Consider the following 144,179-nt stretch of genomic DNA (forward strand, 5'->3'; position numbering starts at 1 on the left):
CTAAAGGTCAGGTAACCCACTAACCAATATAACCTCAAACTCTGCATACTTATCTCACTCAAAAACTCACACAACCATCTCTCGCACCACAAGCCGCACACACTTCACAACACTGCAACAACACATAAGCCGGAGCAACAGCAAACGCGGACTGACACTGATCCAATACCCGCACCAAAGCTCAGCATCTGGTGTATACCGAGTTGAAGCTGCCAACAGAACACCACTCCTCTCACTATCCTACTCCCTCTTCACCTTACTAACCCATCCCCCCTTATCGTTTACAGATCCGCCAAAGCGCCTGGGGACCAATTCCGTTGGTGATGGTGCACGGTACAAATACCTTTAACATTTAACATTTAACATTCTCCCGACGGCTTCGCCTGTCGGCCTCCTCCCACTCCATTTAAAACAGGAGGGGAGGGGCTGGCAAGCTGTGTGCGCCAATGGCGGCCCTGAACAGCAGGTCAGGTCTTCGCAGGCATTTTCTTCTGGTTCCCGGGCTTGGGATTGTTGTCGTCGATTGCCTGGGCAACCTGGTCGGCCATCTCGCGGCCAGGCACATGCACAGACCACGTGTGCTGGCAATGTAGCGGCTGCGAAGGGGAACAGCTGAGGGCTTCTCCGGATGCGTGGAGCCGTGATTCTTGGAGGCAGGCAGACTTTCTTGCAGCGGTGCTGCAGAGAGGGGGGAAGGCCTTTTCCCTTGGCCTTCTCCCGGCGGCTTGTGAGGCTAAATTGATTGCTGTGCGAAAGGAATGGCATTGCCCGCAATCAAAAGTTGGCTGTGTTGGGAGTCTATTTTCTTTAGCCTTGCGCCATTTCCAGTAATCAGCAGCTCAATCTTCTTAGCATTTAGTGCAAGGGAGATTAACGCCATCCATGACTGAATCATCAGGAAGATTTGATTAACCCTTTCCACATTCTGGGAATTTACCTCAGACAGTTCAAGGAGGATCTGGGTGTCATCTGCATAATTGGCGAATGCACACCAAGACCATCCAAAAGGTCACAAAAAGACCCTGTGTAAACATTAAATATTAAAGGAGACAGGTAAGATACCCGTGGCACAGCACAGGTAAGAAGCACAGGGGAGAGTTGATGGTCTTTTTTTGACACCTTTAGCTTGTCTAGTGTCAAGAAAAGATCAAAACCACCATGCAGCATTTTCCGAGCATTTCCCTATCCTAACAACTCTCAATCAAAAGGTCATCATCGACTAAATCAAACGCAACCAATTAGTTAAGCAATAAAAGCAATCTATTCTGACCTTGGACAACAATTTTTACAATTTTAGACTTCAGATCCGGCAATGCAATTCCCCTACTGTGCTTTGCGCGGAATCCTGACTGACATGCCCCAAGTATTTAATTTTGCTCAATACATTCATAGTATCGACAGTAAGCTATTTTATTGAGAATCATCAACAGAAACGTCATGTTTGTTACAGGCCGTAAATGTGTGGCGTCTGTCGGATCCAAATCTTCAAAGAGGGGAGATCCAAGCTTCTAACAAACAATTTGCTACGAGAGCTTCACAGAACGACATGTTGATTAATTTTGTCACCCATATTAGCAGTGGGACAAGAAAACATTTGAAAAGGGGAGCAGGGAAAACATTGCCATACATGAAACATGTTTCATAGCTTGCACAGTATTGTGGACCTCTGTTTCCAAAAACTCCTTAAAAGCAAAGAGCGCGGTTGAGTCCGGTGATTAAACTGGCTCATCCTGAAATTGGGGGTGAATCAATGGTTCCTCAAGAAACATAACACACTTGGAAATTGCTGCTTGATTGACAAGCAACTTTTTGGGAGAACTTCTTGTCCTGGTATTCAGGTACCAGCTGTCATCAACCACAAAGCTAAGTGTATTGGTTTTTCCTTCCAATTCATGAAGACTAGAAAAAGGTTCACACAAATTAGATTTAGTTGTGATGATACTATCATTAAAGACTTGCTTGGCCTTAGTAATAGCATTTTTATATCTTTTTACAGCCATTTTATAGGCCACACCCAAGATTCTTCCAGTGCTTTGTGTTGCTTTCTGTAAGCTGCTTCAGCAACACACTCACTGTGCTCCTGCTTACCTAACCTGGATCATCCTGCTTCTGCTGACCTGCTCCGGATCATCCTGCTTCTGGTTACCTGCTCAGGATCAACCTGCTTCTGTTTACCTGCTCCGGATCATCCTGCTTCTGCTTACCTGCTCCGGATCAACCTCTGTGCTTTCTCCACGCCGTAGCTTTCCCCAGACATGAGGTGAAATCTACACCGTCATCTGTAAGCACAAAGTAGAACTTTCATCAGTGCGCTCTCTCCAGTAACGCTGCGCATAATCACCGAATCTTCCAGCTAGGCTGGAAACCAGGTTCGTAGTCCGAGCGCCCAAATTCCTGCAAAGGAAAGGAGAGACATTACTTACTGCGCTCGCTCCAGTAACGCTGTGGATACTTACCGAAATTCCTGCAAAAAAAGGAGAGACATTACTTACTGCGCTAGCTCCAGTAACGCTGTGCATACTTACCAAAGTCTCTGTGCATACTTACCGGACCTCCGAGGCTCTCCAGTAGTGCAGGTGAGTGTGACAGAACACAAAGCCGTCCTCAACAACTCTGCCCGAACGATGGAAACCTCTGAGGTAGACCAGCTTTCCCTATTGTTAGGCAAACTATGGGCTGATGTGCATGCAGACTGCTCAGAGAATAATGCCTTAAGGCGCAAACTGGTAGTCAACAGGGACAAAACAGACGATTTGGCAAGACAGCTCTTACAGACCCAAGCCGGTCTAGCACCCCTACCAGGTGAAGCCCCTCAGGGGCAGCCTACCGTGGCACCTGTAGTCACACCCGTTCAGGTATTGCTTCCAGTCAATATCCCTTTAGCACCCCGAGAACATTTCTCTGGGGATCCCAAGAAATTTGGAGCATTCATGAAACAATGCTGCCTACACTTCATATGCAAACCGGACTCTTTTCTGAACGACCAGGCTAAAGTAGCCTTCATCCTCTCCTATTAAGGAGGACACGCGGCGGACTGGTCTGCCCCTTTAGTGTTTAGGGACGACCCCTTGTTGAGAAATTACCCAGGTTTTCAACGTGAACTGGAAAAACCATTTGCCCATCTGACTCGTGGTCAGGCCTTGGATGATGAGCTGCGCTGTCTGCAACAGGGTGGTCAGGATCTTATTTTGTATGTCGCCACATTCAATCGTCTAATAGCCGAATCAGGTTGGCCAGAGGAGAAACGAATAACATTATTTTATCGAGGACTGAGAGGAGAATTAAAAGATGTCTTGACACAAGTAGTTAATCCTCCTGAAGATTGTAGCAGGATCGCAAGGCTGACTGATCCAGATCAGAACATAGACCAGTGTATGTCCGACCGAAAGAAGCGTCCAGTCGACAGGCCTCCGAAACACACTCAGAGCCCATGCAATTGGGTGTCCTCAGAGGCCCACTCACCAAAGCAGAGAGAGAACAGAGGTGTCAGGAAAAACTTTGTTTATATTGCGGCCAATCTGGTCACTTCCTCCAGAATTGCATGGTTAAACCCCCACGGAAGACAATGGGGGTCCTGGATTACACCAGGGAGGACACCCGGCAGATGTAGAGATCGGTCTGTCGAGCCAGGAACGGAGCACTCAGATCTCACATTTCAGTATTCCGGTGGTTCTGGTAGATCCTTCACAATCCACCAGAATGCATGCCCTCAAGGCTTTCATAGACAGTGGGGCTATCGGGAACTACATGGACGTAAACACTGCAAAGACCTTGGGATGGGCATTCCACCGTAAGGACACAGTTGAAAGTGTGACAGCTGTGGATGGCACACAACTCCTTTTGGGACCAGTAACACAGTGTACTTCCACTCTCACCTTAATCTGCCAAGATGGTCATAGGGAAGGTATTAAATTCAACCTTATCGCAGCACCTCAATTGCAGCTGATTATTGGGATACCGTGGCTAGAGATACACAACCCACAGATAGATTGGCGAGCGAGAACCTTACTCTTTCCCACAGATTGCGTCTCTTGCTATGCCAACAAAGGGACCCAGAGAAGCCCAAGTTAGCTTCACAAGAAAAGATAGCAGGTTTAGGTTTGGTGGGACCTTACCAGCGGAATACCAGAAGTTCCAGGACGTGTTCGCAAAGGAGCAAGCTAATACATTAACACCACATCGAGTTTATGACTGCCAGATCGATCTGCTACCTGGGGCATAAGTACTGTGCAGCCGCATTTATGTGTTAACCATGGAAGAAAACACTCATCTACAGATTTACTTAGACCAATACCTGGCCAACGGTTACATTAGACCATCTAAGACACCAGCCGCCTCCCCACTTTTCTTCGTACCTAAGAAAGAGGGGGATTTAAGAATGTGTATCAATTACCGGGCCCTAAATCAAGTCACCATAAAGAACAAGTACCCATTACCTCTGATACCAGTACTCATAGACCAGGTGCGACAAGCAAAGATTTTCACAAAACTAGACTTATGTGGTGCATATCACCTGGTACACATGAAGAAAGCGGACGAGTGGAAGACTGCGTTCCGTACCCGGTATGGTCTGTAGGAATACCAAGTCATGTCCTTTGGGCTTTGCAATTCCCCGGCTGCGCTCCAGCATTTTATGAACAATGTGTTACGGGAACTCCTCGATGTCTGCACAGTCGTCTACATCGATGACATTCTGATTTAACTCCACCACGCCCCAAGAACACATAACCCATGTGCGAGCAGTACTCCGCAAACTGTGTGAAAACCAACTTTATGCAAAACTTGAAATATGTTCCTTCCACATCACCAAGATGGAGTTTCTGGGATATGTACTGACACTGCAGGGAATCAAGATGGACAATAGAAAAGTGGAGGCAATCCTCACTTTGTCCTCACCCACCTCTGTAAAGGGAGTACAGAGTTTCTTAGGTTTTGCAAATTTCTATTGACGCTTCATACCAGGATTCTCACATTTAGTACACCCAATTACGTCCTTGCTGCATAAACACCGAATATTCGAATGGACACCAGCGGCGGAAGAAGCCTTCGCAGCCCTCAAGGAAAAATTCACCTCAGCCCCAATACTGCAACACCCGCAGCCCGATTTACCGTACATCGTGAAAATGGACGTTTCAAGCATTGCCATGGGGGGCGTATTGTCCCAACAGAATCTGGATGCCTTCATCCCATTGCCTTTTGGTCGAGAACATTTTCCCCAGCAGAATTGAACTATGCGATTTCTGAGAAAGAACTCCTAGCAGTCAAGAGTGCACTGCGCGAAAGGCAATACTTACGCTCAGCGAAAGCTCAGTCTTCAAGACAGCTCCTTTGGACCCTATCCTTAATGGAATATGACTTTGTGATCACCTACCGCCCTGGAGATAAGAATGGAAAAGCGGATGCGTTATCCCACATTGGCACAGGAGAGGAAGTCTATAATGCCCCTAACCCGGTGGAGATCATACGTAGCCATAACATTTTCGTCTTCTGCATTGGCCCATCTCTGTTAAACACACTGCAGGAAGCAATACAAAAAAGTATGTCTGAAAGGGACCTACTGGCTTGGGACAAGAAGGGAGAACAGTTCACCATTCAAGACAAACTACCATATTACCAAAGACGTCTCTACGTTCCAACTAAGGATCTGCAACAAGCAATTATGTCTACCACGACTCGCTGTTGGAAGCCCATCCAGGTATAGCTAAAACCATGAAGAAAGTAAGCAAATCTTATTGGTGGCCAACTTGGCGAGAGGATATTGCTGCCTAAATAGGTACCTGTGAAGTGTGTGCACAATACAAGACATCCAGGCAAAAACCAGCCGGCCTCCTTCAGCCAATCATCATTCCACCAGCGCCCTGGTACACAGTATCAATGGACTTTGTCACTGACTTACCTCCCAGCTCAGGTTATAATACCATCCTTGTAGTAGTGGACCTCTTCTCCAAAATGGCCTATTTCATAGCTCTTATAGGTATTCCTTCAGCTGTGACTCTGGCGCAGGTTTTTCTAGACCGAATCATCAAGTTACACAGATTCCCCACTGTAATCGTCTCTGACAGAGGCAGCCAATATGTATCTCATTTTTGGAAGAAATGTTGTGCCCTGGCAAGAGTAGAAATGCGTCTGTCCTCTAGTCACCATCCTCAATCGGACGGTCAAACCGAGCGCACGAACCAGACCATGGAACATTATTTGTGCTGTCTATTACGCCAAACAAGTCAAAGCTGGACAGAAATACTAGGACGGCAGAATATGCCTACAACAATTCAACACACTCATCAACCCAAGCAACACCTTTTTTTACTATATATGGTCGAAACCCCAGAACATCTGTCTATGACCCGTCACAAAACATTGAGATGCCAGCGGTAAAGAAACTGCACGCCAGCATCGTTAAAGCAGCCAGGCAGGCCAGCAAGAACCTACAGCAAGCCAAAGAAGCACAAAAAAGGAATGCTGATCGCCATCGACGAAAAGCCTCGGTCTGGCTGGCATCTAGACACATTGCTTTAAAAGGTCCCAAAAAATGTCAGCCTAGATACATCGGCCCATATACGATTGAGACAGTGATTAATCCAGCAGCCATGAGACTGGCATTACCTCAACATATGCGTATACATCCCGTATTTCATGTGTTGCTATTAAAACCAGTACACCCAGGAACCCGAACCTCCACACCTCCCGCACCCATACAAGTGGGTGAAGAAGCACCAGAACATGAGGTAAAGAACATATTAGATTCCAAACTAGTACAAAATACCCTGTATTACTTGATTGACTGGAAGGGGTACTGACGCCAGGAAAGATCATGGGAACCCAACACACACGTGCATGCCCCCCGATTGGTGCGAAGATTCCATCAGGACAATCCTGATAAGCCAAAACCCACACTCACACCATTGGGAGGGGTATTGAGGGGGAATACTGTCATGGGTACCAGGAATGTAGTCGGGGCAAGCTGAGTGGAGGCTTGGCAGGCCTGGCATAGGCACACAAAAAACCCATAGCAGATCCCTTCTTTTAATTGCTTCCTGGTGTTTGTTGTAACTTCCTGGTTACCACTTCCTGTTGCCAAGTCCATGAGCTCTCTAGTGTTTGGGTGTCGCTGGCTATATAAACCACACCCAAGATTCTTCCAGTGCTTCGTGTTGCTTTCTGTAAGCTGCATCAGCAACACACTCACTGTGCTCCTGCTTACCTGCTCTGGATCATCCTGCTTCTGCTTACCTGCTCCGGATCATCCTGCTTCTGCTTACCTGCTCCAGATCAACCTGCTTCTGCTTACCTGCTCCGGATCATCCTGCTTCTGCTTACCTGCTCTGGATCAGCCTCCCTGCTTTCTCTATGCCGCAGCTTTCCCCGGACACGAGTTGAAACATACATGGCACCTTTAAGCACAAAGTAGAACTTTCATTAGCACGCTCTCTCGAGTAATGCTGCGCATACTCACCGAATCTTCCCGCTACGCTGGACTCCAGGTCCGTAGTCCGATTGCCCAAATTCCTGCGAAAGAAAGGAGAGACATTACTTACTGTCCTTGCTCCAGTAACTCTGTGCATACTTACCGAAGTCTCTGTGCATACTTACCGGACCTCTGAGGCTCTCCAGTAGCGCTGAACTCAGACTTGTGGCGCAAGCAATCCATAATCCACTCCTGCAAGGATATTACTAGGTGCGCTTGAACCTATAACGCCGCACATACCTAACGGCGGATCTGAGTTCTACATGCAGCACTACTCACCCAAGATACCTTTGGCAAAATAAGACAATTCGGACATTACGGGACTCTCACAATCCAGCGCGCAATGTTCACCTTGTGGAAAGGACGATCTTGCTAGTGAAGAAACTAGCACATTGAACACTCTGCCTCGCTGTGAAGGCATATAACAGCGTGTGGCATCAGAACTCAGCAAACAGACGCTGGTATCATCCCTACGAGTGTAGGTCTGTGAACCTCCCATAGAATCGTGCCCCTGCGATGGAGTGCACACCCCACTAAAAACCAAGATAAGCCCTTAGGTGACCTCACAGCACATAGTAGAGAGAAGGGAAGGGGCCCAGGGAAATCAGGTGAACCCAGGTCTGAGTGTGCATCTTATATTTGACAGGTGTTCCTCCTGGTGAAACAGGGAAAGTGAGAACTCAGGATCAAAGGAGGCTCATCCATCGCTCCTGCAGAGACACAGGTGAGTGTGACAGAATAGGACTACTCTTTCTGAAAGCAAGATCAAACTGTAGAAGTTCATAAGGAAGTTGAAACTAAGGGTCTTATTTGAAGAAGAACCAGAGTTTGTCAAATTCAGACCCAAAAGTAATTTCATACCCCCAATGACGGCACCATCAGTGGAGATTTTCCAGAGAAAAGTCACCAGGGACCTCGAGAAGATCAGTTACAAAAGGCCTAAACATAAGAATCTAAAACCCCATGAAATGCAGCTTATTAAAAATCTATGCAGCTCTAAAAAGATAACTATAAGACCGACAGACAAGGGAGGTGCCCTAGTGATAATGAACACCAAGGATTACGAGACTGCGTGCAGTAGACAAATGGCAGACAACAGCATATAAGCCCCTTTGGAATGAGACCCCACGGTTTCCATCAAACATAACCTTGAAGAACTACTTAAGAAAGCAGAAGAACTTGATTGGATAAATAACCACACAGCCCTGGTGGAGAAAGGGCTGGACACATTGCCTGTTAGGCCGTGGCAAGTGTATCCTGTGTTTCCTGCGATCTACTGAGGTGTGTGTGCCTTTAAGGAGTTAAGGACAGCTGACCTTAAAAGGCTACCTCTTCCGCCCTTGTGGCGTAAGCCCTGGTGGAGAAAGGGCTGGACACATTGCCTGTTAGGCCGTGGCGAGTGTATCCTGTGTTTCCTGCGATCTACTGAGGTGTGTGTGCCTTTAAGGAGTTAAGGACAGCTGACCTTAAAAGGCCACCTCTTCCACCCTTGTGGCGTAAGCCCTGGTGGAGAAAGGGATGGACACGTTGCCTGTTAGGCTGTTTGGCGAGTGTATCCTGTGTTTCCTGTGATCTACTGAGGTGCGTGTGCCTTTAAGGAGTTAAGGACAGCTCACCTTAAAAGGCTGCCTCTTCCGCCCTTGTGGCGTAAGCCCTGATGGAGAAAGGGCTGGACACATTGCCTGTTAGGCCGTGGCGAGTGTATCCTGTGTTTCCTGCGATCTACTGAGGTGCGTGTGCCTTTAAGGAGTTAAGGACAGCTGACCTTAAAAGGCTGCCTCTTCCGCCCTTGTGGCGTAAGCCCTGGTGGAGAAAGGGCTGGACACATTGCCTGTTATGCTGTTTGGCGAGTGCTGGCGCAAACCTAATGGCGGAAAAGGGTTCTCCCGTGTCTAGGACGCGGGCGCAAAGAAAACGTGAGTGACCTGGAGGGCTCGAGGACAATGCAAACTATCGACCTCCATCAAGGAAAGTAAGTCATTTTTATTCATGTGTTTCGACATGTGAGGACCCGAATATTGCCATCGCGAATTCTAATTCTAATACTAACACAAACACAATCACCTTGGACGACGAGCAAGTGTCTGAGACCCGAAGGCATCCGTCACAGGACTTGCAAGATTTGGGTATGGTGAATGGTGGTATTGCGCCAATTTCGATCTATAATAGCCATGCTGATGTAACACATGATCAGGCTTACAACTCCAGTGCGAACTTAACTCAACCCAAGACTTATAATGAACACTTACCTGACGCACCTCCGGCCCTTGAGAGCCCGCGTGGTACGGCGGGTATGGAGTCGTGTCTGGCGGGCGAGTCTGATGCTGGTGGTGGGGCTGAGGAGCTTTCGCGTAGAACTGGCACGGATCTGCAGGCGAGCGTGGATGCGGCGGGAGCTGGGGATGATGGTCTGGAAGGAGTGTTGCTGATCTGCGACGGCTTCGGAAGTGTGGGTGGAGTTGGAAAGCCTGCGGTTGCTGCTGGTGAGGAGTGTGGCTGCACCCCAGATATTGAACGGTCCTGCGGGGCTACCTTGGCCCCTTCTGTCTTGCCTATGGACGGCAGAGAGAGCTGGCGATTCGGTGCCGCTCCTCCCGAGTCAATGCCGAACGCCTGTGACTCAGGTGAGAGTAGGAGCGTTGATTTTCCGGTTGCGCAAGCGGTGTGCGTAGGGCTGAGTCCGCCCCAAAGTGAGCTCAAAGATCTTGCTGATGAAGTGTTTGGTGCCTCACATGAGAGGCCAAATGTTCCTCGTACTTCAGAGGCTGAATTTGGCAAAATGACAGTGAAGGGACAATCTAATCATAGATGCAACGAGCGTCGCGACTCATTGGATGTCGCAAATAATATTCTGCTCAACCTAATTTCTATGAACAAAGCACACAATACTTTAAGTAAGGACATGTCCTCACACTGTTAGCAAAATCAAAAACTAGCTACAAAACGTCATAATGGGCAACTTAATGACTCCAACAAAGACATATGGATGAATGTTGCACACAAACGCAGGAAGTCGCCGACTAGTGATCCTGAGGAGATCATACGTACGGCTTCTCCTAATGATTTGTCCTTTAATCAGATAAATTCGCAAAAGAGAACAACCAACCCCAAACAGGTGCAAATGAATTCAAAGCACCAGAGTGCACGATATTTACAGCATACTAGTCCAACTGCATCAGGGTCATGTGACCTGTCTGATTTTTCGTTCATAAAACATCCCTTTCCAAAAATAAGGAGGAGAAGAGCTCTGAAGTCTCAAAAAACAACAAAGTGTACTTCAGAGGCCAACATATTGGAGTCCAAGGAACATACGTTAACAACTGGGCTACAATCTGCAATAATTTCATCAATAGCGATTTCTATGGCCCCCTATATGAAACTTTATGAAAACTTGAACGATTCATTGAAGGATCTTACAACACTGACCACTCTAATGAACACTAAAATGATATACTTGGAACAAATATGTAGTCAGTCTTGAGGAAATGTAAACGAAGTACTGAAAAATCTAGACACTTCACTTAACGCATCAAGAAAGCAAAAAAGAAATGATGCATTTGATAAAAAACTATTGGCAGAAGTTGCCCGTGAAGCATTGGCTATATTTAATAATATTGAAGCACCAGGAAGGTCACCAAAACAATCTATGGTTTTGACCGCTGAAATAACGCTGCAAATGGATCTAGTCACCTTAGATGGCGACTATAGTGGAGCGACGAGGGTTGTTCAAGCTCCTGTTGTGGTGTTACGAACTCCACAAGATGATACAAATGAGCATTTGGGTGTTAAGAGTGTTGATGGAGTAACTCAGACTCATTTGGGTAGCGCACCTAATCCTCAGGCTCAAGTTGTCAGCATCATACATGAATGTGATCAAATTGCTGACATCTCCTTTAACACAGCCTTTGAACAAGCAAGGGCATGTAAAAAACGGCTGTGCATTGAGGATCAAATGCCATCAACATCCAATATGGAATCCCAATCAAGTTTGATAAATGCATATCATCTGGAACCCAACGTGGGGAGAAACGTAACGTATTCCCCATCTTTGGAGGGACTCTAAGCAGTTCAAAATCGATGGAACCTAAAACCAAAATTGCAAAGCCTGCAAAGAAATCTAAAGACATGCTGGCAAAGAAAAATAATAAAAATACAGGAGCAAGAACTTTTTTGAGGAACGTTAAATTTGTGCAATCAGTGATGAAAAACTGTAACAAACCTGATTTGAAAGAAAATGCACAAAAACTTGAAGAGTCGGAAAGAGGTCCCTCTCAAAAGGTGTTAGAGGAGAATGACGTGTCATCAAATAACATCACGGCAGAAATCCTCAACATGTCCACATATGACGAGGTGGAAATAACTGAGGTCTCATCATCAGGCCTGCAGAGGACGCAAAGTAAGAACATGAGTATTCAAACATCTGACGGACTGGTTCCAATGATCGCATCTACTGTAGACTTGCAGAGGCCCCATGATGCGAAGACTGTCAATCAAGTATCTCATGGACCAGTTCCAATGACCTTGCTTAGTGTAGGTCATGCACTTAAGATGCGGGTGAAGTCTGGGCCAATAGTTCAGAGCCCGAAGGAGGTAGCATGAGTGGCCTCTCTACTAAGCACTGGAGGCAAGAACATTAGAACTTGTTGTCTTGTTACTGAACAAGAGAATTTAACAACAGACCCAACTGGTCCCATAAGTCCACCATATTTAACTATGCACGAAAGAAGGTTGAAATTATGTACCAAACAAGAAAGGTCACATCCTACTGGATTGGAGGAGTCCTGTTCTGGCATGTCAATAAATGCAGAACTGGACTCGAGCTGTGTGCTAGGAAATTCAGATGCAGCTAGAGAATGCTCTAATATTGAAGGAAACAAAAACTTAGCCGATGTAAAACTCGATTTACAAACAACTACTCGTGAAAGGAACAGAGCACAAGTTAAAAAGGCCAAAGGAGGAGCTACAGTATTCAAGCTGCTGATTGAGAGGCTTGATTTAGTGGATAAGCTGATTTTAAATCGTGCTAACATTATCCATCTATTTGACCTGGTTTCAAGTCTACGTGCCATTAAGTCAGATGATGTATAGATTGTTGAATTTCCCAACGAAAAACGGAACGATAAGGTAATTCTCCACGTGACTTCATCGCTAATGGCTAACACAATCATGGAGGTGAACGTTGCACTCTTTTCACTGGGATTTGAAGTCTATCAGTTGGCAGCTCCGAGCGTGTATCCTCACTTCTGCCCAGAGGACAACGAGGAGAGAGAAAAGGCTAGTATCCTCGCCGTTAGAGCGTTGTGTGAAAAGGCAAGTCTTGAGGAGAAAAAAGAACTCAGGTCAATACTCCAAAAAAACGTGAGCCCTCTCGAGGCAAGAAAAACAGACATCAGAATTACAATATGTGGAGGCCCTAACTCAAAAACGATGCTAGACGAGGAGTCTAACAGCTTGAGTACCAAGGATTCTAACTATGATTGCGGCTGGGTAGCAGCAACGCTCAATACAAAGGCCCAACAAAGGCTCAAGTGAGTGTTTAATAGCCTCGTGGAACACGCAAGGCTTTATTCACCTCTTTAATACGAATTGGTTGGAAGGCATAACTATTGAAAACATCTTGCAATTTGATCTCCTTCACAGTGCAACGGCCGAAGGTCAGAACTTTGTGGCCCTGTGGTTGCATAGATGTGAAAGTCTACTGGAAGAATTTGACATTAGTATCAAACTGCTCCATGAAAACCCACTTGCTGCAAAAATGAAAATCTGGTGCTTGGACTGGGAGAGAACTTGTTCTGAAAGAGCTATGGCAAAACTGGTGATAAGTGTCCCACTTGAAGCACGTGCCCTTAACACGACTCAGCGCTACATCAGTTTATTCCCAGAACCCAATGCACGGAGACGCTTTATGTTATTTTGCATGAATCTGTTCAAAACCAAAGAGCGCCTACAAACATGGAAATGCAAAAAAACATTAACCTCAGATGCAGATTCTGCACAAAAGCACCTGAAACTCTGAAACATTTAGTTTTATTTTGCAACAGTCTTCGAAATTAAAGAACTCTGCATTTGGGCCCGTGGGGAGTAATCCACCCTTCTTTGTGGGCGGTAAAATGGTGGGGACACATGTTCAATGGAACTGACTGGAAACTGCTAATTCCATTGACACAATTTCTAGCAATAATTGAACATCAGCTAAGCACGGTTTCTGGTGCTTAGTAAGGGAGTCGCGTATGAAGGTCTATCGGGCAATAAGAAGCCAGACAAAATTCGAGAAGGAGTTGACGATCTTAAATGTATGTGTTGATGTATGTAAAAACATTTTTTAAAGGTTTGTATAAACCGTATAAAAACAAATAACAAAATAAAAATAAAAATAACCACACACTCCAATTCCTACTCAATCTTCATCCTAGGATTCCGAATTTCTATACTCTGCCCAAGATACATAAAGATCTTCGACAGCCACCTGGCAGACCCATTGTAACATGGATGAACAGTGTTTTACAACCTCTGGGCAAGTACATTGATTTCTTTCTACAACCCCTGATACAATGGACACATACCTACATTTGTGACACAGCACATTTTCTGCAAATCTTCAAATCAACTACTTTCAATCGTGATCACCTACTTTTCACAGTAGATTTTAAGAGTCTTTATACTTCGATATCTCATGACTTAGGGACAGACGCTATAGAATGGATGCTCTTACAAGAACCTGAGATGGGGGCTCGCAAAGTTCGTATTAGCACTGTTACAGTTTTTCGCTGAGAACTCATATTTCCAGTATAATGACCAATTTTTCTTGCAGACATCTGGTACATTGAAGGGGGCACCCATGGCCCCCACATATGCAAATTGTTTTATGTTCAAGTACGAAAATGATCATGTTCTATCCCAAAGTAATATAAAGAACAACATACACTTATGGATCCGTTTTATTGAAACTGTAACAAACCTGATTTGAAAGAAAATGCACAAAAACTTGAAGAGTCGGAAAGAGGTCCCTCTCAAAAGGTGTTAGAGGAGAATGACGTGTCATCAAATAACATCACGGCAGAACTCCTCAACATGTCCACATATGACGAGGTGGAAATAACTGAGGTCTCATCATCAGGCCTGCAGAGGACGCAAAGTAAGAACATGAGTATTCAAACATCTGACGGACTGGTTCCAATGATCGCATCTACTGTAGACTTGCAGAGGCCCCATGATATGAAGACTGTCATTCAAGTATCTCATGGACCAGTTCCAATGACCTTGCTTAGTGTAGGTCATGCACTTAAGATGCGGGTGAAGTCTGGGCCAATAGTTCAGAGCCCGAAGGAGGTAGCATGAGTGGCCTCTCTACTAAGCACTGGAGGCAAGAACATTAGAACTTGTTGTCTTGTTACTGAACAAGAGAATTTAACAACAGACCCAACTGGTCCCATAAGTCCACCATATTTAACTATGCACGAAAGAAGGTTGAAATTATGTACCAAACAAGAAAGGTCACATCCTACTGGATTGGAGGAGTCCTGTTCTGGCATGTCAATAAATGCAGAACTGGACTCAAGCTGTGTGCTAGGAAATTCAGATGCAGCTAGAGAATGCTCTAATATTGAAGGAAACAAAAACTTAGCCGATGTAAAACTCGATTTACAAACAACTACTCGTGAAAGGAACAGAGCACAAGTTAAAAAGGCCAAAGGAGGAGCTACAGTATTCAAGCTGCTGATTGAGAGGCTTGATTCAGTGGATAAGCTGATTTTAAATCGTGCTAACATTATCCATCTATTTGACCTGGTTTCAAGTCTACGTGCCATTAAGTCAGATGATGTATAGATTGTTGAATTTCCCAACGAAAAACGGAACGATAAGGTAATTCTCCACGTGACTTCATCGCTAATGGCTAACACAATCATGGAGGTGAACGTTGCACTCTTTTCACTGGGATTTGAAGTCTATCAGTTGGCAGCTCCGAGCGTGTATCCTCACTTCTGCCCAGAGGACAACGAGGAGAGAGAAAAGGCTAGTATCCTCGCCGTTAGAGCGTTGTGTGAAAAGGCAAGTCTTGAGGAGAAAAAAGAACTCAGGTCAATACTCCAAAAAAACGTGAGCCCTCTCGAGGCAAGAAAAACAGACATCAGAATTACAATATGTGGAGGCCCTAACTCAAAAACGATGCTAGACGAGGAGTCTAACAGCTTGAGTACTAAGGATTCTAACTATGATTGGGGCTGGGTAGCAGCAACGCTCAATACAAAGGCCCAACAAAGGCTCAAGTGAGTGTTTAATAGCCTCGTGGAACACGCAAGGCTTTATTCACCTCTTTAATACGAATTGGTTGGAAGGCATAACTATTGCCTGTTTACAGGAAACATGGCTAAATGAAAGTCCACTTTCAAGTGATTACGAAGTGGCATTTAACCCTGCGTTAAAGATGGAGAAAGGATGACCGAAGGCCGTTTTGCTAACATTAGTCAACAAGGCCTCCAGCTTCAAGATCATAAAGTCGATCAACCATTCTGCTTTTATCCAAGAAACCACAATTATAAAGGAGAAGATGCATCTTGAAGATACTGAGGAGATAACACTTTTACATGTGTACTGGAACCATCAGAGGGCAGGTAGAACGGAATTTGTAGATCAAATTGTGGAAATTCTTGATTCCCTGTTGGTGCTTAAGGAGAGCACAAATTTTATGATATGCAGTGATCTGAATATTGACCTCTTTAAACCTGCTACAAAGGGAAAAAAGGAGCTTGCTCATAACTGGCTAGAAGAAAGGAAAGCAAGACAATTGTACATGCTAAATGGGAACATGTTGGGAGATCTGGTACCGGCAGCTACATGGCATCGAGCTGACACAACTTCCATAATCGATTATATGTTCGTATCCACTTACTTACATGCTCGAATAAAGTCCTTTCACATCAGAAAGCAAATCAGTAGTGATCATAACATGCTGATAACAAGTATTATATGGACATCAAGAGATGTTACCTCAACGTGGCAACACACGGTTTTAGTTGCATCAAACAGGGTTAGACTATGTTTGGAGACGCATGAGGTTGCCCAGTTGGCAGCTACTTATTGTCATCACAGTACCCAAACGGAGTACGCACAACTGCTGCTACAATTCAAGACCAAGAATGTAGGGCTCAGAAATCAAAATATGGTGCATAAACACTGGTTCAATCCAGAGATAAAATTTTGTAAAGGAGAGAGATAAGAAGTGGCTGAAAGCCCATTAATACTTGACCATTCAAAAAGAAGCAGAAACCATGTTATCTGTATTGAAGAACAAAAACTCAAGAGAATTCTGGAGAATTATCAACAACATGCAAGCCCCGCAAAAGGCTTTGCAAACGTGTCTGGTAATGGAGAAGGACTGGATCTCTCACTTTGAGGAACTGCATAAGGGCCACAAGATTGTCGATAGAGGGAATGATCTGCTGTTTCCTCCCCGTGCAATTAATTACTGCAAAGATGACATCACTTCCATTATCTTGAAGGCTAATAACTCGAGAGCTCCTGGCCCGGATGGGTTAACCAACTACACCATAAAACAACGTCCCGAGATTTGGGCTGAGTTTTGTGTAGCCCTATTCCAAAGAATAAATAACTCTGGTCAATCCCCCGAATCATGGAAATCGGCGGTCATAGTACCAATATTCAAAAAAGGAGACATATTGAACCCCGGAAATTACCGGCCAGTGGCATTACTAGATGTCTTGGGTAAGATCTATGCCACTGTCTTACAACAAAAACTGGTAGCATGGGCGGGCAAAACGGCGCATGTTGACCCCCGTCAAGCTGGGTTTGTCAAAAACGTGGGTTGTTCCTTAAATCTATTGTTACTTAATTTGATAAAAATGGAAGCCTTGAGATCAAACATTACCATCTACCTGGCCTTTATCGACTTTTCCAGTGCATTTGACACCGTTGATCGGGAATTATTACGGTCGAAACTGCGCCGGTGGGGATGCCCAGAAGACTTAGTGGCAGCAATCCAGGAGCTTCATACAAACACATCTATCAAGATTCGACTTGACCAACTGGGGACTTTGTCATCGATAATTAAAACCTATAAGGGGGTAAAGCAAGGTTGCCCACTTGCTGCAGCAATATTCAGCTTGTATATATCGGATCTGGGTAAGTCGATAGATGCAGTGACTTCATACCCGCTGAAAATAAAAAAACACACGTAAACTGGCTTTTATATGCTGATGATCTCGTGGTTAAGGATTTAACACCTGTTGGCTTACAACGAAAACTAGATGTAATTCAGACCTATGTAAGTGAGAACCGCTTGCTGATCAATGCAAACAAAAGTGAAGTCTTAATATTTAGAAATCTGAGAGGGGCCACTTTGAGAAAAGTAAAAAAATTCAAATGGTTTCTGGGTGGGACTCCAATGATGATAGCCCAAAGCGTCAAATACTTAGGGATGGTCTTAAGTTCCTGTATTAATGACGCCCCTTGGGTGGCAGACACTAAAAGGAAATGCACCCAGTTAGCAAATCAAGCTCTGCTCATGAAAAAGAAATTTGGGAAATTCTCATTGGAGCCGGTCCGGCTGTTCTATCAACAAAAAGTGGTGCCGGTGTTGATCCACGGAGTAGAAAATGCCCTTGGATGCTCTCACGAAGCGTGGTCTTCACTGGAAAACCAATTCTGGATAAAAGTGTTGGGTCTCCCTAGAGGGACGACGACTTTGTGTATTAGATATGAGCTATGTCTCATTTCACTACAGGCAAGGGTCACTTGGAACTTGCTATCTCTATACCGGAAGACTCAAGCACGAGAAAACATCTTGCAATTTGATCTCCTTCACAGTGCAACGGCCGAAGGTCAGAACTTTGTGGCCCTGTGGTTGCATAGATGTGAAAGTCTACTGGAAGAATTTGACATTAGTATCAAACTGCTCCATGAAAACCCACTTGCTGCAAAAATGAAAATCTGGTGCTTGGACTGGGAGAGAACTTGTTCTGAAAGAGCTATGGCAAAACTGGTGATAAGTGTCCCACTTGAAGCACGTGCCCTTAACACGACTCAGCGCTACATCAGTTTATTCCCAGAACCCAATGCACGGAGACGCTTTATGTTATTTTGCATGAATCTGTTCAAAACCAAAGAGCGCCTACAAACATGGAAATGCAAAAAAACATTAACCTCAGATGCAGATTCTGCACAAAAGCACCTGAAACTCTGAAACATTTAGTTTTATTTTGCAACAGTCTTCGAAATGAAAGAACTCTGCATTTGGGCCCGTGGGGAGTAATCCACCCTTCTTTGTGGGCGGTAGAATGGTGGGGACACATGTTCAATGGAACTGACTGGAAACTGCTAATTCCATTGACACAATTTCTAGCAATAATTGAACATCAGCTAAGCACGGTTTCTGGTGCTTAGTAAGGGAGTCGCGTATGAAGGTCTATCAGGCAATAAGAAGCCAGACAAAATTCGAGAAGGAGTTGACGATCTTAAATGTATGTGTTGATGTATGTAAAAACATGTTTTAAAGGTTTGTATAAACCGTATAAAAACAAATAACAAAATAAAAATAAAAATAACCACACACTCCAATTCCTGCTCAATCTTCATCCTAGGATTCCGAATTTCTATACTCTGCCCAAGATACATAAAGATCTTCGACAGCCACCTGGCAGACCCATTGTAGCATGGATGAACAGTGTTTTACAACCTCTGGGCAAGTACATTGATTTCTTTCTACAACCCCTGATACAATGGACACATACCTACATTTGTGACACAGCACATTTTCTGCAAATCTTCAAATCAACTACTTTCAATCGTGATCACCTACTTTTCACAGTAGATTTTAAGAGTCTTTATACTTCGATATCTCATGACTTAGGGACAGACGCTATAGAATGGATGCTCTTACAAGAACCTGAGATGGGGGCTCGCAAAGTTCGTATTAGCACTGTTACAGTTTTTCGCTGAGAACTCATATTTCCAGTATAATGACCAATTTTTCTTGCAGACATCTGGTACATTGAAGGGGGCACCCATGCCCCCCACATATGCAAATTGTTTTATGTTCAAGTACGAAAATGATCATGTTCTATCCCAAAGTAATATAAAGAACAACATACACTTATGGATCCGTTTTATTGACAATATTTTGGGAATTTGGTCTGGAACAGGGACCGAGCTGATCAGTTTCTTTAGCCATCTCAACAGCATTGCTGCAAGAATTCAGTTTCCCCTATGAAATATCTAGAACAGAAATCCAATTTCTTGACGTCAAAATACAAAAAGAGAATTACAACTACAGTACTCTATTCCGTAAAGACACAAACTGGAATAGTTTATTACATCGCCTGAGCTTCCATTAACTGAGCCTCATCCATAATCTCCTTTGTAGTCAACTCCTACCGGTTTTAAAGTATAGTCAGTGATCAAACGGACTATATACAGGAAAAAGCAGAAATGAGTAGGACATTTTTAGCACAGTGTTACTCCAACAGTGATGTGGATGCTGCCAAAATAAGGGTGGACCAAACCAGTCAAGAAACACTGCTGATGCAAACCTCAGAGGAGAAAAATAAAACAATTCCTTTGGTGTATGTCTCGAAATTTTCCCTACAAAGTAACAAGATCAAAAATATCATCAAGAAAAATTGTGAAATTCTGACTTGCGACACAAGGGCACACAATTTGTTCAAGGAGCCTCCCATTTTCGCATACCAGAGGAGTTGTAACCTGAGGGACGAATGGTCTCCATAAAATCTCCTCTTAAAGAACCCTCTACACAATGCACAGGAACCTTCCGGTGCCTTCATTGTACCAATTGTGGTTTTGTGATGACGAGTAATTCCATTAACCACTCGCGTACAGGAGGATACATCAAACTTCACGGCTATGGAACTTGCAACAGTAGCAACATTATCTGTGCTGTAAAATATCCATGTGGACTATATTACCTGGGTAAATCCAAATGAGCGGCCAAAGTCCGTTGAAATGAACATCGTTCATGCATCAGGAATTCCAGCATGAACTCGGCAGTAGCACTCCACTGGGCTGAAAAGAGACACAATCTGAGTCAGGTCAGGTTTCAGATACTGGGAGTTATATCACAGAATAATCCACATGAAGATTTGAATTTGAAGCTCGATAAAAGAGAGACATTTTGGATTGATAGACTAGGAACATTGGCGCCTAATGGACTCAATGAAGAGATACATTTCCAATGTTACATTTAATGCACTCATCTTATCCACATTGTCGATTATTGTGATTACATTACTTATGCTTAATGTCATTTGTAAAGTATGTTTAGGACCCGTTAAGAATTTTTAGAACTTGACTGCTGGAACTGACATTGATGGTTGTTATTTATGTATCCAACTGTGTATCCAATATCCCCATTTATACTACAATGTACATGTGGACTGGTCTCATTTTTGGGACTGCCCATATATTTTTTTGGCCATCATTCAGGAGCTTATTCCCTATTTAATCTTCCCACAAACTAGATTCCTATAAAAGGTTTGAATCTCTCCTGTTGTCCAAAATGCTTACCAAGCCTTTTATCACCATTTTCTATGTAGCGTCCAACTAGCACTACATTTGCGGTATACCGACACATCCCAATCCGCTTGTATTAGCGGGTTGGGACGTGAAGCGCCACGTTGGTCTGTTCCTCCACGGATGACCTCTGAGACGCCTCCTTTCTCTATCCAGAATCAGATGTAATTTTTTTTAAACGGAGCGTCATGTCATTATGGCATTTAAACCTCTCACTATACAGACAGTAGAGGTGCACGCCATTCTAGAATCGTATCTTAACACACTAGGAATCTCGTAACCTAGCGAGACCCAATCACATATCACGTTGTCTGACACACCCACGGGAGGGCTTGACAACATGGACGTATCAGTATGACAATGGTACATTAAGACATGATTGCGCTTGCACGCGCGTTCACGGTAACACTCGCACTATGAACCTTATGCAGGTAAGATGAATCGGGGGCTTTTGTAACACTACAAAACTTCCATTATTACTATAACCTAATCTCCTTTATCACATTAGATTGGAATACTGGGCCGGTTACCACATTATCGTGCTGTTCAGCACTTTGCACGCTTCGGGAAAATCGAAGATAAGAAGTAGTACTCCCTATCGATTTTCAGAACCTGAGATTCTACTAGCGTTGATTAAGTACCCAACGTGCTTTCTTTTCACAGTGCATCGTTGAACATATAAATCGGTTAGCACTTAGAGACCGAGGTAAAATGTGCTATAAAAGAGGTTGTTGTGTCAATACTTTTAACCATCATGGACTCGGAATGATCCAGATGCTTTATAGCAGTGCCATGAATTTTAAGTGGACTTTGAACATGTATACTATTCCCCCTCCCCTGGACCCAGCATGGTCAGCTCGTAAGATATTATATCCGTCCGGGGTGGCAACGAGGGAGGCATGAGTTGCAGAATCCTGAAGCCAGATCTCCATAATCATAAATAAATCGGCCTTCTCGTGCAGTATACTATCCGCAAGTTCTGCTGCATGGCAAACCAAGGATCGAGTATTGAGTGATGCCACTTTCAAGCATGCAGAGGGAGCTGACATGGAGCAAAAATAGAAGACAGTCTTAGGGGCTTCAGATGTCTGTAATTACGACTTTGCAAAAAGGCTTCCATCCAGCACACTAGGCAGGAAATTAGCCAATTAAATAGATAACTAATCCAAAAACGATTTTAGAATGATTTGGTAGGAGGCCTCAATCGAGGATGCAGAAAGGGCGACGTTAAAAGAGCAAAAAGAAGTGTTTTTTTTTTTTTTTTTACAGTGGAAAGAGGGCTATTAGGTTGATATTCTATCAATAAGAGTATCTGGAAGCATCTCTAAATCCATAGATAGATAGCGTGTTGCTGTTTCCTGCCGTTTGCAAGCTATTTTCCAATAGAGTAGTCGTACATCCTCTAGCTTTGGCATATTACAGGCAGCTGAGCTCAGCGTATACAAATAGTAAGATGCACTTGGAATAATAGTGGGGAAAAAAACCTCACCTTCCCTACAAAGGAAATGAAGCCTTAGCGGTAAGCGTGAAGTTCTCCAACGCGCACCAGGGGCCAGATGACCAAAATTTTGCATCGGTGCAAGTGCAACGTTTGCACGATATTAGCACTAGGGCAAAGTTTGCCCTATTTTTAAAAAGACTGGGACACATTAAAAAAAACATTGCACCTCAACAAGTGCAGTTTGGCATATTAAAAGCACCAGGTCTAAAATTGCCCTAGTGATAAAAAGGTAGGTTTTTGATGCATTTTTGCATCATGGCAATTTTAGGCCTTTTAATATGCCAGACTGCACTTGTCGAGGTGCAATGGTTTTTTAATGTCTCCCAGGGTTTTTAAAAATAGGGCAAACTTTTCCCTAGTGCTAATACTGTGCAAACTTTGCACTTGCACCGGTGCAAAGTTTCTGTAATCTGGCCCCAGATGCGAACCGGCGCAAACCAAGCACACACGTCAGTGCTCACACGCCTGTTAAGGTAATTATGTAGTATAGGGCAGCTGGGAGATGTCGTTTTCAATGGGCACAATTACATCACAAAGGATACAAATATATCATGGTCTTACAAAGAATAAAGGAACTATAAACTCGAACAGCAGAGAAAAGGTAAAAACTGTTCCTAAAATGCTTCAAATTAGGGTAAAAGCAGAGCCTAATACAAACATACACATTTAAAAAAAAGGCAGGTTATAGAAGCCTTTTGATAACGGCACAAACCAGCCACACATGGCGACTCTCAGGTGCCTGTTAAGGTAATTATATAGCATAGGGCAGCTAGGACATGCAGTTTTTCTAAATGCGGAAGTCAACGGGCACAATTACAAATGATTATCTAAGCGGCACAGTGAAAGCTTCTTCGACTGGCATAATGGGGCCGAGCTCTCTGCAGTGTGGGGTACCCAGCCACCACATGCCCTGAGAGGGGGGGCCCTTGTACTAAAACAAATATACATATTTTGTTGTCACTGCATTCATAAAGAAATTATTTCTGTTACAGCATAACAGAAACTGAAATATTTTCTTTATGAAGGCAGAGGGACAACAAAAATAAACTATTTCTTTTTGAAGTCTGAGGGCTCCCCCATCCCATGATATGGAAGCCTCTAGAGGCCTCTAGGTCATGGGGTGGGGGGGCTCATTGACTTAAAATAAGAAATTGTTTCTTTTTGAAGTCACTCTGTCTTCATAAATAAATTATTTCCATTATGGTTCGATCCTTAATGGAAATCATTTCTTTATGAAGTAGGAGTGACTTCAAAAAGAAACCATTTCTTCTTGAAGGAATAGGGCTCCCCTCAACCCCATGACGTGTGCGTGTGTGAGGGTATGGTGAAAGGGTACACACTTAATTGAATAGGTGGCTGTCTGTGTAAGTGTATGGTGAAAGGTCGCACACTTAAATGTATGGGTGGCTGCCTGTGTGAGTGTATGGTGAAAGGGTGCACAATTTAGTTTAGTTCATTATTTGTAGAGCAAACCTAATCCTGAGGTTTCTGGGCGCTTGAACATAGGTGATTTGTTACAAGTACATACACGTAGAAGATGACAAGTGGCTTGATGACCAGGTTAGAGAGTGATCAACAGGCCAACATTAGGAATAAATACAAAGACGCTGCAGCAGCTGAGGAGCAGTACTCAGTAGGCTGTAGAGCAAGGTAATAGCAGTCAGCACAGTTACAAAGGACAACAGGTATACACAGTGTTTAGGGCGGGATATAATCTAAAGGGCCAGGAATACTAATCTCACAAAGGCCATAAATAACAATAGTAAGATAAGCGGCCCAGCAGTAGGGGTGGTTGTTGAGAGTCGGTAGTGCATTTAGTAGTAACGGATGCAGTGGAGATTAAGTTAATGTTGCTGGGCAAAGAGCTAGGCTTTCACTTTGGATCGAAAAGTCCAAAAAGAGCGAGTGGTTTTGGATTGTCTGTGTGCTCCTGGGAGGCGTGTTGGAGCAGTTATTAGTCTCAGTGAGACTTTCATCCGGCACTGCGAGCTAAAGGCTCTTACCGCATTGGATCGGAGGAGCGCTTCCTGGAGGAGGCGTGGTGTGTATTGCACGTGACCACATCACGTGACTTGGCTTCCCTTCAAAACCCGGAGGCTGCCGCCCGCCCAATGTGAGCGAGTGGTTTTGGATTCTCTGTGTGCTCCTGGGAGGCGTGTTGGAGCAGTTATTAGTCTCAGTGAGACTTTCATCCAGCACTGCGAGCTAAAGGCTCTTGCCGCATCGGATCGGAGGAGCGCTTCCTGGAGGAGGCGTGGTGTGTATTGCACGTGACCACATCACGTGACTTGGCTTCTCTTCAAAACCCGGAGGCTGTCGCCCGCCCAGTGTGAGCGAGTGGTTTTGGATTCTCTGTGTGCTCCTGGGAGGCGTGTTGGAGCAGTTATTAGTCTCAGTGAGACTTTCATCCGGCACTGCGAGCTAAAGGCTCTTGCCGCATTGGATCGGAGGAGCGCTTCCTGGAGGAGGCGTGGTGTTGCACGTGACCACATCACGTGACTTGGCTTCCCTTCAAAACTCAGAGGCTACCGCCCTTGCGGCTTTAAGCCCGGCGGGGTCAAGCCCTCCGACTGTTGTGCGGCTGTTGGGGAGCTGGCTGGGCTGAGGGGGCGAAATCACTGTACAGTGGTCAAGTAAGGGCGCAGAGTACGCCGTCACTCCCTCGGAGTTTTTCATAATCGACTATTCTGCACAGTTTCTATTTATTGATGTTCTTTGTATGTGATTTCCCGATCTATATACTTGCACTTACTTTTAGTACGACAGCGTGCAGTGGCATCTAACTGTTTTTAAATTTTGCATGGTCAAACAAATGATTGGCTAAGATACCTTTTAAAATATTTTTGCAATACTTAACTTTACTTAATCCATACTTATATTTTTTCATAACTTCTCTAAGAGTGGTGACCTCCTGAGCTTACATAATGGGAGTCACACTCAGAAGCATGGGAAGTATCCCAGAGGAATCCATAGTACAGGGGGGTAGAGTCCCACCACAGGTGGTAATCTCTCTTCCACATTTGTCGCAAGCGTTTCAACCTGTTAAGTTGGGTTCTGCTCCATTCACTGGAGAAGTGACTCTGGTAGCCCCCCAGGGAAGTCCTACTTCTCCAGGTAAAGAGGTTCCTATGGATTTTGGTCCAGAGCAAATTAATCAAACGGACTCTATGGTAGAGGTGGTGGGAGTTATAAACCGGACTTTGTTAAACATTGAGTCAAAGATGAACTTTTTGGCTGACGAACCAATGGCGGTGGAGCGAGATTTAGTATCAGACACTTCCATATTGGGCCCACTGTTGTCCCATGAACTTAGGAAAGTTCATGGCCCAAGAGACCCTAAATGGAAAGAGCCAGTATCCGCTGTCTTCTCACCTAAGCAATGGGGCTATAAGGAGAAATTGTCACAGTACCAGTTCAGTCACAAGTACGAAAGGGAAATTGGGCGAAGGGACGAGACTTCCCCATTATTACTCCAGGGCAGTGAAAGTGTTAAATCAGGGGATGATGACTTCCTAGTGGAGAAGCCAGAGACTGAGGTTGAAGATCCAGAGGCTATTGAAACTAAAGAAGTCTCCCTACATGATCAGCTACCCCCAGTAGATGAGCTATCATTTCCGGTTCTCTCTAGAATTATGGACTCTATGGATAGAGGCTACGATACATTGAATTATGAAATTCGGGAGTTAAGACAATCAATGAAGGAAGTACTGAGTAAAGTGCACTTCTTGGAAGGCTACATAATGGCAGTCTCAGTTTTAAATACTGTAAACCCAAATAAAATGGACATTGAGGGGTCTGGGGTGGTACAAGGAAATAGTGCTGAACTTAAAGGTTTGGGAATACAGGGGGAGAAGGCTGAGTTAAAGGGAGACTGTGCTTTAGTAGTTCATGAGGTATCAGAAATAGCCCTCCCTTCAGTATCAATGTTGGGGAAGGAACAGGTACAGGAAATCAAGCCGCTGAGTAGTAGCCCAAAGGTGAGCAAACTTAGTAACATGAACAAGCAGTCTCTTCAGCAAAAAAAACCTAAAAACTGTAAACCCCCACCTTCACAACAGAATAAAGGGTCACGGAAATTCCTACGTAACCTAAGGTTGGCTGTGGATAAACACATGCAAATTGATAGAGACATATTAGACCAGAGAAAGAAGGATTTCTTTATAAACAGGAAAAGGGGTCTAAAAAAGGAATCAGTAAGGGTTAAGGAAGCTGACAAGGTTTCATCTGTGTTGGATACTGTGCAGGAGGGTGATAGTCCTTCCTCCGATCTAAGCAATATATCCGTCTATCCAGTAGACATGGGAGAGGTAGAGCCCGAATGGACTAAGGGACTAGAGGTTATAAAAAACATTGAACCTGGAATTGGGAAGGGAGTTGAAAAGAGTTGTCCTCTGGTAGAAGGACTATCGGTCCCACCATTTATAACAGTAGGAAAGGGTCTGGTGAAACCTTTGGTAGAAGCTGTAGAAACAGGAAATTTACCGGCTCCTAAGTTGTATGCAATTTTCTCGAAACCCGGGGTGGTGAAGACGGACTCGGGGAAGCTGCCACAGCTAAGGGTTCCTCAATTAGTGCCTTTTCCGACCTCGAGATTAGTGGAGGAAGTGGGCCTGGGGACCCCAAAATGTAAGTTCCTGGATCAATCGAAGGTGGTGGGAGAAAGTATGGGGCAAGCAAGATCGCCTAAAAAGTGGAATCCAAGGCAAGAGCCAAACTTGGAAAAAAAGACGCCTGTTAACGGCGAGTTAGCCATCTTCATGAGTCGTCTTTTCGAAAGCTCTAATAGATACCCTTTAAACAGACATTATATCTTGGCTTTAATGCAGGAAATCCAAAAGTTGAAATTGATATCCTCAGGGGACATTAAGACGGTAGAATTCGTCCATGACGACTGGCTAGATATTGTAAGACTTCATCTAAGGTCACACTTAACAAAGGAAATAATATTGGGGGAGAGAGAACACTTCCTAGCCCTTGGTTTTGAAGTTACAGATACAGGGCCCTCAATTTTATCAAGTTTGGTACCCATCCACCAAGTAAAGAAAGGCAAGATACAAGATGAAAGAGAAAGATATAACAAGGAGATTTATAGTTCCAGAGGTTATACGCAAGTTCCATTTGGCAGAGGGATAAACCAGGAAAGGGAGGAAAATCGATTCCAACACACATGATGGTCTAACTGGTCAATAATTACATGGAATTCGAGAGGACACAAGAATATTATGAATAATCACGAACTCTTTTTGAATTTTGACATTATTTGTTTGCAGGAAACTTTTTTGTTAGATACACCCATGATAGATGGATTCAACACAGTCTATGTTAAGGCCCAACGGGGAGCGAAGGGTAGGCCGTTTGGGGGTCTCCTAACTGCAGTTAAATGTTCTTTGGGGCTTTCAATGCAGGTAATTGAGGTAGACAGGTCAGACATTCTGGTTGTACTCTTAGAATGGCAAGAAGACGATGAGAGTCCCACAAGCAAATGTTTCTTGGTAAACGTTTACTTCAGTCCCTTAAAGGATAAGTTGGAAGAAGCCTTGATGGCAATTTCTTTCACATTATTGGGAGAATTTCCAGAGGAGGGGGCCTCAGTGATAATTGTTGGAGACTTTAACGCAGAATGCCTCGACGAAAAGTGGTATCTAGAGATTGATAGAAAGTCTGTCTGCAAGGAATGCCGGGAGAGAGGGAAGAGGATCACCCAGGAATTTGAGGCATGGAACCTAAGTATAATTAACGGTAACATACAGATGGACATTCCGCCAGCTTTTACATGGCAGAATGGGCTGTGGAAATCAACAATAGATTACATCTTCATTTCGCACGATCTTATCACAAAAGGAGTTTCCCTGGAAATAAAATTCCTGAAATGGAGCCACCACTCCCTCTTGGAATTTAAATTGCTTGGTGTGGCAAAATATAGCGAATCAGACACTGTGGGAGTGGAGATAAACTCAAGAAAGAATGAGGTTAAGTGGGTCCCTAGAATTGCGGCGGCATTTTTGTCTGGAATCGTAAATTTGCCAGCAAACAAGATGGCCCGCTTATGCACAGCAGAAGGATACCCTACTATGGTAAGGGAGTTGTTCGGAAGGTTAACAACAGATAGGGGTCTAACCCAGACGGTGGCAAGTAGGAAGGGTTCTCACTCCTTTGATACAGAAGTTCAGGTTCACAAAAAGGAACTACATCGAGAAGTGAGGCTTCTCAAAAAATCTGCACTTCCGGGTTACATGGAAAAGATGAGGAAATTAAAACAAACATATTGGAATTGGGCAAAAGGTAGAAAGTACATATTATACATTAAGGACGCCGAGAGAATGCTGGCTTGTATGTTAGGGAATAGGCCGGGTATATTTTGGGACCTAATTAAACCGAAAGGTACACAAGATTATCTTCAGGCACAGGCGGTTAGTGACATTGGCTGGGTAAAACATTTCTCAGATTTGTACAGGGTGGAAGGTCTAGACCGGTCAGTCACATGGCTAGAGGCGGACTGGAGGGGTGCTATAGAATGTGATCTGGAGGATTTAAAGATCTTGATAAAGAAAAGTAAGTCCTCGAACGCACCAGGTCCAGACGATCTCTCTAACCTGACCTACAAAGGCAATTTAGTAGTTTGGTCGCAGGTATTGTCTGCTTTGTTCATGGATATTTTGGCTAGTAATTAGTTTCCTTCTACCTGGTCAGCAGCAACCCTAATCCTTGTGTTTAAAGGTGGGGATAGGTCCTCTCCTCATTATTATAGACCTATATCCTTACTAGATGCCTCGAACAAGATATTTGCGAAAATACTGCTGAAAGCTCTACAAAAATGGGCCGTGGAATCAGACTCCTTAGATGTTTTTCAGTCAGGTTTTCGGCAAGGGCTGAGTACATCAACCAATTGCATGGTGCTAGATTTACTAGCACATCAAGCAAAGGAGCGAGCACAGCCAGTATTCTTTGCTTTCTTAGATATTAGTAAAGATTTCGATATGGTTAACAGGGCCCTTTTGTGGAAAAAATTGTACGACAGGGGGTGTCCCATAGCCCTGATAAGTATTCTGGTGGCCCTCCATACAAACACAAGGATTAGGGTAAGGTTGGACGAACTGGGTAACTTTTCCCCTTGGATACAGACAAACAGGGGCTTAAGACAGGGGTGTGTCTTGGCACCCTTTCTTTTTTGCTTGTATTTATTGGGACTTGGATGCTGCATGGATTCCGTAAAAACTTTCCCTCCAAGATTGGGTGCTATGGTTGTCCAATATTTACTTTATGCAGATGACATTGTTTTATGTGACCTCACAGCTATTGGGCTCCAAAGAGCTTTATTAGCCGTAGAGGGGTTCCTGGAAAAACTAGACCTAGCACTAAATACTGTAAAATCAAAGGTTCTGGTATTTAAGGGGAGTAGGAAAAATTGTAAAGTACTGCCCTGGTACTTGAAAAACGGTAAAATAGAAGTTGTAAATAAATTTGTGTACTTAGGGCTGACAATTTACGACAAGTTCTCTGGTTCCGAACTACAGGAAGATTTACGGGCAAAATTTGTAGGGGCTGGCATACAACTTAGAATTTTCGATGGAAAATTCGGTAGATACTCTCTTTTACCAGTCCTAAAATTATACAAACAACAATTAACCCCAAAATTAATCTATGGAGCACAAACTCGGAATCAGCCGATTAATTGGTCATTACTAGAGGGGGCATTATGGAAAGGTTTGCTCCAACTTCCGCAGTCAGTCCCTTTAGTAGGGATTCTGTTTGAATTAGGCTTGCTACCAGTACAAACTCTGGTAGATTGGGGCAAGCTTCAGTTGCTGGTAAATATACTGAACCCTCCAGGGTCGTCAATATACGAACAAAAAATCTGGTAAGACTTCAGGGCGGCTGTAGGGTTCTCAGGGACTGGGTTCAGAATTGTCAATTAATGCTTCAGCAGGCAAATATTCCTCTGGAGGAACTGGAGTTGACACCAAAGGTTGCAAAACTAAGATGGTGTAGACATGTATGGTCTAACTTGAGATCTGAGATAATGGAATACAAATGCTTTGGGGATCATTTTCTTTGGTCATGTAAAAGCTTTAACACACTTGCACCTTATCTTAAAAAACATCCTTCGCGATCTTTTAGGTCTCAAGTGCTAAGGCTCAGGTTAAACTTGTTACCAACAAAAGAAGTACTGAGTCGTCGGGCGAACATTCCGCAAGATCAGAGGCTATGCCGGCACTGTAACACAAACATTGAGATCTTAAAGCACTTGTGTGTGACTTGTCCAAAACTGATTGATTTGCGGACATGCTTTTTAGCAGGCTTGGTTTACTCCTCCGAGAATGAACTATGGTGGAGGATAATGAATTGCAATGAATTAAGTTTGACCATACATGTTTTAGAATGTTTAAAGAAAGTTGCTGTAATTTTATAAAGGTTGGTTATTTGTATGCTGGATTGTGTATCTGTGGATTGTACATATATGTGTTAAAAGTACCTTAGTACTGTATAACACAATAATAAAATAAAATAAAATAAAAAGATGGTTCAGCTCTGCTGGCTGTAGGAAGGGAGTTCCAGCACTTATAAGTTAACACCGGGAAGCTAGACCCCCCACCCCCGCAGTTTTCAATTTGTACTTAGGGATGTTGAGACAGTGTAGGTAGAAGGATCTTGTAGGTCTGCAAGGTTGTGTCCTCAATAATTTGCCAGTCAGGTATTTAGGGGCTGTGTTTGATAGGCATTTATGTGTGATGATTAGTGTGTGCAGCAAGATTCTGTTGCGCACTAGTAGCCAGTGTGCATCCCGTCTGATGAAAGAGATATGATTGGAATGCGGGATATTTAAGGCAGATCTAAGGGCATTGTCCTGAAGAACTTGTAATCTATTCAGATTACGTTCATTAGAGGCTAGGAATAGGTTGTTACAATAGTCCAATTTAGATAAATCAAAGCCCTGGCTAATGTAAGACAGCTATTTGTCGATAAATAAGGTTTGCAGTCATTGGTTAGTTTGTTAGTGTATGCTGTGGTAGAGGCTGTAGTATTGACTTGTTTTTTGAGGGAGACGGTATTGAGTCTAAGTAGATGCCTAGAGTTTTAACCTCATTGGAAACTTTGATGATGTTCCCATCAATGTTGATGGCCTTGTAACATGTATCCAGTCTGTTCAGACGAACTTGAGATCCGATGATCAGAACTTCCGTCTTGTCGTCTTTCAGACAGAGGCTGTGGGTGGCCATCCAGGCTTGTATTTCGAGTTCAATTATTTAATATTTTAGAGTTTTTGTCATAGCAGCCAGTGAGTGTAATGAGGACCCGAATGTCATCTGTGTAATTTGTGTAGGTGACACCCAGCTTGTCAAGACGACCAAAGAGGAGCTTAGTGAAGATGTTGTAGAGCATGGGTGAAACACAGGACCCCTGCAGGACTGCAAAGTAAATATGTACTGGTTCAGCAGACGCTGTAGGTGTGAAGACCCTAGTTGTTCTGTTTGAGAGAAAAGATTGGATCCAACTATCGGCATGTGGAGAGAACACCGTGGCAGTGGTCAGAAGTTTGGTCAGGATCTGGTGGTCAACAAGATCAAACACTGCTGATAGGTCCAGCAGTAGAAGGATGGCCAGATTGCCTTTGTCTTTGGCTTCATCCATTTGGATTTTAGGATCCAGGAGGGCAGTTTCTGTGCCTTGCCTGTGTCTGAAACCAGAATGTCACAGGCCAGGAAGGTTGTTGTCTTCCAAGTGTTTTTGAATTGAAGATACACTGTTCTATCTAATATTTTTAGGGGGAATGGGTCTGTTGTTATAGGTCTGTAATTGGTAGGTATGTTTGGGTCTAGATTAGGTTTTTTGAGGAGAGGCGTAACCCAAGCCTCTTTAAGATTGTTAGGGACTGAATACCTTTTGAAGGATTAATTAATTAAGGCAATGATGAATGGAGCTAGATCTTTTGCTCCATGCTTGATAACTGATGCTGGACAAATATCTCCCTGGCATCTTGAAGGTTTGAGCCCCATGATGATATTTTCCACTTCTTTAGTAGTGACTGGGGAGAAGTAGAAATGGTGGCACGGAGGAGATTGAGGGTCAGGAAGTTTACGTGAGTAGGCACTTGGAGCTAGGCTGTTCTTTTTGGTCTCAATGTTTGCTTGGAGTAAGGTTATTTTGTCTGATAAGACTTTCTGGATATTAGCACACCAGGCCTCATCCTTAATGCAAACTTCTGTGGGCGGTGCAGGAGACTCCAATTCTCATAGTATAGAAAAAAACACTTTCGTGCCCGATTTTGCATTCTGAATTCTGGCATTATAGAGATGTGGTATTGATAATGGCTGCTTTATAAATAGTGGCGGCAGTAGTGAACTTTTCCTTGTTAGGGATTGAGGGAGTTTTTGTCCCGGTGGCTTCGGATGATCTTTTAGCATTGCAGAGTGATTTTAGGTCAGCTGTGAACAATTTGTTTAAATGGGCTGCAGGTTTAGCCTTTCTTAGTTAGAGTGGGGCCATTTTATGGTACCGTTGTACAGGTCAACCATTGAGGATGGGTCCTTTTCTGAGTTATATGGTAAGTCAGTAATAGGCTGAAGCAGGGGTAATAGGTCGTCTAATGTCATATTATGATTATTTCTGGACAAGGACTGTGGGGCGATGGTGTTGCTAGTATTAATGTAGGCGCCATTCTGTATGGTGAAGGTGATGCAATGGTGGTCTGAGCAGGCACACAGCACATTGTTAAGGATTTTTTAGTGCAATTTAGGTCTGTCAGCCAATCCAGTGTTCTACCCTTGTTGTGAGTAGGTTCATTAATACATTGTTTGAAGCTGAGTTGTGTGAAGGAGTTTTCTAGAATGGTGGTGCTAGAGTCATTAGGGTCATGATGGCCTAGGATGAGATCTCCCAGCCATATGATTTGCGAACCGGTTTGGTATTTTGGGAGAAGGGTAATGTCTTCCTCAAAGGAGGAAATAGCACTAGGGGGTTGGTAGAGAAGATGAAGTAAAAGGGTATGTGTGGTTGAGAGAGGGAGTTTAACCGAGAGAAGTTCAGCTGAGGGGAAGCACACATTAGAGAATTCATTAAGGCTCAGGTGTGATTTGGCTATGAAGGCCACTCCGCCAGCTTTGCCAGTGCCTCTATCTGCTTGAATAATTGTATAGTAATCTGGGAGAGCTAGGGATAAGGTAGGTCCTGCCACAGGGTATAGACAAGTTTCTGTTATAGCAAGGAAGTCTAATTGATTAGTGGTAATGAGGTCAGCAATGTCAAGGACGTGGGCTACCAAGGAACGTGCATTGATAAGAGCTCCTTTGATAGTTGGTGTGTCTGTATCTGGAGCTCCAGATAATGGAGTTGGGGTGCAGAAGAACAAGTGTTTTTGTCAGAATTGGTAGGCACAGTAGGAGGGATTGTGGTCTGAGAATTGATCATCTTGTTAGTGTATGGTGGAACAGGTGATCTGCTTGTCATCTTATTACCGAGGAAGTGAGAGCCTATTCTCGCGTTCCTCAGGCCGAGTGGACACGGGATCAGAGGTGTAGGTGGGGAAGCGAAAAGGTGGATCCATTCAGCAGGGTTGATGGGGCAGTTAGCACTGATGGTTAGAGATGAGTTCAAGCCAACAGGAAGTGAGTGAGGCTGAAAGGCAGGTAGGAATTGTGTTGGCGCTATAGTGTGAAACAGAGGTAAGAGGGTGGCCATAGTGATCATTACTCTCCGTAAGGTGGCCATGTGGAGGGGCACAGGAGGCCTAGATTAAAGTTCTGGTTCATTAGATGCAACACTGTTGGATGTGCAATGTGATACTGGGCACACAGAAATAGGCCCGGTGCAACACTATGGGATACACAATAAAATGCTCGGCATAACACAATAGGCTAGTTGCAATACTGTGGGATATGCAATGAAATGCTAGGCATGACACAATAGGCTAGGTGCAATACTGTAGGATATACAATGAAATGCTGGGCATAACACAATAGGCTAAGAACAATACAGTAGGATATACAGTGAAATTCCTGGCATAACACAATGGGCTAAGAGCAATACTGTAGGATATACAATGAAATGCTGGGCATAACACAATAGGCTAGATGCAATACTGTGGGATATGCAATGAAATGATAGGCCTTACACAATGGGCTAAGAGCAATACTATAGGATGTATAATGAAATGATGGGCATAACAATGGGCTAAGAACAAAAAGGATATACAATGAAATGCTCGGCATAACAAAATGGGCTAGGTGTAGCATGATGGGGTTACTGCATGAAAGTCGGCTGCGGCAGAATACTGACAACTCTAAGAAGCTAGAAGCTATACATGATGCTCTATGGTAAAGTCAAGCCGAGCGCCAATGGGGAACACGTGTAGCAAATGAGCATTGGGATGGTGACCGTGATAGACTATTTATCCTCAGCGAGTTATAGTCTCAAAGTTGATCATGGCTGCAAAAGTTGGGGGTGACACTATGTGCATGTCCGTGCAGCTTGCGTGTGTTGCAGTAAGTTTGCAGGCAGGTTCTAGGATGGTAGTAGTCCGTTGGGCATGTATAGGGTATAATGCGCTGGTGAAATGAGCAAATAGGAAAAGGGCTTGCTGGGGGAGAGCTTACCTGGCTACAAAGCCTCTGGACGGAATAGTCTCTGGTCACCAGCCCTGCTGTCTGACGCAAACAGACGCAGACAGGGCCTTGAGTCTGGGCCTTTGGTGGGATGCCGGTTTTCTCCTGCTGGCTCCTATTGGGCAGGTTAAGTAGAGCACATGTCCAATGGCGAGGTTGCTCCTCACGGCAACATGGAAGTGCTCGGTGCACTGTTGAGGTTGGGGCAAGGCGGCCATTTAATTAACGGTATGGGTGGCTGGGTGTGCATGTCAAGTGTATGGTGAAAGGGAGCGCACTTAAATGTATAGGTGGCTGCTTGTGTGAGTTCATGGTGAAAGGGATAGGTGGCTGCATATCTGAGTGTATGGTGAAAGGATGCACACTTAAATGCATGGGTGGCTGCCTATGTGTGCCTGCATGTTGAAACTGTACACACTTAAATGTTTGGTTGGCTGGTTGTGCATGTGTGCATATGGTGAATGTTGTGTGTGCTTGTGTTTAGGGACACAACTAAACATAAATTTCAGGGAGGTGGTCGGTGCTAACCCTTCAACTGTTGGGGGAGGTGCTAAATTCACAGACAGTGCAGGATGGACAGACTTATTTGTGTGGGCACCTAACTTCTTTATGTATTCTAATGAGACTATTCTAGTGCAGAGTCTGAAAGCACCCACTTTCGGACTGTTGTGAGAATAAGCAGTCTCTTGTCACCTCTCTACCCTTCCAATCACTTCCATGGCATGCAAGTACTAAACCCACATCAGGATTTCAATTGCCTAAAGAATTATGCATTTGAATGTAGGTAGTAACAGTGAAATGCTGTGTCCTGTTCTGTCCGGCAACAGTTGTGTAGGTCAGCCAGGTTGAGGCAACGTAGCCCAAAACATCAAGGGGATGGGGGGCTGAAGCCCCCAGTCAGCTCAATGCTGTTGCACCACTACTTGTGTTTAATCCCTTGGTTACGTATTGGTAATCTTCAATTCTCATAGCCCTATTCTTCCTCATCCTAGCACTTTTGTATGAGGAACTTTGGCTCATACACAAGTACTGGGATGAGGTAAAGGGACATGGAGGTAATGCCTGGCTTAGTTACCTTTAATTGTCAGTACTCATAGTCCCACTCTTCCTCATCCTGGTACTTACCTATATCTCGGGAGGATAGCTCAGCAGCAACACGCTTGCCTTGGAAGCAAGATGACACAGAGCAACACAGATTCAATCCCCAAGTCCACACTTTGAAACCTCTTGGTATTAGGCGCGTTTCAATAACCTATCATATCATATCATATGCAAGCACTGGGACATGGAAAATTGATGTGGAGGTAATTCTGGGCTGATAATCAAATGTTGTGGGTTGGGGCAAAGGGTGGGAGGCAGAAGGGATGTGTGGGGCGGTGGGGTGGGGCAGGGATTGTGCGATAAATCGTAATGGTCAACCATGTCCAAGCTAAGCATGCATTACAAGTGGTATTACTGATTACTGATTACATGTCTTTTCACCATTTTATTTGTCACCTTAATATTTTTTCATTTCATTTTTTTCACCGAAAATGTTTTCACCTGATGTGGATTAATAACAATATTTGCTGAACACCTATATCCTGAATTATTATTAATATTATTTTTTTAATTGGAGGGGTGTCAACCCAAACCCCTGTTTTCTGCCCTTAAAAACACCCCCAACATTCCCATTTTTTTTTTAATTGGGGCGTCTCCCTAATCCCCCATCTTTCAATGAAAATATTTTGCTAAAAAAGCTGTTGATGAAAAATCTTTATGTGAATATTCTGTATACCGGTATGGGTACATTTCTTTTCACCGATTTCGATGAAAAAATCTTTAAATTAATATTTTTCAATGAAAAAGCTCTCGATGAAAAATCTTTAGGTGAATAGTCTATGGGCCTCATTACACGGATGGCGGTAAGGATTTACCGGTACCGGTAAAATACTGGTAAAATACCGGTACCGGTAAATCCTTACCGCCTTACTACGAGGTCCCTTTGCGGGTTGGGGGATTTAACGCCTGCTTTTTGCAGGCGTTAAAAACCAACCCGCAAAGGGACCCAGGGAGCTAATTACGGTACCGCAATTTGTGGTACCGTAATTAGCGCCTTCCCCATTCCCATTGAGCCCTATGGGGCAAAAATGGGAATGGGAAGGGCAATGGTGGAAGGGGGAATTACCGCCCCGCCAACCTTGGAATGGGGCGGTAATTCCCCTTTCTGCCAAGGCGGTGCTGGTATTTTACCGGCATGAACTATGGCGCTATTAGCGCCATGGTTCTCCGCCATCCGTGTAATGAGGCTCTATATACCAGTATTAGTGGTTATAGAGGCATTTTGGTGCAGCCAGTCTATCCATTTCTTAGTTTGGCTTGACTTTTTTTTAACTCTGCATCTCTGATAAAGCAGTCCTGCTAAGTGGAATTACCTAGATATACTGGCATTTGGGTGCTGCCAGTCTAGCCATTTCTTACTGCAGCATTGTATATTTTTCTGGGCATCTGTGATAAAATAACCATGCTAAGTGTTATTGCTTCAACTGCCATTTTGGTGCAACCAGTCTAGGTATTCCTATGTGTGCTGGCATGCTTTACTTTAATAAGTTATTATGTGTCTAGACTGGTCTGCATTGTGCAGCCAGTTGGACATGTTTTCATTGTGGCATTGCATTTTTAAAAGCAACGCCTTATATTAATTACATCGTTAATGTTCCTTTGCACTGTTGCTGACGTGCGTGGTGACTTGCACGTATTGGATTTTTGGATTTGTGTTACTCTACAAAACCATTGCAAACGCTATGGCCTTTTAGCCAATTCTTCTCAGAAAGTGTGCTATATAATATATCTTTCTCCTGGTGCAGTGTGCGACATACCCCTGCAGCAGCACGTTTGTGTGTATTCCACAAGCGTGGTAATCTAGGCCGGCCCAGAGTGGGATGCGTTCCCGTGGTTTCTTGCCGAGTTGGGGGAGGGGCCCTCAGCATGGCTCTCAGTGGGGTTCCCCCCAATTTTGCATTATGCCACTGGCTTCCTCTAGCTAAAAACGTATACTGCCTTACTAAAACAAGATATTATGGTCGTACAAACAATAAAGGAACCTTAAAATCGAACAGCAGAGAAAAAGGTAAAAACTGTTCAAAAATACTTCAAATAAGTGTAAAAGCAGAGCAAATTGTCACAAAATGAGCCTTTTCATGCCACAAAATGCTCAGTTTCATGCATAATACCCAGCGGGTCTGAATATTCAATGCTAGTATCGCTCATTATCTCATGGATAGTAGGTATTTTTTTGTTTATTTATATATTACTATATCCAGGCACACCCCTGGGCTTCCCATTTTCGAGTCCGTCTCAAAAATCAATTGCCGATTCAAAGAGCCTGTAATTGTATAATATCAAACTCAGTGGCCAGATACCGATCAGGGCTTTGGGGCGTGCGTAGGATGGGATCGGGAGCAACGCACAGGCTCAGAATAGTAAGTTAAAAAAAGGGATCAGTGCACAAGCGTGGGATGTGCAACTGTGCACCAAACAAATGTGGAAAGTGCAGTTCACGAATAGGGGCAGTGTACAGGTTTAGAATAGGGGGAGGGTACGGGCTCAGAAAAGGTGCATCACAGAGGTTCAGGATAAGCTGCAGCGCACAGGCTCAGGATGGGGACAAGATGCGGGCTCGGGATAGGAAATATTATAGAGTATCACAATAGGATATCACACACAGGCTCAGAATGAAAGAAAGGGCAGGCTTTGAATGCGTGAAGCTCAGAGGCTCAGTGGGGGAGCAGTGAAAATCTCAGAATTGAAAATACACGTGTTCAGGATTGATGGAGGGCACAGGCTCAAACCTAGGGATCCCACACAGGCTCAGAAGGAGGTAGGACATCAGCTCGACATGAGGGACAGCACACAGAGTGGGGCTCGAGAGCAGCAGGCACGTAGGCTTGGAATCGTGAGCAACACAGAGTGGGTAGATCTTCTTGTAGCCGGACAGGTCTAGGGATTCTGTTTGTAATTAAAGGAAAGGAACCATCAGTCATAGTCATGTGGTTGGAATGAGGTGGTAATGACAGTGCGCAACCATTTAAAAATCAATACTATTGATGCTATTGTGCTTCCCCAGCGTAAAATTGGCTGATGGTTCAGCTGCAGCAGCCGAAGGAAAAAATACATATTTCAAAAGAAAATGGCTGGCAATCGCATCGTATCATGAAATGTGTAAAGAACGTGTGTGCTTCTGCTCGCATTTCACACAAGTTTTTGAACAAGGATTGACCATTTTTATTTTGTTTAAAGCGCAGGCCTAGCTTGGGAGCAGCAGGGAGCTGTACAGAGTGTGGGTAGCTGGCAAATGAGCTGGAATCTTTTAACAGTATTGCAGTACTGTGAGGTCTGTGCCGGTATGTTCCTCCATTGGAATTAGTCCTTGGTAAGAGCCATGTTTTGACAGATTTGCAAAATTGGAGAATTGTGGGGGCATTCCAAGCCAACACTGTGATTGAGTTCCAGAGACGGATTACAGGTCCTCTCTTTGTGGACGAGTTATGATTCAAGCCGGTTGGTCGGTTTTTTGCGCGAGGAGTGTGTGCTACCAGATATGTGGAGCTTAGCCGACAGCTTCGCTGGTTTGCTACTTGTGTCTGCTTTGTAGATGATACATGGAGTCTTGAACAGTATCCTAGCTTGGAGTGGAAGCCAATTTAGTTCAGGTACGATGGGGGTAATTCGGACAAATGTCTGTGCTCTTATATTAAGACGTGCTGCAGTGTGGTGGATTGCTTTTAGGGGAGACCAGTGACAAGCTGGGAGCTCTGTCGGGAGAGCATTTCCCCCATCGATGTGCAAGACCACAAGGGCCTGCATTATGCTCCGGAAGTCCTGCGTTGGGATGAAGGGTTTGATTTTCTAAAGGGTAGAGATTCTGAACCTGGCTATTTGGGTCTTCTTGACTATATGTTCATGGAAGTACAGCTTGCTGTCAATGGTGAAGCCTAAGGATGTCGCTGCATCTGAGAGTTGTGGATCAAAGGCGCATATCATTAAGCCATTGTTGGAGAAGTTGTTTGGTAGCAGGAGGACCAATGAGGCTGAATTCAGTCTTGGATGTGTTTAGTTTGAGGTAGGCAGTCGACATCCAGGGTTAGATGATGGCTAGATAATTGGAGAGACAACGTGTATCCTGCTAGCTGTTCACTCTCATGTACAACTGAGTATCATCTGCATATTGGTGATGACTATATTGGGATCCTGGAGGAGAATGCCAGATCCTCCATGTAAAGGTTTGAATGGATTGGTGAGAGGATGGAGCCTTGCGTTACTAAGCAGGAGACCTGGCATTGGATAGAATGCAACAAGTTCATTTGGACAGCCTGGTGTCTGCATGAGTGGCAGGAGGTAAACCAATTCAGGACATTGGCAGAGAATCCTGTCAGCAAGGAGGGAGAGAAGAATGCAGTGGTGGACGGTGTCAAATGCAGCTGAGAGGTCTAGGAGGACGAGGAGGCATGAGTCTCCTTTATCAATGATTTGCAGAGCATCATTCTCCACCTGGATGGTGGCTGTCTCAATGCTACACTAGGGCAAAACCCTGACTGATAGTCATTTAGGTGAGTAGTTGTGTAGCAACTACTTTTTCCAAGATTTTGCCAATAAAATGGAGGTTCGTAATGGGCTTGTAGCTCGCTAGGTTGTCTGCATCTTGGGTTGTTTTTTTTAAAAAAAGATGTTGTATAAGACCAGGCTTGAAGGTGTCCGGTTATATTCCTTTTGCGAGGGAGGCATTGATGATGCTGAGGAGTGCAATAACCTTTGAGCCCATCAATTGTATATTGATGGAGGCTGGAATTAAATCATCAGAGTAAAAACTAGGTTTGAGGGAGGCAGGGTTTTCTAGGAGATCTGGGATAAACAGAGGACCAAATTCAGTCCAGATGCGCAGTGTGTGTGCCGCGGTCCAGGGGATGTTAATGCTGCGAGAGGGTGATACAATGATCTCTCGAATTGTGTCTATTTTTTCAATAAAACATGAGTTGATTCTGCAGCATTGTTCCTGAGTTGCTGGTACCTCAGGGTCAGGTGAGAGGTTGGTGCAATGCTTTACTATTTCAAATAGGGCTCCTGTTACAGGCTGCTGCAATGGTGGTGGAGAGCTTTGGCCTTGGTAATCAGAATCCTATGGTTTGGGCACAGAGATTTGAGGATGGTGAGGTCTCCCAAGTTATGGTTTTTGCACCCCTGTTTCTCTAGGGCTCAGATTGAGCATTTGTGGGAGGCTAACCTGGGGGTGTTCCATGGGGCGGATGATTTGGTTTTAGCCTGACTGTATTTTAGGGGAGCAGGAGTGCCCACCAGTTACATAGCAGAGTTTCTAAATATTTGCAGGACCTCTGAGGTACTCCCTGTGGGGGAAGGTCTGCAAGGTTTGCTTCTAGCTCATTGACTGGAAACATTTTGAATGAGCAGCGTTGAGGGAGGGAGCGTTTAACATGCTCTTTATGAGCTGTAGCTGAGTGGATGACTGATAATGGGATGGCGGCATTGTCAGACCAGTCAAGTGGAAATAGTGACTGCACAGGTGATGCAGGGGGACAATGGTCTCCAAAGATCTCAGGTTGTTCCATTTCCAGTATGAGTAGATTCTGTATATCTCTTAAGTTTCCATGCTATGGCGATGTATTATAGGAGGGTAATGGGCCCATGCGGTGCAGTGGGAAATGCAGCAGTTATACTTTTAGTGTGCCACCTATTCATGCAACAATCATTGCTCCTAGTGCTTAGCCCCTTAAGTGCCAAGGACAAGCCATCTCCTCCTTAGCATTACATTTTCAGTGCCAAGAACAAGATAGCTTGTCCTTTTTGGCTGCAAAGCAGCTATCACACACAGCTAAAATCCAACCCTAAACTTGCGTAATGCACACTGACGTGAAACTGAAACATGTGTTTGGTGGGGGTGGGACACTAAATCACCATGGATGTTTTTGTTGTAAAGGGAAGTGGCCCTCTTCCCCCACCCCAGGTGGATACGGGCATCTCATGTAGCCCTCACTGGGGACAGATTTCTGCCCCTAGGAAGGGGTACATGAGATGCCCCCCCATCCATTTGGGGTCGGGGCAGAGGGTCACCAGAAAACTTTGGAATGGCCCCCAAACCATGGGGCAGTACGTTCTGCCCACACGGGGGGCAGACAGGCACACTAAGGTGCCCATCAGCCCCTAGGGAACAAAAAAAAAGAAACAATAAAATATGTTTTGGGTGTGGGTGGGGGGACACAAAACCACTATGGATGCTTTTAGTGAAAAGGGGGGTGACCCGCTCCCGCCCATCCCAAATGGATATGGGGCATCTCATGTAGCTTACGTGAGATGCCCCCCCCATCCATTTGGGCTGAGCGGCAGAGGGCCACCAGAAAACCTTGGAATGGCCCCCCAAAGCATCGGGCAGTAAGTTTTGCCTACCCTGAGGGCAGAGGGCACACTAATGCGTCCATCTGCCCTTACGGAAGCGGCAACATGAAAATAAACATATCAAAATAAACATGTGTTTGCTGGGGCTAGCAGGAACACTACATCACCAAGGATGTTTGTAATGGAAAGGGGGGTGGCCCTCTCCTCCCACCCAAAAAGGAGGGGGGCTCTCATGTAGCCCTCCTTGTGGACAGATTACATGAGATGCCCCCATCCATTTGGGGTGGGTGGGAGAGGGCCACCAGAAAAGTTGGCCAAGGCCCCCCAATGCATGGGGCAGTACGTGTTGTCCACCCTGTGCCCATATGCCCCTAGGAAAGGGGCAAAACGAAAACAAATATATAAAATAAACATGTGTTTAGTGGGGATGAGAAGATACTAAACCACCATTGATGTTTTTAGTGGAAAGCAGGGTGGCCCTCTTCCCCCCACCCCAAATGGATGGGGGGCATCTCATCCCATGTAGCTTACATGAGATGCCCCCCACCCATTTGGGGTGGGTGTGAGAGGGCCACCAGAATAGTTGGCCAAAGCCTTCCAATGCATGGGACATTACGTTTTGTCCACCCTGTGCCCATATGCCCCTAGGAAAGGGGCAAAACGAAAACAAATATATAAAATAAACATGTGTTTGGTGGGGCTGAGAAGATACTAAACCACCATTGACGTTTTTAGTGGAAAGGAGGGAGGCCCTCTTACCCCCCACCCCAAATGGATGGGGGGGCATCTCATCTCATGTAGCTTACATGAGATGCCCCCCATCCATTTGGGGTGGGTGGGAGAGGGCCACCAGAAAACCTTGGAATGGCCCCCCAAAGCATGGGGCACTACATTTGCCCACCCTGTGGGAGATGGGTGCACTAATGTGCCCATATGCCCCTAGGGAAGGGGCGAAATGAAAATAAATATATACAAATAAACACATATTTGGTGGGGCTGTGGGGGAACACTTAACCACCACAGATGTTTGTAATGGAAAGGGGGGTGGCCCTCTCCCCTCACCCAAAATGGAGCCTCATGTAGCCCTCCCTGGGGGCAGATTGCTAGTGCAATCTGGCAATCTGTCCCTAGAAAGGGGCAAATGTGTTTTCACTGAGGGGTGCAAGTCAGAAGAGCACCAGGGATGGCTTGAAAGGAGGGCTGTGATCAGAGAGTAATAGTTATGATTTTTTTCTGGGCTTACCATAGGTGACAAATGTTTTTTGTTTTGTTTCAGCTTTTTCTACGCAAGGAGCTGCAACGGTATGTGAGTACTTTTTTTATTATTCTACGGTTATGGCCCCTTGTCAGTGGGGTGGGTGGGACTGGGGCTGGGGACCCCTAGGACTGCCGCTCCACTTGGGTATGATCAACCAGGCCAGAGACATGCCCCCCAACCATCTTGGAACTCTGTCTGGCCTGCGTTACAACTTCTCCCTCCGGGAAAGGATGGGTAATGTGCCGGACCTGGAGAAACCTGGGGATGCGAGCGGGCACTGCTGGTTATTCTTTGTTGTGCGTGTGTTTATCCAAAAATAATGCTGCTTGGGGTGCAGCCCACTAACTTGTGCTACCGTGTGCCGGCACAGAAGATGTGAACTGAAAAATGACCTCGACAATCTTGTCTGCGGTGTGGGCCGCACACCCTTTAATCCCAACGGGATTTATCAAATATTTCAATTTTCCATTAATCCAAGTTGAACAAATATTTAATTGTTCAGTAGTGTATTTTATTCTCAAAGTATAGCGTGCTGACGTTGTTTATAAGCCAACATCATAAAGTGGCCAATGCTTTTCGGACTATGTAGTCCTTCATCAGGAACATTCCTAATCAAAGTAAATAGCCATAAAAGTAAACAACAATTTGCAGTGGTGTGGGATTACAAGGAGTATATCATTGTTCCAATTCAGAAATATAACCAAGTTAAAAAGTATCATATTCAAGCAAATGAAAAATGTGCAAAGAAAATTACAGTTAAATCAACAGGGTACCCACGTACAATGAACAAACATGTACACAAAAAGAAAGAAAGGGAGGGAAAAAAGGAGAAATACATAAATAGTCTTCATTGACCGTGCCAATAGTCATCATGTTTACATGTGGTTACATATGTTCACCCAATACTGTTATGGTGCATGTGTCTACTAATGTAACTGTACACCTTCAGTGTGACCATGCATGTCGCCAGAGTGTTAGTCTGACAACTATATTGTTGTGCCTGAATTGTGGGTACCAACGTCCCAGTCATGCGAAATTTACTAATATACATGCTTCTGACCTTACCAAGTACGCTCTGTATACATTATAAGGTGTATCCTTGTAGCGTTCGTTCAAGTACGCCCATGTACCTAATTAAACATAACAAACATTTCTTTTCAGTATTCAGTACAACCATTATTCTGCGAAAACTCTGTTAACACTATTTAATACACTAAACCTGCTGCCGGTGCAATGTGCAATTCCGTGGCCATAGCGGACCCGTACTTGTGTAACATACCTCTGTGTAACAGAACGCTGCATCAAGAAGCCGTCTGGCGCTGACTCATAGTGAGCCGCCGTCTGTCGCTTGACTAAAAAATGCTGAGTGTTGCATTGAGAGTGAGGCTAGCGGTTGCTACGGTAACCCCCAGGCGCAACATGGCGGATTAGTCCATGTGCGTGCCGCCATGTTGGTAGGGGCTGAGGCGTGTATAGTTCGATCAGCTAAAAAAATAGGTCTAAGCCGTGCCTTTCAGATTAATTCTGATGTGTGTCACGCACGTTGAACGCGGACAAACTTAGGACGTCTCTTATAACTGTTGTTGCAATGGAAATCGAGATTCAGGTTACACGATATTTGTGATCCTGATCTATAAAGAACAGTTTTGTTCTGTTTGATCCATAATAAACATATTACAAGGTAATGCATGCAGAATTTCTACCGAACATGACCAAGAAAGTCGAACAAATAAAATACTATTGAAAAACAAAGAAAATAACGAATCAAACAAATCCTTAATACCAGTACTGTTGGTCCTGGTTAAATCATAATCACAAAATATTATTGAAATATTGAGCTAAATAGAAAAAATGAGATCCAAACAAAGTGAAATGAGGTGAAAGAGGAGAAAAAGATATCGAAAGATCAAACAATGAAATTTTCATTCGTAGAATCCAATAAAGCTTGTGCTTATATATGCCACGTCAGGTAGTCGATTTCGGAGAATTGTCTGTCAAGAGTATTTCAGTGAATCAACATGATTTATAAGAACCAGCTCAGATCAAACTCCTCATTCATTCCTCTAGGTGACAGAGTGTCCAATCGGTCTATCCAAAATGCTTCTCTTTGTTGACGTCTTCTTCTTGGGTCAATGTCTAATCGCTGAGTGTCTAACACTTCTAATATCTTAAATCTCAGTTGAGCTGCAGTATGGTGCTTCTCATCAAAATGTCTGGCTACTGCTGAGTTAAGATTCTTGGTACGTATGCAGGATTTATGCCCATTCATCCGGATCTTCAACTTCCGTCCGGTTTCCCCTACATAACAAAGCCCACATGGGCAACGTAAACTGTAAATACAGTTCTCAGTATTGCATGTCCCATAACATCTGAGTTGGATCTTTTCACCTGTATGTGGATGTGATATTGTGCTACCTTTGATGACGCTGTTACAGTTGTTGCAGTTCAGGCATGGATAAGTACCCTGTTGTTTGGGCTTCTGTTGACTGACATTGTAACCTTTGGTATTGACCAAGAGGTCACGTAAATTACTTGATCGCTGATACGCAAACACTGGCTAGCTTTGAAATAGAGATGTTGTGCGCTCATCGCTGGTGAGTATTGGCCAATGTTTATTGATACACCTCTTAATTTGTGCACTTTGGGTAGAGAATTTTGATACATACACCATTTGTATTGTCTTTCTTGGTGCTTTGCTGTAATGTGCTAGCTCTTGTTTTAGCTGACACTTTAGATAATGCAGTGTCTAATTCATTTTGACCATATCCTCGAGCTCGTAATTTGCCCTGTAGTTTATGCAATTCTTGATTGAGTCCATCCTGTTCACTTATGATTCTTTTGAGACACAGCATTTTTCCGCACGGTAAGTTCTGCAATGTATTTTGTGGATGAAAACTCATGCGGTGTAATAGGTTGTTTCTGTCTGCGGGTTTAGTGTACAATGAAGTTGTAATTTGCTGTTTGTTAACTTTGACCTCCTCATCCAGATAATGAATATTAGGATTCCCTATTTCTGCAGTGAATTGTATGCGTGGGTCAATTTGGTTGATATATCTGAACAATTATGTTAATGACTCACTGGTACCTTTCCATATTCCGAAAATGTCATCTATGTATCTCAACCAAATCTTCAGTTAGTTCTTCCAGTCATCTTTGTCAAGGATGTGCTCTGTCTCAAATAAATGCATGAAGGCATTGACATATGCGGGTGCCAGCTGTTCCTGACATCTGAAGATAGAATTCATTCTCGTAAGTGAAGTAGGAATTAATGGAAATAAAGGTAAGTAGAGTTTGGATGAATTCTTTGTTAGCTCCTATATTTGCTTCTCGTAGTAGAAGCCATTCCACTGCTGTTTGTCCCAAGTCATGTGGAATGCTGGTGTAAAGGCTGTTTACATCTATTGTGAATAGAATGTCATCCTCTTCTAGTTGGATCTGTTCTAGAATGTTCAGAAAATGATTACTGTCTTTAACACATGTGGTTGTTCTCTGGATAATCGGTTGCAGAAAATAATCGATGGAGGCACCCAAAGGTTGTAGTACCCCTCCTGTTGCTGCCACTATTGGTCTTCCGGGCGGATTGGTCAAATCTTTATGTATCTTTGGAAGTAGGTAAAAGTATGGTGTTTTAGGTCGAAGATTCTGCAAAACTGTTTAGTTTTGTCGGTGATCATCCCTAGGTCTTCTGCCTTTGTGAGAATTGACTCTAGGTCTTTTTGTATTCTGTTGATTGGATCCTGATCTAATTTCACGTAAATCGACTGATTGTTAAGTTGACGTAGGCATTTTCTTTTGTAGTCCTATGTATTTTGAATCACTATTGCCCCTCCTTTGTCTGCTGGTTTTATGGTAATTTTCTCATCTGTATACAATTCTCTGATGATAGACATCTCTCCGCTACTTAAAGTTTTATGTTTCGGTGTGCCAACATGTGTCTTCTTGAGGTCTGCAAGGACCATTCTCTCAAAAATATCCACTGCAGGGACTGTGATGGGAGCTACAAAGGTGCTTTTATGTCTGAATTCGACTAATTCTGCCGGATCTTTGTCTATATGGTGGTCACTTTCCAGTTCTGCAAAAAATACTTTCAATTTGATCTTGCGTGTTAGTTTATGCAATTCAATCTTTGTGTTAAACAAATTTGTCCCATGAGTTGGTACAAATTTCAAGCCTTTCTGTAATACTCTATTTTCTTGATTGTTAAGGGTTCTGTTTGAAATGTTCACCACTAAGTTGTCCGAGCTTGATATCTTGTCTGAACCCTGGGTCCTTTTCCTCTTCCCCCGCCTCATTCTCTTCCTCCTCTGTTGCTGTCTAAAAAAGCTTGGCTGTCTCTTCTTGCTCTGGGATCGATTCTTCTGTTCTGTTGCTGCTGCCTGATGCCTGAGGTTGATTTTGAGGATTTTCCTCCCTGCTTGAATCTGTGTCTGAACTGCTTTGTTCAGTCTGTGGTTTCTTGAACTGTGGTGGTTGGTTCTGATACTTCTCCGCCCAAGTGTAAACCTCGTCTCGCAAATAGTCAAATGTGTCACGTCGAAATTTGCGTATCTTTCTTGCTTCTAAATCTGATTTGCAGTTTATATCTGCTAAAGTATCTGCAAAAGATTCTTTGTTAGTGAGTTCGGTAATCTCTTTAGTTAAATCTTGTATTTCTGTTTCCAAAGTGGACAAATTAGCTGATAGCTCCTTGATGGTCAAGAGAATCAGATCCAGTGAGCACCTATTTAGGATCTGTTCCCACTTCTTGACAAATTCTTTATTTTCCTTGCATAATGTTGGCTTAAGACCAATTCTTAGTCCCGGAGGGATGCGTTGAGCTTTGTAATAGCGTCCAAGTGTCACTGCATGTAATTTACGATCAATTTCTCTACGAATGAGATATTCAAGTTGTTTGATCTTGTTTTTTTGGGTCTGCGTTTGTTGTAGCTGAGTGTGTGTCCTTGATTAGGCCAAGAATGGCGTTGGCTTCATCGGCTGAAAAGCCTAAAGTGGTGGCTCGTAAATCTGTTAACTTCTCAATATCTTAATATGACATTATTGCGTGCCACCACTCCAAGTTACACAGAAGTGTGAATTATGGAGAAAGCTGGGGATGCGAGCGGGCACTCCTGGTTATTCTTTGTTGCGTGTGAGTTTATCCAAAAATAATGCTGCTTGGGGTGCAGCCCATTAACTTGTGCTACCCTGTGCCAGCATGGAAGAAGTGAACTGAAAAAGGACCTCGACAATCTTGTCTGCGGTGTGGGCCGCACACCCTTTAATCCCAACGGGATTTATCAAATATTTCAATTTTCCATTAATCCAAGTTGAACAAATATTTAATTCTTCAGTAGTGTATTTTATTCTCAAAGTATAGCGTGCTGATGTTGTTTATAAGCCAACATCATAAAGTGGCCAATGCATTTCGGACTATGTAGTCCTTCATCAGGGCCTTTCCTAATCAAAGTAAATAGCCACAAAGTAAACAACAATGTGCAGTGGTGTGGGATTACAAGGAGTATATCATTGTTCCAATTCAGAAATATAACCAAGTTAAAAAGTATCATATTCAAGCAAATGAAAAATGTGCAAAGAAAATTACAGTAAAATCAACAGGGTACCCACGTTCAATGAACATACATGTACACAAAAAGAAAGAAAGGGAGGGAAAAAAGGAGAAATACATAAATATTCTTCATTGACCGTGCCAATAGTCATCATGTTTACATGTGTTTACATATGTTCACCCAATACTGTTATGGTGCATGTGTCTACTAATGTAACTGTACACCTTCAGTGTGACCATGCATGTCGCCAGAGTGTTAGTCTGACAACTATATTGTTGTGCCTGAATTGTGGGTACCAACGTCCCAGTCATGCAAAATTTGCTAATATACATGCTTCTTACCTTACCAAGTACGCTCTCTATACATTATAATGTGTATCCTTGTAGTGTTCGTTCAATTACGCCCATGTACCTAATTAAACATAACAAACATTTCTTTTCAGTATTCAGTACAACCATTATTCTGCGAAAACTCTGTTAACACTATTTAATACACTAAACCTGCTGCCGGTGCAATGTGCACTGCCGTGGCCATAGCGGACCTGTACTTGTGTAACATACCTCTGTGTAACAGAACACTGCATCAAGAAGCCGTCTGGCGCTGACTCATAGTGAGCCGCCGTCTGTCGCTTGACTAAAAAATGCTGAGTGTTGCATTGAGAGTGAGGCTAGCAGTTGCTAGAGTAACCGCCACGCGCAACATGGCGGATTAGTCCATGTGCGTGCCGCCATGTTGGTAGGGGCAGAGCCGTGTATAGTTCGATCAGCTAAAAAAATAGGTCTAAGCCGTGCCTTTCAGATTAATTCTGATGTGTGTCACGCACGTTGAACGCGGACAAGCTTAGGACGTCTCTTATAACTGTCTTTGCAATGGAAATCGAGTTTCAGGTTACAGGATATTTGTGATCCTGATCTATAAAGAATAGTATTGTTCTGTTTGATCCATAATAAACATATTACAAGATAATGCATGCAGAATGTCTACCGAACATGACCAAGAAAGTTGAACAAATAAAAAACTATTGAAAAACAAAGAAGAAAATAACGAATCAAACAAATCCTTAATACCAGTACTGTTGGTCCTGGTTAAATCATAATCACAAAATATTATTGAAATATTGAGCTAAATAGAAAAAATGAGATCAAAACAAAGTGAAATGAAGTGAAAGAGGAGAAAAAGATATCGAAAGATCAAACAATGAAATTGTCATTTGTAGAATCCAATAAAGCTTGTGCTTATATATGCCACGTCAGGTAGTCGATTTTGGAAAATTGTCTGTCAAGAGTATTTCAGTGAATCAACATGATTTATAAGAAACAGTTCAGATCAAATTCCTCATTCATTCCTCTAGGTGACAGAGTGTCCAATCGGTCTATCCAAAATGCTTCTCTTTGTTGACGTCTTCTTCTTGGGTCAATGTCTAATCGCCGAGTGTCTAACTCTTCTAATATCTGAAATCTCAGTTGAGCTGCAGTATGGTGCTTGTCATCAAAATGTCTGGCTACTGCTGAGTTAAGATTCTTGGTACGTATGCAGGATTTATGCTCATTCATCCGGATCTTCAACTTCCGTCCGGTTTCCCCTACATAACAAAGCCCACATGGTCAACGTAAACTGTAAATGCAGTTCTCAGTATTGCATGTCCCATAACATTTGAGTTGGATCTTTTCACCTGTATGTGGATTTGATATTGTGCTACCTTTGATGGCGCTGTTACAGTTGTTGCAGTTCAGGCATGGATAAGTACCCTGTTGTTTGGGCTTCTGTTCACTGACATTGTAACCTTTGGTATTGACCAAGAGGTCACGTAACTTACTTGATCGCTGATGCGCAAACACTGGCTTGCTTTGAAATAGAGATGTTGTGCGCTCATCGCTGGTGAGTATTGGCCAATGTTTATTGATACACCTCTTAATTTGTGCACTTTGGCTAGAGAATTTTGATACATACACCATTTGTGGTGTGTCTTTCTTGGTGCTTTGCTGTAATGTGCTAGCCCTTGTTTTAGCTGACACTTTAGATAATGCAGTGTCTAATTCATCTTGACCATATCCTCAAGCTCGTAATTTGCCCTGTAGTTTATGCAATTCTTGATTGAGTTTATCCTGTTCACTTATGATTCTTTTGAGACGCAGCATTTTTCCACACGGTAAGTTCCGCAATGTATTTTGTGGATGAAAACTCATGCGGTGTGATAGGTTGTTTCTGTCTGTGGGTTTAGTGTACAATGAAGTTGTAATTTGCTGTTGGTTAACTTTGACCTCCACATCCAGATAATGAATATTAGGATTCCCTATTTCTGCAGTGAATTGTATGCGTGGGTCAATTTGGTTGATATATCTGAACAATTATTTTAATGACTCACTGGTACCTTTCCATATTCCAAAAATGTCATCTATGTATCTCAACCAAATCTTCAGTTGGTTCTTCCATTCATCTTTGTCAAGGATGTGCTCTGTCTCAAATAAATGCATGAAGGCATTGACATATGAGGGTGCCATGCTGGCACCAATGGCTGTTCCTGACGTCTGAAGATAGAATTCATTCTCGAAAGTGAAGTAGGAATTCATGGAAATAAAGGTAAGTAGAGTTAGGATGAAATATTTGTTAGCTCCTATATTTGCTTCTCGTAGTAGAAGCCATTCCACTGCTGTTTGTCCCAAGTCATGTGGTACGCTGGTGTAAAGGCTGTTTACATCTATTGTGAATAGAATGTCATTCTCTTCTAGTTGGATCTGTTCTAGAATGTTCAGAAAATGATTACTGTCTTTAACTTATGTGGTTGTTCTCTGGATAATCGGTTGCAGGAAATAATCGATGTAGGTACCCAAAGGTTGTAGTACCCCTCCTGTTGCTGCCACTATTGGTCTTCCGGGCGGATTGGTCAGATCTTTATGTATCTTTGGAAGTAGGTAAAAGTGTAGTATTTTAGGTCGAAGATTCTGCAAAAACTGTTTAGTTTTGTCAGTGATCATCCCTAGGTCTTCTGCTTTTGTGAGAATTGACTCTAGGTCTTTTTGTATTCTGTTGATTGGATCCATATCTAATTTCACGTAAATCGACTGATTGTTAAGTTGACGTAGGCATTCTCTTTTGTAGTCCTCTGTATTTTGAATCACTAGTGCCCCTCCTTTGTCTGCTGGTTTTATGGTAATTTTCTCATCTGTATACAATTCTCTGATGATAGACATCTCTCCTCTACTTAAACTTTTATGTTTCGGTGTGCCAAAATGTATCTTCTTGAGGTCTGCAAGGACCATTCACTCAAAAATATCCACTGCAGGGACCGTGATGGGAGCTACAAAGGTGCTTTTTGGTCTGAATTTGACTAATTCTGCTGGATCTTTGTCTATATGGTGGTCACTTTCCATTTCTGCAAAAAATACTTTCAATTTGAGCTTGCGTGTTAGTTTATGCAATTCAATCTTTGTGTTAAACAAATTGGTCCCATGAGTTGGTACACATTTCAAGCCTTTCTGTAATACTCTATTTTCTTGATTGTTAAGGGTTCTGTTTGAGATGTTCACCACTAAGTTGTCCGAGCTTGATGTCTCGTCTGAACCCGGGTCCTTTTCCTCTTCCCCCGCCTCATTCTCTTCCTCCTCTGTTGCTGTCTAAAAAAGCTTGGCTGTCTCTTCTTGCTCTAGGACCGGATTCTTCTGTTCTGTCGCTGCTGCCTGATGCCTGAGGTTGATTTTGAGGATTTTCCTCGCTGCTTGAATCTGTGTCTGAACTGCTTTGTTCAGTCTGTGGTTTCTTGAACTGTGGTGGTTGTTTCTGATACTTCTCCGCCAAAGTGTAAACCTCGTCTCGCAAATAGTCAAACGTGTCACGTCGAAATTTGCGTATCTTTCTTGCTTCTAAATCTGATTTGCAGTTTATATCTGCTAAAGTATCTGCAAAAGATTCTTCGTTAGTGAGTTCGGTAATCTCTTTAGCTAAATCTTGTATTTCTGTTTCCAAAGTGGACAAATTAGCTGATAGCTCCTTGATGGTCAAGAGAATCAGATCCAGTGAGCACCTATTTAGGATCTGTTCCCACTTCTTGACAAATTCTTTATTTTCCTTGCATAATGTTGATTTAAGACCAATTCTTAGTCCCGGAGGGATGCGTTGAGCTTTGTAATAGGGTCCAAGTGTCACTGCATGTAATTTATGATTGATTTCTCTACGAATGAGATATTCAAGTTGTTTGATCTTTTTGTTTGGGTCTGCGTTTGTTGTAGCTGAGTGTGTGTCCTTGATTAGACCAAGAATGGTGTTGGCTTCATTGGCTGAAAAGCCTAAAGTGGTGGCTCGTAAATCTGTTAACTTCTCAATATCTTCATATGACATTATTGCGTGCCACCGCTCTAAGTTACACGGAAGTGTGAATTATGGAGAAATCTGGGGATGCGAGCGGGCACTGCTGGTTATTCTTTGTTGCGTGTGAGTTTATCCAAATATAATGCTGCTTGGGGTGCAGCCCATTAACTTGTGCTACCCTGTGCCAGCACAGAAGAAGTGAACTGAAAAAGGACCTCGACAATCTTGTCTGCGGTGTGGGCCGCACACCCTTTAATCCCAACTGGATTTTTCAAATATTTCAATTTTCCATTAATCCACGTTGAACAAATATTTAATTCTTCAGTAGTGTATTTTATTCTCAAAGTATAGCGTGCTGACGTGTTTATAAGCCAACATCATAAAGTGGCCAATGCATTTCGGACTATGTAGTCCTTCATCAGGGCCTTTCCTAATCAAAGTAAATAGCCACAAAGTAAACAACAATGTGCAGTGGTGTGGGATTACAAGGAGTATATCATTGTTCCAATTCAGAAATATAACCAAGTTAAAAAGTATCATATTCAAGCAAATGAAAAATGTGCAAAGAAAATTACAGTAAAATCAACAGGGTACCCATGTACAATGAACATACATGTACACAAAAAGAAAGAAAGGGAGGGAAAAAAGGAGAAATACATAAATATTCTTCATTGACCGTGCCAATGGTCATCTTGTTTACATGTGTTTACATATGTTCACCCAATACTGTTATGGTGCATGTGTCTACTAATGTAACTGTACACCTTCAGTGTGACCATGCATGTCGCCAGAGTGTTAGTCTGACAACTATATTGTTGTGCCTGAATTGTGGGTACCAACGTCCCAGTCATGCGAAATTTGCTAATATACATGCTTCTGACCTTACCGAGTACGCTCTGTATATGTTATAATGTGTATCCTTGTAGCGTTTGTTCAAGTATGCCCATGTACCTAATTAAACATAACAAACATTTCTTTTTAGTATTCAGTACAACCAATATCCTGCGAAAACTCTGTTAACGCTATTTAATACAGTAAACCTGCTGCCGGTGCAATGTGCACTGCCGTGGCCATAGCGGACCCGTACTTGTGTAACATACCTCTGTGTAACAGAACGCTGTATCAAGAAGCTGTCTGGCGCTGACTCATAGCGAGCCGCCGTCTGTCGCTTAATGTGCCGGGCCTTAATGTGCCGGGCCTCCCTGGAACCACCTCTGGGCTTGGAGATGTTCAACACAAATGAGAGTTAGCCGCCCAAGGCCAGGGACATGACCCCCTACCACCGCAAAGCTGAGGATGGGTTGTGTTATAGCTTCTCTCTTTGGGAAACGACGGGGACCCTGCCGAGGCTCCCTGAAGCTGCATGCAGGCTTGTGGATGGTCAACCCACATGAGGGACAGCCGCCAAGGCCAGGGACATCACCCCTGACATCCTGGAGCTCTGGTTGTGCTGCATTAGAGACTTTCCCACTGGGAAGGGATGGGGACCCTGCAGGTGCTCCCTGCGACTGCAGCTGCACTTGGGGATTGTCAACCCACATGGGAGACAGCAGCCCAAGTCCGGGGACATAACCCTCTGACTATCCTGGAGATTTGACGGGCCTGTGGTAGAGCTTCTCCATCTTGGAAAAGATGGAGACCCTGCCAGTACTCTCTGGAACTACTCCTGTGCTTGGAAACGGTAGACCCACATGGGAGACTGATGCCCAAGGCCGGGGATATCACCTCCAACCGTCCTGGAGTTCTGGCTGGGCTGCGTTACAGCTTTTCCTTCCAGGGAGGTATTGGCACACTGCCGGGGCTACTTGGTGGGGAGAGGCTCTAACACAGTCCAGGCAGAGCTCCAGGATGGGCAGGGTGATGTCCCTGGCCTTGGCCGGCAGTCTCCCATGTGAGTCGCCCATCCCGAAGCACAGTGGCAGTCCCAGTGAGCCCCGACAGGGTCTCAACCTTTCCAAGGGGAAATTTGGTGACATAGGCCAGCCAGCACTCCAAGATGGTTGTATGTGATGCCCCTGGCCTTGGGCGGCTGTCTCCCAAGTGATTTCACCTTCCCCTAGCTTCCAAGGAGTTCTACCAAGGTCCTCGTCCTTTCCTGAAGGGAAAAGCTGTAACGCAGGCCAACCAGAATTCCAGGACGGTCGGAGTTGATGTCTCCGGCCTTGGGCGCCTGTCTCCCATCTGGGTCAACCGTCCGCATGCCCATGCTGCACTTCTGGCTGGACTGCAGATTTTACCTCCGGGAAAGGACTGGGACCCTGGGCTTTGGGGTGGTCAACCCACATGGGAGACAACTGCCCAAGGCCAGGGACATCACCCCCACCATCCAGGAGCTGTGGCTGGCCTGCGTTATAGTTTCTTCCTCTGGGAATGGACGCAGACCCTACCGGGGCTCCCTGGGACTGCTGCTGGGCTTGGGGATGGTAGACCCACAAAGCAAATGAATGCCCAGAGCCGGGGATATCACCCCCTAACTGTCCTGGAGTTCTGGCATTTCCCCATCAGGTAGGCCTGGCAGTGTGCCAATCCCTTCCTGGTGGGCTGGGGGAGGGAAGCTGTAACATAGCCCAGCCAGAACTCCAGGACAGTTAGAAGTAATGCCCCTGGACTTGGGCATTCATTTCCCATGTGGGTCTACAATCCCCAAGCCCAGCAGCAGTCCCAGTGGCTCAGGCAGTGTCCCCATCCCTTACCAGAGGTAAATTCTGTAACACAGCTCAGCCAGAGCTCCGGGATGGTCAGGGTGATGTCCCTAGCCTTGGGCACCTGTCTCCCATGTTGGTCAAAAATCCCCAAGCCCAGCCCGGCTGCGTTACAGCTCTGGCTGGGCTGCGTTACAGCCTTTCCTTCAAGGAAAGAATGGGGACCCTGCCAGAACTGCCACTGGAATTGGGGCGGTCGACCCACATGGGAGACAGCCACCCATGCCAGGGACATCTCCCCCGACCATCCTGGAGATCTGGCCAGGCAGCATTACATAATTTCCCTCGGGGAACGGACAGGGACCCTGCCAGGGCTCCCTTGGACTGCCATTCTGCCCAGGTAGGTGCACCCACACATGTGAGGTACTGTTTTCATCTGGACACCTGTGGGAATGTGGAAAGGTAGGACATGTGTTGTTGGTGGCGTGTTTCAGCAGTTTCCAGCTGGGAAATGTCTGAACATTGTGTTTTTTTCCCTATATTCCGGACTTTGCCGGGGCTTGTGTATAATAAATTCTAAGGCAATTCTCACCAGTCAGACCTGTGTGGATTCCCACGGATGTCTTCTGTTCAGAAATGCATGGGGTTCCCTGTTTTGCTTGGTGGCTGCAACACCCCAGACCAAAATGTGTAGGTTGTCCACAAGAGCAAAATTCCCACAAAATCTGCTTTGTCGAAACACTTTGGATTACCAGTGGTTTAGCCTTTTCTCTCTGTGCCCAGGTACGTGCATCCACATATGTGAGGTACTGTTTTTGTCAGGACCCATGTGGGAACATGGGAAGGTAAGACGTAGTGTTGGCGGCGTGTTTCAGTGATTTGGCAGGGGGAAATTTCTAAATATTGTTTTTTTCCACCAAATTTCTGACTATGCCGGTGTCACGATCCCTCATCATGTGGTCCCCAAGGCACTCCCCCATCCCCCGTCTCACCCTTCCCTCTCTTTCCCCCTTCCCAGGGACTCACATGGACTCTCGCACGTCTTGCGAGCGCACCCGCGCCTGGTCCGTAACAGGACGGCTGTCAGGTTACGGCCGTTCCTACATTGGCAATTGCCTTGGCGCTTCGGATCGCGAAGGGCTAGCCCTGAGCTTCCGCGTCGCGGGACTGTAAGGTCACGTGATGCTCTTGCCCGATCACGTGACTCAGCCGCTCATCACGTGACCAGAAGCGCGAGTACTTGAACTCGGAAACCCGGGTACTCGTTGCTTCACAGCTGTGCTCTGCATTCTGTTTGGCGCTACGAACCTTGAATCACCTTTGGATCACTCACGGAATCGACCTGGCTTGCTGTACTGGACTCTTATTGGATTTTGCCCCTTTGGATTTGTTTGCACATTGATACACGGCTCTCGACCACGGACTGTTATTGGACTGCCTCTTGGATCACCCTCTTGCACCTTGGCTCTTTGGACTTCTTGCCTCACAGCTCCACAGCTCCACAGCTCCTGCTAACAGGTGAACTACTGAGAATTACTCCTCTTGGGGTACCTCCGTCCACGTGGGTCCCGTACCTCTCCATTAGGTTCACTACCTCTTCCTTGACCCCGATTGCAGTGTGGGGTCCCAGAGGTTCATGGTCCCGGACTTGAACATCTTCGCCTGTGGCCTCAACGGCTGCACAGAGAGTGGCTTTAAGTTCTCTCTGTGCGGCATTTGGGGACGGAGGCCTCTTCTGCCTACACGACACTCAAGTCTCAACAGACTGTGAAGCTTATTGTCGTGTAGGCAATGGAGGGGAACGCTGAAGACCCCATGACTGCTATAGTCCAAGCTATTACAGTGCTACGAGCCGATATGGCAGCAGCCAACACGGCTATTCACCAACGTCTCGACAACATACAAAGTATCAGACACCCTTTACCCCCAGATGCAGAATTCGGAGATACACCCTCTGTTTCCCAACCCGTTCCACCTCCGATTCTCCCACCTCAGAACCCCGTTCCCGTGGTACTACCTACTCCTTTCCCATTGGCGGCCCCTGAGAGATACCATGGGGATCCCAAGAAATTCAGGACCTTCCTAAACCAATGCAAGTTGCATTTCCTGTGCCGACCCCAGGCTTTCCCAGATTCCACCACGAAAGCAGCATTCACCCTTTCTCATTTGGCTGGGATAGCCGCTGCATGGGCCAACCCCTTGTTGGAGAACGACAACCCGGCCTTATATGACTTCGATCTCCTCGTCACCGAGATGTCCAGGGTTTTTGATACTAGAGACAAGGTCCAGTCTCGAGATCTGGAACTTCTGGATTTGTGCCAGGGTAGGGGTTCCCTCATTGAATACATAACCCGCGTTAACCAGCTCTTCGCTGAAACTTCTTGGCCCACTTTGTTAAGGAATGTCCACGCCGTCCCAAACACAAGCCACAGGGTTTTCAGATAGCTCGATCATAGTACCGGGGACGGGATCGAGCTATACCACGTACACCCCGAATCCAACACCCTCTTTCGTGCGTATCCGGCCCATTCATGTACAAGCCACTCTACAGCCCACAGCGTCCATTTCGCATCCTGTTACTCTGATAATCGACTCAGGGGCAACGGGTAACTTTATCGACATTTCCTTGGCCCGTTTGTTAAACCTGCCCCTCTTGACCAAGACCAGGCCTGAACCGGTACAGGCTGTAGATGGCTCTTCTTTGATTTCGGGCCCAGTAAAACAACAAACAGCCCCTTTGTTATTGACCATACAATCCAGACACAGGGAGACCATAAATTTTGATCTTATCACCATGCCACAGTTTGGGCTAATTTTGGGAATCCCTTGGCTTCAGGGACATAACCCCCTCATTGATTGGAAATCGGGTTTGGTTCACTTTGAGTCGGACGTCTGCCAACATTTCTGTCTTTCCACAGACGCACCCAGCGACAATCCTGCCCAGGCAATAGCTCGTCTTACAGTACAGGACCCACAAGAAATACCATCAGAACATGTAGTTGGGTTAGTGGTGCAAGACGTTCCCCAGGTATACCAAGATTTTGCAACTGTGTTTGATCGTGGTTCCTCTGAAACACTGCCTCCACATCGTCCGTACGATTGCCCCATCGATCTACTCCCTGACACAGTGATTCCCACAGGGCGGATCTATTCCCTCTCACCATCTGAGGAAACGGCTCTCAAGGAGTACATTAGGAAGGCCTTGAGCCTAGGGCACATACGACCATCCACCTCGCCTGCAGCAAGCCCTATCTTTTTTGTGCCGAAAAAAGAAGGCGATCTACGCCCATGTGTTGATTATAGACGCCTGAATGCCATCACGAGGAAGGATCGGTATCCTATTCCCCTCATCACGCCCTTGCTGGACCGACTCACACACGCTACCATTTTCACCAAACTGGACCTCCGCGGAGCCTACAACCTGGTCCGCGTCCTTTCCGGGGACGAATGGAAAACCGCTTTCTGTACCCGATACGGCTTATATGAATATACTGTCATGCCTTTTGGGTTGTGTAATGCCCCGGCGACCTTCCAGAGGTTTATGAATGACATCCTGAGCGATATCTTAGATGTCTACGTCGTGGTTTACCTCGACGACATCTTAATCTTTTCTCAGTCTCTAGAAGAGCATGTGCGACACGTTCGTGAGGTATTATCGCGCTTACACAAACACTCGCTATATGCCAAACCGGAAAAGTGCCTGTTCCATGTTGATAACGTTGATTTCCTCGGGTTCTGTATCACTCCTGGGGGGTTGTCCATGAACCACTCCAAAGTAAAAGCGGTTTTGGATTGGCCTATTCCTACGAATCTGAAAGCTCTTCAGTCCTTTTTGGGTTTTGCGAATTTCTACAGGAGATTCATCTCTGGTTTCTCTTCTATAGTGTCTCCCCTCACCGCATTAACCAGTCCTAAAGTTGCCTTTCTTTGGTCTGATATACAACAGAAGGCCTTTGATTTGCTGAAGACTGCTTTCACCACAGCCCCTGTCCTTCAGCATCCCGATTCTGAACTCCCTTTTATCGTGGAAGCCGACGCCTCCTCCTTCGCTCTTGGTGCCGTCTTGTCCCAAGCCTGTCAGGCCACGGGTCGTCTGCACCCGGTTGCATTTCATTCCCGCAAATTTACCTCCCCGAGTCACACTACACCGTGACCGAGAAGGAGTTATTAGCGGCTATGGACGCATTCCGCGTGTGGCGACACCACCTCTTGGGCGCCAAGCATCGAGTCACGGTGTTCACTGATCAACAAAATCTGCAGGATTTGGCGTCCCTGAAATGTCTTAACAGCCGACAGGTGAGGTGGCACCTTTTCTTCGCAGCATTCGACTTCCAAATCCAACATCGGGCTGGTTCTGCACACGGCAAAGCCGATGCGTTGTCTCGCTCTCCCGGGGGGGTTTCTCTGCCGGTATTCCCTGACACAATGCTAGACGACACTAAGGTTATTTGTCTATGTACCCCCTCAGTGCCCTTAGTGGACGCGGTACGCAAGTGGGTGTCCTTGCATCCCGACCAGCTATCAGAGTGGGATCCGGTGTTCCAGGATGGTCTCCCATTTGTGCTGAATCGCCTATTTTTGCCCACTGCCGATACACGCAATATGGCCATGGAATGGTCGCACGATGCCCCTGTGAACGGTCATCCTGGCCAACGCAGTACGTTATCCCTCCTGAAGCGTTGGTGTTGGTGGCCGGGCATGAAGAGGGACGTGGATTGCTACGCCAATACATGCACCATATGTACGCAATGCAAAACCCGTAGGGGGCGCCCATTAGGCCTGCTTCTCCCTTTACCAGTACCCCCGAAACCATGGCATACAGTAACCATGGATTTTGTTACAGAACTTCCTCGGGTACAGGGTTACGACACTATTTGGGTGGTGGTAGATTCCTTCTCAAAAATGGCACGCTTCATCCCCTGTAAGGGTATCCCCTCTGCTTCCGTCCTGGCCGCCCTGTTCTTTGATACTGTCTTTTGTTTCTTTGGATTGCCCTCTGTTCTTATCTCAGATCGGGGTTCTCAATTCACTTCTCGCTTCTGGCGCGCTCTGACCAAATTGATGGGTAATGATGTCCGGTTCTCTTCAGCCTACCACCCGGAGACGGATGGTCAGACCGAAAGGACGAATCAGACGATGGAGCAATATCTCCGCTGTTTGATCCTGCAACAGCAGTGTTCTTGGTTGCGTGCACTCCGACACGCTGAATTCGCTTACAACAATGCGGTTCATGCATCCACTGGGTTCTCCCCCTTCTATGTACTCTATGGCCAACATCCCCGCACGCTACCGGTCCCTGACCTTGCGGCCTCCACCAATCCGGCCACTAGTACCTGTCTTAGGGATCTTTCCTCTATCCACGCCCAGACTGCATTACATCTCCGTGAGGCCCAGGCATCCATGAAGGTACAGGCTGATAAGAAGCGGCTGTTGGCTCCGACTTTCTCGCTGGGTTCCCGGGTGTGGCTTTCTACCTGTCACTTGAGGTTAGTGGGTTGCAGGAAGTTGTTGCCCCGTTTTGTGGGTCCCTATGTGGTCTCCCGGGTTATCAACCCTGTCACGTACCGCCTGGTTCTCCCGGGATCTTGGAGGATTCACCCTGTGTTTCATGTCTCCCTTCTCAAGCCGTGTCCGGCCCCTTCCCGCTTGCGCGCCTCTGCTGCCCCGGTGTCCTTGGCATCCCCAGACGAGTATGAGGTGTCCTCCATCCTGGGCTCCCGGTTCTGCAGGGGGCGCTTGCACTACCTGGTTGATTGGGTCGGTTATGGCCCGGAGGAGCGCTCTTGGGTTCCTGCTATTGATGTCCACGCTCCCCGGTTGGTGGCTCGCTTCCACCGGGATCACCCTTCCTGCCCACGGGGTCGTGGGCCATTGGGGGGGTGTTCTGTCACGATCCCTCATCATGTGGTCCCCAAGGCACTCCCCCATCCCCCGTCTCGCCCTTCCCTCTCTTTCCCCCTTCCCAGGGACTCACGTGGACTCTCGCACGTCTTGCGAGCGCACCCGCGCCTGGTCCGTAACAGGACGGCTGTCAGGTTACGGCCGTTCCTACATTGGCAATTGCCTTGGCGCTTAGGATCGCGAAGGGCTAGCCCTGAGCTTCCGCGTCGCGGGACTGTAAGGTCACGTGATGCTCTTGCCCGATCACGTGACTCAGCCGCTCATCACGTGACCAGAAGCGCGAGTACTTGAACTCGGAAACCCGGGTACTCGTTGCTTCACAGCTGTGCTCTGCATTCTGTTTGGCGCTACGAACCTTGAATCACCTTTGGATCACTCACGGAATCGACCTGGCTTGCTGTACTGGACTCTTCTTGGATTTTGCCCCTTTGGATTTGTTTGCACATTGATACACGGCTCTCGACCACGGACTGTTATTGGACTGCCTCTTGGATCACCCTCTTGCACCTTGGCTCTTTGGACTTCTTGCCTCACAGCTCCACAGCTCCACAGCTCCTGCTAACAGGTGAACTACTGAGAATTACTCCTCTTGGGGTACCTCCGTCCACGTGGGTCCCGTACCTCTCCATTAGGTTCACTACCTCTTCCTTGACCCCGATTGCAGTGTGGGGTCCCAGAGGTTCATGGTCCCGGACTTGAACATCTTCGCCTGTGGCCTCAACGGCTGCACAGAGAGTGGCTTTAAGTTCTCTCTGTGCGGCATTTGGGGACGGAGGCCTCTTCTGCCTACACGACACTCAAGTCTCAACAGCCGGGGCTTGTGGGTAATACATTCTGGGGCAATTTGTGCAAGTCAGACCTCTGTGGATTCCCAGGGTGTCTTCTTTTTGGAATTGCATGGGGTTCCCTGTTTTCCTTGGTGGTTGTGACACCCCAGGCCCAAATCTGTAAGTTGTACAGAAGAGCAAAATCCTGCAAAATCTGCTCTGCTGAAATACTTGTTGTTACCAGTGGTTTAGCCTTTGCCCTTTGCGTCCAGGTAGGTGCACCCACACATGTGAGGTTCTGTGTTCATCGGGATAGCTGTGGGAATGGGGTAGGTAGGACATTTGTTTTTGGTGGTGTGTTTTGGTGGGTTGGTGGTGGGAAATGTCTGAAAATTGTCTTTTTTTCCACCAAATTTCTGACTTTGGCGGGGTTTGTGGGTAATACATTCTGGGGCGATTCGTGCAAGTTAGACCTCTCTGGATTCCCACGGGTGTCTTCTTTACGGAAATGCATGGGGTTCCCTGTTTTCGTTGGTGGCTGTGAAACCGGAGCCCCAAATCTGTAAATTGTCCACAAGAGCAAATTCCCTCAAAATCTGCTCTGCTGAAACACTTGGGGTTACCAGTGGTTTAGCTTTTCCCCGTTGAGCCCAGGTAGGTGCACCCACACTTTGAGCTACAGTTTTCATCAGGACACCTGTGGGAACGCGGAAGGTAGGACATTTGTTGTTTTCTCTTGGTTTTCATAACGTTTTCATACATTTGTTGCTGCTCTTTGTCACACAACCCTTTCATTTCCCAAATGTGACCTACATTTACTCGCTGCTCTAGGCATTATACACTTTTGTAACGTGCACAAGTCACCTACCCTTCAAAAAGTCTGCCTGTCCTCTTTCAAATAATGTATGCTTGCTATTCCTCACCACATTTCTTTTTCTTATTTACACATGCTAAATATGTCGGTTTAGGCCGTAAGCGTAAAAATCCTGTCTACCGTGGCTCAGTTTTTGGCTAGTGGTAATGTTTGTTTTGTGAAACATTATGAAAAATGTGTGATTTCCTAACTGGAAAATTCTGGGGAATGTACCGTGCATTGCTTTTCTCCATTTTTATAGAAGCCATTGTTTTACAGGTCCAACCATAGCCACCATATAACTTTTTTATCTGTCATTTGTCCAATTTCTCCCCAAACTATGGGAATTTTTCCTACATACTTGTTGCTTGACCTGTGAAAATCACCCCTTCCGAAACTGGGAATTTTGAGTACTTTTCAGAAATGTATGCCTTTCTGTCTTCCCATCCAGCTTTCCTACCCTCCTCTTCCATTCCGTCCATCCACGGCATGTCCTATTGGAGGAAAAAAAGAGCACAATCTCCTACCTCTCACAAAACTGATGGTAACCTTATATACAAATAACAAAAATGAAATGGTTTCCACTCAACCTGTTCTTGAAAGCCTGGAAAATGGCAAATTCAGCAGAGCAAACCATTTGTTCCTAGCTCTTACAAGGAATAAAACACAGGCTCCTTTGTTCATCGTTTTATTAGCATTTTCAGAAAAAAACAACAGTTTCTCCCTTTTTGGTTATTTTATCTCACCCCCAGACAGCAAACTAGCTTCCTTGTAGGAGTTATGACCACCTACATGCGGGAAGAAAAGGGGCCAAATTTGGCCGAGATATCACACGGAACAAAAAATGTACAAGGAATTGAATGGTGACATACCAAATTCACCAAAAAAGAGCTTGGCACTGGGGGGGGAACGCTTGGCAGTTAAGGGGTTAAACAATAGACCACAACATTTTACTTTTGCTTTGATGGTAGCACCAGGGCATATAACGGCAAGACCTGGCTATGCTGGGTGTATCTGGGCACATGATGGTAATCCTGCCAGAAGATGTGAGTGCCTGAGAATATCCAGGCAAAACTTAGAAAAAGTTGACAGAAGATGATCATATAGTGGCCACACCACAAATGATGCATGTTCAAGCAAACATGATTTTAATCCCTGGCCAACGTCAGCACCGGGGAATATAAAGGCACATCGCATCAGGCAAAACAAATGTTCACTATCAAAGTCGAAATGACTGGCTTTGCCAATTATTGTTTTTAGTGCACGCAGTCCTGGTGGTATCTGGTCATTGCATCGAATGCAATAGCATAGAATGCCAAACCCGAGAAAGAAAAGCACTGAAAAAAAAATATATGATTTTTTTTTTTAAGGTAAAGGGTTTAGTTTAATTGAAATGGGTTTTAAAGGTTAAAAACAAGGTATTAGGGGGACCCACCACCCACCCATTAAAAAAACAAATGCATTCAATGCTTTTTTTCAATGCTTTTTTTCTCTGCTATGACATTCGATGCTATTGCATTCGATGTCATGACTATAAACCAGTCCTGGTCTCATAATAGTAACGTGCCTTTGTTATGCAGTGCTTCATATAGGATTGCTCCTGCTTCTAAGCACTGTCATTGTACGCATTGTTTGTACCTAAATTGACGTGACACAATTTATTGACTTTGGAAGGGTTCATCCCTAGCGACATGTAGACTTGTAAATACAGGAGGTACAAAGATATCTGGTGGAGAGCCCTCAACTCTCTGAGCTTACTTTTTCGGATACAATGGAAATAGCACAATTTCAAATACCAGAGAGCAAGAGAGAACCAGGCCGGACGATCTGCTAACACCTGACATGGCACAGCTTGAAACATCAACAAAACGAGCGTTGAAAAATAAACCCAACTTGCAAAAAACAGCCATGTCCATGAACAAGTCTGCATTGCCGACTAGGGCCCCATGCAAACGCTTGATGGGAAAATATATCATAGATGTGTTTTTTGTTTTCCTCTCAGAGCAATTCCTTTAAAGTTCTATTTTTTGACGCAAAGCATACATTGCATTATTCTGCCTATAGAATAGTTTGCTGGCCAAGCTGCTTGTCGTGGCAAGCCAATATCAACATATGCGATTTTAGATAGATAGGTCAACGGGTTGATCACCTGCTGTTGAGATCTGTCTGTAAATAGTTGGCCATGGATTTGAATCCTGAGAGCGATGGACACTCGACTGTTCAAAAGCCAATTTTCTAGTGTTCAAAGTAGACAATTTCAACAGCTTCAGTGAGTTTAAAATGCTGGTTTCTTTCTAAGCTTGGGGCCATCTACCTAGGATACTGTGAGTTCTTTCAGAAACTAATTGCACTGGCTTCCCGCGGGCAGCTGTGGAATTCCTTTAAAGAACTCGTGTTTGGAATGCAAGTGTCTGCAGGGCCTCACTCCCAAGTATTCAGAACATACCATTGTTCTTTATAGACCAGTTTGATCTCTGCGGTCAGAACAGTCATTACTCTTTGACATGTAGAAATCCAGACTTAAAATGAGGGGAGATCGTAGATATCCAGTGATTGCCCCCATTGGTTGACCAAACTTCCTTTATGTATTCAAACTATCGGACAACTACTTGCTTTTTGGAAAGCTCCAAACACGTATTATTTCTTATAGTTTTAGTGTGCTCTGCTTTTTCCCTTCACGGGTTCTGCTGCTACTTTTTTGTACCAAAATGCAAGTAGATTTTTCCAGGCTTAGTTTAGCATTACAAATAAAATCACAAAGCAGAACAGTGGTTGGTGGCAGTAAACAATTCCCATGAATAAGTGGGAGCGCCTGGCATAGGGAGGCAGCCCTAATCAGACACATGGGGTTGGAGATGTTATAGACATTTTTTAAATCATGGGTTAAAATGGTGCATTTCAGAGCGCAGTTTACACTCTGTTTTGTAAGCCAGCATGTGAAAAAATGCAATAGATGTCAAGCCGCAAATAGTGCACAGCTGCATTTTCCAACGCATTTTCAATATACTTTTACCCGCAATGTATGCCAGAACTCTGTGTTACAAACATTGTTTTGCTGACTTTGTCCATAGAGGTCAATGACTGCTCTAATAAATGTCAGTATTCCCACATAACAACATAGTTATGTTTTATTTGCCTATAATGCCAGAACTATACAAAAGCATGTCCATGTTGGCTATGCCAATGATTGCTAGTTTCGTTTTCTAAGAACATACTCCTGTTGGCTTTGCCTATGATGTGCCCTAAAAATGCCATAGCAATGTAAGAATGCACATCCATACTAGCTTCACAAATGCTGGCCACTGTGGCCATGTAAGCACACTTAACATGTGGGCTTTGTCCCCAATGCCAGTAAAAAATGTCATGCCACTGTACAAAAAACATGGACATAGTAGCTGTGCAAATGTAGGCCAGTATGGCCATATAAAACATTGATCATTTTTGGCTTTTCCGTTAATAACAGTAAAACGTGCATTGCTATTGTTAGAAAACATGTAAAAATTGGCTCAGTAAATGTAGACAAGTATGGCCACGTAAGAAAACTCATTGGGCCTCATTACGAGTCTGGCGGTAACCTGCCGGTTTTTCCGGCTCGGTTACCACCAGACTCGTATTACCATTCCGCCTCTGTGATTCCCTGAATTGCCGGGGCATTACAACCCCGGTGACCCGGGAATTCCGGCGGTGGAATTCAGTAAATCCCCATTCCCATTGAGTCCCATAGTACTCAAAGGGAATGGGGACCATGGAAACACCGGCACCATCTCGTGATGGTTCTGGTGTTTCCACATCCGCCTGCAGGTGGGCGGTTTTAAACCCGCCAGGTCAGACCTGGTGGGAATGACACCTCTGCCTGCAGGGCTCAAGATCACCGGGTATGGAAACAACGGTGGCGGCGGGTTTAACGCCACCGTTATTTGCATACCGGGTGACTCGTAATGAGGCCCATTGGGTTTGTTTTGTTTATAATTCCAGTAAGAAATGTCATAAGGAGACTGTCAGGTGTCTTGACCCACGTTTGAATTATTATGCTGCAACATTTGGTGCTGTGGTCTTAGAAAATCCAAGATGGCCGAAAAGCCCACCATTGCGCCAGAATCCAGGAAAACCGCGCATTTTTTGCGCATACCAAAATGGTCTCCTGACCTGCCACCCACCAGTGCGAGCGTGATGGGCCAGAAGCGCCATGAGTGAAACGTGGTGCCAAAGGAAAAACAGCAGTGCCTGTTAGCTCAAAAAGCGCTTTCAAATCACCTTTGTTTCTCTGAATGCAAGCTCAAAATGCCTATTTCAAACATTGCAAGATATTCAAAAATCTTACTGAACACCAGCAGACGTCTGGTAGAATGAAGTCTTGTGTGCATACCAAATCTGGAAAGATGAAGAGCCTAAAATAATGTGCATAACAAAACTGGCTGAGCTGTGGATGTCAGCAGCTTAAGTAAAATGGGATTTAAAGCCACTAAAATCGAAATGTTTAAAATAGATGAGTGACCTACTTTTGAGTGTCACATAGGTTGCAACTGTTTAAATGTCATAGTTTTGAACCTAGAATCAGCGATCTAGCTGCATGTGTCAAAATTGTAAGTTTGATTTGAATGAAGAAAAATGGGAACAAAAGTGACCTTTGGCTGATGCCTGGCTTAAAGGGATTGAATTCTACCCGGCAACTACCCCCGACAGGAGTTGAAACTTGCCCAGCAACTGCATTCACAGGCCTGGCTGCATTCTGCTGCCCCCACCAAAAGGAGATCACACCTCTTTCATTGAATCAGGGGAGGAGTACCTGGGACTGCAGGAAACAGAACAATGAACTTTCCTTGGCTCAGGCAACTGCTAAATTAGGGGGTCGTAAATGGCTTCCTCTTGGATGAAACTGGGAGAGGCACTGCCTCTGTGAGTCAGCTGAGCTTGGAGGAAGTGGACAAACCAGAAATTCCCCCATTTGCTTTGGGAAACCAGACTCCTCTCGGCCAGAGCATAATTTTAGAAAGATGGATAATTCATAGTACATAATTGTCAGAATTATATCAATAATATCATAATTCCTGTGTGATTTGTCTGTACACATTTTAAGAGGTGTTAGGACTCTGTGGTATGTTCTGGGGGGTAGTAGTGGAAAATAGGGTATTACTCCAAATGTATGTATGTTAAAAATCTGACAATTCATCATCTGATGCCCATATTCTCTGCGCACATTTGTGTAAATTCTGGAAATGTTTAGAGGTTGTGTTCTGGATGAAAAGGGCAGAATTCTGTCAGAAGTGAGCACATCATTCTACAAAGACAAGGATCGGATGGTTTGGTCCTACAGAAAATATGTTAACTGGACATGTAATATTAGAAAAAATTGTACATAGATAAATATGCATTTGGATCAAAAATAGATTTGTGTGCAAAGGTTCAAGGGAAGGATTCTCTGACCCATAAACATACCTCATCACGATAACACTCCATTTCCTTCCCCCAATCAAGGGAGAGAGCAGAACTTGGCCAATAATAAGTTGTGAGGGGCAGGCTTAATTATGCCCACGCACACACCCATTTTCAAAAGACATAAAAAGAGCTACTGAGACCCAGATAGACATTCACCTTCCACTTTCTTGCGAACCACTTTGATGGGAGACACCAGACTTCAAATCCAGACAGATCCAGAGACCAGTACTTAGAATTTAGAGTCCAGAACTTAAAGCAGAGGGGCCAATCGATGAGTTGAATCCTTTTCAGCAGGCCTCAAAATCTGTTGCAACCTGATATTAAACAGCCGGGCTGTGCTGTTCGCTTCTGGCTAGAACTTTTGCCGGAACCAGAGACCCAGACCAGACCGCGGTGCCAGTACCAGACCCAGAAAGCAGAGCTGTATCCCAACCGCAGACCAGAGCCAGAGCAGACCGCTGTGCAGTGCCAAGAACTTTTGCCGGAACTAGAGATCCAGACCAGCAGAGCAGAGAGAACCACAGCTAAACCTGTTGACCAGATCTGTGATGAGGCCCATTCCTGCCAAAATTAGGAGTGAGTATCCAGCCAGAGCTGTGCAAAACCAATCTCTTAGTTTAAAATCATCTAATTCAAACCATTTCCACCTATTTAGAACTGCATAGAAATCTTGTGTCCATTCTGTGATTTCAAACCAGCTGTCAACCACCCTGAATCTCGTATAGGAAATTAAAATCATTTTAGCATATTTTCACTTCATTGCAAATCACATTAAAAAAAATTCTGCATGTTTTAAAAGCATACCGGTTGCTCTAAGCTTGCTAGGGGGGAACTAGAATTTGTATTTAATTTGATTGTATTTCTGAAAATTGTGTGCTCCCCTTCCATCTCTTTATATTGCATAGGGGGGGAGTGGATTGTCAAAAGAAAAAGTGATCATATTATCTCTTGTTGAAACCATATCAGTTTATTTCTGTGCTGCATTCTTTTCCATCATTGCATTTCCTTGAAACCATAAAGTATTCTCAGCTACCTTATCCTTTCTATGCCAACTCCTAAGTGATAAAAAAAAGTGTGCTAGTGTAATATTATCCATTGTTGATCACTGTCATATTCATAAGTGTGCTATCAAATATTTATTTATTCATAAAAGTGTGATATATATCTATTGTTTAATTTTTCAAATAAATCCTTTAACTTGCAAAACAAACCTACTTCTTGGCTCAGTGAGGTCAGGGGGATTCAAAGAGAGGGGCGTTATACAAGGGTTTCTCGTCCAGATCTATGAACTGGTCATAAAAATATATAAATAAGGGCTTCCCTTGGGCATCACAGACGAGGCATTGACTTAGTTGGAGTGCTGAATTGAAGTCACTTAACAGAGTGGGGGCTCGAGCCAGGACGTCTGGATTAGACCTACTACTTGTGCAGCTTAATACAGTGTGCTAACTGACAGGATACATAAATCCTTTTGGACCACCACGCTGTGTTACACTGTAAAAACACGCCTCAATAGAAGGACGCTCTAAGGAGACGGTCTGTTTTGCAAAATAAAATACTAACTTCTGTAAGTCAGGAAGGAAATCAATTTCCAGAATGATGACCTTGGTAGATATCAAAATAGCCAGAGAGCACCTCTTACATAAGCTATTTGTGAGAGGCGAATTGACGGAACAGGACCAGACGGTGTGGTTGCAGGCAATCGCACCCCAGATCACTGCAACAGGGTCAGACACATGGAGAGATCAGGGTCCATTACATGTGGCCCTGAGTGAACTATATATGGCCCCTAAAGCCAAAGATGAGCATGACAAGATTGTCAGGATAGCGGCATATTTATATTTATATATGGGAGCCATACAGGACACATGTGCTGAAGGCCAAGATCTGGCAAATAGGCAACAGATGGCATTAGAGAAGGCCCAATCTGACATGGTCTCTTCTGAGCAGAGGCTGCACAGGAGCCAGGAGTCAGAAAATGAGAGTAGACAGTATCTCATTAAAATCAAAGAGGATATGGGTATCCTGCAACAGGAAAAGTCTGATCAGGATACCAGATTTCTGGACTTGCAGAAGGAGTACCAAGAAGGTTTGTACGCCCTACTGCAGAGCCAGAAAAAGCTAGAGCAACAACTGGACTTCAATAGGGCATGAACAGAGCAGGCAGTCACCCTGCAAAGCCACCTAGATAGGGAGAAGGCAGAGAGCAACAAACTGATTCTGAAAGACCTGGATACCCAGACAGAATTTGAGGAAGAGCGCCAGAAAGCTGGTGCCCTTAAAAGGCAGAGGGACAACCTGGTGGCACAGATGCAGGCTCTTAGTCAGGAAAGGGACACCTTAGGCCAGGAAGTCTGCCAAATAAAAGGAAAAATTGAAGAAAATCATTTGGCCCTCCAGGGACTGGGTGACCTCCAAAAAGAACATCAGAACTTGTTAGAGCACACCAGGAGGGTGGAAGATCTTCTGGCAAGAAAGGAACAGGCCAGTAATGATGGGACTAAGGAGGTAACCCTCCTGCAGTAAAGACTGGCCCAGTACTCCAGGAAAAACCAGAAGGCACAGAGAGAAAATGAGGCTCTCTGTCAGCACAATGATAGGCTCCAGCAACAGGTAGCCATGCAGGACAGACTGATAGAGTCTAGTAAGGCCTTAACTGAGGAACTAAAAGCACAGGCTCTTGCATGGCAACGGGGAGCAGGGGCTGATAGGGATGAGGTTCCCTGGGAAAGGGAAACACCTGAGCATAACCTCAGGAGCCCTAGTACCGGAGGCCCTCATCTCTCCCTGTCACGCCCATGTCCCCTGGCGCACATGAGCACAGGGCCACAGGGATGTCAGATTACTATCAAACCAAAAGTATGGGGCTCATAGGCCAGTACCACCCAGGAATGGATGGGCGGGCATCTGGGTATGGGCACCTAAGTACAGTGCAATTTAGTGGGGAACCCCAGGAGAGTAGGCCCAATAAGGGCATCCTAAAAACCTCTGCCCTGTTAGGTCAGTGGGAGGGGGGTACTCATCAAATCCTGGCAGCAAGGAAGGATCTGAAGACTCCTCTGAGCGTCACAGGACACAGGAGACCACGTCCCCACATTCTGCCAGTCGTTCCCAGGCTCGCAGAATCCGGGAAAACCTGGAAGATCAGACGGGCACCTCTGGGAGCAGTGCTTCTGAGTCAGAGGATGAATGGACCAGGGTTACCCGAACCAAAAAGGCCAATAAGGCAAAAAGGGCCTTGCTTAAGGACCCCTTAAAACAGATTAAGGCAATAAGGGGTGTCATCATCCCTTATAACAAGAACGCCAAGTATTCTGTTTGGGAACACTTGGAGCTTTACGAGCAAATGATGGAGACTTTCCATTTGAAAGACAGCAGGAGCTGCATTCAGTATGTAAAATGGACATTCTCCCCAGAATACTCCAGTTTCTTTGCAGGGATGGAGGACCAAAACCATTCAAGATGGTCCACGTATAGGGCGGCCATCTTGAAACATTTTTCTGTTCACAGAAATCCCCAAGAGGCTCGCAAGGCAGCCTACAATTTGCAATGTGGGGAGGATCAGGCCCCACAAGAATTTGTGCAGGAATTGAAGCGTGCCTTTGCGCAGACTACCAAAAGGGTGCGCACGGACAGTAAAGCGTTTGTAAATACGTTTTTCCATGCCTTACCCAAATACATAATGACCCAGCCAGTGAGAGATTTTCATGAGAAAAAAGTCACTAGACTGGGTCATTGAACAGGCTACCCGGATCTATGAGGTGCAGAAGCCCATAGAAAATAAAAATAACGCTCAGAAAAGCCCCAAATCGACCAGCACCCCTGCTGCTGCCAGGGTTGCCCCCATTTTAGATTTGGAGATGGGGGGCCGAAAACCTGCCTGCACCGAATAATTCTAAACCCAGAAGGCCCTCGGGCCAGTCACAGACAGGGAGTCAGGGAGGTAGTCCCACAAATGGGGTCCCTCACTCCCCTGATTATGTAAGTCCCCGTTACAAGGGAAACCGACCCATCCTGGGTTATGTGTGGACTCCTCTGGCCCATGGGGGGGATCCAGCCAAGCACCTAACCCAGGGAACTCCCCTCCTAACTTCCCACAGGTGGGCTGAAATTCCCCAAATATTGGGCAGAACTTTTTTCCCAGGTATCTACCCAACTTCCAACCCCCAAAATCATCTGTCCTTCTTTCCCCAATTCCCCAAGAGTCCAGACCACCTAATCTGGGAGAGGGGAGGCCAAGGGTGGAGGGGTACCCAAATCTTCCCAACCCGGGGTACTACCAGAGAAGGGATAGCTACCCTTCCCGGGATCAGCCCACGGGAGAAAATAGAACCCTGTATCAGCCTGAGCGGGTTTCACAGTTAGAACGCCAGGTCCAAAGTATGGCATGGGATCTGGGTCACATGCTGAGGGCGCAACAGAACCCTCAGATGAGCATGCCAGCACAGAATGCCCCAAACTCTGGACCTGGTGCTCCAGAACAATGACGGGGGCAGAACCCCGATAACGGACCGGTTCCCAGGGAGGAGGCACAAGAGGAACGGGGGTGTAAAGCCTTGGAGGAAGCTTCCTTCCCCACTTGTAAAAAGCCCCTGGAAACCAAGGAACCGGAAACAAAATCTCCTACCCCTGAAAGTCTGCCACCCAAGGAGCAGAGAGGAGGTAGGAGAAACAAAGGACCCAAACAGACCCAGTTTGTGGAGAAGGTACAGATCTTCCAATTTGAGGGAGAGGGATCCTCAGAGGATCCTGGGAAATGGATATTCTCCTTCAGAGATGGGGGAACTCCTCCCAAAGAAAGATGGGTCCCAAGGGATTCACATCCCGACTGGGGAGATGTGGGGACTGAGCTAGCGCCGCCCATCATCTCATCCCAGAACCAACCGCATCGAAATTCCCTGGTTCAAACCCATCCTGGTGACTGCCTCCAAAAAGGGTGGTGGCCCAGCACCGGAACCAGGGGAACCCACAATGGCTCTGATTTCCAGTTGCCAACTTTTTCCTGCAGATTCCCATGACTCTCCACAAAATTCTGCCCAAATCTCTTCTCTCGCAATGTCCAAAACAAAGAAATTAGCCCACCAGTTGTCCAAACTGTGCATTATCTGTGCCCCCTTGAGGAGAAGGAGAGAAGATACTATACCCCGGTTCAAGTGCAGGGGCAGGGTAGAATTTTGGCACTGGTGGACACTGGATCCCAAGCTACCCTTCTGTCCAAAAGGGCCTTTGATGAACTAAATGCAGAAAGGGGGGGTGAATTACCAAATTCTTCTCACCTCTCTTCCTGGACAACTTCAGAACTTTGACGGGAAGGAAATTCCCATCAAGGGGACTGCAGATTTGGACATTAAAATTGGGCGACACAAGGTGAAACACCCGGTCATAGTAGTGACTCCAGAGGGCACCCCTTGTTTACTACGAAATGACCTCCTGAGAAGGTTGTCACCCCTAATAGATTGCGTAAACAAGGTCCTCTGGACCCAGACTAGCCGACCAATAAAATTAAAAAAGAGTGTCAACCATGTTAGTTTAAACGGCACATGCCACATGGTTGAACAAAAATCTGACCAAGTAGAATTTCACTTCCAGAACAACCAAATCCCAGATGTAACAGTAATAGCAGTAGGACAACAGACTGGTGATGGGGGGTCCTCTCTATTTCTGAAAATCAACCTTCCTTCCAGTTTAAGGTGGTATACCACACTAGAAGGAAACACTCTGAAATTCTTTATTAATCCACAATCAGACATTCTCACTCCAATAGTCCAGAAAGATGTGAAATCAGCTCAGAGCCTGGCCGATATTCAGCGAATTGGAGAGCAGTTGTTCATCCCTGTTCAGGTAAATGATGGGAAGGACTCTGTTCTCACCCGAATGTGTGTGAACAACGGAAAGAGCTTCATCAGCGAAGCCATGTTCGGCCAACTCCCAAAAGATCCAGCCATTCCCACATTCAAACTGATAGACAAATGGGAAATGGATCTGGAAACACCCAATTCCAAACATCTCTTGCCAAGCAGGTGTATGCTCAAAATCTCCATTGGCAACAAGAGCATAGTCCATAATTGTTGGGTCATGCGAGACGTCACTGCCGCCTTTTACTTAGGCAGTGATATTCTCCATCGCTTTGCCATTAGTTTGGACCTAATAAACTTCAAAGCTTGGTCCCGATTAGCGGATAATCCCATGGGCTTTGATGATCCAGAAAAAGCATTTAGGTCAGCTCAAATGCTACCTTATGCAGTTGAAATTCAGATTAAAGAGGAAGTCACCATCCCAGAAAGGACCCAACAATTCTCCCTGGAAGTGAAAGTTAAAAGATGAAACAAATTGAAAAACCCTGATGCTTATATTCATCTAAATGCTTTTCTCCAACAGCAAGGGTTAGCGGTAAACCCAACACCATTAGTCAACATAGAACATGACACCATTCCAATAGAGGTGGATAACAGCGACTTAAACAGTATTACTCTAGCCGCAGGCACCATTATTGGAATGGCGGTTGAAGACCAACATTTTTCCATTGAGTTAGGAAATGAACTGTTAGGACCAATCCCCAAGGACTGTTTTGACAGTGATAGTGATGACAATACAACACCAGACAGGATCTTTACCCGGCATGGTTTTAACTTCCTGGTGTACACTTCCTGCCCTTATTGTAAGGAAGACGTGACTTGTGACTTCAGAAGGGATGAGGTGATTTTCCAGGTCCATGAGGGCTGCCTTTCCCACCTGAAGCCTCCAGTCCAAATCAGCACCCTGACCAGGGACTTCTCCACCCAGCTGGAGGAGGCCGCTGAGATAGCAAAACCAGAAGTCTTTCCAGGCTTCAGGCAGATGGTGGAAGAGAGAGTCAACCTAGCTGATGCCTGTGTGACTCTGGAAAAGAAGCAAAAGTTGAAACAAGTTTTCTTGGATTTCCAAGATCTCTTTGCGGTAGACTCTTATTACTGTGGTCGCACCGACATCCAAAAAACAACAATTCCCACAGACCCTGGCATGACTCCAGTGTTCGTGAAGCAATATCGCTTGCCTCTCGGATCCATGGTGTCCCTTACTGAAATAATTAAGAACCTTGATTCCCGGGGAATAATCCTTCCAGTACACAGCACCTTCAATAATCCGGTGCTGGGAATATTGAAGCCAAACGGCCAGTGAAGACTCTGCGCCGACCTTAGGGAGCTCAACAAACGGGCCCATACTTCCCGATGGCCTCTTCCCTACATTGACCAAGGGCTGGCCCAGATCCAGGGGTCACAGGTATTCACTGCAATAGTCCTGACCAATGGATACTGGGCCGTGCCTGTCAGTAGGGAGGACCAATACAAACTGGCTTTTACCTTTGGGGGCCAGCAGTACACATGGACCCAGACTCCCTTCGGATACCTCAACTCCGGCAATTAATTCAACATTTTCCTACATAAGGCCATGCCCGAGCTGGGTGCGAGGGGTAACCTGGCCTATGTAGATGATGTCCTCCTCCAAAGTTCATCTGTGGAAGAACACATAGCGGAGATCCGTTATGTCCTGACACAGTTGAGGGCCGCCGGAGCAAAACTTTCCTTTCAGAAAGCACAGTGGTGTAGAACCCGTGTTAATTTCTTGGGGCATGAGATTACTCCTCAGGGTCTCTGTCCCCAGGAAAAGAAAGTGGAAGCACTTCAGAAACTGAAAGACCCCACAACTCTGCGGGAACTAAGGAGCCTCCTTGGACTGACTAATTACAGCAGAAAGTTCATTGAGGGCTACGCAGAGATCACCAGACCCCTGATTCATCTCTTGAAGGGGGGGGTCAAGTGGGAATGGGGTCCAGAACAATCCGAGGCAGTAAGACAGCTCAAAAGAAGCCTCTCACAAGCGCCCTGCCTAGCTTACCCTGTCAGAAACAAGGAGTTTTTCTTGGAGACAGGGTTCTCTAATACATGCTTGACTGCAGTATTATATCAAGAGCATGACAAGGTCAATAAAGTAATCTCCTATGCGAGCAAAACTTTATCCTCTGTGGAGGAAAAATTCAACGATTGTGAGAAGGCACTCCTGGCAACGGTGTGGGCATTGAAGAATTACCACCCGTTTATCCAGGGGGAACACATCATAGTGGAGACTCCACACCAGCCTCTGCAATATCTCCAAAGTGACAGAATCCGAGGCGGAAATGTGAATAATTCCCGAATTACTTCCTGGATTCTGTCAATGCAAGGCTTTCCTGTGGACGTCAGATATGGCCAGAACAAGAAGAGTCCCCTTGCGCAAGGTCTGGCTGACTTGCATGATTGTGCCAGAGAAAACTGTCTCGAGGGCGAAAGTCTAAAAATAAAGGACAACATGGAGGCATACCTAAATTCCCCACACAAAGTCTTTGAAGAAGACAAGTGTGAAGGAATGCCCACTGTCTATGTGGACGGATGCTCTTACCATATAGACAACAACGGGGAAAAAGAACTTGTGGCCGGCGTAGGGAATGCATGAGTGAATGAGTCCCCAGAACCCTCCGCTGGGTACAAGATTGGTCCCCGAAGTAGTCAGGTGGCATAGTTGATGGCTGTGCGTCAGGCCATCCTCACTGCTGTCCAACATCAACTCTGCAAACTTGTCTTAATCACAGATTCAGATTATGTACGGAACGGCTTCGTGGAGCACCTGGTTAATTGGAAAACCAGAGGCATGTTATGTGCTAATAACAAACCCTTGAAAGATGGGACGTTAATCCAAAATATTGATGATCTGGTCACCTCGAACGGGATGACCATCTACTGGAAAAAGATCAAGGGTCATTCCAAAGTAGAGGGACCAGACAAAACTGGAAATGACTTAGCCGATCAGCTGGCCAAACCTGGGGCCACCCAAACGAACCTAATAGAGATTGAGTCCCTGTTGTGGGAAATCAAGGTCACTGCTATCAATAGGTCCCAGACAAATGCTCACAATGATCTTTCAACTGCACAGTGGAGTAAGGAGACCCCAGATGCTGATTTGATTACGGCTCAGAAGGGGGATCCAATAATTGGTAAGTTTTACCAACACATTGAGGACCCTGAGAACTTTCCCTTGACGGATAACGATTATATTGGGAAAGAGGACCTTAGAGTGTTGATGAAATGTCCAAAAATGTTCCGAATCCAAGACGGTTTGTTGGTACGGAAATCCCAAGCTGTCCATGATCAGTAGGTGGTCCCTACCTCATTCCGGAGCCTGATGTTAATTCACGCCCATGATGCGGCCACAGCTGGTCATAGGGGGTTTCACACAACACTTGAGATCTTAAGAGAGGTTGCATACTGGCCACACATTGGGCAGGACCTCGACCAATACTTGAAGGGGTGTCTTGTGTGTGCACAGTTTCAGCCAACATCCCTCACACACCGTGCGCCTCTCCAAAAGAGGGGGATGACCCTGCCATGGTCAGATTTGCAAATCGACTTCATAGGCCCCGTGATTCACTCCTCTAGGGGAAATAAGTACATGTTGACAGTGATATGTTTATTTCCTAAATGGGTGGAATGTCTCCCGGCCCCAAACTGCAAGGCAGAAACAGCAGCTGCCCTGATGATCAACCACATCTTTTCGCGTTTTGGTCTACCCCAAAGGATTGAGTCAGACAGATGTAGCCATTTTACCAGCAAAGTAATGACTAAGATGTGGGAGATACTGGGGGTTAAAAGGAAGCTACATATTGCTTACCGGCCAGCCTCTTCTGGTGCAGTGAAGAGATACAACAGAACCATTGTGAGCATCTTAAAAAAGTTTGTGGCAGATTCTGGGCAAAGTTGGGATATCTGATTACCTCTGGTCCTAATGGCCATCAGATATACCCCTTCATCTGCAACTAAAATGTCACTGTTTGAGCTGATGACTGGACGCAGGATGGTGCTTCCCCAGAATTTGCTCTACAGGACCCAAGAGCAAACCTTGATCAATGCCTCCACAACGCATGAGTATGTTGAAAATTTAAAGGAACACCTCCAACATGCTTTTGCCTATGCTCAGCGAAACCTAGAAAGATCAGCCGACAACATGAAGACTCACTATCATTTGAAGACTACTAGGAAAGAATACAATGCATGGGACCAGGTTTATCTATACAATTTCCAAAAGAACCAGGCCAAACAGTAGAAATTTCTGCCTACATGGAAGGGCCCTTTTGAAATTGTAGACAAGATCTCCCCAGTCGCCTAAAAGATCTGCATCCCCAAGGGTAGTTTGGTGGAAGGGGAAGACAAGTGGGTCCATATAAATCAGCTAAAGTGTTGCCATCCCAAGCACACTCTGCAGCAACTAGAGGAGTCCTCCGCAATCCCAGAGGGGGCCGCTCCAGAGTAATACAAGTCAATCCCTAAAATATTCCACATATAGCCTATGAAATTCTATGTTTCTTGAATGCAAATGTCTCCTGATGCATAAAATGTACATGTTCGCCCCACCATTAATAGTGGTGGGAAAATGTCTACGAATATGTTTCTGCCGCGTTTGCTTTGTCATCTTAGGTGAGAAGAGAGAGAGATAAACCATGGAGACTGCCCAAGAAGGACGACCCAGGGACTGGGAGCAAAGATCCGAGGGGCCCGAGGTACCGCCTGAAACTCCCATCAGGACCGTCAATGAGAACCGACCGATCCACCCGGATGGAGGAAAAGATGCTCAACTGTGCCATCTGCGGAATCAGAAGAAGATGATACGGACATCCCAGCGTGGGGTCAAAACATCCTTTGCACCCGACTCCCCCTCGACTCGAAATTAAAGCGCAGTCAGGCGGGGGGGCTTGTCAGGTGTCTTGACCCACGTTTGAATTATTATGCTGCAACATTTGGTGCTGTGGGCTTAGAAAATCCAAGATGGCCGAAAAGCCCACCATTGTGCCAGAATCCAGGAAAACCATGCAGTTTTTGCGCATACCAAAATGGACGCCTGACCTGCCACCCACCAGTGCGAGCATGATGGGCCAGAAGCGCCATGAGTGAAACGTGGTGCAAAAGGAAAAACAGCAGTGCCTGTTAGCTCAAAAAGCTCTTTGAAATCACATTTGTTTCTCTGAAATGCAAGCTCAAAATGCCTATTTTAAACATTGCGAGATATTCAAAAATCTTACTGAACACCAGCAGACGTCGGGTAGAATGAAGTCTTGTGTGCATACCAAATCTAGAAAGATGAAGAGCCTAAAATAATGTTCATAACAAAACTGGCTGAGCTATGGATGTCAGCAGCTTAAGTGAAATGGGATTTAAAGCCACTAAAATCGAAATGTTTAAAATAAATGAGTGACCTACTTTTGAGTGTCACATAGGTTGCAACTGTTTAAATGTCATAGTTTTGAAGTTAGAATCAGCGTTCTAGCTGCATGTGTCAAAATTGTAAGTTTGATTTGAACGAAGAAAAATGGGCACAAAAGTGACCTTTGGCTGATGCCTGGTTTAAAGGGATTGAATTCTGTCCGGCAACTACCCCCGACAGGAGTTGAAACTTGCCCAGCAACTGCATTCACAGTCCTGGCTGCATTCTGCTGCCCCCACCAAAAGGACATCTCACCTCTCTGATTGAATCAGGGGAGGAGTACCTTGGACTGCAGGAAACAGAACAATGAACTTTCCTTGGCTCAGGCAAATGCTAAATCAGGGGGTCGTAAATGACTTCCTCTTGGAAGAAACTGGGAGAGGCACTGCCTCTGTGAGCCAGCTGAGCTTGGAGGAAGTGGACAAACCAGAAATTCCCACATGTGCTTTGGAAAACCACACCACTCTGGGCCAGAGCATAATTTTAGAAAGATGGATAATTCATAGTACATAATTGTCAAAATTATACCAATAATATCATGATTCCTGTGATTTTTCTGTGCACATTTTAAGAGTTGTTAGGACTCTGTGGTATGTTCTGGGGGTGGTAGCGGAAAATAGGGTATTACTCCAAATGTCTGTTTGTTAAAACCCTGACACTTCATCATCTGATGCCCATATTCCTTGCACACATTTGTGTAAATTCTGGAAAAGTTTAGAGGTTGTGTTCTGGATGAAAAGGGCAGAATTCTGTCAGAAGTGAACACAACATCTTACAAAGACAGGGATCGGATGGTTTGGTGCTACAGAAAATATGTTAACTGGACATATAATATTAAAAAAATTGTACATAGATAAATATGCATTTGGATCAAAAATAGATTTGTGTGCAAAGTGACAAGTGGAGGATTCTCTGACCCATAAACATACCTCATCACGATGACACTCCATTTCCTTCCCCCAATCAAGGGAGAGAGGAGAACTTGGCCAATGATAAGCAGGATTAGTTATGCCCACGCACACACCCATTTTCAAAAGACATAAAAACAGCTACTGAGACCCAGGTAGACATTCACTTTCCACTTTCTTGCGAAGCACTTTGACGGGAGACTCCAAACTTCAAATCCAGACTTATCCAGAGTCTTAGAATTCAGACTACAGAACTTAAAGCAGAGGGGCCAATCCACGAGCTGAATCCTTTTCAGCAGGCCTCAAAATCTTTTGCAATATATTATATATTATATGATATTAAACAGCCAGGCTGTGCTGTCTGCTTCTGGCTAGAACTTTTGCCGGAACCAGAGACCCAGACCAGACCACGGTGCCAGTACTAGACCCAGAAAGCAGAGCTTTATCTGAACCGCAGACCAGACCCAGACCAGACTGCTGTGCAGTGCCAAGAACTTTTGCCAGAACCACAGATCCAGACCAGCAGAGCAGAGAGAACCGCAGCTAAACCTGTTGACCATATCTGTGACGAGGCCCATTCCTTCCAAAATTAGGAGTTAGTATACAGCCAGGGCTGTGCAAAACCAATCTCTTAGTTTAAAATATTCAAACCATTTCCCCCTATAGAACTGCATAGAAATCGTGTGTCCATTCTATGATTTCAAACCAGCTGTCACCCACCCTGAATCTCCTATAGGGAATTAAAATCATTTTAGTATATTTTCACTTCATTGCAAATCACATTAAATATATTTCTGCATGTTTTAAAAGCATACCGGTTGCTCTAAGCTTGCTAGGGGGAACTAGAATTTGTATTTAATTTGATTGTATTCCTGAAAATTGTGTGCTCCCCTTCCATCTCTTCATATTGCATAGGGGGGACTGAATTGTCAAAAGAAAAAGTGATCATATTATCTCTTTTTGAAACCATATCAGTTTATTTCTGTGCTGCATTCTTTTCCATCATTGCATTTCCTTGAAACCATAAAGTATTCTCAGCTACCTTATCCTTTCTATGCCAACTCCTAAGTGATTAAAAAAAAAGTGTGCTAGTGTAATATTATACATTGTTGAACACTGTCATATTCATAAGTGTGCTATCAAATATGAATTTATTTATAAAAGTGTGATATATATCTATTGTATAATTTTTCAAATAAATCCTTTAACTTGCAAAACAAACCTACTTCTTGGCTCAGTGAGGTCAGGGGGATTCAAAGAGAGGGGCATTATACAAGAGTTTCTCATCCAGATCTATGAACTGGTCATAAAAATATATAAATAACGGCTTCCCTTGGGCATCCCAGACTAGGCATGGACTTAGTTGGAGTGCTGAATTGAAGTCACTTAACAGGACCGCCAAGGGGGCGCAGGCAAGATGGTTGCCTGACTCAGTAGCCTTGCGCTGAAGCCCCCCATACCTTGAGTAAGCTGAGCAGTGAGCCCAAAATTGTGTGTGGCAGATAGCCTGAAAAAAAGCACAAGCCGTCCAGTGAAGGTGGCAAAGTGCTTTCCGGAGCCCTGAGTGGCCTGGTGTAGAGGCAGGCCTCTGGGACAGAAAACAAAGGCGTGACGAGGGCTGAGCCTGCTGGCAAAGAGACTGCAGCGAAAAGTAGAGGTGGGGAGATCTGCAGAAGGAACAGACCCAGTGACGGAGAGAAGGCCTAAGGAGGAGGCCCAGGACATAATGGACAGGAGCGGCCCAGTGCAGTATACCAGAGCGCAGAGGTGGTTATAACCTGATCCAGGTGGGCGGACAGTCCCAGAGGTGGCCAGAAGCTAGGGTGTCACCTAGTGTGGTTCAAGAGGGGGGGCGCTGCCTGAAAGAACTAGCGTGGCCACTCTGAGGGCAGGGCATGTACCACTTTCAGGCTCAGGAAGCTCAGGAGCAGGCCCAGAGGTGGCGTGTAGGAGCAGGTCGCAGGTGGTGGACTGGACAATAGTGAGTTGGAGGAGGTGCCCGGAGGCGAGAGTGGGCACGAGGAGCAGCAGTAGGCGCAGTCGGCACCACAATAATACAGGGGTGTGCAGGATGAGACCCCTCCTCCAAGTACACACCTGCTCTTGGAGGAAGGGGGCTTAAGAGGAGACTGTCGCAAGGTCAGGCTAGTGGAGACCCTACAGACCAGTGTCATCTGACAAAGCTGCAAAAAGCTGGAGGCCTACAAATGGGTGGCGCCACACACAATAGGACCTACAGGAGCAGAGATCGCCAAGGGAAATGTGACACAGGACACAGTCACAAAGTAAGACTTTACTGCATTACTGAAGAAGTTAAGTACATCAGAGGGTATATAGAGGCCTCACTCTAGACCCCGGGAGGAAGGGTGGACCAGTTGGAGGAAAATGTGGAGGGGCTGGAACATTCGCATCTGTCTGTGGACCTGCTGGAAATGCAAATGAAGGCACGCATGAAAGAACTACAAGAAAACGAGTACGAGACCTCCCTAAAGATGGTCGATTTAGAGGCCAGGCACAGAGATTGTCGACCCCTGACCCAATGGTTGAGAGATCACGACACAAGATACAGCTGGGGCTTCCCCTTTTGGCTCACCTTTGAAAAAGGAAGAGAAGAGTTTCAGATTACTACAAGAGAGTAGGTGGAGGGCCCTCTGACACGTCTGCAGTGCATGGATAAACACCCATCGGAATCAGAGGTTGAAATCTCAGAGCTGGGAGGGGGGATGTCAAAGAGACAAGCAGTCGTAAATTCCGAAGGCTGAACACTCTCTCCCCACCGACTTGAAATGGATGGCCTGACCACAGGTGTTGACTTTTTGTAAAGGTTGTCTATGACAAGGCTGATGACAGAAGGCGCTCGCTGCTCAGAATTTGAATATTACACTGTTGACAAATACAAAGGAGGGTAGGTTTGGAGCTTCACTGGTGGCCCTGACCCATTGTTGGGGCATCTCGGCTAGCTCACCTGGTGGGGCTGTGTGGGGCTCTGTGGGGCACCAGCTTCCCAGTCTGGGCGCTGTGTCTATGGAAACAGCGACCCACCCACCTGCATGCATAACCCTCTTACAATGTTTTCAGAAAGCATCTTTAAACTCTGTTGTTCAACTGACTCTCCTCCCCTCTGTCTGCCCCCTACTGACTTCTGTTTCTCTACCTGTAACTGGAAGTCTGGGGCTGCTGTTGGTACTCTTGTTTAGAGGAGAATTGCCTAGCTTTTCGGTGCTCGACTTCCCCAGGGCAGGACAAAGACCAATATGTTTCGGAGATTTCTCCTCTGTAAAAGATAGTGAGCTAAAGACTCTGGTAAGTCTCTCGTAACCAGGACTAATGTCCGGCAGAAGGACTCCCAGTACCCCCCTTGTTTTTTGCATATTTTAAGTAACTTTGGGTCTCACCCTAATTTACTAGGGGAATCCAGACGTGGACCCCTTGCTCAATATTCTTAGAGAGGCACAGCGCCACCGTACTGGCAAGGTCCAAACAGACCAAAACACGTGTCTGGGGTTGCTGTTGGTACTATTGTTCAGAGGAGAGTTGCCTAGCATTTCGGTGCTGAACTGTCCCAGGCAGGACAAACACTGATATTTTTGGGAGATTTCTCCTTTGTGAAAGATAGTCAGCTAAAGAATCTGGGTAAGTCTCTAATAACCGGACTAATGTCCGGCAGAGGGAATCCAAGGACCCACCTTGTTTTTTTTCTCTACCTGTAACTGGCACCTAGATGCCTATGGGCTGTGCATGCAGCTATAAATATACATATAAATACTTTTTTTTAAAGATAAATGCATTTTGTTTATATAATAGTATACATTAATTCTGCCATATGCCTCGAAATAACTATTTGGAAGAAATGGAAAATATAAAATGTAAAAATGAGAAGAATGGGTGGAATAGACGAAATCACATACACCCCCAGTGGTTACACATAGTTGGGGCTATTTCAACTCTATCTAGAGGACACACAATCCCAGTAGTGCCTCACGTCACTACTAATTTCCAAATCAATTCCAGATATCTTCCCCATAGATGATGGTTCATCCCCTTATCTTTGAGGAGTGCTATCCATACGTGCTTAGCACAGTGGTTTTAGATCACACACAATTCCGAGGAAACAGATACACATGCTTCTCCCGGCTCTAATCGGTTATATTGATTGCGGGAACACAGTGCACACACCGATAGTATTGTTCAGCAAAGAGCATTTACAGTGTTCCACATTTTATCAGTAGTGAACGCCCACTTATTTTTATAATGTTTATCATTTTCTGTATATTTCCCAATTCATCCTTAAATCTGTGGATGTACATCTGTTTCCTTAATCGAGATCCCAATCATGTGTCATCAACTAAGTCATTTTGATTGACCATCGAGTAGCATGACCTACTACTATCAGCGATCCATTGTAAGATGGCAACTCTCAAATCCTTCAGCAACAACGTGTCTGGTTCCAGGACAAGAGACACAAAGGTTTCTAACACAGCCACTTGCTTACGGCTGCCATACACACAACTTAGAGTTTTCGGTGACACTTCTCAAGAGAAGCACTCAGGTAAAAGTAACTTAGTAACTAAGTAACTTTATCCCTCTGGCCAAGTGTATGCGTGAGCACGGTCTTGCGCCAGCCAGGGCATTCCCTGGCTATCGAAAGATGTGTTGCCCACACGGAATCAATGGGGCATTTCATGAGGCTTTAATATATTAGCCACCCACACAAATTAAAATATTAGAACATATGTTTAGAGGAGGTGACTTGAACATCAGTATTCTGCCTCACCGTTGTAATTACCCCCTGGATAGGTTGGCTGATTGGGTGAAGGCACAGGGATCCCATGAGGACCCTCAAGCAACGTGATATATTTAGCATAACATACAGATGGAATATCACCCACATGCGGGTGATATGGTTGTTACACCTCCCCATCATTATTTCAAATGCCTACAAGAAGGTGTATTGCTTGCATCAATGTTAGGTTGAGCCAAATAGCTATGGCTTGCAATTCCTTATTTACCAACAGGTCCTGTTTTACCAACAGGCCCTAACCTAGGACATTTAAAGTCTGATTCTGCTCCCACCGTTGGTGGAGTGGTGTGGCCGCAGCTAGAAATATAGCACCAACTGAAAATACTTGCTACACTATTGAGGCACAGTAAGTCTTCCCTTCTGAGGACACTGCTCCCTGACAAGGACTCACACTTAGCACTGTACATTTGATTGTTTTTATAGATTCACACAACAGGAGAGTTTGTTAGAACCCAGATCACAATTCCTGGTCCTGATGAAGGCTGTCTTACCTACACCCGTCTAAATAGGATAAAGGCTGAAACACAGTAGTGCTGACATTTTTTAAAATATACAGTGTCCATCATACACACTGGGCACTTATTATTGTTTGATATTTAAATAGATACCAATACCAGTCCACCCTCAAAGTGTAAGGGGACGTACATTTTGAGTTATTAGACATTCCAAAGATGTACTAATTTTTATTGTAATTAGAAATGTGTTTCTATATGTTGTATGTTTGGAATGTGTCGGATGCACTTACCTGTAACAATCGTTGTTTTGTATGAAATATACTGTAACAGGTTTATGTTACGATTACCATAAATTGTTACTGTGCCCTTTTCTACAACCGAGGTCGCCCTGATCATTTGTCTTTACACCTAGTCAACAAGGTCCTATACTTAAACCACATGCTACCGATTGCAGTGCCGGAGGAACATTTTACAATACTAGCGCGAAAGATTGCGAGATTCATGTGGCAAGGTAAAAAACAGATAGCAGCCACGCCAACTTTGATACAGCCCATAGATAGAGGGGTAAGGGGTGGCACTCCCTGACATCTACACCTACTAGCGTGCAGCACCGTTTTGAGCACAGATTCTACACCTATGGCTTGATAAGGAAAAGCACTGGGTAGGTATGGGAAATCACCTACTACGACTGGTGATGGTTTGGGGAATGGTTATGGGCACCAATGATCAGAGTGCCACTCAGGGCAAGACAGCATGATATAATAGGGCTGCTACAGAAGCTCTGAAGTAAGAGGCGAGAGATGAAAGGGGTGACGACTTGGCCATCGCCCTTGAGACACATTTGGGCAACTACCATTATAGAAGAGATACAGGAACCACTGCACTTTCAGGCATGGTTTGATGCTGGGAAGGGTGGAACAATTGGTCAAGGCAGACACCTTTGTTACAATGGAGGAACTCAAAAGGGCATTAGGACTGGGAACACTCTCATTGTTCCACTAACTGCATGGGGGAGAAATGGAAGGGAGAGCTACAGAGCAGCTGATGGGGATGGAGCAGAAACTGAGCGAAAGGACAGCCCTATAGGGGCTGACCTTTAGCATATACCAGGCACTGCTGCAGGCACGGGTAGTGTGAAGGGACAGCATCCTGGAAAGAGACCTGGCCCGAGAACTGGACACGGGGTTATGGAGACTTCTATGTAAAAATGAACACACAATGTCTGTGGCATGTCAATACAAGTTACACAGGCGGAAACCTCTGTCCCAGTGGCAATATGATCCCCACCGCCTCTCCAGAATGTTCTGTGTGGTACATCTGTCCTGTTGGATAAGATGTGGCTAAAGGGACATGTATTGTCATATGTGGTGGATATGCCCAAAGGTGAGCAGATATTGGAATGAGGTCCTAAGCTAGATCAGGGACCTAGGCTCGGTATAGAGACATATGAAACCATTGCTAGCGCTGTTCGTGGTAGAAGAGAAAGTGCCAAGAACCAAAAACTGCAATTAATGTTGCCATATGGCAAGCATACTTGCCGACCGGATTCTTGCTGCACGGGGGGGAGGTGGGTGGCATTCTGGGGAAGGAGGGCGATATGTAGGGTGGGTGGTCTCCATGGGGTAAGAACATATAATTTGAAAATCACTCATGCACTGTTTTTTGTTTGATGTAGTCCACGTTTTCAAAGGGCCTTGATGATCTAGAATGTATGCTGGAGTGGAAAAAGTAAAGAATAAAAAAACAAAGAAAAAAAAGGGGACATGTCCATATTCGCTGCCCCAATGTAGGTTAGTCTGCTCACATAGAAAAAGTCATATTATCTCTGCTCAAAAGTGAGGAAAAAGTCTATACCACAGTAACAAAACATGCCCATACTATCAGCACCAATGTAGGCCAATATGGCACAAAAGAATACTCATTATGTCTGCATTGCTTTTAATGCCATTAAAATGTCATGCCGCTGTAAGAAAACATGCCTATAATTTCTGCAACATTGTAGGCCAATCCAGTAGGACCACATAAGAACACTCATCATGCTGGATTTGCAAATTCTTTGAGGAAAAATGGGCATGCCAAAATAACACACCATGTTACATGGACTGCAAAATTGTTGGCCAGTATGGTCACATAAATAACCTCATCATATTTGTTTTGCACAAAATGCCAGTGAAAAAAAGGCAATACCATTGTAAGGAACACATACATGCTGACTGCACCAAATTAGAAAAATAAAAAAAAACTTATCATGCTGCTTTTGCCCATTGTTCCAGTAACAATGGCATGATGAGGTAACAAAACATGATCACAATGGCCAGAACCAGTGTTGGCCAGTATGGCCACATAAAACACTGATTATGCTGGTTTCATCCATAATGCCAGTGAAACTAAAGACATACCACTTTAAGAAAACGTGTTCATACTGGCAATGCTAATGCAGTCCAGTATGGTCATATAAACACTCCTCATGTTCGCTTTGCCCACAATGCCAGTAAAATATGCCATGCCACTGCACAAACATCCTTAATGACTGTCCCAATGAAGTACCTCCAGTCACCCAAACATTAGAAAACTCATCAAGTTGTATTTGCCCAAAATGGCAACAAACAAACCATGGAAGCCAAGGAAAATGTCCACATTGGCTGCTCCCATGTAGGCCAGTAAACCATGTAAGAACATTTATCATATTGGCCCCGTCATTAACACCAGTAAGAAATGCCATGCCACTCTAAGAAAATATCCATGCTGGCATCCCAGTGTGCCCCCCCCAACCCATCACATGCAAGAGCACCAATCAAGTTGACTTTGCACATGCCAGTTAAATATTCAATGCCACCAAAAGAAAATTCCCGTACTGCCTTCCCGTATTAGGCCCCCCAAATGCAACAAAAGAGCACTCATCAAGCTGGCTTTACCCATAATGACAATAAAACAAGTCATGACACTCCAGAAAAATATCCATACTGTATGCCACAATGTGGATTCCTCATATAAGAACACTAATAGAATTGGCATAGCCCATAATGCCAGTATAACAACCCGCAGTATTGTAAGAATACATCCATACTGACTGATCCAATGTCTTTTTTACCTCCCCTTCCAGGAGCCTTGCCTTCTTGGCATGGCCACAAACACAGACATAGACACAGGCAAACACACACATGCACACATAGACACATGCTGTCATGTCCCCTCATAATATACAAAAGTTCTCTCATTCAAACATGTTTCCATTCATGACATTCACACGGTGCTGTTATTCACACGCACACACATTCATACCCAAACACAACATTCACACTGCACTCTTAGTCAGAAGCACACTTAGACAGGCACATCAACTTATCAACTTGCATGCACACATACATGAATACAAACCTACATGCATCTGTACATGCAGACACATCCTTGCTTGCCCTCATACAAACATTCATTATGTCCTTATCTGATTTAGCACCAGAATAAAACACCATCTGAAAGTTGCTCTCCAGGCCCTCCACCTACCACGCAATATGTGCAATAAGGCACAGGAGTGCCCTAGGTGCATGTTTGCCCATGTACCCTTCTTGCACTCATTTTTGTTCATGCAGTTATCTAGCGTTCTTGCAAGGCATGGGAAGGGAAAATCCCCAGCCATATGGACATGCATTTTAGGAAACTGAAAACGGTAAAGAAAACAGGTTTTCTGGCCTGGTGGCTTTTCCATAATGGGTGGGACGTTGGCACGCCATCGCCTATTATGGACGAGCCACCATGGAATCAGAAACAGATGACCTAGCCATTTGACCCTTAAAGATTGTCAAAAAGAGTAGTGATTGCTTTCTAAAAACATCAACGCTTCATATGCTTATGATGGGCCCTATATAAACGGTGAAGATTCTTACACTTGAAGCATTTGCTTTCTTTTACATCTCCAAGCACAGTTCACTCTCTCTTATGGCTCACACATACTGACCTATAAGTAAATGATGAGATGTCTCTGCCGGTCGATACCTGCGAAAAGCTGATAGGGCTGGGGATATGTTAGCCCTAATGTCAGACCTACCATTATAGATAGGGACAGCAAGATGCTTTTGATTCAGCCAAATGTCCAATTGAAGATATATTGATAGTGTCAGCAAAATATGCTGGCAGGTGTTTGAGGCAGTGAAAGACGGCTTTAGGGCTCCACCTTTAGGCCAAGCGGATGATGGCATGATCATTTTGCATTCACACGACTCTAACCATCGTGGGTTGCTTGTGTGTGTTTGATTAACATAAAGGATGCCACTTCAAACAGAAGGGGAATACATAGGAGGCAATGCAGAATATAGAGTCACTCGGTAGAATGCCTTTACAATGGCTCATAAATAGGGTAGGAATAAACTGGTTAGTGAGGAGGGACAACATTGATACAAATACTGAGGACTGTAAGGAACTTCTGGTGGCAACAGTAATACAAACATAAGTGATCACAGTTCAAGGGTGTTTATTAAACCTAATCTAAACCTAATTCTAAGATGGAAGCAAGCTACAACCATCAAATAATAATAAAGCAGCCCTAGTGGCGTTTTGTCAATTAAAATGTGCCTATACTAAAACAAAAAACTATCGCCAATCCTTACATCCAAGTTAAAAAATAGTGTGGGATAATGTTCTCAGGAAAAGAAAGAATTGTTCACCAAATGATAAGTCAGGATGGTATGACTGGGTCTCCCTTTGCCACGTTTTTAGGACAAGGCAGGACCTTTCAGCACAGCACACTCCTGGGCCTCGCCAGCAGGAGGTTACAGTGCCTTTCAACGATGCCAGGACCTTCCGGGGCAAAGTAGCTTTCCTGCAAAAGTCTCTTGCCTCAGAAGGCCGGCTGTACCAAAACAATAAACAAACAATCGGTTAAGGTTTTCAATCAGGCAATACACCCTGATCTCACCCTAGTTTGTAGTGCACAAATGAAATACTTATTTTATTGTGTCTATAGGTGCAATATTCTGAGTGATATACCACTCATATCAGACCCCTTCTCAAAATACCCTTGGTAAAGGTAATATTTTATTTATTTATTTAAAATTCAAATCAAATGTATATTTTAATATATGGGGCAGCAATCACCAATGTGGTGACAATACAAATAAGAAAGTAGGTAAGGCAGTTGAATTCACTTAGAGCAACACAGAATATAAAACACAGAGAAAAGAATGGTTTTGGCTTGTTGGAAAGATAGCGCTTAAGTTAAAATTTCCCCCTGTAACTTTCTCAACTCACAAATAAGCAATTCTACACAGATGTAAGGGAGCAGCAGGTATTCAGGAATACAGAACAGTCAACAGAATTTAAAGATAACCTTTCCTCCCCAAACAAGAGAGTAAAACGGTTAGGAAATCTTACACATTTAAAATGATATTCGGAAATGGCTGAGCAAAACAATGAAAAGTGGGCAAAAATCCTTAAACCGATATAAATTCCTATGGGAGCAACACTGAAAAGATGCCACAATCATAAGCGATAGGATGAGCAACAGTAAACACTTTGAGTCTTAATGGAAGTTGGAAATAATTGAAATTGAAAATCACGCATGTAAAACTTTGCACAAATGCAAATTCTCGCCTAAAATTCACTAAACGTTTTTTAATAAAAACGGTTGAAATATACTGTTTTTGTGTTTGGATGTAGCTACAGGACTTTTTTTTAAGTCAGAGTTGAAATGAAGTCTCTAGCTATTAAATTGAGGAAATTATGCAATGTTGAATGAGAGGTGTTTTTAGAGAAATAAAACAGAGAAAAACAGAAAATTGGTTTTAAAATGACAGGTTGATTTTACTTAACTGGATTAATGGCTAAGAAAAATAGAATGCCACCCGTGAATCTCCAGAGTTACAAGGCCGCTTGTAACCCTTCATGTAGCGGATACCCCGTTTTCTTTACGGGAATTACTTTATTTAATCAAAATCACTAATTACTTATGTTCTAGTAAAACAAAAATAAGGAGAAAATCAGCGCTAACACTCAGAATCACAGACAGGGTTGCAAGAATGATTCAGACAATATTTTAGGTTCTTAAGGCAAAGATAGGATGGTGGAGAGATTGGGATAAAACAAGGCAAGGCAATATGGTTTACTATGATTCCTATTAATACTTACAGTCCACTTTAATTTAAGATTTTGGACCGTTGGGGGCTCTGGTCATCACACGGATAGGGTCTAAAGGACAGTAGGGCACATCTGGTGGAATTGGGTCAGCGGGGTGGTTCTGGTCACCCGGACTGGCACCTTGGACTGGACTACACAGGACTGCACTGGTTACTGGAGACCGGAGATCAGTGGGATGGCGAGTTGGGAGTGGGCAAGCATTTTGTGGTAGCAAGCCAAACTGGATCAAATTGCTTCCCTTAGGTTTTGGGATGGTTTCAGAATTTGGGCCTAGCTGAAAAGGAGTTCAGCAATGGAGAGGCCTTGGCTTTGCAAAGAAATCTGGAATCAGGAACAAAGATGGAGAATTCAGGAGCAGGGTGCCACGCATAAATCAGGATGGAGTCAGGAATCAGTGTGTCTGTGTGTCACAACGCGACCCTGGACACTGTGGAAAAGATGGAGGCTTGTTTAGGTTCCTTGCGGTCCTTACCGTTCTAGTCTTTTTTGGTCCTTTTCCTTTAAAAGGCAGCCACGCGCACAACGCTGTGCGTTGCAACTCGCATTGTCAGCCTTTCGCTAACTTCGCCTGCAGTGCCGCTCCTTGAGCTTGGTCCTTTGATACTTCCTTTCTAGTACTCAGCCCGCTTAGGCTTTCCCTGTTTCTAGGCTCTTTCCTTCTGTACGGGTCTCCGTACATAAGGCTGTCCTTTGCTCCCGCTCGCTCTCTCCCTTCCTTGCCCGATCCCGCTTCTGTTCGCTCTCTCATTCTCCTCTCTCTCTCTCTCGCTCTCCGGTGTCAGCACTCTCTCTCTCTCCCTGGCGCTTGTTCACCCGCCTTTGCTCCCGCTCGCTCTCTCCCTTCCTTGCCCGATCCCGCTTCTGTTCGCTCTCTCATTCTCCTCTCTCTCTCTCTCGCTCTCCGGTGTCGGCTCTCTCTCTCTCTCCCTGGCGCTTGTTCACCCGCCTTTGCTCCCACTCTCTCACTCTTACCTGCAGTATAGACTTACCTTCCTTGCTGACAGCTCTTGTGCAGCCTCCGCTTGCCTTCCTTGGATCGCGGTGGACTCTCGCCCAATCCTTTTCGACATCAGTCTACCTCGTCTGGAAATACTTGGATTCTCGCCCAATCCTTTTCAACATCAGTCTACCTCGTCTGGAAATACTTGGATTCAAGTACGGTTACCGTATACAAGTCACCAGCCTCTTCCACTTCTGACACACTCCCTGCCAGCAAGGGCTCGCCATCTACAGGGTTTTTTCTGCCGTCACTGGCTTTTTCCCTGGTGTTACGGGACTGGCTCCCCTGGGTCCACCCGACAGCTTGTTCCTACCACTGTCAGGGTGGCCTCAAGCGGAGCTCGTCCCTATCTTTACGAGCGCAAGAAGGACAAAAAGGGAAGGAAGAGCACCAAGGCGGACGAAGAACCGCAGGAGATCAAGAAGGAGGGGAGAAGAAGACCAAAGACATCTACCTAGGAGGATTCCTCTAAGGAGTCAGGTGAGGAGCTTTCGAGGGTGGTAGCTTCCGATTCTGACAGTTTGCAACGCCAACAAGTCAACATGGCCTCCCTAGAACAGATCCAGGAGATGGTAGCTGCAATCCAAGGCCTTCAGACTGAAGTACAGAATCTCCGAACCGAAAATGTCAGTCTACGACAACAGATCGCAGTACGAGATGATACTCGGGGCGACTTGCCTCCACAGTCATTCTCTTTTGGAAAATATGATGGCAATCCGAAGCGTTTGAAGGAATTCCTGGATGCTTGCATGGTCTATTTCAGTTTTAGACCAAAGGCCTACGAACTAGACAGCTCCAAGGTTGGTTTCCTTGTTGCTAATCTCGTCAGAAACGCCTTGGCTTGGGCCACCCCGTTGATATCCCAATCCGATCCAGCAGTCAACGATTATTCCCTGTTTACCCAGCAGATGAGAGTCAGATTCGACAGACCGGAGGTTCTGTTTTCCTCTTATGAAGCCCTCTTGGACATTCGTCAAGGGAATCAAGATGTTCAAACTTTTGCTTCTGCTTTCATCAGACTGGCAAAGGATGCAGGATGGCCTGACTCTGCTCAACAAACCCTCTTTCGCCGGGGACTCCATGACGATCTCAAAGACGAACTAGCCAGAGTGGCTCGTCCATCCTCCTTCCAAGAACTGGTGACCCTGACTCTTCAGCTGGAATACCGACTTCAAGAGCGAAGACAAGAAAGGAGGAAGTTCCGAAACCTTCCTTCTGCCAGCACTACTCCGGTTCCTCTTCCTAATCGGAGCCAGACTGAAGAACCGATGCAGATCGGGACTACTAGAGGCCCTCTGACTCCAGAGGAGAGAAAGAGATGTAGAGATCTGGGTCTCTGCATGTACTGTGGATCTTCTAAGCATTTGCTCCGGAATTGCCCCGAAGTACCTCCAAGACGTTCGGGAAACGCTTCTCCTCGGTCTTGAGCAGGGATAAGAACCGGGCAGAGACGACCAATCCCTGCAACATTACTTGTCAGAAGGCTATCGAAGATGACAACAGATTGCTGGTATTCACCATTCATCTCACTTTCGAGCCCAATCCCACCGTAGAGGTCTTGGCTATGTTGGACTGCGGTGCTGCGGGTAATTTCATCGATGTCCAATGGGCTCAAGATCAGGGGGTGCCATTTTTGCAGAAGAGCAGTTCCTTACCCGTAGAAAGAGTGGATGGAACTCCACTCTCCTCCAGGCCTATTGTACAAGAAACCATACCCGCTACTATGCTTCTTTTTCAACACCAAGAACAGATTGTTTTCGATGTGATAAGAGCCGCACACTTCCCAATAATACTGGGTATATCATGGCTACGTAAGCATAATCCTACTATAGACTGGTCAGCCAACACTATCAGCTTTTCATCGTCTTTCTGTACTTCTTCCTGCCTTCTCCAGACCAATCCGGTTCCTGGTAAGGGAATCCCCACTCCCAAGTCCGCCTCAGTGGTGCAGATGGTGCCGCTCTGCTACCAACGATACGGTGAACTTTTTGAAGATGAATTACCACGCTCTTTACCTCCTCATCGGCCTGAAGACTGCTCCATTGAGTTAAAACCAGGTGCTTCCGTTCCTTTCGGCCAAATGTATCCCATGTCTCTCCCAGAAAGAAGGGCCCTTAAGGAATATCTGGACGCAAACCTTCAGAACGGTCTCATCAGAGAGTCACGCTCCCCTGCCGGAGCATCTATGTTCTTCATACCCAAGAAAGGGACCTCCGAATTGAGACCGTGTATTGATTACCGAGGTTTGAACTGTATGACTATAAGAGACAGATATCCCATGCCTCTTATAAAGGAAGTGCTGGAAGCTGTTGAGGGGGCAAACATTTTTACCAAACTCGACCTTCGAGGTGCCTACCATCTGTTGAGAATCAAGGAGGGAGATGAGTGGAAAACCGCCTTCAGAACTCCTCTGGGACACTTCGATGCCCTTCGGACTGGTAAACGCTCCGGCGGTTTTCCAACGGTTTGTGGACAAGATATTCTCAGACCTGCTTTATTCTTTTGTAGTAGTCTATCTTGATGACATTCTTGTCTTCTCTTCTTCTCCGGCCGAACATCACAGACACGTGGAGCAGGTGTTAAGAAGACTACAAGAGAATCATCTATTGTTAAAGCCAGAAAAGTGCATCTTCGAATCTTCGTCTGTTCCCTACTAGGCTTTATTCTCTCCAAAGAAGGAGTTCAGATGGATCCCGAGAAGGTGAAGGCGGTACTTCTTTGGCCCACTCCCAGCAGCCCTAAGGATATACAGAGGTTCTTGGGTCTCTCGAATTTCTACAGACGCTTTATCCCAAATTTCTCGGAGATCGTGCTACCTATTACCAATTTACTAAAGAAGGGTCAGGAATTTGTATGGGATTCGAAGGCAGAACAAGCCTTTCAAGTACTTAAAGAAGCCTTCACCACTGCGCCCATCCTCGTTCAACCCAATCAGTCCCTTCCCTTTGTGGTCGAAACGGACGCCTCTGGAGGTGCCATAGGGGCAGCCTTATTACAGTCCGGTAAGGATGGTATCGAACACCCGGCGGCGTACTACTCCCGGACTCTCACCCCGAGTGAAAGAAACTACTCGGTGTTGGAACGGGAATTGTTGGCCATCCACCAGGCTTGTGTCGAGTGGAGGCACCTGTTACAGGGGGCTGCCCATCCGTTTCTGGTGAGAATGGATCATCGGAACCTTAAGGTACTCCAACATATGGAGTGTCGCAATTCCAGACATGCCCGGTGGGCCTATTTCTTCTCCCAGTTTGACTTTGACATCACGTATCTTCCAGGGAAGGAGAACGTGTTGGCTGATGCCTTATCCCGGAGCCTAGGAGAACAATGCCCAGTAGACGGACACAAGTCTGAGGAGATTCTGTCGGGAAAGAAGATATTAGGAGCGGTCAATTCATTTTTACAAGAGGTTGAACGTACAACTGGTTCTACCCAGATACCCAACGACCGTCTGTCTTCATTGGAGAAGAGAGGAACAGTGTACTTTTACAAGGACACACTGTTCCTTCCGTCTAAAGAGCTTCAAATTCAAGCATTGTCTTGGTGTCATGATCTACCTTCTGCTGGCCACAAGGGGCAAGGAGCCACGACCAATTTGGTATCAAAGTATTTCTGGTGGCCCACTTTGGCCAAGGATGTAAAGGCTTATGTAGCCGCCTGTCCTATTTGCGCCTCCAGTAAGCCCTCTACGCATCGCCCTTTGGGTCTCCTTCAACAAGGACATTTGCCAACACGTCCTTGGGAACACATTTCTACTGATTTTATCGTGGATCTTCCTCTCTCTAGGGGCTCTACCGCCATCACGGTTACCGCAGATTCCCTAAGTAAGATGGCACACTTTTCTCCTCTACCTAGCCTACCATCGGCTCCGGAATTAGCAGAGGTTTTTCTGAGAGATGTAGTTAGGCTTCACGGTCTACCCCAAACTATTGTTTCCGACAGAGGCTCTCAATTCACTTCTCATTTCTGGTCTACACTGTGCAAGACTCTGGGGATCGGTAGAGCTCTCTCTTCTGGATATCACCCCCAGAGTAACGGACAAACTGAGCGTTTGAACTGCACTTTAGAGCAGTACCTTCATTGTTTCTGTGGTCAAGAACAGGAGAGTTGGAGGTCTTTTCTCTCCACAGCGGAATTTGCCTACAATAACACAGTACACTCTTCCCTAGGAACCAGTCCATTCTTTTTCTCCTATGGCTTTCATCCCATACATATCCACTTGGTCGGAATACCATCGACTGCTGTCCCTGCGGTTGACCAAAGGCTTAGTGAACTAAGACGTATACAAGGGGAGGCTAAGAAGAACTTGGAGACTAGCAGGGAGCTCCAAAAGAAGTATGCCGACAGGAAGAGATCTCAGAACCCCAAAAGGACTGTTGGCACTAAAGTGTGGTTGTCCACTAAATTCTTGCCACGCTGGTTACACCCAGGGAAGTTTTCTGCCAGATTCATTGGGCCTTTCCCCATTTCCTCACAGATCAATCCGGTGGCCTTTCGCCTGAAACTTCCTCACAGTATGAAGCGCATCCACTCGTCCCTTCTTAAGGCCTATCTATCGGACCCGCATGGTCGGACAATGCCACGCTCATCAATTCCAGATAATCCAGAACCTGCGGAATACGAGGCGGAGAGGCCGGTGGATTCTCGCTAAAGACATGGTACTGTTCAGTACCTGGTACATTGGAAGGGGTATTCCACTGCAGAGCGTACCTGGGAACCTAGAAGCCACATCCATGCCCCTCGCTTGTTACGTCTTTTTCACCGCCTTCATCCGGGTAAGCCCGGGGGATCCCGGCTGGGAAGGGGGCATACTGTCACAACGCAACCCTGGACACTGTGGAAAAGATGGAGGCTTGTTTAGGTTCCTTGCGGTCCTTACCGTTCTAGTCTTTTTTGGTCCTTTTCCTTTAAAAGGCAGCCACGCCCACAACGCTGTGCGTTGCAACTCGCATTGTCAGCCTTTCGCTAACTTCGCCTGCAGTGCCGCTCCTTGAGCTTGGTCCTTTGATCCTTCCTTTCTAGTACTCAGCCCGCTTAGGCTTTCCCTGTTTCTAGGGTTGCCGTACATAAGGCTGTCCTTTGCTCCCGCTCGCTCTCTCCCTTCCTTGCCCGATCCCGCTTCTGTTCGCTCTCTCATTCTCCTCTCTCTTTCTCTCTCGCTCTCCGGTGTCGGCTCTCTCTCTCTCCCTGGCGCTTGTTCACCCGCCTTTGCTCCCGCTCGCTCTCTCCCTTCCTTGCCCGATCCCGCTTCTGTTCGCTCTCTCATTCTCCTCTCTCTCTCTCTCGCTCTCCGGTGTTGGCTCTCTCTCTCTCTCCCTGGCGCTTGTTCACCCGCCTTTGCTCCCACTCTCTCACTCTTACCTGCAGTATAGACTTACCTTCCTTGCTGACAGCTCTTGTGCAGCCTCCTCTTGCCTTCCTTGGATCGCGGTGGACTCTCGCCCAATCCTTTTCGACATCAGTCTACCTCATCTGGAAATACTTGGATTCTTGCCCAATCCTTTACGACATCAGTCTACCTCGTCTGGAAATACTTGGATTCAAGTACGGTTACCGTATACAAGTCACCAGCCTCTTCCACTTCTGACACACTCCCTGCCAGCAAGGGCTCGCCATCTACAGGGTTTTTTCTGCCGTCACTGGCTTTTTCCCTGGTGTTACGGGACTGGCTCCCCTGGGTCCACCCGACAGCTTGTTCCTACCACTGTCAGGGTGGCCTCAAGCGGAGCTCGTCCCTATCTCTACGAGCGCAAGAAGGACAAAAAGGGAAGGAAGAGCACCAAGGTGGACGAAGAACCGCAGGAGATCAAGAAGGAGGGGAGAAGAAGACCAAAGACATCTACCCAGGAGGATTCCTCTAAGGAGTCAGGTGAGGAGCTTTCGAGGGTGGTAGCTTCCGATCTGACACTGTGTGTTGTGAGGTTCCCTTATTTATCATGCCACATGACATCACCAACGTTTATGGTAGGGGCAGACTTACTATCCACACCCACAACGCTATGATTGGGCAAGAGCACAGTTCCCACACTGCTCTTTGCTGTTTGGATGACAGAAAGGTATGTCATGTGTTATGGTATGATCTGGAAACCTCACATAGCTATTGGAACCAAAATCTAACTTTCCCACAAATACCTATTTATGTAGTTATGCCCTCTAAGAAAATAGGATACATAAATTACATATTTCGTGGGTCACATTCCAATCCAACTCCCAAGTCGGTGGGACCTGGTTTAGTCTTTCTGCTGAATTTATGCAATCTTGACCATGAAAGGTTTGACCTAAAATTTCCCAATTCTGTACATGTATGCACAATTACCCCTAGCATATGGGTACACAATATTATATTTGCAACATTAATAGTGTCTACGCAATTGGTCATTCTTTATGCCTTCTGTTCCTTATACAGTAAGAAATCCTACCAAGTTCCCAAATGAATAGCAGAAATTCAGATTTAGATGTATGCACTTTTCACCCTTTTTCTTATTCTTGCTGCCAAGTTGAATGTCTTGAAGTTCAGTGGCAATATAAGCATTTTAAACACAAAAGTCACATGTCAGTTTTTTTTTTCTTTCTTCCCAAGTGTGAGCAAATAGCAAATCCTTTGAAGTTGGAGAGATGAGGGATGAGTGTCCAAGCATGCTATTGTCTTCACCTGAGGCAAAGACAAATGTCTAATGAAGTCCCTTTGTCATGAATATGCGAGGTTGTTAAACGGAAAATCATATTGTGCCTCCTTCTGTATATTTATTGGCCTAAGCCCAGTCGCTCTGCGAATAAAACCACGTTTCAAATGTGCTGTATTTTGGATCAACTTCGCCGCCATTTTGGGATCATCCGCCATTTTGATTTCTGTTCAAATGCAACTCTTTGTTCTAAAATGGTGGATTGTGTTTCCAACTAGTAACCAAGCCTTCCCGAACTTTGCACTATAGTTAATGTTTAGACTGTCCGTTGGCTGAATGTTTAAGCTGAGTAAAGAGACCTTGTCCCATGTCTGACTTGTGGTCTAAGGATTGTCTGCCCCAATAAGCCTGATCCACAGACATACATCGACACAATGAAATACAAATATCGAACGTGGACACTAGCTGAACTGCATTGTGAGGGACATGTGCTAAGGCTTACTGCTAAACATGGGAATACACTGTTGCCATTGTGACTTATTTATATGTAAACTGAATGTAATCCGTGTGCATATTGAATGGCTGGTATTCGCTCTGATGTACTGAGTTGTAATAAAGATCTGTGAATCTTTATAAGCCCGTATTTGGTGTATTTCCTTTTAATGGTACTCAGCCTCGATATTTTCTCTTGCTTTTACAGATGGCGCCCGAATAGGGACCCTCAAGATTGATGCCATCTCGTTGAAGATTGACGCGGCTATCGGACCGGGATCAGACGGTGAAAAATGGGGCCCTTTCTTGGACGAGAAGCGATACCTCAACAGTACTACACGACCCAATCGCTGGATGGTGAGCCCGCGGTCCGAGACGGCATCTTGACGAGGGTCCATATATCGAGGTGGGCATTTTTGCGGAAATCACCAACCACGTGGGTCCTTTGAGACCTTAGAAATCTGATCGGACCTCCTTACTCCTTTGAACAGGTGAGTCGTGACCCGATTCTTAAGCATCCTGATAATTTGTTTTGGCGCATTGCACTCGTGAGTACAGTTATTGACCAGGTAACACCAGTGATCTGACATGCCTGGGAAATTGACTGCCTACTTCAGGGCGTTATTCTGCAGTGACAGACAATCTTTGGAATTTGGCCGACCGGCGCCGATGGAGGGGTCACCGGCATGTACTATGTACTGTAAGTATAGCATTGGTAGTATAGTGTTTAATGATATTTGGCACAGACAAACTACCTATTCCTGCTGTTTTTCCTCTTCCTGCTGTCGTTCCTCCTCCCGTAGTTGTTCCTGCTCCTCCTATCATCCCTCTTAATGTTCCTCTTCCTCCAGTTGTTGTTCCTCCTCCTAATGTTGCTCCTCTACTTGCTCCACCACCTTTGCCTACTGTTACGGGTTTGGTAGATTTGCCTTCTGCACCAGTGATAGCACCTTTTGTCTCAGGAGGATAGCTCAGCGGCAACATGCTCGCCTTGGAAGTAAGACAACACGGAGCAACACAGGTTTGATCCCCGGGTCCGCGCTTAGAAACCTATGGGTATTAAGCGTGTTATAAATAACCTATCATATCATTTCATATCATACAAGATTTGTCTACTCTTTCTCTTCCAAGTGGTTCTGTCCCACTTGTAGTTGATAAGGGAGCGGAATCAAATATTGTAACTCGTAATACTGTACCAAAAGAGAGAAAGCGTGATTTGACTGCATGGGCTAGACAATGCATGGAGAAGGGTGAACAAGCTGATGTTTTTGCCACACTCTCTAATCTAGCAGGTTTTCCTGAGAAAAACATTTTTATTGAAGGTTTGGGAATTCATTATGTATAATGTGGAACAGATTAGGTGATATAGATCTCCCACAAGGGTTGAGAGATCTGAAGTTTTAGCATATTCAAGAGATACTGCTAATGGTAAAATACCTACAGGATGAATGCATAAAAAGAAATATTTGTTGTCCCGCAGAATTATTGAATATCTACAAAAGAGCTTTTTCGTCTAACACTTCTTCACCTGCTTTAATGCTCGATCTAGCTCTGTTGCTCAGTAAGCGTTCAGAGTTTCCTATCTCTCAGTTGCCTATGAGAGAGGTTCCACCAACATTTGTCCCAAAAGTTGAGATTCCAGCTCATCCTGCAACAGGTACTGCTACTCAGGATATTCCTGCATATTATGTGTCGCAGTTTATTCACACCCCGTTCTCGAGATAGGAAGTGAACACCATTAAACAATCCATTCCTGATATTAGAAAGAATCCGACAGGGTTCTATAAAGAGATAGAATCTGTCTTGCAGTCATCAGTGTTTGCTCTGAGCGATATTGATTTGTTATTTCCCGTGCTCCTACCTGTTGATTTGTGGAAACAGATTAGAACTGTAGATGATGTTCCATAGTTAGGAGACACATGGTTTAATATAGTTCGATTAGATAGAGAAAGGCCCTCTGGCGAGAGACCGCCACAGGTAATAACGACTTTGCCTGATAGAATAGTCACGAAACTAAATGTCATAATTCCTGAAAGAAGGATTATTTGGGACAAGCTTACTGCCTGTGTCCAAGGGAGGGTACAACCAAATTCTTTAATCGGTTCCAACAAGTGTTTTCAGATTTCAGTGGACAAGATTTGAGCACAGAGTCTGGGAAACAACTTTTTGTAGACAAATTTGTGTGTGGATTGTTGCCTGACATCCAGTTGCAGATTATATCTTCGTAGAGGGCTTTGCAAGCTAAGTCTCAGTCTGAAGTATTGCATATGGCTCAGTACTATGAGAACCGAGTTAATAACGAGAAAGAAAGAATCGAAAAGAGAAAGGGAGACCTGAAAACTAAAGTTCTATTGCAACAAATTGGTAATGGCCCTAGAGGGGGTACCTCACAATTTAGAGGACAGTATGCTCCACAGGGAAATGCGCTGTTGGGTCCTGTAAACGTGAACCAGTGTGCTTATTGCAGACAAGATGGTCATTGGCGTGCACAATGCCAGATCCTCCAACAGACGTCGAATAACTCATTTGGTAACATGGGTAGACGATCCACAGGCCGCCCTGGTACAGGGGGTCCTGATAGAAGTCAGTTTTCTCAAAATACGCAACCTTTTTCGCAGGATAATCAGGTACCAAGTGTGGATAATAGGAACATTTTTGATCATACTTCTGCTGCATATCTCTCTGAAGAACTTCCTTTTGATGACATACTGTTTCGTTAGGATTGCCCGAAGCAGGGTTTGGAACCGACGCCTATTCCCGTTAATCAGAAAGGTCCCTACGTCGAAATGATAGTGGGTAATAGGACACATCTATTCTTGATAGATACAGGAGCACAGAAGTGTTCCATTAACCATTCATGGGTTCCAAACATTCCACTGTCAGGGCAAACCAATGTTTCTGTAGGGTTTTCTGGTACGCCAGTAGTTTGTCCGGTTTCTTCGCTGGTACCGATTACCTTGGGTCCATTCACGGACCACTGTCCATTTCTTTTGACTACAAACTGTGGAGAGAATTTGTTGGGGTTGAATCTGTTGAAGGAATTAAATGCGGTAATTCATTATTCTTCAGATGGTGTGAGTTTGACCATTTCACCACAGCAACTTTCTGTCTCTCAGTTCTTGACTAGACCTTTGCCGCCGGAATTTAGCAATGTTCCGGAGTCTTTGTGGGCTATTGATGACAATGATGTCGGTGTTCTGCAAATTGAGCCTGTTAAGATCATTTTGAAACATGGAGTAAAGTTGCCACGTATTCCTCAGTATCAGATTTCGGTCGATGGCGAGCAAGAGTTGAAATGCATAGTCTCCGATTTTGTACATCGTGGGGTAATTGAGGAAATTGCAGGTAGTTTGTGCAATAGTCCGATTTTGCCTATGTACAAAAAAGGTGATGATGAAATTCCTTTTCGTTTCATCATTGATTTATGTGCCATCAATAAGATTGTTGCTCCACAATTTCCTATTGTGCCTGATGTGACGGCAATATTGACCATGATTCCGGCTTCTGCTACTTTCTTTAGTATTTTAGACCTTAAGAATGCTTTCTTCAGCATTCCTATACACAAGGATAGCAGATATATGTTCGCGTTCACCTTAGGGGGACGCTCGTTTACATTCAACCGTGCGCCGCAAGGTTACATGGAAAGTCTGAGTATCTATAGCAGGGCTTTGAAAGAGCAGCTCGACACACTTGATTTGCCTACCACTTGTAAACTGCTCCAATATGTGGATGATCTACTTTTAGCTGCTGACTCAGAGAGTGCCTATAAGGAGGGCACTGTGTTGTTGCTTATGCATATAGCAAAACATGGACACAAAGCTTCACTCAAAAAGTTTCAGTATTGTCAACAGGAGGTCGCCTATTTAGGCTATCTCCTGTCAAAGGAGGGAAGAAGGTTTATGCCTGAGCACATAAAAATCATTCTGGCATGTCTGTCCCAAATACACAGAAGGAAGTCAGAGCCTTGATAGGAATGGCTTCTTACTGTAGGCAGTGGATCCTGAATTTCCCATTAACGATTAAGCCAATGTTGGCTTTGACGAAGAAGGGCATTTCTTCGCCATTGCCGTGGAACTTGGAACACCAGCAAGCATTTGATCTGCTCAAGACTGCACTGTGTTCAGCACCAGTTTTGACCACACCAAATTATGAAAAGGCCTTTGTGTTGTATGTGCATGAACGTGATGGATGTGCTTTGGCTGTATTAACGCAGGAACATGGAGGGAAGAATAGGCTATGTGGCTACTTTTCTTCCGCCGTTGATCCTGTCACATGCGCTTTGCCAAGATGTTTGAGAGCTGTTGCTGCTGCATCTGTAGAACAGAGCGAGGGAATGGACCTAGGCCATGTTTTAACCCTAATGGTACCTCAATCTGTAGATGTTCTATTGAACAGAACACAAACACAACACCTCACCTCCACACAATTAACGAGATACAAATTGATCTTGTTTGCTCCGCACATTAAAATTCAGAGGTGTTGCATTCTGAATCCGGCTGAAATTTTACCTTTCCCGCAAGGTACTGCTTGCAGTGACGAAGCATCACATTACTGCCTTCACACCACAAAGCAAGAGACTAAAGGCAGGATCTATCTGAAAGATACTCCTTTGAACAATCCACAAGGAGATCTATTTTGTAATGGCCCCTGTTTCAAACTTCCGGATGGTACATCCACAGCTGCTTATGCAATCACCACATTAAGCATGATTGTGGAAACCAAGAGAATCACGCATAACTCTGTGCAGGCCACAGAGATTATAGTATTGACCCGAGCTTGTGAACTTTCCGAAGAGCTTACAGTAAATATATATACTGATAGTCAGTATGCTTTTGGGGTGGTTCGAAACTTCGGCAGATTTTGGGCAGAACGTGGTTTCTTGACCTCGCATGGAATTAAAATCCAGTACGGCTCTTTGATAGTACAGTTACTCACAGCGCATGCACTCCCCACTCAGTTATCAATAGATGATGTGGGAAAAGGGAACACTTTCGCTGGACAGATAGCCAAGCAGTCTGCCACTGATCACTATTCAGAAATGCATACATCAAGGGAAGCCACAAATGTTTGTACTTTGAAAGAGGGTATCGGTGCTGTGAAAAGTATTCAAGCTGATGCCACATTAGAGGAATCTAAGAAATGGGTCGAGAGTTTTGCCAGATTGGATGATGACGGTTGTTGGCTGGACGAGTTAGAAGGGAAATGGTTGTTGCCAGACGCATACATTACAATGATGGTCGCTATGGCTCATGGTCCCACCCACATCTGTGCACGTGAAGTTACCAAAATGTTACAAAATGTTTGGGTGAATGATAAAATCTCCAAAGTAGCTGAATGTTTTGTTCAAAGTTGTATGATTTGCTTGCAGCATAATATGGGAAAAGGCACATCGACTCCAAGGGGTAGTTTTGCTCCACCTTCTGTCCCCTTTGAGGTTATTCACTTTAATTTCTTTGAAATGGAGCGTGCCAACAATTATAAGTATGTACTATTTGTCATCTTCACCTTTAGTAAATGGGTTGAAGCCTTTCCTGTTAAAGACGCCACAGCAATGACAAAGGCAAAAACCATGCTTAAGGAATATTTTCCTAGGTTTGGTTTGCCAAGGGTCATCTGGTCGGACAATGGTCCACATTTTATCACTGCTGTTATTCTGCAGATATGCGTGGGATTACAGATCGATAAACGCTTCATTAGGCTAGACATGCTCAAAGTGCAGGTTTGGTAGAGAGACATAACAGCATCATAAAGAACAAGCTTGCTAAGACGTGTGTCGGCACCAAACTGAAATGGCCAGATGCCTTACCGATCGTGTTGTTGTCAATGAGAATGACCCCACAGACTAACACTGGGCTCTCCCCATTTGAGGTGGTTATGGGTAGGCCAGCTAACATTTGGGGCTTACCTAAGCCAAAATCTTTGTGTGACATTGAACATGTACTTCTTTCCGACTACTGTGGCCAGTTAACTAAAAATCTGTATTTGATTTATCAACAGGTGTGAGAAGCCGTCCCCGTAAAGTATGAGGGCCCAAGCAACAGCATACGGCCTGGAAGCTGGGTTCTTGTCAAATTGTTTGAAAGAGCATCCTGCCACGCACCGCGTTGGCGGGGTCCACACCAAGTTCTATTGGCCACACAGACTGCGGTACGAGTGTCGGGGTGCAAGCACGGGATTCAAGCGACACACATCAAGAGGATTCCCTTCCCTTTGACACACGATACAGAAGACACAGAAAACCTTACCAGCGCTGCCCCCAACGATCACGTAGCATCGAGCAGCATCGTGAGTGCTTCGGAGGCTCTCCCTGAGCCGGTGGGTGTCATGATGCCTACCCCCGGGGAACCAGACCAGGTCCAGCAACCCCAGAAGCAGGCATCAAGTTATTTTGAGCAAGCCCAAAAACCCCTGCTAGGGGCTGTTTGGGTGCGGTCCTGGCACCTATGGCACCAGGCTCATATGGAGAGTCAGTCTTGGCGCCACAGGCGCCAGGCTCATAGAGTAGAACTTACCTGATGCAGCCCATACTGCAAGCTTACCTGATGCAGACCATGCTGCAGAGCTCCAAGCCAAATGAGGCTTGGAAGGGACTATTTTACCAAGGGACCATTTTTTACTCGGGTGGGGCTGGAGAGGAATACTTACCTGGGACTACTTTGGAGGCTATTTAAACCACGCCCGAAGAGCAGCACACGCTTCGCGTTATTCTGCATCCAGCAGCGTAACGCTCACCGTGTCTGCAAGCCTGCATGCAGTCTTCTGCCACACCCGCCTCGAGTCTGTAGCTCCTAGAAAAAGGGAGGAACAGAAGGAGAAAAGGTGAGAATAAGAGCAAAACCTTCGATCCTTACCTAAATTCCGGATCCACTGCGCCTTTGAGCTGGAAAAAAGAAGCATTTTACGCGCGCCGCCTCGCCTGCTGCAGCGCCGCGCTGAACTCACCGGCCTTCGCAGCATCCTCACGATCCACCGCATCCTTCTGCTCGTTCCCGCCTCACTCTGGCACCTAAGGGGAACACAAGAACAGCAAAGGTGAGCCAAGGGAATAAACAGAGGCAATAGTACTACCCCATAGACTTACCTGATTATCGCTGGGGGTACTATTCCTCTTCACGGGTCGGCGCAGTTTCCATTGCATCCTCGCCGTACCCCGGCCCCTAAGGTGAAAAAAGGACAACAAGATGAGACAAAGGGACAAACAAGGGGAACTCTTCTCACCACAATAGACTTACCTAAGTTTATCGTCGGAGGCATTATTCCCCGAACTTCATATTTTCTCTCCACACCTGAATAAGGGAGCAAGCAAGAGGTTACATTCTGACCTTATTTTATTGAACTGTGTAGGATAAGCCAAATCCTTACCTGAACTTCGTCAGCTACCACGAGGAACTCTTTGCTGGGGTCAAGCCGCAAACTGCAAGGAATCGGACAAGAGTGAAAGTCAGACATGTGAACTCTTACGAACTACATACCTATCGGAGTCAATATTGTTCTGGAACTCACCAATTACTTCGAGCCAGTGAAGCAACTGGTTATCAACGCACCCCTGCGCTCAATGCAGGATGGAGCGCTCATCTTTTCAAACCATCAGGTGAGACTATCAGAGGGGACATCAACGGTGATCTGTGGGGAGAACAGCAGGGCTGGGGGGATTTACGCTCAACTCCATGGGTGGTTAATTCCCTTTCTCCATTTGCAGAAGAATATTCCTACGGGCCAAGCAAACGAAGCTAGGTGGGCCAGTCCAGTCCGTCATCTCGGCTCTACGCGTCACATTGGTGGAGACCGCAGCTGTCCAGTTCAGATCGACGCCTCTGTGGGAGCCAGGTGAGCGTAACAGTGGGGCATGGGGAAACAGCCGCTTTATCTCCACACTCTCCTACAGATCCTTTTTCACCATTGTCAGGGTCTGTCACGGATCCTCCACTTCCATCAGGAAGCGATGACACGTTGTTCTCAGATCACGCGGTACCAGGAGTCACAAGGTACGATCTGCTTCCAAGGAGTTACATTTACTGCACGGTTCGGCTGTGCCACCAGGAAAGATCATCGGAGGGCTTGTCTTTTCGGCCCGTTCTTTTGTGCGTAAGGATTTCTGTTGGCAGGGGTTAGGGAAGGACTAAGAAAACGTACAATCAGGAAATTGCCAGCAAACACACTTTGGAGTATTCGTTTGAAGAAACAATGCCTGCAACCGCTCCCACTCGTACGGAACTAATAAAAGACTGTGTGCCTGATAGTATTAATGAACAATCGAATGCGTGGGCCCCGAAAACGTATTGTTGTCTTGTGATTATGTTAATCGACTTCACAATAGTAATTGCCTTAGGTTTTTGGTATTTGGAAGAAGTACACCCGCTTGAAATTTTGTTACCCACTGAAAATGTACCTACTGTTTCTACATCTTTCATGCATCTGCACACTCTATCTCCTAGAGACTCTCAGCACAGACAGAGTTACCGCAACAGCACTTTATTACTCATCATGAATGCCACACATGCCATTTTTAACAGATCTAATTGTTAGGTCTGCACACATTTACCACAACAAGGAGACAAGGGGTTGGGCTGGTATATTGATCCTTTACCTTTAACTAGTGCATGCTATGCATCTTTAAGGGCACTATTCTTTGGCCAATGGAACGATAGCATCTCGTGGAACTTTGATGGAATGAATGTGAATGATTTTGAGAGACGAGTTCTAACGCCCCTGGGATGCTCGCTTTTTGCGAATAGGAGCAAGCTTAATGTTGCTTCTATTAGGCCTTCTGATAGATTGTCTCGTCCTTTTCAATCTCTGATCTCTTTCAAAATGGCTCCTCTAGCCAATAAGGATGCCACGCCACCTTCCTACACTGTTAACCACAGCCCTGATTCAGTTTCTTTCTGCAAACAGAGGAATGGTACTCAGTTAATGGGTGATTTCAAGGGTTGCGCCAACGTTGCGAATTTGACTAGTGAGGACAGACCTCTGTATGTAGGCAAAACTGTATACTTTGTTTGCAGTAATGAAGCTTTCCCATGGCTACCTAGGGATTGGCAGGGAACCTGTTATTTAGGGAGTATGTTACCCCAGGTATTCATAGCAAGCACCATAGAAATCTCTAAGGCTCGTCCAAGGCGGGACGAGAATGGCGATACTTCAGAACAAGTTCTGAGTGACGTAGCTAAATCCTTTGTACCATTTTGGGGGCAAATATTAAATTCTGAAGATATCAGAAGACTAGCGAGAGTACTGGAGGGGACCATCAACCGGACCACTGACATACTCTATAATATGACTTTAGAACAGAAAGCGATAAGGTTAGTGGCACTTCAGAAACGGATGGCGTTAGACGTCATCCTGGCTGAGCATTGTGGAGTATGTAAATTAGTGGGGTCCTCTTGCTGCATTTTCACGCCAAATTCCTCCCCAACTATCTTTAAGGTAATACAAAATCTGCACGTCCTTAGTTCAGAAGTGCATGTTCCAGAGGGAAACTGGGATCTTAGCGCTTGGTTCTCGGACTTCTTACGATCTTGGGCATGGAAGCTACTTTCAGTCTTGCTGATCATTTTGTGTATAATGTTGTTTTTCTGTTGCTATATACAGTGTCTTCCTGGAATATGTTCGTTGTTAGGAGGATGTTGTGCACAGGCCATGGGAACATTAGGACAAAAGGTACACGCCCCAGGGAAGAGGACAAATGAATTTGTGGTGAAAGGAATATCTGTTCTGACCTCATGGTGATTGATATTTATGATAGTGATTCAGTGTGTATGGACATTGAGACGTGGAGTTACTCGTAAAGTGACTAGAAGTGGTTTAGCGCTTGGCTTAAGCCAAAGGTAGGGTTTGTTAAATGGGAAATCACATTGTGCCTCCTTCTGTATATTTATTGACCTAAGCCCAGTCGCTCTGCGAAGAAAACCGCTTTTTAAATGTGCCAATTTTGGATCGACTTCGCCGCCATTTTGGGATCATCCGCCATTTTGATTTCTGTTCAAATGCAACTTTGTGTTCTAAAATGGTAGACTGTGTTTCCAAGTAGTAATCAAACCTTCCCGAACTTTGCACTATAATTAATGTTTAGACTGTCTGTTGGCTGAATGTTTAGGCTTAGTAAAGATACCTTGTCCCATGTCTGACTTGTGCTCTAAGAGTTGTCTGCCCCAATAAGCCTGATCCACGGACATACATCGACACAATGAAATACAAGTATTGAACGTGGACATTGGCTGAACTGCATTGTGAGAGACATGTGCTAAGGCTTACTGCTAAACCTGGGAATACACTGTTGCCATTGTGACTTATTTAGATGTAAACTTAATGTAATCCGTGTGCATATTGTCAGACAAGCAATAAGTGAACTCAGCACGAACTCTAGACCATGGATTATTAACTTGCAGAGGCGCTGGACTTTATTACTGAAAATGTATAAATGTACGAATGTCCAGATGTCCAGTAACTCTCACTTCTCGCACTGAATGGCTGGTATTCGCTGTGATGTACTGAGGGCCAGATAGCTATCTGATCTGTTTTGTTCTTTGAAAACTTCACAGTTGTAATAAAGATCTGTGAATCGTTATAAGCCCGTGTTTGGTGTATTTCCTTTTGATAGTACTCAACCTCAATATTTTCTCTTGCTTTTACAAGGCCTCTCAGCAGCAATTAGCCTTTCCTGCCAGCAGTGGAGTTGTCAACCTTTCTCAGGCTAAGAACTGTCAGAGCAGGGTTGTTTTTTTATATAGTTGATTTAGCACAGACTGGGTTTATCTTTACGTTTTATCTTTTAAATCTTTCATTTACACATATAAAATGAAACAGTTTATAGTTAGATTTTATTAACATTAGCAATCCTTTGACATTCTTAAAGAATTAAGCCTTTACACAAGAATATACTTCACAACAGGTGATTTTGCCCTTCATTCATGAAAAAGCACATTAAACTGATTTCTTTAAATCGGGTCTACATCTGCATCAAATACACATTTTTGTCAGCATTAATTATTCCCTTGAGTGCTTGAGTTGTTTTCAGCCTGGATACACGTATCATGCCTTTGTTTAGAGTTTCTCTCTGCACAGCTGATTCTGATACTTGTTGCAAAGTTTTAGCCGCGTTTCCCGTGGGAAAATGAAAACACATTCCCTGGTTTGCTTTTACAAAGATACTGTTGCCAGGAGCTGTCATTCAATTAGGCCTGGTTCCTCTGAGCCACACTGGATGATCCTGGGAATTGCGGGGCCCTTTTAATCTCAATGATTCAGTAGAAATGAATGGATCTAGCGCCAAAACAATACTTTTTATGGTTGAAAAGCTGACATTTTAAAGAGGCATTTGCGTTTACAGCAATGTACTCCTGCTTCTTTCCTTTGCTCCATGTTGAATGTTGCAGAGCACTCTGGCACATTCCTGCAGTGATTACTCTTGTTTTACCCCACCTGAAATGGGGTTGGCAGGGCGCTGCAGCCATTTTCTGGTTATTACAAAACACGGTTTCAAGATTTTGGTGCACACAGGAGTCAGCACATCCATTTTGGGCTGTTTCCTTCACCATTGCAGTAAAGTGTTGTAGTGGGGCACATTGGAATGGGTCATAATATCCCACAAAAAGTTCCTTTGGCAATCTTTAGACATTGGGCGACTAGTCTTCGCCACTTGGATCCCCCTCCGCCAGGCTCTGATCCTTCTTGCAACATTAGCCTCCCTCAATTGGGTTCACTACGTTCTTTTTTTTAATTTAAATTTTATTGATTTTTCAACATCAATATTGGACATACAGGTGGATGCATGTTATATTCACATGGTTACAATAGAAAACAACTCTGTTCCACCTGAAGAACATTTTAACATCATATACTTGTCAACCCCTATTGGCGGGACGTTTTTAAACCCTTACCCCCCTCCCTCCCCCTTGTTATAGCAGCTTGTAACAGGCGACATCACATTCAGTGTTAGTCGTCGCTTGGGCTGAGAATGCTTAAGTTTAGGTTTAAGTTTGTGACCGGCATGTTGCGCTGGCGGCGCCTCTTGTGGCGCTCTATCTGTGCAGGGGCTGATTGTTGCCTAAAGTCCTTGATGCTTCAGGACGCCCTTTCTCTGGATCGGCAAAGTAGTTGGCGGCGAAGTCAGACCAGGTCTCTTTGTGTCGTGCAGCCTTGTTGTGGAGGGCTGCTGTAATTTTTTCCATAGTATAAATGTTCGTTGCGATCTGTATCCAGTCTTTTTTAACTGGAAGGCGTGGAGACTTCAATTTGATGACCAGCCCGCTCTCGCCGCTAATAGTAGGGGGCACTACGTTCTTTAACTCAAAATATATCACTTAACAGTTTCAATGTCCTTTTCACCAACTACCCATTTTGGACATCCCTCAGCCGGGTTCACACGTGTCATCAAAATGTTCTTGGATATATCTCTAGTTACTCTTAATTCACAGGCATCCCTTGGTCGGGTTCACATTTGCCAGCATTGTAGACATCCCTCAGCCGGGTTCACATTTGTATTCACAATATCTCTTAGGTTCTTCTCTTAATTTAAGCTCAGGTCTTAGACCCCAGTCAGGCTTTCCTCACATCCCCCACTCAGGCTTTCCTCACATCCCCTAGCCAGGCGTCCCTTAAAGCGGGCAGCCAGGCTTCCCTTAGTTCTGTTACTCTTCGGCTTTCGTGTGTGTCCCGTGTTACCCTGATTTGTAGGCATCGGGTTTACATTCGCCAGTTTCACAGGTCAATCAGTTTTTTCTCTTGTGTTAAAAACCTTTGAGTGTACGAGAGGTTTTGCTTGACCCTCATAGGACCACTTTGACACTTTACACTTTCCTCCCATAAGGCCTCTTGGTCTTCGTAATCTCTACCAACAACACAATCACAAACAGGCTTGTGAACCTTCTCATATGGTTCCTTTAAAGTTCAATTACACAAGTTCTTTGTTCAACAAGGTTGCCGCATGCAACCTTGGGCCCAGCACAGTTCAGTTTCACTGTCTGTCTTCTTCCGACTCACTGGCTGTGCTGAACTGTTGGTGCCTCTTGTCTTGGGTGTAAAAGATGGAACCGCAGCGACAAGCACTTCTCCCTGCTTTGACTATCAGCACGTGAGGGCCACGTGTGCCATTGACACCTGTCACACCACATGCCAGCTCTACTTCCTGGCATTATGATTTCCCATTTGGAGGCTTCGTGGGTCTGAGGTGAAAAGGGCTAGGGCAAACTCCTCCTTGTCGTCCCTGCAGGTCTCTCCGCCTTTCTCCTCCGTTGACTGCTGGTCTGGAAATAGCTGCTTCCTTGTATGTTCAGCCTTGCTCGAAGTGTGCTTTCATGCAATGCCTTTTAGGGAAAGGGCTGTCAGGTGTGCATAATTATTTTCAATTACCTGACTCGGCCTAAACCCTTTTGTTGGGACAGCTTGGGTAAATGGCTCGGGTGTTAGTCCATTGTCTGTTGCAGTGTAGGAAGGTGTTTATGTTGGAAAAAGGGGTGGGGTAGAATTTCTGAATAGCCTACATGGTAGGATGGAACAAAGATTTTACAGGGAAGGGGGTACCATGTCTCACCCGTTGGGGTCCCACTTCCACTCCCTGAGGACCCCCATTAAGGTGATCCTGCCACACTGGTCCATCTGAGGAACTGGATCCAATAGCGATGGCTGCATCCTGGCCACATGGGTGACAGATCCCCGGGGACTAGCGTATGAGACACCTTCAGGCTTCTCACAAGACATAGTATGACCTCATCACAAGTTTGATGTAGCAGTAAAAATGCTGTGGTAATGCTATTACTGCCGCATTACCACTTTGACCAACTCCTGGAAAGTTTGAGATTTACCTACAGCTTTGCAAATTGAGGTACATCTGGCTACTGTCCACCAGTTTTTGGCACTCTTACTGTAGTGCTATATAATATAAATAATATGAATCACTTGCACTGTAAGGTCCTATTGCCCAGCACCTGAGGAGTATGTGTAGATTTACATTTTTACAATTGCAGTTTCATTTGGTGACTTAGCCTGGATGCACAGGTTGGGTAATTTCTTGGGAGGTGGGAGAGGGCCATTCATTGTCTATTAAGTGGAGCATAATGTTGGCCTTTAAATAGGTCCACTCATGATCCTGCTTTAATATCAAATGGAGGGGATTTCAGTGGAGGAATAGCGAGAGAGAGAGGTTTTGCATGCAGACCCATCCATCATGGTATCAGAGTGCAGAGATGAGGAAATGCTTAGTTAGGTTTAAGAAGGTGTGTGCCGTGAAATGTATTGCCTTGTTAAATGGAAATAAATAGTACAGACAAGAACAATGAGCAGGCTCAAACAATGTTAAAGTCTGATGAACAGTGTACCGATTAGAAGCTTTGCTGTGTGATGAGTAAAATGGGTTGGATTTTCCTGATACTGAGGTGGTTCATCCAGGCAGCCATAGCAGTAACCATGATAAACTGCTGGGGTATTCGGACTCTGGAAACAATCACCCCCAAGTCTGGGAGCTGTGAGTGGTGGAATAAGGAGGTCAGGACGGAAAGTGATGGGAGAATGGAGTTAGATTGTGATGCAGGGAGAAAGATGAATTCCTTCATAGAGGGATCTAGCATCGGGCAGCTTAAAGACATCAACATCCAGTGTCAGACAGCTGGAGCTACTTGATAATACTTTGAAATATGTTATCAGTTAGGGAATGAAGAAGAGATGGTTTGTATCTACAAATGGAAAAGGATAACACAGGTTTGCACTAAGGAGTATGATTAGAGTGTTAAGAGGAGTGGTCAAAGGATGCGGTCATGATGGTAGAAGAGTGGATCTTAGTCAGAGGGAGATGGAGCAGCTGGAGTAATTGGAGGTACTCCAGTCAAGTGCAGTGCTCTAGAAGCCTTGGCAGGAGAAGATTTGAAGGCGTGAGGGAGATCAACAGTGTCAAAAGCAGCAGAGAGAACAAGCATGATGAGCATGGTGGAGAGGCAAGAGTGGCAGACAGAGACGTGGAAGCTGAAGACATGGGTGAGAGCAGTTTTGGTGAGTTTGTGCCCCAGGCACCAAATTGGAGAGGATCATTGAGTGATTAATTCTCGAGGTTATTAACAATGCATTTAGAGGTTTTCTATTAGAAAGGTATGTAGAAAGGGATTGTTAGGGTAAGCAGTGGCTTTCTTGGTGGGGATGCTAGTGGAAAATATTTGGAGGTGGCGAAGATGCCTGATAAGAGGGAGAGAAAGATTGGCAAGTGAGGAGAGGTGGAAGTAGATCACAGATGCAATCTCTTTGATCGTTAGTGTGTGCTGCAAGGAGGATGAAAGGAGCATAGATTGGGTTTGCTCAGCACAGGATGGGTACATGTTTGGCGGGGAGAAGGAGAGAAGTGAGAAAGGTAGTATAGGGTGTGGGTAAGCAGTGGTGAAGAGGAGGTGTTCAGATGTGAGCGGAGGCATGACAAAAGGATTTGGCAGAACCAGTATCAGTTGTGTGGGCAACGAGGGAGTCTGTAGGTAGTCAGAGGAGTGGGGAAGCATTCTTTACACCACCATCGTAGGTAGAGTGACATGCATATTTTCAGCTATTGGTGTAGAGAAGGAGCCAAGTACCCCCGCCTCAAGCATCTCACCCATATTGCCTATATCTTGGCAACCAGAGTGTGAGAGTGTGAAGTACGTGCAGTACTAGTGAAAATACCAATACCGGGGCGAATCCAGGAAGCAAGGTTCCCATTAAGAAAGCCATACCTGCATACAAGACAGAATGATGGTCATTTGAATGAAATCCCAGAAGAAGAGTCAGAAATAAGCAACAGAACAGATTGGTGACATCACACAAAGCAAGACTGACGCACCCAGAAGAAATGCAGAGACAAGAGAACATAGACATTTTAAAGGCATCAAGAAAGTATCAAAGATAAGTAACGTCTTGGGCGCGAGATGAACAGGCTTATGCTGCAGAAATGACGAAGATATCAAATAATTTTACACATGTAAGATACAAGGAAACACAAGCCGACAAAGTACTCTTGAGACTAGCTATGTAGTGAATAGATAGCGGCAAGCACCAACGTATATATATTTATATATGAGAGAGTGAACTATGGACGATACCACTATGCATTATAGCAGAGCTGGACCCAGAAAAAGGAAGGCCTTTTCCAGTGTGTCGCAGTTGAGAAAGCAATTGAATGACAGGAGTGAATCTCAAAGGGGCGAGGCTGGACCAACCTCAAGAAGCCAAGGCTGTGTCAGGCTGGGATGAATAGACATTAGTTACAATCGTGTGAAAGAACAAAACTCCTGTTCAGAAGACATGCATGAAAACATGGAAGACATCAGAGGTTAATTAAATAATATTATTTAAAATGCACCACAGCTCAGATTTGTGGTCTTTAGTCACGTGGAGGCGTGAAAATTGACAATCATGACAAACCACACCTACAAAAGAAGTCAGAGCGTGCCTCCACTCCCTTGTTTCCTCCAGGGCAAAGAACATTTCCATGGCCAAGTTCAAAGCCTTAATTGACGTGCAGACCACTGAGATCATGATAGATGATATGCTAATTGGTGAGAAGCTATGGTTATGACCAGCCCACCAGCACCTGGAGACCAGTCTGCGTGCTACTAGTTTAGGTAGAAAAGTACTGACGGATGTAAGAGTGCCAACCAATTATAGGGGGCCACGTAGTTAAGGGCCCTATAGATTGTGTAACCAATGGGATGTTGTGTATTTAGTGACATTCATAGTGACCTGGTTTAGGGGACATATTAGTTGTCCCACCTGATTTTAGAGACCATAACACTTTTCTAGACTATTATGGAATGTATACCTAGATGTTCCCTCTAAGCCTATCACATTTGCCACTAGGTTTTTGTAGTTTGCCACGTAGGATGATGTTAGCAATTATGTAGGTTGACGTCGGCAATGAAAAGTTTTTGCTATACAAATCTTGTTTTTTATGAACTTCGTTCAGATCATGCTGTGAGACGTCTGTTGATGTCCATTGTACTCCCTGTTTTAGATAACTGCCATTAAAACAGTCAACTTTGCCAACTTTCTGAGTGGTTTTGATTATTGATGTTTGAGTATCTTCTGCATCCCCATTCATCTCAAAGTATTGCTGCCTCGTCTTAAAGGGCTGGGTTGGCTGTCCCAGGTTCAATGGGTTGAGAGATCCATGTTCAGGGGAACAGGGGTGAAGTTATGAGGAACAGAATTACCGTCAAAGGAGGTATCAAGTGTGCTTATAAACGCAGTGAGGACAAGTTCCTGGAAGGGACTAGGAGATAAGACATGGCCTTACTTAACATGATGCAAGTATGGGGTCATGGTGTCTGGCTTGAACTTCCCTCTACTGATGGGTCCAAGAGGGTAAAATAAATGGTGAAGTGAATGGGCGGGAGATTGGAGGGAGGGGAGTTAATCAAGAGAACAGAAGAGTGAAGGGTTGAGGATATAACAATGAGATACAGGGAGTTCCCACATGTGTCAATCAGAAGGTTATACAATTTTACCAGCAAACCGTCAGAGAGAGTAAAACCAAGCTGTAGTTTGTGGGCCTTGTTAATTTTGGTGAGGTTGAGATCACTCATAATGACCATGAGGACTACGGCCGAGAAGTTGACAAACAGACATCAAGTTGTGAGAAGAAGAGATTGAGGGTGCATGGTGGGTGATACATGAGGGAAATGATGAGAGGAGTAGGCGTAAGATGCTCGGTGTAGACATGCTCTATCGAAGCAGAAGTGATGTCAAATGGTGTAAGGTAAGCCGATCGTGCATTCTTACTCATCATTAAGCCAATGCCACCACCTTTATTGGTGATTTGAGGGAGTCCAAAAAAGTAGCAATGTCAGAATGCAGGGCAGCTAAAGAGGCAGTTCCCTTAAGGGAGATCCAGGTTTTGGTGAAGGCCATCACCGAGATTCTGTGGTGATGGAATTTAAAATGGTCAGTGATGACACACATTTAATGGAGAGGTTTTGGGTATTGTAGGGGAGTGGGGACTACTGAGCGAAGGCAGACAGGGTAGATGAGCTCAGAGTGGGTAGTGTGCAAGGAGAAGGGGGGCAGAGCAGCATGTATGGTAGAGTGAAGGATAACAATGGGAGAGTGAGACACAGGCATTTCAAGTGGTGGGATTGTGTATCAGGGAAGGGGAGGCCTTGAGAGAGAGGAGAGGGAAGGAGAAGCTGTGTATGCAGGAACATGATGAATAGCATTATATTGTGGAGCATACGGATGGTTTGTTGAGGCATTAGGAGGTGCTGATGATCTTATTATTCAGTTGATGGGTCAGTAGAGATCAACACATTTAGTGGCCAATAAAGTTTTAATGTAGCAAGGCCAGGAGTGATAACACAATTTAAACGCATAAAGGCTGCTTGTGACCAAAAAGCTTAATTGCAGCAACACAAATTAAATGCAGCAGGGTCAGTAAGGACCAACAGGTTTTGAATGCGGCAAGGTCACTAGTGACCAATAAAAATTAAATGCATCAAGGACACTTTGCAAATGACTTAATAGAAATTGGGATGCAAGAAGCAAGGTATTTCTGTACAATATGACAAAGCTAAAGAAGAACCTTTCCCTGATAAAAGCTGATGCTCGAAACACGTGTTGGCAAGAAATAGGCATGGCATAGGTGGATATTTTAATTGCATGGAATATGTTTCAATCTGATGACTATTACACTGTCAACAATTTGCAGTTGACACCAGAAAATAAAAACATCTTGTGGTTTATGAAGTGACATACATATATGGTCATGTATTTTTGACTCACTGGTTATTCAACTTTATGTTTGAGGTAAGCACAGTGTTGCTCCACTCACCGATAATTAAATGATAAAACGAAAAAGGATTTCCTGTGGGAAGGTCCTTGTCTTTTTACAAATTACAGCACAGTCTCAGTTGATTAGGTTTAGCACAGGGGCTCCAGACAGCCACACTTTCTATGGGCCTAATTCTCAAGGGGGTGTTAATTACTGAAAATGTTGTAAAACGTGTTAACATAATTAAATTGAGGGACTACCAGATTGCTAGATATGGGGATACTTCCCAATAGAACTCTGACCCCTTCCCGGATGAGATTAATAATGTAAAGCAAGAGGGGTAAGAGAATTCCCAGCCTGTGTTAATGAGCCTTCATAGACAAACTAGTAATCAAACAAATATTAATTTATTAAATTCAATATCTTTAAAAATCCATAAATAAAACAATCCAAGATGGAATCTGATGGTTAAAAGTATTATAAAATACAATTCTGAGAAAGTGACTGTGGTAACGCAAATGTCTAAACCGCTATGATTAGTGGTTTACCTAGTATATTAGACATATACAATACATGTTCTAATTTGACAGGGTATTATCTTTGTGTTATTTCATTCAACAAATATCCTGTATGGGTTTTTCTCCTCAACATTTAGCTCAATGTGTTTTAGTTCAGTCCCTGTATATGGTGAACATTTATCAGGATGCAGAAAATGTATGTCATTAAGTATCCTGTATTAAGGATTTTAAAGAGGCGTCACACTCCAGACAAGGACTCTTGCCACTGGCCAGGGAGGCGGCGCACAATAAAACGCTTTTATGTTTATTTCACTCAGATTCAATTTTTGAGAAGGCAGCCAACCTGTCTCACACCCCCCTTAACGTACACCCCGGGTCGCAATGGAGCATGAACCAGGCCAGTGTGTAATAATGAAATATTTATTTATTTATTTTTAGTTATAAATAAAATCAAACACATTCAATATAGGGCAGAAATCACCAGTGTGGTGATAATGACTCAGTAAAATGATAGAATATACTTAGTTTAACCTTCTAACATAAGATACACAATGCACAAATTAATGAAAGCAAGATTACTTTTCGGTAGTGCTTTCAAATAGCAGCACATTTAGGCATTCCCACTGCAACACTCCTTCAAACCCCTGTTAACTAAGTTTTGTGTGGGTGGAGAGGAGTAACAAGGAGTCAGGTATACTATGCAACAATCCGCATGAAAATCCAACATGCAACCCCTGAATGGGAGGCCAACATTGAATTGGTCTCCCTTGAAAAATGAGCAAAATGGCACTCAGTATTACTGTACAGTGATTTTACATGTGCGGTTGAACGGATAATGCAAGAATGTATGTGGCTGTATCAAATAAGCAAGAAAACTTGCAAACTAAAAGGCAATGTACTAAACAATGGGCATACAGTGGAGAAAATCGACTATGGAAGGAAACACAGTGCAGCAAGAAACACCCATGGCAAAATTGCAATTGCTTTGTTTCACAGGTTTAAAATAACAAAATGGCTTTGAGAATGAGCTAAACAAACATAATCGGAAATTGGTTTTAATGCTAAGGTACAGAGACACGTAACAGGTATGGTACTGAAGTGACAGGGTGACTCTGGATAAAGACAGTATGAGATTCTTTGTAGGAAAAGTAAATTATTTTTTTAATGAAAGCAGTTACACAGGCAAAATCGGTTTTAAGAGGAAAATGACACGTTCTACTGAGACAATATTTTAGTGGCTAGATTATTAATGAAGAACACTGCCAGTGAAAAGGTTAATTTGCAATTTTAACTCTTTCACGCTGTGTGCCTCTTTATATGGGAATTAATTAATTTATTCCAAATGGTACTAAGAACTTATACAATGGACTGAAATGATATGGAAAAAATGGTGCTAACACATGGATATGAATACAGATTTTCCTAAGGACAGGATACACAGAGGATTTTGACAATTTATGATTTTACTAGGATACTTATAGGATTTCTTATAGGGTTTCTTATAGGGTTGGACAAATACAAGGTAACAGAGCCAAGAATGCAGCTTTGTGGTTACTGGGGAAGGGTAATACTTACAAAAAGCACTTGAATGGGGTAGTTTGGGCAGCCATCTGGGTCTTTGGACAGCAAACAGTGGTCTGGTCACTTGGGCAACAGCTGGCCTCTCCTCTAGGGACATAGCAAGGCAACCTGGGTCTGGTCTCAGTGGACAGTGTGGTGCATCAGCTGGGCAAAGCAGGTAGCTGGGCAAAGCAGGTCTGGTCGCCGGAAAATCCTAAAATGGGTCCGCAGCCCTTTCTACTTTCTCCCTGAATTATTGGGATTTTTTTTAGGGTTTTGATTCTGGTTCAGTGGTTCTGCCTGGATCTGCTACCTCTGGCCTGACACTGGAATCTGGAATCTTGCAGGGTGAATGTGGGATGTCTGGATCTCTGGATGTTGATTTTTGAATGAAGGATTCTTGAAAGTTGGATTTGTTTTAATGTCCTGACTCCCCCTGAGCTTCCTCCTTTTATAAACCGATGACATCAGAGGATTTTTTACTATGTGGATAGAACTAAGCTAGACCTACCTCTAAGAAGGGATAGGTCAGTCTGTGGAGGTCACCGCCTCCCTGTAAGCAGATTGGACTGAAGGAAGTGACTCAGTTTTAGTGTGGGTGTTTTTTACAATGTGCTTTGTTCTACCAAAGTTACTTTTACCCAAATCAGATATGACACAAGGCACTTATATTCACACATGTCATCATCAGGAAAATTAGCTAGGCAGATTCCATATTTCACAAGGAACATTCCCGTCCAAACGCCAAGTTTGTGTGATATTGCTTTGTTCTCCTGGCATTCGTTCGCAATTTCTATGGAAAATATTTTATCAAACATCCTACAAATAGATGCACATGAGCCTAACAGCGTTGGGCATATTTGCATTTAAGTTTCATAACCGTGTCATGTACGCTTTTTCCAGAAATGTCTTTTTACTGTCGTTTGCATCCCCCACATGCTAGGATAATGCACATCATTTCATTTTAACGGCACAGAATTTACATTAATACCATCCTAATTTCCCATTACTGCATTTTTAGGTTATTGAAATAAATACTTCGATATAAAAAGTATTTTCCAGCATATGGGCTGGCTTTGTTCCCAAAAGTAGCCAGTCCTTTCAAACCCCCAGCCAAATGTCATGCTCTGGTCAGCTTTGCCCAAGGTTGCCATGGATTTGCCTTTGATCCTGGGCAGTTAAAGCTGAAGAGAGGTGTCACGAGGAATTCACACTTGCCTGTCACATGGCCAGTTCCCCTGATCCATTGTTCCTGGATGAAGCAATGCGAGCCAGTCTGACGAAGCTGCTAGATTTTCCAGCTTGGCCCTTTTCATGTGCCCAGGGGGCTGGTCCACTTGGGGAAGGTAATTCTGTTCCCATGGGAGGCAGGGCACCTTTGAAGTTAGAGTCTGACAAACCTGTACTGCTGGTCTCAAAGTTATTTTGTTTTTTTTCTTTCTTTAAACAGAAACCAGGTCTTTTTTGGGAATACATATCATGTATATTTTAGAGCAACCCCCATCTTCCATCACATTTCTGTACAAGGACAGGGCATCATTTTAACATTTCACTTTCAAAAGGCATTTTCCTTTTTGGAAAAAGCACAATTTTACACTTGTGTTAAATTTTTTTGGATGTCACTTTACAAATGTGGTTTTCCTCGCATCTTTTTTTTGAACATTTCCATAGCTCTGGTCAATTTCTAATACTAAGGAATCTGTTCAACACAAGGGTTCTTTGAAACTGACATACAAAAAGGGAGGGAGAGAGCTTCTTGTGAAGAGTTTGGCATGTGTTCCTTTGTTGCAAGAGTAAACGCTTGCCGTATGGCCTGAAATGAGATTTTACTTGCCACATGTCTTTCAGGGAGGAATGGCCCTCCTTTGATGGTGTTCATCCTGAAGATAGATGTGCATGCATGTGTTTTATTGGAACCAAACTGTTTAATGTTGAAAAGATGAAAATAGCACAGGCGCAAAGTCCTTTTAAACGCAGAGTTCGCCAGTTCCCCTGATCCATTGTTCCTGGATGAAGCAATGCGAGCCAGTCTGACGAAGCTGCTGGATTTTCCAGCTTGGCCCCTTTCATGTGCCCAGGGGGCTGGTCCACTTGGGGAAGGTAATTCTGTTCCCATGGGAGGCAGGGCACCTTTGAAGTTAGAGTCTGACAAACCTGTACTGCTGGTCTCAAAGTTATTTTGTTTTTTTTCTTTCTTTTAACAGAAACCAAGTCTTTTTTGGGAATACATATCATGTATATTTTAGAGCAACCCCCATCTTCCATCACATTTCTGTGCAAGGACAGGGCATCATTTTAACATTTCACTTTCAAAAGGCATTTTCCTTTTTGGAAAAAGCACAATTTTACACTTGTGTTCATTTTTTTTGGATGTCACTTTACAAATGTGGTTTTCCTCGCATCTTTATTTTGAACATTTCCATAGCTCTGGTCAATTTCTAATACTCAGGAATCTGTTCAACACAAGGGTTCTTTGAAACTGAAATACGAAAAGGGAGGGAGAGAGCTTCTTGTGAAGAGTTTGGCATGTGTTCCTTTGTTGCAAGAGTAAACGGTTGCTGTATGCCCTAAAATGAGATTTTACTTGCCACATGTCTTTCAGGGAGGAATAGCCCTCTTTTGATGGTGTTCATCCTGAAGATAGATGTGCATGAATGTGTTTTATTGGAACCAAACTGTTTAATGTTGAAAAGATGAAAATAGCACATGCGCAAAGTCCTTTTAAACGCAGAACATTTTCTTTTTCAGGTGGATGTTTTGAACTGACAGCATAGCAGCGCTGCCTTTGAATTATTTTCTTTGGTGCACATGAAGAAAATACTTGCAGCCATCCTCGGGGGGTTACAGGTTCCATCTCACCCCATATGTACTTGGCAGAGACAGCACATCCATTATTTTTGTAACTGCAAAATGCAGTTTTGGTGCCAGGGAATATGTACTCAGCAGACACAGCACAGCCATTATTTTTGTAACTACTGAGAATGCAGTTTGGTGATGTAGGGGAAGTTCTGCTGGGCTGGTAAATGTACCGCACACGCAAGAAGCACACGTACAGGAGGAGTGCCACAAGAAGCACATGGTTGTTTGGTTGTGCAGATGGTGACAGGTGGGTCCTGCACTGCATTTGTTTATCCTTGCAGAAGAGTGCATACTGCCATCCATGGTTGTAGTATGGATGGCAGTATGCACTCTTCTGAAAACAAAGATAAACAAATGCAGTGCAGGACCCACCTGCCACCAGCTTGCTTCCCACTTGCCGGCTGCAGTCAGCATGTGTGTTTTATTTTTATTGAGGCAGCATTTTCGTTAAATAAAAATTCCCTCGTTATTTAACGAAAGTGCTGCTGAGTTTCTGAAATCTGCCTGTGTCCACTAGATTACAGTGAAAGCTTTGTCGTGTCCTATGGGACTCCATGGGAATGGGGAACAACATAGTTACCGGTGTCTGCCTTACCGACAGCTGGGGTTGTAATACCCCAGTGTTACCGGCAAGCCAGGCACTGGTAACTGTTTACAAGTTTGGCGGCAGCCTGTTGGATTTACCGGCACGGCTACCACCGGACTTGTAATGAGGGCCACAGACTCCATTGAGTTGATGGGTTGATGGGAAGTGCTGACCTGGATTCTTATTCTCGGGCCATACAGTTTCAATCTCTCCCTCTTATTGGACACCCAGCAAATAGTCATTTTGTGATTGCAACAATTACCACAACGTTGGATTTTTTAAAGAACAAAATGTAAAACTGACCATTTTATAAAAATACTGTGAAAATGGATAGATGGGGGGGGTACAATATGTTGGGCATACATGGAAATCCCTGGGCATAGAGGATGCCTTGTGGTGGTACAGAGAGATCCACCGGAGAGAGGGAAAGACGTTGGAAAAGTAACGATGGGCCACAGAGGGAGAGGGTGGGGAAACAGGGAAATAGAAGAATACTGGGAGAGAGGAATGGAGGAAGAGCATGAGAAAGTGGGAGAAAGGAGGTAAGAGTGAGAAGAAGTGGGTGGTTGGGGATGGGATGGGAAGGAGGGAAGAAAATGTCTGAACATTGCAAGAGAAACAGGAGAGTCCAAAGGGTGAGTTGGGAGCTGGGTTGGGAGGGTGGCGGGGACTGTGTAGTGTGAGTGGTGGCTTGGCAGTGTGGCAGAGCTCGGAAGCATGTGCAAGGCTAAGAGAATGAGAGGTTTGGGAGTGTAAAATGTGATAGAGAATTTGCTAGTGTGAGGGGTCTGGTGACTGGGAGAATGCATAACATAAAATGGTAATGTTCGGACAAGTGATAAAAAAAAAGAAAGTTAATAATATAAAATAGGTCCGACTTAAAACAAAAAAGAGAGCAAAACAAACACTGCTCTTGAAAACCTGGAATATCCAGTGCTCCTGCAATTAAATAGATAGCAAAGGCAATGTGTTGCATCTAAGACACACACAAAATGTTCACCTTTTAGCAAATCACAATGCCAAAAGTATAAAAAGGTGCAAACAGTGCAGCCACAAACACACCATCTATTTCTTGCAACCTCGATCTCTTACAGCCTGGCTCTTTCACACATTCTCTGTAAAATACGTGTGTGTTCCACGGCATGTTCTGTTTTATGCGGAACATGCTCAATTGCATGCCAGAATATCCTGGAGCAGAAGCGTGGCATCTCCCAGAGACTGCTTGCCAACTCCTCCCTCCTGCTTTCTGAGCACTTTCTGGCTGGAGTCCTTTGTTCCACACTACGATTGAAACACGAAGCGGTGTGAAATTGTCAAGACAAGTACTGCATACCGACTGATCTGCTCATGTAATCGCTTCTCTCAACTGGGACAAGTTGGATTCCGAGGGGTCTAGGAGGTCAGTGCCGGTCCTCCAGACTTGCCTACTTCCTGATGCTTTGGCAGTAGTTTCGGGTGACCTCAAGAAGTTTACTTTCAATTGATCCACTTCATGGTGACGTCGGCACGCACCTGCACGTATAGCGAGGACGAGCAGAACTGACGCTTGCTGCACTCGGAATGGTGGTGACTAATGCTGTATTCCTCATTAGCAGCACGGGAAATCCGTGAAGGAATTCGCCATGGGCGGGTAGATGGACCCTATTCCAGAGGTCAGCCGAAGGAAGAAGAAAACAGAGAGCCGCTACTAGATAATTACCTGACAAAGCGCTAGCAATGTCGTCACCTGTCCTGAGGCATGAGCAAAAAGGAGGTTTAGAAAAAGTGAGAGGTCATGATTTGTTTTTAAATGTTAAAGCAATGATTTGCCTATCTCGTGGGTACAATGCATCTCTTCTTGGAAGACTGGAATGAGGAAGCTACTCAGACCCGCCTTGTATGAACAATCCTTTCATAAAAATGGTTTGTCAGGTTCCCCGTTACCGCAGAATATAGTGGACAACATGATTCATTTCCATCTGCAGGTGCTTATCCATGCCTGTTATTATTTCCATTGCATTCTGGGTCTTGTAGCCTGGGTTTTAAAATGGGAAAGCACAACTACAAGTATCTGAATGCAATAAATAAGTGAATAAACAGGACTAAGGAAGCGCCTAAGGCTGGAATGGATCATGTTGGCGACTATTGGAAAAATTATTTTTACATTTCCTCCTGTGTCAACTCCAAACCGCCAAGGATCCTGTTACCTTATAGAGGCATCTTTATGGGAGAGCAAAAGGGGCTGTATCCCGGGATCCCGCCTGAGGCCAGGGGGCCAGAGAACCAGTTGGCTGAAAGTACAAAGAAGTCAGTGACAATTATTTACAAAACATGCCAGGCTGTGTTATGGCGCTCTGCTACAGCTCTAAAACTGCTGTGTGAATTATGTTCACAGCTACATGTTTTTCTGGTCGATTAACCCTGTAAAGCTTTCTGCAGTCACAGTAGAACGCGCAGTGGGCCAAAATATCCAACTTTTTTTGTTGCAAGTTCATCAAAAAAAGGTGCATCCAAATCCATGAAGGGCCTCTGAATGTGTGCATCTTGGATGCTCACATCCCCATTAGGGGTGTCACGGTATTCGTTTTATGACGGTACGATAACCTTCTTGCCAAATGACGGTATATCATGGTTATCGCGGTATAGCAGGTGGAGTTAACTGATCTTAACAAATATTTTCTAAAAGGTCATAAATTGACAGATGTATCATCACAAATAAAACCAGGCACCCAGGGCCAGAATTGGGCTTGTCAACATACTTTCCACTGAAAAGCCTTGCTTCCACCAAACACAAACACACGTGTGGAGAGGAGGGGGTGGGGTGGAGGCCTGCTGCAACTGGCAAAGCAAACTGAATAGCTTTTCTTAAGTGGTTATTTAGGCTTTTTGCTTCCCCACTGGCTACTGGTGAAGATGAACATGTTGCCATCTTGATAACCTGCATGCCACAGATCAATGGAGGCTGATGGTAGTATACTCTTGTGCCCATACACACACACACACACACACACACACACTTTCTCTTTACGTCACAGCCTTTAGTTTAATTGCGGGCCAAAAGGTGTTCAGTAATCACTGACATGTTACCCTTTGGTATGGCAGCAGGGAATACCCACAGAGATGAGTGAATTTCGCAGTGTGACTTATTACATGTAAATTCAATGATAGAACCAGGGAAATCCCCCATTGCCATATGTTTAGAGAACATTATCCATTATAAATATATAAACCCCAAAGCCGCCACCCCAAAGTAAACCCTTTTCCTTCTTGGCACTGTATCTATTCTTCCTATTGCTAACATATTGATTTTGTGTAAGGCACGTGTGGTTTATGGAATGGCATTAAAAACTGCTCCAACTGAAGCTACTTGGCAGACGGCACATCCAACAGTGCAAAACCAAGACTGCGCAGCAATTGCTCACTGCAGCCTTTCCAAATCAGATTGAAAAGCACACTTAACGGTATGAACGGTATAACGGTATAAACAATGTGACGGTTATTATTGTTCAATTAAGTTTTTCACGGTATCTTTAACGGTATACCGTTATACCGTTACATCCCTAATCCCCATGCCCTTTTTCACTCCCTTTGCTCATTTGCTGAAATAAGGGACATGTTTGTGCATTTACAAATAGGATATGCTTGCAAATGTGCAAATATGGAAGATCTTCCATTCTCTCTGTTTGGACTAGGGGCAGGGAAAGGCCCATTGCATGATAGATTAAGTTCTCGACCCTTTATGCATTTTCTTTTAGGTGGGAAAACAGCAGTTTCTCCCAATTGAATTTCTATCCTTCAAAGAGGGATACGAAATCATGTTTTATTTCATACTGCATTTCATAGTGACCGGAGGTCATGTCAGTCTGAAATACGCTCCAAGCACCCACGAGGGTGCTGGGAGCCTCGTTTAATACAGCACACTTTTGACATTAATGTATTTAAGGTGGCTGAGCAGTGCTACTTTGTGCTATTGTTCAGCCATCCCTGAATTCAGCTAGTCACCTTTAAGAATAATGTGACCTGCACATTTCTGAAATTAGCGCAAATGACAAAAGCTGTGCTTTCTTCATTTGCACTCCATTTTAAGAATCTGTCCCAGTGTACAGGAATCTAAATGTCGGGTGTTAAGTAGTCAGCCGGAGACAACAGAGATCTTACATTCAACAATGGTTTATTTTCACAACTAACACTTCTCAGGTCATTGAATTCATACAACTGAAGACGGTTCCTTTCACCTCGTAGGCACTACTGATGTGACTTGCTTTCGTCAGTCCCGATTGTCTCTTATCACACTCCGGTGTGTACAGGCTTTCAATCCTCAACCTGCCACCGGTCGATGTAAACGAAAGAAATTAAATAGCAATGGCCCACAATTCACCTCTCGTAATACTTTTCCTCTGGTTGCCGTTTTTCTGCTCTGTACTGCTCTCTGGAGCCTCGGACAAGGTACGGCATCACTTTGTAGGTTTTCCGCTTCTTACGAGTAAGCCCATTCGTACTCTCCGCTGGTCTCACTCCAATCGGGTGTGGCGCCCCTCGCCACGCGCGGTTCAAGCAAGAGAAGAAGACCCCCTCAGAGTCTTTTTGAGTTGCTTTTAGCTCTTGACCCGCCCCTGCCTTGTTCTCAGCAATGTTTTTTCCACACCTGGCCTGGTTCCCCACCTCCTCCCTGCTCCGCCCGCTGTGGTTTAACCCTGTGCTTTGTGTCTGTTCTGGTGGGTCTGATATGATACGGAAACCCGGTTTACCCTTTTCTAATCTTTTTTTCTTTTCCCATCGGTGGGCCCGCTCCCTGATGCGGTATTCCGTGGGGCATTCTGGAGTCTGTAGTCTTTTCCCTTCCCTTAAAGGCCAGCATTAGCACCCAGCTTCTCACTTCCGCAACCCCCTCCTTTCTCCCGTAATCCAGGTCGGCCGCCACTGCTTCCATATCACACGGGGGTAGCGGAAGTGACATCACACAACCCCTGACCTCTGATGACATCACTTGACGTGATCTCATTTGACCCCACCCCCAAGTGACATCACAGGAAGCAATGGAACAGAATCTTTCACCCCTTGACAAAACAGGAAGTGGCATCACATAGCATTGTTTCTATGTGATATACATTTCACACCAGAATGGATCAACATATGTATTGTTAATATCAGTGTGCATAAGCACATGTTACCATATCACTGAATGCTAGTAGACATCAAAGGCCAAACAATAATGGTGTGTTATTATATAGCACTTACGCTTAAGTGCTTCATGTAGAACAAATACACATACAATATCACCCAACCTGTGTTGGTACTCATTTATCAACCTCAGCAGGATGAAAGGCTGAGTTGACCTTGCCAAGAGTCGAACCTGCAACCTGCAGATCACACACACATTGCAGCAGTGAGCACTAACCCACTGAGCTATTTTATCGGCTATAGGTATCAGAAAAAGCAACCACTCCAGAAACAAAGAGCCACATGCTGCTGGTCACAGCCCAGGAGCTTCAATTAAAAAAAAACATTAAAAAAAAAACATTGGGCCTCATTATGAATGTGGCGGTAAGGCAACAACAGCGCTGGTAGTGCTACCGGCGCCGTTGTTACCATACCGCCACATTACGAGTTCTGCTTGCCGGTGCCGCTCTGCACGCCTGGTCAAACCAGCCGTGCAGAGCGGCACCCGTGACCTGAACCTGTGATTGCACCGGTACCGTTATTAACGGTGCTGGTGCAACCATGCTCCCCACTCCCATTCAGCCCTATGGGACAAAATGGGGATCGGGAGCCCGGCCATACCGGCACCGTGAATGGGCAATTACCAGCCCATTCAACTCGTAATGGGCCGGTAATGGCCCATTTGCAGGTGCCGGTGCCGGTAGCAAGTTTGCTGGTAGCCGTGCCCTTGTTAACGGCACGGCTACCGCCAAACTCATAATGAGGCCCATTTTCTTTTTTATTTAGGGGTAGCATGGGAGACCACAGGGGTAGCAAGGGAGACCTCAGGTGTCACCCTAAATGACATCCCTGACAGTGTGTCTGTTCACTATCGCTCAAGGCCTGTAGCATTCTCCCCTTTCTATGGGATATATATTATTATTATTATTTATATTGATCACGTGTAATCCTGAAAGTTCAATACATATTCATACATTTGAATGCAATGATTTTTTAGAAGATCGCTCAGTTTGTTTAACACTCAATATGGATGTTTGTGTTCATATGCCATATCACAGTACTAAAGTCCAGCAAGTTATACAATGTCTGAGGTTGATGACCATGGGTGTATAGATTATTTTGTTATAGTAACAACTGCTATGTTACAAAACAATGCACTTCATTAGACAGCCCTAGCTTTGAAAAGTAACTAGTCTTGCCTTCTCACATTCTGGTGACATTTTTTTTGCACCACCTGATATTTCTTTTTATGTAGGCCATTTGAGTGCAGGGGTTATATACAGAAGAGAGCTGACCAAATGAGAATGTTGGAGCCTTCCAGAGATTGCCCTTGGGTGGTAGCGGTGTGTGGTGTAAATCAGCATAATTTAACAGTTCTTGATTTCTGGCTATCGTATTTCTGTGGCCTTTTCGGTCAAGACACTGAGGGCCCGACTCATGGAATGGGGCGCAGAATGGCACAATGACTCAGCGCCGAGAAGGACCCTGTGCAAGCCGTGGCGCAGAAAATATATTGGGCGCCACGTGTATTCATGGATTTAAACATGAATTACTAGCCATCGCGCAAGTAAAAACAAGCTGCACAAGGAACGCCCACAACACACCCCAAGCACACCAAAAAGCAAGCAAAAGGACAAACACAGCGCAAGCCTCAGCGCCACCCCTGGCCCACCATCCAGTACCCCTGTGAGAAAACGCGCCTCACTTTGCAAGCCGAGGCTGCACACTTGCAAAATCACACATCTCACCTCGCAAGTCCAGGCCGCACCCCAGTGAAAATTCTTTCCCTCACTCGCAAGGCCAGGCTGCACCCCAGTGAAATTGCACGCCTCACCTCGCAAACCAAGGCCACACCCCAGCGAAATCGGGTGCCTCACCTCGCAAGTCCAGGCCGCACCCCAGTGAAAATTCTTTTCCTCACTCGCAAGGCCAGGCTGCACCCCAGTGAAATTGCACGCCTCACCTCGCAAACCAAGGCCATACCCCAGCGAAATCGGGTGCCTCACCTCGCAAACCCAGGCCAGACCCCAGCGAAAATGCGGGCCCTCCCTCACAAGCCCAGACTACACCCTCCAGACTGGACACACCCGAGGCAGCCCCCTCCATACTGGACACCCCATCCAGGCAGCCCCCTCCACAGTGGACAACCCACCAGGCAGCCCACTCCAGACTGGACACCCCTTCGGGCATCCCACTCCAGACTTGACCCCCATAGGAAGCCCACTCCAGACTGGGCACCCTCCAGCCAGCCCCCTCCAAACTGGACACCCCCCCAGGCATCCCACTCCAGACTTGGCAGCCCCTCCAGACTGGACAAACCCCCAGGCAGCCCCCTCCAGACTGGACACCCCTCCCAGGAATCCCAATACAGACTGGACCCCCCGTCCAGACTCGACACCACCCCAGGCAGCCCATTGCCCTCACACGCAAGGCCAGGCTGCACCCCAGTGAAATTGTGTGCCTCACCTCGCAAGCCAAGCCCAAACCCCAGTGAAATCACATGCCTCACCACGCAAGCCCAGGCCACACCCCAGCGAAAACACATGCCCTCCCTCGCAAGCCCAGGTTGCACCCTTCAGACTGGACACCCCCCCAAGCAGCCTACTCCAGACTGGACATCCCCCAGGCAGCCCCGTCCAGACAGGACACCCTGTCCAGGCACCCCATTCCACACTGGACAACCCCCCAGGCAATCCACTCCAGACTGGAACACCTCAGGCATCCCACTCCAGACTCGACTTGCCCTCCAGACTGGACACCCCCCAGGCAGCCCCCTCCAGACTGGACCCCCCCCCACCCAGGCATCTGACTCCAAACTTGACAACCCCTCCAGACTGGACACTCCCCCAGGCAGCCTACTCCAGATTGGACCCACCCCAAGCAGCCCGCTCCAGACTGGAACCCCCCCCACCCAGGGCAGCCCCCTCCAGACTGGACCACCCCAGGCATCCCCTTCCAGACTGGATACCCCCCAGGAATACCACTCCAGACTGGACACCCCCTCCTGACTGGACACCCCTACCCCCCAGGCAGCACACCCGAGACTGGATACCCCCTAGAGACTGGACACCCCCCCCTAGGCAGCTCCCTACAGGCTGGTAACCCTCCAGGCATCCCACTCCAGACTGGATACCCACCAGGCAGCCTCCTCCAGAATGGACACCTCCCAGGCAGTCCACTCCAGACTGGACACCCACTCCAGACTGGACGCCCTCTCCAAACTGGACCCCACCTAGGCAGCCCCCTCCAGACTGGACACCCACCTGTCAGCCCCCTCCAGACAGGACCCCCCCAGATAACCCTTCCAGCTCTTGATCAGCCTTTTCCTCAGGTCTGGATCCCACGCCATGTCTCCCCCTACTCAGGCGGGACTCAGTTCTTGCCTAGAGGGCTTGCAGGATATCCAGCTTCCGTGTCTCTATCACCTGCCCCTCCTTGTAAATTGCCTCCAGGATGGCAGCCCGACTACTTGCTCGACGCAGAGCAATCCCAGCCCTGGCCATCACCAAAATTGCTTCCTGTTCCTGCTGCCTCTCTGATACAATCTGCCTGTCATAACGTTAGAACACGGAAGACAATCTGTGCCTGAGGTGTGCCCCTTGCCTCACATTTGCCACTTGCCTCATTTGGGTGGTCTGCCCTGTGAAGAATTGACTCCTCTTTATTGATAACTTCTGCTCCAGTGCCTGGTGCCTGCTATGATGATACGCCTTCCGAGCTGATGTCATCACTCAGGGGCGTACAGCACCTTCACTGCTCATGGGTGCCTGCTGTCCCTCCGTTGCCTATGCCCCTGTGGTGCCTGGGTAGGCACAGTGGTCACCTCAGTTGATGTGCCTTGGACTCCCAATGTGGGCAGTGATGTGATCTCCATCGGATGGGACATTTTGGGTGGGACTGGTGTACAGGGGGCCCTGCTGGTACCTGGGCCAGAAGGCACACTGGCGTACAAAGGAGGAAGTTGAGGAGGTGGTTGCATCAGGGAACATCCCACAGATTACAACATGAAACAGGCATGTTGCGAGCCATGACAACAGGTGCTATAGCTCACTGTAATGATGTGCAAGTAGACTACGAGTAGCCTGCGGATCATCATGAATGACACCTGACCACATTGTCAATCCGGCCAGCAGGGGTAGCACATAATCCCGGATGTACACATCGCAAGGTAATGTGTCGGTCTGGGTGGACACAACAGCCCACAACGGGTGATGTGTCTGGGTGGAGGCATCCCGACAGGCACACACTGCTTCATTTGATGGCCCAGGGACCAGATTTTGCACAGACCCCTCCACGGTGGCATGAACAGCCTCATTCCCCTGGGACAGGACTGCAGTACGCACGCCTCCATCAATACCCCCACCTGACCCCATGGGCTGGGCTCCATTGGCCACCTGCTACACCTCCCTCTCTGTCAAACTGGATGACTCCGGAGCATCTTTCACTATGGATGGTCCCTGTGTGGCATCACCTGGACCCACCGCTACTGATGAGTCCACTCCCACCTTCATCTTCTTTGACTTACCCCCAGCAGCCATGCCTGATGTCACCGGCGCTACCACAGCCACATCGCTCCATGGCTGTGGCCCGCACCTCTGCCTGGTGGAGGCATCCCTGCGTCCTTGCTCCACAGCACTGCTGCACCCTCTTCCTCCGATGCAACTGTGTAAAAGGAAACACAGAACAGCAACATTAGTGTACTGCACCAAAGCCAGCGTTGTGTCACAACATTCACAGGAATATGACCTGTCAAGGGTACAACCATACACCTCCACACCTACACACAAGGACACACAATCCACATCCATGCAGACACCTGCCTGACTATCACTCCATATGATCACATCATACTACATGCCACTACCACAACCAATCTATTGTGTATGCCATACACACATGCATCAATTGCACATACACATGAGCATCATGCATGCATATGACATGGACAACACTACCTAAACGGGCAAACTTGCCTTCCTGGAATGTCACAGACACAAGTAACATTGCATATGCACGGTCTGCAAGACAGCACTACAACACACTATGCAAGAAAGAGCACATTTGAATTCAAGTGCTGTTTGAATACACACATGGAGAGCGATGTCTGGGGCATGCTTGCAGACATCCGTCTCAGAAGCATTCTTGATGCAAGCCTAAGGAGTCACTGGGCCTCATTACAAGTTGGACAGTACTTGTGAATTTTACCGGCGCCCGGGAATGGGCAATTACCGGGTCATTACGGCCCCGCCGGACTGTCACGACCCACATCTAGAAGACCCCTTGGCAAGCCCATGGGCCAGGAAGGGTCTTGACTCGGGTCTCCACTAAACCCAGGCATCCTTGGCCTAGTACATCTTGGGGCTAGTCCTCGTGCCTTTGGCGCCAGGCTCATACTTGATAAAGGGAACTACTTTATTTCAGTGCCAGTCAACATGGAGGCATCCACATAGCTTGGCTCCTTGGAATCAAGCTATGCGGTATAGTATGTTTGGGTGTGGTACCATAGGAACTATTTAACCGGGGACTACTTTCTTGAAACTATGTAAACCACACCCAACTGGGATAACACGCTTCGCGTTACTTTGCAATTCTGCAACGTGACGCTCACCGTGTTCAGCTGCACCCACGAACCTCGGAAGAACAGCATCTGTTAAGAAGGAAAAGAGGACATCGTTAGCAGCAGCAGCTTACCTGTAATTTCATTGTTAGCTGTCTACAGCTTATGCGATCAGCATCCCGTAACCAGTGCTCCTCCCGGACCGTCGGATCTGCAAAAAAGGAAGAAACAAGGCATTAGACATTTTACAATTTAACGAACTGTGCCAAAAAGCTTACCTCACAAGCCGCTCCTCGACCAGCATCGCCTCAGTAATTCCATACACCGGGTGAGCACCGCAACCTGTGGGAAAGAAAAGACAACAGGTTAGAAAAAGCCAAGGCATCAAAGTGCTGCACATAGCGCCAACTCACCGCATCAAGGCGCTCTAAATACGCCATTACTTACCGGCGAGACCCAATTCAGTCTATGCCACATATTGGACTTCCGCGCACCTAAGGAAGAGAAAAAGACATTAGTTAGACCAAAAAAGGCATACAAGGACAACAATATACCATAGCAATAAGACCTACCTGAAAGACTCAAAGCGGGCCGGCATCAGTGAAGTAACTTGATCGCAATCGCCCACCAAGCACAAAGCGCCCCTGCCAAGAAGGCAGGACGGAGAGCACACCTGGATTAAAAACAAGGTGAGGAGAGGTCCAGAGAGGCCGTGGGTATACAGGGTGGTGGGGGGCTGTTTACCCCAGTTGCCCAGTCTTGAACATTGCCCACCTGTATTACAGGCAGAACACTCCTGCTGGTCAACCTGGGAACCGCATAGAAGGATACCTGAGTCCCAACTGCTGGGTGGCCTCCCCGTGGAACCAGGTGAGCGTAACAGAATGCGAAGCCTGCCAAACCAATCCACCAGGGCGCCATGGAGACCTCATAATTAGACCAATTGGCCCAATTAATAGGAGAACTGCGCCAGAGGTTCATTTTGCCCGACAGGAGACTAACGTTCTCCGAAGAGATTAATAGTGACTAAGGAGCGCACTGAAGACATTAGCAGACGATACTTGCAATCACAAGCAGGACAGACACCTCTACCTGGAAGCAACCCAACGATGCAGAATGCTACCCTGCCATCCACTTCCTCTACTCCGGTACAAATTATGCTACCAGGAACAGTTCATTTGGCACCTCCGGAGCGGTTTACAGGTGATCCACGGAAATACGCAGCTTTCATGAATCAGTGTCGCCTTCACTTTCTTTGCAGGCCAGGAGCCTTTCCAAATGACCAAGCTCGGGTAGCCTTTGTTTTATCATACCTGAGCGGTAGCGCAGCAGATTGGTTTGTACCATTGGTGACCCATGATGATCCTTTATTACATGACTCTGGGGGATTTCAAAGGGAAATGGAGAAACTTTTTGCTCGCCATACCTGAGAACAAGTAGTGGACAATTAACTCCTTTCCCTCCGACAGGGGAATCAGGACTTGTTAACGTACATTGCTACTTTCAACAGATTGGTTGCTGAAGTTAGGTGGCCTGAAAACAAAAGAACCACGTTGCTTCATCGGGGCTTACGAGGCGAATTAAAAGACATTCTAGCTCAAGTAGTTGATCCTCCTCGAGACTGTTCTGAGTCCATAAATCTGGTCGTACAACTAGACCACCGGTTGCAAGTCCGAAAAGCAGATTGTTCCAAAATGGATCCTCGGGCTGTGTATGTTTGGTCTAGAGACAATGTAACTCGAGCACAAGAAAGCACTGTGGAGCCCATGCAAATTGGGCGGGTGTGACCGCCATTAACAAAACAAGTGCGAGATAAAAGAAGTCAACAACAACTATGTCTGTATTGCGGAAAATCTGGCCATTTCCTGAAGGACTGCCCGGTGAAACCCCCAAGGAAGATCGTCGGGGCCATGGAAAAAGATGAAGAGAAGGAATCTAAATCGGAAAACTACCCAGCTCGGCAAACGTAGAGGTCAGTTTGTCGAGTGAGAGGAAAGAGTCGTCGACCTCACACTTTGCAATACCAGTGATCTTAATCAATAACCAACGGTCGTCAAGAATACATGCCATTGAGGCGTACATCGACAGCGGGGCAGTCGGGAATTATATAGATCAAGACCTGGCTGCAGAGATGGGGCTTCCCTAATGTTTTAAGCCAACTACAGACAAGGAGACTACGGTGGATGGGACAGATATCGCTTCCGGACCCGTAACCCAATGCACAGACGAGATAACCTTGCTGTGCCAGGACGGGCATCGGGAACTCATTTGGTTCGATCTCATCAAGGCACCTCAATTCCGGCTTATACTAGGGATTCCATGGTTAGTCGCTCACAACCCTTTGATTGACTGGTGGGCCAGGAAATTAACCTTCCCCAGTGACTGCTCGCCAGCCTGTTATTATCAAGGACAGAAACCAGCTTTCGGTATTTCTAGAACTCCCGGAACGACAACATCAATCCTGGGTGTAACTAATACCTTGCCAGAGGAATACTGCGATTTCCAGGATGTATTCCAGAAGGATCAAGAAAACACCCTGCCGCCCCACAAGCCCTATGACTATCAAATCAACCTTGTTCCTGGTGCTCAAGTTGCTTGTGGTAGAATCTATGCTCTTACGGAACCTGAAAATCTTCATCTGAAGTCTTATTTAGACCAATACCTTGCAAACGGATTCATCCATCCATCGAAGTCCCCTGCAGCCAGTCCTTTGTTCTTTGTGCCAAAAAAAGAAGGGGACTTAAGGACCTGTATTGACTACCACGCATTGAACCAGATCACTGTAAAGAACTGTTACCCCTTGCCACTTATCCCGGAAATGTTGGACCAGGTCAAAGATGCTCAGATTTACACCAAATTGGATCTTCGAGGAGCGTACCACCTGGTTCAGGTCAGAAGCAGAGACGAATGGAAAACTTCTTTCCGTACCAACATATGGGTTATTCGAATATCAAGTCATGCCCTTTGGGTTATGCAACGCTCCGGCAGCATTCCAATATTTCATGAATGACGTCTTGAGAGAGTTAATTGATGTCTGCGCCCTGGTGTACATAGATGATATCCTAGTGTACTCAACCTCAAAACAGGATCATATCAAGCACATCGTTCAGTACTCGCCAAGCTCTGTGAACATCGTTTATATGCAAAGCTTGAAAAGTGTTTTTTTCACGTAACCGAAGTAGAGTTTCTAGGCTTTATCCTTATTCCCGGAGGCATCAGGATGGACCTGCAGAAAGTTGACGCCGTTCTGAAGTGGCCATCACCAATGTCAGTAAAAGGAGTACAGAGTATGTTGGGATTTGCGAACTTCTATCGCCGGTTCATACCAGACTTCTAACAAAGTTGTACACCCGATCACTGTATTGCTACGAAAAAATAACAAAAAAAAAAACCTGCACCGAAGAAGCAGAAAAAGCTTTTCAGGATCTCAAGAAAAGGTTCACCTCAGCGCCAATCCTGCGACATCCACGTCCAGATCTTCCTTATATCATGGAAACGGACGCTTCCAGTATAGCAATGGGAGCTGTCCTCTCACAAAGAGATCCTGAAACCGGCCAACTACATCCAGTGGCCTTCTGGTCGAAGAAGTTCTCACCTCCAGAAATAAATTATGCCATCACGGACAAAGAACTCTTGGAAATCAAAGCCGCCTTTAATGCCTGGCATACTACCTTCTGGGGGCCAGACACACCCTTTCAGTTATCACGGACCACCAAAACCTGCAATATCTTAAAACAGCTAAAGCCCAGTCTTCACGCCAGTTGCGATGGGCTCTTTCCTTCGCCGAATATGATTATGTCATTACATTTCGGCCAGGGGTCAAGAAGGGAAAAGCTGACGCACTCTCTCGTACTGGCACTGATGACATAGTTTATACGGCCCCAGACCAAGTCCCCATCATACCTGAAGACAAACTCTTAGGCCTCACTACGGCCTTAACCCAAATGGATCTGAGAAAAGAAATTCAACAAACCATGAATCCAGATAACCTCCTTGCATGGCAAGCGCAGGGGGAACAATATTCCATCAAAAATCACTTACCCTTTTTTAAGGGTCGTCTGTACATAGCCACCCAGGACTTACAACAACAAGTCATTTCAGGTTATCACGATTCTCTGATCGAAGGGCACCCTGGAATTACCAAGACCTTAGCCAAGGTGAAACAGAACTTCTGGTGGCCTACCTGGCGTAGAGATGTCATCCAATACATTCAGTCGTGTGGAGTCTGCACACAAAATAAGTCGCAAAAACAAAAACCATTTGGCCTTCTGAAACCTTTGGACATACCTCCTGCACCATGGCACACTCTTTCCCTCGACTTCATCACTGACCTACCTTCCAGTCAAAGGTTTAACACCATTCTTGTAGTCGTAGACCTATTCTCAAAGATGGCACACTTTATTCCGCTCAAAGGCCTCCCTGACGCATCCACTCTAGCCAACGTATTTCTGGACGGTATTGTTAAACTACATGGCTTCCCATCAGTCCTGATCTCTGATCGAGGTAGCCAGTTCGTCTCCAACTTTTGGAGAAAGTGTTGTGCAATGGCACAAATTGACGTCCGGCTATCCACTAGCCATCACCCCCAAATGGGCAGTCAGACCGAGAGGACCAACCAGACCCTTGAGTAATACCTACGATTTATGTTTCACCATGAACTAAGAGACTGGAAGGTCTTACTATGGATAGCCGAGTACGCATATAACAACTCCTTGCATTCCAGTACTGGACAAACGCCCTTTTACACCCTATATGGCAGACACCCATGTACCTCAGAACTGGATCTCCCAACCAGCTTGGAAATGCCAGCAGTAAAAACCCTTCACACCAACATCACTCAGGCTTGCAAAAAGGCCAAAGAACATCTAATTTGCGCCAAAGACAAGCAAAAACAATTTGCCGACCAACACAGGAAAAAGGCCCCAGACTATCAATTAGGGGACAAGGTTTGGCTGGCTGCCAGGTTTATACCCATCAAAGGAACCCAGACCTTTCAACCCAGGTAATTAGGGCCCTACACCATCAAGGCGATTATTAATCCAGTGGCCGTCAAATTAGATTTACCATCCAATCTACACATCCACCCGGTATTTCATGTGTCCCTTTTAAAACCAATGCAGCCTGGTACAAGGATTGGAACACCACTGAAACCCATCCTTGTTGACGGAGAACCAGAATTCGAAGTTAAAGGCATACTGGATTCTAAGTACTCAAGGGGAAAGCTATAGTGTCTAATTGATTGGAAAGGATTTGGACCCCAAGATAGATCTTGGGAACCCTGTGAAAACGTTCATGTGCCACGTCTAATTAAAAACTATCATCGAAACTTCCCAACTAAACCGGGGCCGGACAGAAGGAACACCTTGAGAGGGGCCTTGGGGGGTTGTGCTGTCATGACCCACATCCAGAAGACCCCCTGGCAAGCCCATGGGCCAGGAAGGGTCTTGACTCGGGTCTCCACTAAACCCAGGCATCCTTGGCCTAGGCCTTCTTGGGGCAAGTCCTGGCGCCTTTGGCGCCAGGCTCATACTTGATAAAGGACTTGTGTTGGGAACTACTTTATTTCAGTGCCAGTCAACATGGAGGCATCCACATAGCTTGGCTCCTTGGAACCAAGCTATACAGTATAGTATTTTTGGGTGTGGTACCATAGGAACTATTTAACTGGGACTACTTTCTTGAAACAATTTAAACCACACCCGACTGGGATAACACGCTTCGCGTTACTTTGCAATTCTGCAACGTGACGCTCACCGAGTTCAGCTGCACCCGCGAACCTCGGAAGAACAGCATCTGTTAAGAAGGAAAAGGACATCGTTAGCAGCAGCACCTTACCTGTAATTTCATCGTTAGCTGTCTACAGCTCTTGCGATCAGCATCCCGGAACTAGCGCTCCTCCCGGACCGTTGGATCTGCAAAAAAGGAAGAAACAAGGCATTAGACATTTTACAATTTAACGAATGGTGCCGAAAAGCTTACCTCGCAAGCCGCTCCTCGACCAGCATCGCCTCAGGAATTCCATGCACCGGTTGAGCACCGCGACCTGTGGGGAAGAAACGACAACAGGTTAGCAAAAGGCAAGGCATCATAGCGCTGCGCATACCGCCAACTCACTACATCAAGGTGCTCTAAATACGCCATTACTTACCGGCGAGACCCAATTCAGTCTATGCCACATATTGGACTTCCGCGCACCTAAGGAAGAGAAAAAGACATTAGTTAGAACAAAAAAGGCATACAAGGACAACAATGTACCACAGCAATAAGACCTACCTGAAAGAGTCAAAGTGGGCTGGCATCAGTGAAGTAACTTGATCGCAATCGCCCACCAAGCACAACGCGCCCCTGCCAAGAAGGCAGGACGGAGAGCACACCTTCATTAAAAACAGGGTGAGGAGAGGTCCAGTGAGGCTGCGGGTATACAGGGTGGTGGGGGGCTGTTTACCCCAGTTGCCCAGTCTTGAACTTTGCCCACCTGTATTCCAGGCAGAACCCTTCTGCGTTCAACCTGAGAACCGCAGAGAAGAATACCTGAGTCCCAACTGCTGGGTGGCGTCCCCGTGGAACCAGGTGAGCGTAACACGGACCCGGTATTTGCCCATTCCCGGGTGCCACTAAAAAGTGATCCCCATTCCCATTTGAGCCCCGTAGGGGCGAACACTTGCAGCTTAGACATGTTTCAGGATTAATTGCTGCGTACACATTTGACTGGTATGTTAATTAGTCTTATGGGATGCTTTTGGTGCCAAAGGGGTGATTTCATTCAAAGGTTGTCATGGTGCTAGTGGTCTTAATTTGTTTCTTTGGGAAACACAAAATGGAATGTCTCTTTAGTTCTAAGGTATGAACACAATTTTGCACTTCCAAGGGCTCTTCTTCAAGGTGGTTTTGTGGGCAAAGTGGATTGGCCCATTGTCATCATTGAATTGCACCTGGTATTTGACAGGATTGTGTGCACCCCACATGGGAAGGATTTTACGTGAAAAAAGATTGCATATGCTGGGTACATGCAGCCTCCCCATGTGCCCTTTGCCGAGCCATATGCAAGCAGTGTGCCTGTGGGTGTGGATTGTGTGCCACCACCATGTCCACCGGGACCCCACATAGTGTTGCAACATTGTGCATGAGACATGTTGCCACAATGATCCTGCAGAACACTGGTGGTGCATATAGCAACACACCACTGGAGTGGTCAAAGGAGTGGATCTGTAAGTTAAGCAATCTGAATGTGCGCTCCACTATCCCCTGAGTTGCAATATGAGCAGTGCTGTAACTTACCTGGGCAGGTGTGTTGGGGTGGCTTATGGGCGTCATTATGAATGTGCTCAGAGGGAACGGAAACTGTCGTTTGTAGAGGTGAGAATGGTTGTTATTGTCATTTGTTGGCAGTGTATATTGGTCTGTGTGCAAAATTAGTGCATTTGCATGGCCTTTCATTCTCACCAATGAGCCATGTGGTGCCATGCTTCCCAGCTTCATGGGCCCAGTGTAGCAGGGACATCCTGAAGATGTATCTATCATGTGTGCTACCAGGATAGTTGGCATACACTTCAGTAATGATGCCCTTGGCATCACACACAATCTGAACATTGATGGAGTGCCAATGTTTCCGGTTGCGGTAGATGTGCTCTGTTGCTCAAGGTGGATGTAGAGCAACATGGGTGCAATCAATGGCACCTAGCACTTTTGGGAAGTGCGCCACCCCATAAAAATCCTTGGCCACTGCTTGCCTTTTTGCCGGTGTTTTGGGCATATACTTATGCCAGCGGACATAAGGGCGTGCAGTTATGATTTCCAGGGGTGTACTGGGAACCAAAAGAGGCCCTTGAAATAATTTTCAAAGTGATCCTATAATACATATTTTCAGCAATCCCAACCATTTTCCTATGGGTACATTTGGAGATACCACACAAAAGAGGACCAGGGTGCAGACGCATACCAGAAAATCTCCAGAGTTCCCATAGGCCAGTCCATCCCTGATTGATTGTCAACACCTGGTGAAAGCAGCGAGACTGCTTGGCCTCAGAGATACCACCTACTATGGCGGTGGCTCTGCAGGAATCAGCCAGTGGCCCAAAAATGCAGAGCAGTGAGCACCTTTTGCAAGGGGCTCAGTGCTTGGGAGCACATGGTGGGTGATGTGAGGTCATCTTCCCTGTCTGTGTCCAGGTCTAGGATGATATGGGGGGTGGGCCTACACCTGGTATAGACCTGGTCGTCAGGCCACCCAAAAAGGCTGGTCCTTGTGTGGAAGATCCCTGACCTGGCCATCCTCCTCCTCCTGCAGTCTCCTTGAATGATTGCTCTAACAAATGGTCGATTCATTGTGGCTTTATTTGTGAGATTGTTGATCCTGCATGGTTTTTATGAA

The sequence above is a fragment of the Ambystoma mexicanum genome, chromosome 3p (assembly GCF_040938575.1).
Source record: "Ambystoma mexicanum isolate Mex_15411 chromosome 3p, UKY_AmexF1_1, whole genome shotgun sequence".
Classification (NCBI taxonomy): Eukaryota; Metazoa; Chordata; class Amphibia; order Caudata; family Ambystomatidae; genus Ambystoma; species Ambystoma mexicanum.